At 35.5% G+C, this 144,179-nt stretch overlaps 5 protein-coding genes, 1 non-coding gene and 4 pseudogenes across 6 annotated transcripts; 3 read left to right on the forward strand and 7 right to left on the reverse strand.

Annotated features, from left to right (window-relative positions):
• Positions 1-14,484: 14,484 nt before the first annotated feature.
• TRNAT-AGU (transfer RNA threonine (anticodon AGU)) lies at positions 14,485-14,558 on the reverse strand. Its single transcript has one exon. It is a non-coding gene; the product is annotated as a tRNA-Thr (tRNA).
• Positions 14,559-23,075: 8,517 nt separating this feature from the next.
• On the reverse strand, positions 23,076-29,151 carry LOC145586514 (uncharacterized). Its single transcript, XM_081643364.1, has 2 exons — positions 28,958-29,151; positions 23,076-25,444 (listed from the first exon to the last, which is right to left on the reverse strand). Exon 2 carries the CDS (start codon positions 25,350-25,352, stop codon positions 23,355-23,357), a length of 1,998 nt encoding a protein of 665 aa, XP_081499490.1. The 5' UTR covers positions 25,353-25,444; positions 28,958-29,151; the 3' UTR covers positions 23,076-23,354.
• Positions 29,152-31,883: 2,732 nt separating this feature from the next.
• Positions 31,884-33,622, reverse strand: LOC145584299 (putative pentatricopeptide repeat-containing protein At3g15200 pseudogene; annotated as a pseudogene).
• A 10,054-nt stretch (positions 33,623-43,676) lies between these two features.
• Positions 43,677-51,321, forward strand: LOC145585316 (uncharacterized). The gene is made up of 6 exons (XM_081642027.1): positions 43,677-44,256; positions 44,489-44,612; positions 44,945-45,056; positions 47,452-47,479; positions 47,933-48,314; positions 50,799-51,321. Exons 1-6 carry the CDS (start codon positions 44,062-44,064, stop codon positions 50,873-50,875), a joined length of 918 nt encoding a protein of 305 aa, XP_081498153.1. The 5' UTR covers positions 43,677-44,061; the 3' UTR covers positions 50,876-51,321.
• Positions 51,322-54,961: 3,640 nt separating this feature from the next.
• On the forward strand, positions 54,962-56,790 carry LOC145584300 (protein TRANSPARENT TESTA 1 pseudogene; annotated as a pseudogene).
• An 857-nt stretch (positions 56,791-57,647) lies between these two features.
• Positions 57,648-62,189, reverse strand: LOC145584301 (7-deoxyloganetin glucosyltransferase pseudogene; annotated as a pseudogene).
• Positions 62,190-68,871: 6,682 nt separating this feature from the next.
• On the reverse strand, positions 68,872-69,423 carry LOC145584303 (uncharacterized). Its single transcript, XM_081641171.1, has one exon. It carries the CDS (start codon positions 69,421-69,423, stop codon positions 68,872-68,874), a length of 552 nt encoding a protein of 183 aa, XP_081497297.1.
• Positions 69,424-74,579: 5,156 nt separating this feature from the next.
• Positions 74,580-77,815, reverse strand: LOC145585317 (7-deoxyloganetin glucosyltransferase-like). The gene is made up of 2 exons (XM_081642028.1): positions 77,185-77,815; positions 74,580-75,601 (listed from the first exon to the last, which is right to left on the reverse strand). Exons 1-2 carry the CDS (start codon positions 77,708-77,710, stop codon positions 74,637-74,639), a joined length of 1,491 nt encoding a protein of 496 aa, XP_081498154.1. The 5' UTR covers positions 77,711-77,815; the 3' UTR covers positions 74,580-74,636.
• A 3,149-nt stretch (positions 77,816-80,964) lies between these two features.
• On the reverse strand, positions 80,965-91,470 carry LOC145584304 (7-deoxyloganetin glucosyltransferase-like; annotated as a pseudogene).
• Positions 91,471-93,315: 1,845 nt separating this feature from the next.
• Positions 93,316-94,075, forward strand: LOC145584305 (uncharacterized). Its single transcript, XM_081641172.1, has 2 exons — positions 93,316-93,356; positions 93,514-94,075. The coding sequence occupies exons 1-2, from the start codon at positions 93,316-93,318 to the stop codon at positions 94,073-94,075; spliced, it is 603 nt and encodes a 200-aa protein (XP_081497298.1).
• Positions 94,076-144,179: the final 50,104 nt, after the last annotated feature.

Below are 144,179 nucleotides of genomic sequence, written 5' to 3' on the forward strand. Positions count from 1 at the left end.
CTTTCGATAGCTTAATCTACAAACTATAGTTTATTTTAGATCAGGATGTGATCATTACAAGCAATTCATACTTCTTACTTGATACTCGTATTAATTAATCACCTAATATGTAAGGGAGCATCATACATGAATTGTGTTTTCGTCTTTAATCTTGTATGTACCTGTTTAATGTTTAAACTCCTTTTCTTTTACAAAAACAAGGAGAAGTTAATAAAACTTTTTTTCTTGATTATACAATAATTGCAAACTATTTGAACTTGAATTTCTTTGACATAATAAAAAATAAATCATTTAAAAATTAAAGAAAAAATTGGCCGCAACAACACCAACTATGACGAAGGTGCGTGTAGCAGCACAACCTTTTAAAGGTGCCCTCAACATCACAAACTATGCACTTGGATGCACATAACTACATAAATTACATTGGCATAACTTAGATTTCTTCAGAAAGTGGAATCTTAAATATTTTTAATGCTTTTATATTTTTATAAATTTTTGTTTAATTCCATTCTACTTAATTTTCATTTTCACGTAACTAAGTAGTCTTCTCTTTCATTAATTGTTTTACTTTAAACACTATTCAATTCCTCCATTTAATTGAATTATTTAAAAAGTTTTCGCCATTATTTTCTATCGTTTGTTTCTCCAATTACTTTTTTTTACATCTCATGTGATTGACTTAGTTTCCTCTTCCATTTAACTAATTTTTTCCCTTTAAATTATTCTCTCTCAATCTCTACAATTTAAGTGTTGTACATCAAAAACCAGAAAATCAATTTGGCATACCCTAAAACCCAATTCTAAAATTGTTGTTTTAATAAGTATTTTGAATTATTTTGTGAGGCTTGGGATTAGAAAGATACTTATGTATCCTAAACTCTGCTAGAATAAAGGTTTTCGAATGATATTTATTTATTTATCAATTTAGTATATGACTAAGTGGAGAAGGAAAGGAAACTAAGTTAATCATGTGAGATCGATATTAGAAAAATATAATTGAAGAAGCGAATGAAGGAAAATAATTAATAGCACAAATTTTTTGAAGTAATCCGCTTAAATGGTGGAGAATAAGAAATGCTTAAATGGAAAATAAATAGAAGGGAAGGCTAATTTAGTCATGCATGATGAAAAATATAAGTTTAAAAAATGTTTAAACAATTATAAAATAATGAAGATTTCACTTTTTTCCATGGAACCTTAGTTCATTAGTGTTATTTATACTAATATGTGCACCCACTTACATAGTTTGTGTTGTGGAGCACACCTTTAAAAGGTTGTGCTGCTACATGCACCTTTATCATAACTAGTGTTGTTACGGCCAATTTTTCCAAAATTAAATGAATATACTGGTTAAATTATCACGGACCATTATAAAACTAAAAGACATAATAACTAATTCCATACATAATCCTAAACCCAATAGACGAAGCAGGCTACTAGATACATGAAACAATTAAGAACTTTCAATGATGAGTTGAGACTTGAGAGGTTTATGAAAGTTGTTATAAATTGGACATAATATAGAGAAAATATGACCAAAATGGGTTTAGCAATTAATCGTCTCAATTTTTAAGTAGATAAACACACTTTTAAATACATCTGAATGTATAATAGAGCTTATGACATCAAAAAATGGTCCCTTGAACCCTGGTCCCTTCTTAGAGCACAACACATGATGACATAATTCATAGCTAAGAATCCATTATCATAAATATGAGGACAATGGGAAGCAAGAACCTACCAAAATTCCACTGAAGGATTCCTCGTGCTTAGAATTGGATTACATGACAAAACTACAGTCATGAACAAGAAATTGAATGAGATAATAGTCCGTAACGTAATGTGTTCAAGTGTAAACAGACAAGAGTCGCTGAAACTAATCATAATTTCATGCTCTTTGACTTTGACTACAACGTTATTTTTATGAGTTGTACTAAATTATCATTATGGTATTCAATTGTTAGATGACGTGGCCACTAATTTAGGCCCCCATATACATAGTACCGACGTATAACTTGTCACCCTACCATTAATCGCTTCATAAGCGAGCAATCTTCGACCACTTTTTACCTAGATTGTTGAGACTAGAAATATTCATAATTATCATTACTATATTGGTGTAATTCGATCTTGTATAAGCTAAGGTTGTACAATAAAATTAGATAGTTAGAAATTTTAGTGTGCAAAAAGTTATAAAAAACAATAATGTAGACAGTAGATGAAAGACGGAATCATACATATTTTGGATTCTATCCTAAAATATTTTTAACCAAGTGATTTTTTTACTATATTGTTTACGGAGTACCAATAATTATAATTATACTTTTTATTTGATTAAAATTGCAAAAAAGGATAAAAATAATGAGTAATTATGATAGTGAAATTGAAACATGCTAAGAGGAGCGAGAATTGAATAATCACTTTCATTCGGTTGACAAAATTGATAGAAAGGAGAAAAAATATATCACAAGGGAATAGATCGACCGACTTTTAGCTTTTATTTCAAATTCCCTTTTTATTTTTTTAATAATTATATTGATGATCAAGAAAGTTTGTTTGTAATAATAAGTTAAACAACACTCAAAGTCTGTGTATCAAAAGAATTTAAATTTAACTGATTATAAATACAATTTTCTATTTATACTTCACTCTATCGATCCCATAATATAGGAGGACAATTCAGTCCAATTACAAGCTCAAAAGAAGTTTCATATTATAACCAATAAAGTAACTACTCTAACTTATTATAAGGTGATCTTCTTTTTTCGGGCCTGTTTTATTCAGCTTAATTTCAATTCAGTTCAGTTCCAATCAGTGCAGTTCATTTCAGTTCCTAATTTCATTCTCTCAAAAACAATTCATTTCAGCCCTAAATTAGTTCACTTCACTTTAGTTATTTTCAGTAAATCGGTACAAGCTAATCACATCACCCAAGAATTCCACATTTCCTTTTATTTATTTATTTTTTTCTTTTGCAATGAGACATCGGTCCAAATTCCACACCTCCATAACCAAGTCCAGGATGGCATATATCACCCTCTATTATGAATATCTAAGGGAAGTGGGAGACATATCTTGTGGTTATAAAAGCATTAGAATATTATTAGGTATATGGTAGGGAACCTAATAATTAATTACATTATTTCAGTTTCAAATATTATTCTAATGTTATGATCAGGTATAAACACTAAAGAATTTTTGTGTGCTAAATACAGTATAATGCAAGTTGGTTTGTTTCCAATAGAAAGGGAATCTTGTCATTTTAATCCATTGTTTAGACTTATTGAAGTGAAAAATTAAAATAAAGCAACTATTACTAATTTTAGTAGTTTATAAATCTGGTAGTGTATCACTACCAGATAGTATGATTGGATAGAAATTTCAATGTGAAAGAGTCAACACTAATTTAGTTCAGATTAGCTGGTTTAATTTTGGGTGCATGGTTTTAATTGTTAATTAATAGAGTTATTTTAAGTTAAAGTATATGTGAAAGTAATTAGCTAGCCAATTGATTTTAGTAATAGTGCTTTATTGGCTAACTTAACAGTTGTACTTTGTCTTCTTTGGGCATCTTTGGCTTTTACTAGCTATCTTGAGTCTTAATATGTGGCTTAATATGTGCACCCATAAAATTACACGAAGTATATATATGGTAATTGATTAAATAAAGTACTATAATACAAAGTAATTAATTAAATAAAGTACTATAGTGTTTTTTTTTTTTTTTTTTTTTTTTTTTTTTTTTTTTTTTGGGGTGGGGGGGAGATACTCGTAAGTTCTGACTGAAAGGTATTGAGTATAAGATAGTTAAAGTCCATCTGTCCGTGCGATGTATATAAATGAATTACATACATATGGATCTTGTTTTTAAGCATAAACTAAGTTGTTTGTATATAAATGAATTACATATATATGAATCTTGTTTTCTTACAATGGCACTTTCTTTGTACTTCCTCCATTTTTTAATAGTTGCAACACACACTTTTTCACGGTATTTAAGAAATGTGGGGTTCATATAATATAATATACTTTAAAATGGAATGAGTGGTTGTTAGTAGTGTAATTTAGCGGGTTATGTGCTTTAAATCAAGGAAATAGTATAATTATTTCCTAAAATAACTTTCCATTTATAGTGTGTTGCAAGTATTATGACATTTCCATTTTAGCAAAATATTGCAAGTATTAAAAAACGAAGGAAGTATATGATATTTTTCTCCATATTATTCCTTCTCATACGACCCTCTTTCTTTTTTTTTTTATTTATTTATTTCTTATTTTATCATTACTCATGTGTGTTCATATAAATTTATTCTTTTTGATAAAATTGCAACTAAAAGTGAATAGACCAAGTGTTCCGTAAATTTTATATATCTGGTAGGATATATTGTTATGATTTTACTATCTGGCTTTACCAATATAATCTAATCATATCCCTTTAACATAAGGAAAAATACACTTTAATAATCCGAACTATGGGGATTTACTTCTAATAATCCCAAGTTAGGTTTATTTTTTAATAATCCTAATTATGCTATCAGTTTTCCTCCAACGGTTCCAATGATCGGTTACCTGCCGAAGGAGTCTATTTTTTTTTTGTTTAAACTTTTTAAAAAAATGATAAAAAAAAAAGAAAAAGAAACCATAAAAATACAAAAAAAAAAAAAAAATCCTCAGCCACCTTCCCCCACCGCCAAACCCTAACTCCTCCCCTAAACTCGCCGGAAACCGTCCAGCCACCTACCAAAACCGGTCGGCAAATTCCACTATCGCCGTATCCGACCCTCCCCCAACCCCCGAAACCAATCACTCAGCCCACCCCGACCCCAAAAACCACCAACGTGACCCACCTCGACCCATGGAAAGCCCCGATCTGCCACCACAACTCCTCCACAACCCCCTGCTACCACTCGCAAAAAACAACAATAATAGCTCCACAACCACCATAGCCGCCGCGCGCATCTCAACATAACGTCAATTTACATCAGTAGCCACGCAAATTCCAGCCACCGTAACATCCCAAAAATAGAGCAAAGGCGTAAAGCACAAAGCACAAATTCAAGGTGGAAAATGTTGGGGCAGGCTGGGTGGGTCATTTCGGGGGTGGGTCGAATGGTTGATAGAGGGTCGGCTGGCCATTTTCGGTGGTTAAGGGAGGGTGGTTGGCCGGTTCCCGGTGAGGTTAGGGGGTGTTGTTAGGGTTATCGGTGAGGTTAAGGGGGTGGGAAGAGGTGGCTGGGAAAATATTTTTTTTATGGTTTTTTTTTTTTTTTAAAAAAATTGGACCAATCACGTATTAACACGCGTCATGATACCTGTCATAACAGGTCGTTGACTTAGTGTTGACCACTTAACCGGTGGGACTATTGGAGGAAAACTGATAGCATAGTAAGAATTATTAAAAAATAAACCTTACTTGGAATTATTAAAAGTAAATCGTCAATAATTGAGATTATTAAATTTTATTTTTCCTTAATATAATGTTGCTTTTCACAACCTCATTCAATAATTGGAAGTTACAACTATTTCTCTAAAATGAAATCGATGGGAGCAGAGTAAATACAATCGTGTATGCATGTCCAAGTTATAACTTGTAGCCATAACTAGAAAGCAGAGTTATTCCTTGTTCTTACAAAAATGAAGCGTGTGTATCTGACAAGACTTTACAACTAGTTTAGCGTAACAAAGAAGAGAAAACAGACAAATTAATGAAAGAAATATAGCATGCCATGCTACGTTTGTCATTCTCCCTTTGGACTTTAGAATTAATTTTACAAGGATTAATTAATTATATATATTTATACGTATGTGTACTTAAAAGTTAATTTTGTTCTATTTAATTATTATGAATGTCTTATTAATATCTTCGACCAATTATAATTCGAATCTGAATGAAAAGCCTTTCCAACATGATTACGCTACTTTAGTTTCACTTTTGCAACTTGCCAAGTTACTACAATTATTTAGAGAAATTATTGGTGCCCCTTATCAACTGTTTATAATAAATTGCTCAACATTAGATGTTAACGCATTATTTCATTTATATCTTCTATAATACAGTCATATTCATAATATAAGTCGATTTAGGAGTATATATTCATACATTAATAACAATAAGTTCGTTAAATTTTATGATTTTTTTTTTTTTTTTTTTTTTTTTTTTTTTTTTTGACAAAAGAACTTACAAACAAACAACAAAGAAACTAAAAACGGAAACAAAGTAAATCACGCCGACGCGCCTTCCCTGCCAAACAGTGAGCTTGAGCAACCATAGACCTTGGAACCTTCTGAATATGACACACAACCAAAGCACCAATAACTTCCAAAATCTCTTGCTGAATCCAACATACAGAAATATCTTTGGGAAACTGAGATCGAAGCAGATCCACCACCGAAGAACAATCAGTAAAAATTTGTAAAGAGGAATACCCACGCTGCCTGGCATGGCGTAAAGCAAACAGACAAGCCATCAGTTCAGCCTGTAACGCAGAATTAGAGTTACAAGCCTGCGCCCCACCCCCGAGTTGAACATCAAAAGCCAGATCCAAGAATACCCATCCAGTACCCGCATTATGACTGGCAGAACTCCAGGCCCCATCAAAAGTAAGGCTGACAGAACAAGCATCCGACGCATTCCCTCGAAGAACTGTAGAAGATATATTACAAGAAAACCCAGGAGGAAATGCAGGCGTAATATTAATATCATATCTGAACGACCTGGCCTCAGAACACCTATCCACCCAACTAGAAGCTAGATCCATAATACAATCAGGGGAAGAAACTGCAGAACGAAATCTCATAGAGTTCCGAGTAAGCCATAGGGCCCATAACAAACTAAAAAAACGATCTAACATCAACCAGTCCTTGTCATGAAGAAACTTAGAAAGAACCTCAGGAAACCACTCTTCAAAAGGCTGTTCTGGGGACATATTCAAGGCCAATCCACAAGGCCGGTTCTCCCACAAACTTCATGCATTCAAATTTCATAAAATTTCGGAAAAAATCTTTTCCGAAATTTTATGAAATTTGAATGCATGGATTAGCAATATTCTTCTGTCTCTAAAAGTCTATGTTTTGTTTAGAATCTCACTATTATTCAATTTGAAAAGCCTAATGAAATATTTTGAAAGTTAATTAAGGTTTTGATTGAATCATCTCAATGAGTGATATAAGAAAATATGGAGTATAAATTTATTTTTTATTTATTAATTATGAGGTACTCCGTAATACATAAGGATAATAAGGTTAAATTTCTAAGATATATATTGACAAACGTGCATATCCATATAATATAATAGAATGTATTTTATTAATTGAATTTAAAGAATTAAACAAATCATCCCATTTTATATTACAAGTACTTGAATAACTTGATGACTATACTATGAATTAGTCCACTGACAAACTCTCTTCCACTAGCACTTGACTTTCAGTATCCCATGCTTGATGGATAGAATAATACTGAGTTCATTTAGAAAAGTTATTGACCTTTTAAGAGGGATAAAAAAATATGATAAAAAAAAAAGGAGAAGATATAATATAGAATTAGTGACTAAATAAAGCTAGCTTAGCTTGAGTGTTAATTTACTAACTCTCATTAACATTCGATTGTCAGCTTAATGGGTAAGGGAGCCGAGGGGGTGGGTAGGTGCGCGAACCATAGGGGTGAGTAATGTGCAGTATATTGGATTTTGAATTCCATACTAGTTGTAATCGATGAAAAAGTACAAATTTATCTTCGTGATAAACAAAAAAAAGTGTTTTTCTAGTGGTATTTTTGTAAATAAGTCAACAACTTTTATTAAATGCGGGTTTTATAAATGTTGAGTTATTTACGAAAATGTCATGTTGACTTGGATGTTTGTTGATTTATTTATAAAATATGTCAATAATAGAGAATTAAGAGAGTTTTAGAGAGAATAGAATCGTCTCATTTCGTATTAGCGTATACACACATATATATACAACCTATCAAGTTAGGGCTCGGAACATGTACACGGCCCAATAGCTATATATACACACTATGGCTTAACACCCCCCCTCAAGTTGGAGCATGCAAATCACAAATGCCCAACTTGCCAAGCAAATACAAGAATTGTGTTTTGTTCAAAGCCTTAGTGAAAATATCCGCTAGTTGATCTGTCGTTTTTACATACGACGGACTAATAATACCATCCTGAATCGCATCGCGTACATAATAGCAATCAACCTCAATGTGTTTAGTACGCTCATGGAAGACCGGATTCCGCGCAATATATAATGCAGATTGACTATCACAAAACAAACTCATGGCGCGCGAATGTGCGACTCCCAAACTCAGAAGAAGAGCCTTCAACCACTTCAGCTCATCGGTGGTTTTAGACATTGAACGAAATTCGGCCTCTGCAGAAGACTTAGCCACAGTATCCTGTTTCTTAGTTTTCCAAGAGATAGGGGAAGAACCAAGAAACACCAACCAACCAGAAATAGAACGTCTCGTCAAAGGACAACTAGCCCAATCCGAATCACACCAACCTGTAATATGCAAATCGCAATCAGAACTCAAAAGAATTCCCTGACCCGGACAACCCTTTAAGTAGCGTACGGTACGAAGAGCGGCCTCCCAATGATCTTGACGCGGTTGTTGCATAAATTGAGACAAGATATGAACCGCATAAGCCAAATCAGGTCTCGTGAAAGATAAATAGATCAAACGACCCACAAGGCGACGATACATTTCCGGATCAGAAATAAGAGGAGACTCCGATTTAGCCAGAGTATGATTCTGCTCAATAGGAGTACCTGCAGGACGTGCCCCTAGCAAACCAGACTCTGCAATAATATCAAGGGTATATTTCCGTTGACATAAAAATATACCCTCCGGACTACGTGCAACCTCAATACCAAGAAAGTACTTCAACACACCCAAATCTTTCATACGAAAACAGTCACTTAGATATGATTTGAATGATGCAATAGCAGAGGAATCATTACCAGACACTATCAAATCATCAACATACACCAGAACACTGAGTTGAATAGACCCAGATTGCAGAGTAAAAAGGGAGTAATCAGAGTATGATTGTATGAAACCGTACCTTTTCAGAGAAGAAGCCAACTTAGAGAACCAACAACGAGGCGCTTGTCGCAACCCATACAAGGACTTTTGAAGCCGAAAAACCATCCCAGATTGAGAACCATGAAAACCAGGGGGAGGCTTCATATAAACCTCCTCATCAAGATCACCGTGTAGAAAGGCATTATGAACATCCATTTGGTGCAATTCCCAATTTTTCGCAGAAGCCACCGCAAGAAAAGCACGAACAGTGACCATTTTTGCCACGGGAGCAAAAGTCTCGTTATAATCGATACCCTCAACCTGATGATTACCAAATATAACAAGACGAGCCTTCAATCGCTCAAGAGTGCCATCAGAATTAAGCTTGACCTTGTAAACCCATCGGCATCCCAAGGCTTTCTTCCCCGGAGGCAACTTGGCCATCACCCAAGTCTTATTATCTTCAAGAGCAGTAATTTCTTTTTGCATTGCCTCTCTCCAACCCTCATGTTTCATTGCCTCATTAAAATTCCGGGGCTCAGTGATTGTATCCACAGCTGCAATAAAAACACGGTGTCGTACAGAAAATTTATCACAATTCACAAAATGTGCTAAAGGGTAGGGAGTACCTGAGGAGCATGGAGTAGACGATGAACGGGTGGAGATAGATGGACTAGAGATAGAATGTGCGACAAAATCCTTATGCCAACCCGGGGCACGGCGGGGGCGTTGAGCACGGTCAAGAGTAGAAGAAGTGGAGTCCGGAGGGGCCTCTGTGCCACCCTCCGGACTGTCAACAGTGGCAGCGACAGAAGACCCCGCAGGGGGGCTGCGGACAGCAGGGACAGCCACAGCACTGCTGCCAACAGCAGCGGTACTCGGGGCAGCAGCAGCCGTGGGTGGGGGCTGCTGCGGGGAGCTGTCGTGAGTGTGGTGATCCGGGGCAAGCTCACCAATCTCGAGCACATGCTCTAGATCATCCAAGAAATCATCATCGACCACATTATCAATGCTAGACAACCCTTCGTCACTCTCATGAGAATCATGCAACTCAACATTATCCATAAATGGGAACTCATTTTCATGAAATTTAATATCACGGGACACAAAGATATCACCCGTCTCCAAATCATACACCTTCCAACCCTTCTTGCCATGAGGGTAACCCACAAAGACACACTTACGACTTCGAGGTGCAAATTTGTCACCCTTAGCTTTTTGGTTATGAACAAAGCAAAGACAGCCAAACACCCTTAACTCATCAAAATTGGGTTCTTTATTAAAGAGGATTTCATAAGGGGTTTTATTAGCAAGTAAGAGGGATGGAGTACGATTAATTAAATAAACCGCCCCAAGGACACATTCTCCCCAAAAAGAAATCGGCAAATTGCCTTGAAACATTAAAGCACGACTAACATTTAGGATATGTTGGTGTTTACGCTCTACCCTCCCATTTTGTTGAGGTGTACCAACACAAGAGGTTTGGAAAAGAATACCATTTTCAGTAAAATATGGGATCATGGGTTTAAATTCAGTGCCATTGTCACTCCGCACACACTTAACATTGACATCAAATTGACACTTAACCATAGCAAAAAAAGAGCAAAAAGAAGAATAAACTTCAGTTTTGTCATTCAATAAATAAACCCAAACACCACGAGAAAAATCATCAACAATCGTCAAGAAATAATGAGCACCACAAGTAGACGCCGTGTTATATGGTCCCCACAAATCACAATGTATCATTTCAAGAATACGACTAGCACGACTATCACTATCAGGAAAACTGGCTCGGGTTTGTTTTGCTAGAGGACAAATTTCACATGCTTTATGTAAACACATAGGAGCAGAACTACCTCGAATAGAAGGAAGCAATTTGACAATTTTCTCCGACGGATGCCCCAAACGACGATGCCACAACTCGAATGTAGAAATGTCCGAACCCGTGAGAGCACACACTTTTGGGAGACGCCGGAAATAATATAGTCCATCTATCCGTTCACCGCCTCCAATTAAGCTCCCCGAGGATTGATCCTGTATAGCACAAAGAGAATTAGTGAATCGGACAAAGCAATTAGAGTCATCAATCAACTTAGACACCGAAATCAAATTGCAATTCAATTGCGGAACAAGTAGAACATTTTCAAGAGCAATGTCATCCGACAGAACAACACGACCCTCCTTAGTAGCCATGGCCTTAGCACCATCGGGAAGACCAACGGGACAAGAGATAATAGAGTGAGCATCTTGTAAAAAATTTTCATTGCCGGTAACATGATGGGATGCACCGGTGTCAATAATCCATGAGAAAGATAGAGAATTAGTAGCCATAGAATTAGTAGTAGGATCAAACACACCCAAAATAGAAGAGGTAGTAGAAGGTGTAGGTAGCCAAGGAAGAGCAGCAGCAACGCAGGAGGCAGCAGCCGCGGGTTGGGGTCGCGGGATATCCCCGCGGCCTGGCAGAGCCTCCTGGGCCGTGACAGTACCCGCGGGACAGGGGCGCAGGCCATCCCCGCGGTCTGGCACAATGTGTGACAGAGCAGTAGACAAAGTAGCAGAAGGCAGGGTAGTAGAAAAAGCAGCAGCAGGTAGAGAGGAAGCGGTAGCCGTTGTCGACGATCGACCATATTTGTTCAACCACCATTCAGGGAGGCCATGAACAAGGAAGCAACCACCATAATCGTGACCCGGACGATTGCAATGAGTACAATATCGTGTCGATTTATCACCACGGTTGGACTGAGAAGGCCTAGTAGTCAGAGTATCATGTTGATCGATGTTGTCGTTCGCCATTGAAAAACAAGAAGCAGAAGTAGTAGAATGATAGAAGCCCACACAACTCAAATTAAATATGCACGCAAACCAAAGCAATAATGTAGCACTGCAAGTCCGCAACGCACACACCACTACGAAGCAACCAAAATTCTTAGAATTAGAAATCACCAGAATTAGGGATTAACCCTTAATTCGAACCAAAAACCAAAAAATAAGATATATTATTGAAATTGATATTGGGGATTAGAATGTAGTATTCAGAAATTGATTTGATTTTAAGGAGTAGAGATTAGAAAAAAAATTATAGTTTTAGGGAGTAGAATTGTATTGGCTCCGATACCATGTCAATAATAGAGAATTAAGAGAGTTTTAGAGAGAATAGAATCGTCTCATTTCGTATTAGCGTATACACACATATATATACAACCTATCAAGTTAGGGCTCGGAACATGTACACGGCCCAATAGCTATATATACACACTATGGCTTAACAAAATATCACTAGATAAACGAGTTTTGTTTATCACAAAGATAAACTAAGGCTCACTCATAATCGATTCCTTGAATTGGATGGAATAAAAATCAATTCCTAAAAAGATGAACTAGAACTAAAATAGTCGATACTAGTTTTGATGTTGCATTAAAATACTAGATTTAGTCCTAATTTGAGCGCCAAGGCCAACTGAATCGGAAACCAAAACTTGAATCAATTTCACCCATCCAATTTCTAATAATTGGATTCGACAAAAATGATATTAGACTTGGATTCGATGCTCATAATTGGTTCCATAAACAAATTGTTTAGCTCACATTGCAATTTTATTGAATCTCCACGGTTTGGTCTTCGAAATTTTATTGGAAATCTTCTTGTGATAGGGCCTTGATAGAGCTAAACTCTTTTAATTACCATCCAAAATTTATACACTTCTTACATGCTAGTGTTGCATTATTTATTAACAATCGGTTCATATACAATAAATCATCTTAACTATACTTGGCTACTCTCTATTCAATACTCGTATCATTTATGTGCCTATATATAAAAACTACCATACCTATATAGAACCAAAGAATAACTGAAATAATAATGTGAATAATAACATATGATCAATATGAATGAATTATGAGCATGTGGAATTGCCTCAGCACAGAACAACAAACCAAACCACAAAATAATGTTAGTAATAAATCCATAACTATCATGAAGAACCCTGCATGTGAGGGAAAATAGTATGATATACATTTCAAATTACAACTATTGATTCATGTGATCACATCTTTCAATTAATTGTAAAGTGAAATTTAATTCTAACAACTCATGAAAGATAGAGACGAATTTCCATCATTGACGAATTTCGTCCATTGGGCCCCACCCATGACCCGACCCTTTTTTAAAACATTAGCTTATTAGTGGCCAGTCTAACCAATTTCTACTTCCATTATCCCTTCTATGATTGTGATGTTTTTGGAAGCATGTTTTGCTCCTTAATTAAATAATAAATACAGAAAGTGAGGGATAGATAAAGTGGTTAGAGTTTCTCTTCCAATCTCAGGAGATATTGGGATTGATTCTCATCACCTGTCTTGATGGCTCTTTAAACACCAAAATAAAAAATAAAAAATAAAAAAATATTACTACCTTGATCTCTTTTAGTTTAATTTGCCTCGTATTTTTCCACAAGGATTATCTAAATATTGCTCCATTATCTTATTTGATAAGATTTCACTTGCCAATGTTTTATACTTGTTTCATCTCTCGTCAACCCTAATTGCAGTCCCATGTGCATAGTTTTTTCTACAACAACAACAACAAAGTCTTAGGGCATGTTCACTTTAGCTTAATTTCAGTTCAGTCTAGTTCAGCTCCAATTAGTTCAGTTCAGCTCCTAATTTCCTTTTCTCATAAAATATTCATTTCAGCTCTATTAAGTTCAGTTCAGTTCAGCTCCAATCAGTTCAGTTCAGCTAAGTTCAGTAAATGTGAACAGGCCCTTAGTCTCAAAATGTACATAGTTTTTTTTTTTTTTTTTTTTTCTTACTTAAAAAAAATATTCGTAAACTTGATTTTATGGGGCAATAAAAAAGGAACAAGGATAATGCATAGACTAAGTACTAGTATGAGTATTAATCTTCAATAGTTTGGTTAGATTATTCCAAAAGAAAAGGAAAAATAAATTATTTAATTCAATAATGTTTATACAGTATCTTATGTAATGAATAAAAATGGAGCTATATGAGAGTCACCCCACAAAAGTTGACTAAACTGTGCCTAGGTTCTTTTTCATTAGCTTCTACTGAGGTCAAATAGTTATCTCTTGGAAAATCAATCTTGTCCTGTTTATATGATCCAAACAACATTATTTGTGGGTTCAACAGATTGTAAGGGCCAGATGGTGAAATTGAAACCATTGTCCAAACCAATTATCATGCAAAATACATACGAAATAACCCTTTTTGTTTCGCATTTCATGATATATATAACCCGATAATAAAAAGAGCTTAAATTTTGTCGAGTGTATGTCTAGTGTTAACGCAATTTTGTGTGAGATAAACAAATGGGAATTACTTTTTTAAAAAAAAAAAAAATGGGAGTTACTAATATTAGAGAACAATATAAAAAAATACTGATTTACAAAAGTTGTCAAGAAAAAAATAATAATAAAATTTAAGTATGCTCTCGTTGAGAGTCGAACTCAAGACCTCCCGCTTACTAAACGGGTGCTCTAACCAACTGAGCTACGAGAGCTGTTTGATTAAATCTTTATTTTATAATTTTAATAATTAAGTCCAACAACTACGTAGAAACTGGTAATTCCAAATTCCAATGTTAAAAAACGAAGCGGCTAGGACTGGGTCACGAAGCACGACCCAACCCGAACTAAAGTTGAAGACCAATTTTAACCTCTAACAAGTAACAACCTAATGACAAATAGATGACGTTTCATGTAGTGAATTGGGAACATGAGAAAGGGATAACTCGTAACTGTGATTTTTAATGAATTTGGGTTGAAAAGACGGTTGAGACCCTTAGTGAAAATTTGGTAAAAAAATAATTCCGACGATAATATGGTAAAAAAAGTTAACTCCAAGCGACAATTTGGTAAAAAAATTATTCTCAAGCAACATTTAGACCAAAGTATCTAATGTTTTTCGACAAAGTCTTCAAATTTCCTAATTCAATTCGTTATTATATTTTTTAAAATTATTTTTGACATTTTAAAATTTAATTAATATGTCATCTACTTTTATTTTGCTATATCTCGATATCAAATTTATTTTCAACCTCATTTTTTAAGAAAATCGATAATATGGGGTAGGAAAATTACGTGAAAATTAATATTTAAACAGTAATTTTTCTTCAATTTGTTAATTCCGAAAAAGGGGTTGGATATTTAGGTAAGAAAACCACGAAAAACGAACTAAATTTAAAATTTACGAGTAGTTTGTTGAAATTTTTTGTATAATTCGGTTAATTATCGTCTAAGATGATTTTTTAACCAAATTGTCGCTTGGGGTTAACTTTTTTTACCAAATTGTCGCCGGAACTATTTTTTTTACCAAATTGTCGCTAGAGGTCTTTTTTATTTACCAATTTGGTCAATTTGCCTTATTATTGAAAAAAATAAAATAAAATTCCTACTCGTACTCTTTTTGTGCATGACTTTGGAGCCCATGATTATTAGTCCGGTTGATTATGTGATTTGCATTAGTAATTTGTGAAAATTTTACACTACACTCCGGTGTAGCTTTTGCTACCTACACCCCCCTCCCCAACTGACATCATTTTGTTCTTTTTTGTGTTTACTTTCTTTTTTGTTATATACCATTGCAAGTTAATTCAATGTTTTGAGTTTCAATTCCATGAAAAAATTATTGTACTCGTATAAAATAAAGAGTGTGAAGAGATTTCCATGGTATCAATTATAATAAAGCAATTGATGATCCTTTGTTTCAAAAAATTAAAAAAGAAATTAATGATCCTAATTCACAAGCAATCAACTCAATAAGCAAATTGCAAGCCTAATCGAAGCAATTACAAACAAATTGCAGTTGTTATGGCAGCGGTGGCGGCGAGATGATGGTGGTTATGTGGCAGCGGTGATAGCGGCAGCAGCGAGACAACAGTGGTCGTGGGGCAATGAGGCAACAATGGTTATTGTGGATTAATTAGTTGAGTGGGTTAGAGGGGGAAAGTGCAAAGGATTAAGAAATAGGGAAAATATAAAGAAGCTCAAATCACCATTGATAAAGCTTGCTTCTGATTTTAATGAGAAGTGTATAATTTTTAAATTTTTTTTATAAACAGTATACTCGTATAATTTTATAATTGAACATGTAATATTTTAAAAATGAACATATTTATTTAATAGTTGTAAATGAACATACAATTATTTATAATTGAACATATAATATTTCCAAAATGAACATATTTATTTAATGGTTGTAAATAAACATACAATTATTTATAATTGAACGAACATATAATATTTCAAAAATGAACATATTTATTTAATATTTGTAATTGAACATATAATATTTCAAAACTGAACATATTTATTTAATAGTTGTAAATGAACATACAATTATTTATAATTGAACATTTAATTAAGGAGCATTATCATAAATGAAAAATGTATAAAATTTATAATTTTTGTACTTGTTATTGAAAATTTTTGAAGGTAGCACACACTCCTTATTGTAGTTGTATGTAAGAATCATTTCCATGACAACTACAATATAGCACACACTGTTATTGAAATTCCTTATTAAATTTGTAAAATTAACTACTTCATGATATAATTGGGTGCTTTAATTAGTAGTATAAAATGAACTTTTAAGTATACTAGGGGAGCCTACGCGCGCGTTGCGCGCGACATAATTGATGTTTATGGTCGAGTTGTAATAGCTTTGTCATGATACCCAAAACCTATTGGCTATACTTTTAAACACATATACTAAGAAATAAATTGTTGACAATTATATCTTTGGGTAGGTACGGAAATGTAACATTTGAAAATATATAGATAAATGTGATGAATGTTGTATAGTTGTGCAACATTCTAAACTTTAGTTAATCTACTTTAAAATAACGCCCACATAAAGCAACAACTTTTCGTTTTCCATTAACTAATGTTGTCATGGAATTAAACTATAACCTCAAACTTTATTATTCCATCCTCCATTTAATTTGTAATTGATTAATGGGTCTTAAGTAAAATTACAAAATTACACATGGTGGTATAAAGGTAAACAAACATTTTAAGGGGTATAATAGTCCATGCACTATTCATAAGAGTAATCTTCTACTTTTTATAAGGTAGGGATGCACATGTTCATTTTAAAATTAATGCATTTACTTGTTAAAAATGAAATGATCATGAATAAGAATGAAAATGAACATTTATCAATACGTAAATTAATATTTATATATAATAAAAATTAATTTATCTTTTGAAATTAATAAGCATATAACATGTATACTATGTAAAGAGGGGGGGTTTTTGATATATGTTAATTATCATTTTACATATTCAATAGTTAAAATGTGTAATCACTAATAATATACAGTATAAAGAATATCGGATCCAATATATCATTTGATGAAGATATTCATCTTATAAGGTTTTTTTTCCTGTTCCTTTGCATTTATAAATACAAGGTAAGAAACACACGCAATGCGTGTGTGTGCAATTTAAAAAATTTAATTAGGCTATATACTCATCTTATTCTAATAACAAACAATATATATATATCTTTTTTACTAGTTCGCTTAATAACAAACAATAACAAACACACGATGTATTTTTTGCACTTTTAATATGTATTATATATCTATTTTACTAGTTCGCTTAAGAACAATTAAAATTATGTTTTGGTAGATTCTAATTTTCATAGTTTGTTATGGTTTATGATGATGAACATTTTTAGGTTGTTGATACTTGTAATTTATTTATTAATCTGTGTTTGAGAATTGCGTATATTTTTGTTGGTAGTTTTAATTTCTTTTCTTTTTTGTTGTCTTTTTAATCAGGTTTAAAATGCTAAATAATCATTTATGTTTTATCATATGTACTTTTGTTTGTGATATATTAATTAATTAATGTTCATTTTTAAAGTGGTAAATGATCATTTTGTGTATACAGTTTTGTTTTTGATAATATTATATGTTAAAATTTTAAAATTTGATTATTTGCAGTTTTGTTATTGAACATTATATGTATTAATGATTGATCATTTTTAAACCTATTTATATTCATTTACAATTGTACATTATAAATTTATGAAGTGGAAAAAAAATTATGACATTGTTTATGAGAAGCAACTAAGTCTAAAATTTTGGGCAAAGAATTTAAATCTCAAACAGAAGCTTATGAAATGTATAACAAATATGCTTTTAGAAAAGATTTTGGAATTTGAATTGGAAAGAGTGAGAGGCAAAGAGATGAATCATTTTTATGAAAAGATTTGTTTATTGTTTGGAATTCGATTGTTTTTTATATATGTGTGTCATATATGAACAATTATAGTTGTTATTATTGATTTTTTACGGTTTTCATATTTTTGATGATGATTATATTATTATTCTTATGATCAATTTCGCAATAGTAAATGATCATTTATCTTTTATATGTGTGTTTTGTGGTACATTATATGTTTATTCTTGTTATATTCGAATATATATTGTACATTTTCATTTTAATGAGTAACATTGTTTTATAGTTATGCATATACGTTTTTATTAGCGAACATATTTTACTATTTGTTATTTTTGTTGTGTTAAAAATATGTTCAGTTATATAACGATAAAAAATCATTTACATATAGTTGTGTTTTTAGTATATTTTTGTTGATCAAATGTATTATTGTAATTGAACATTTTTTAACAAGTTGAACAAAATGAACAAATTGCTTTTTATTAATGAAAAAAAAACCACATGTAAAATTTATTTAAGGAAGATGGGAGCTTAATTGTGATTTCTTTTCCAATTAGCTGAAGATTTATAATTGACAATTGTTTTGAACATTTAGTTTTTTTGTTAATAAACAAATTTCTTCTTTGCTATGACCATTATATATATATATAGGCACTAGCTAGATCACTAGATTTTTTTTTTTGAAGGATTTGGTTGTAGTATGTAGGGCTCAAGGAAAAAAGAAAAGGATTGTTTCCTTCTTAATAAAATCAAAGCTAAGTGAATTTGTATATCATCAAAAATTGAAATATTGAATATCAAAATATACAATACAACTCCACACATAATATCAAACACGACAAGCTTCTTGATCCAAATTCGAAAAATTCAAGCACATGTATGTTACTGATTCATGTTGTTTGGCGACACCATGCTTTCTTGATTTCCCTCTTTTTGTTGTCTTTAATTTTTTCTTGTTATTGTGTGGTCTAACTCATTATATCCACGATTTATTTCTTACCTAATAGATAAAATATATAAACTATTGGATTTAAACAAGAATAATTAGTGTTGAAATGAACCAATTTTCATGTGTAACATGAACACGGATGAGTATGACGCGACAATCGACATGATACTGACTAAAGTAATTCAATATAGAAATGATCATCTATTATTATATAAATGAACATATATGATATTGCAAATGACCATGAAATTAAAGATATTAATCGGCTAACATGAAATATATATACGTGAATAAACTTTTGAAACTATCAATATGCATGTGATTGATCATATATCTATATGAGAAAAGACAAATATTGAAATTCAAAACTGAAATGAATATCTATTATTTACAATTTACATTTCAAAATCTAGAACATTTTAATAATTTAAGAGCACACCACAAACTCATATAACTCAATTGTAATTGTAAGAATCGCTTCCATGAGAAGTACAAGAAATCACACACTCTAATAGAAATTCCTTATTAAATCTGTAGCAAATATTTGAAAAAGGTACAAAAATATGTTTATCATACATCAAAATTCTAATAAATTTATCTTAATATGTATTTGATCATATAATATTATGTGATTGAACATTTACCAATTAAAAAGGAACATTTATCAAAGAATTTTCCACTTCATAATATAAAAAGAACGAACATTAATATGTGAATGATCATGTGCTAATATATAAATGAACATTAATTATATTAATAATCTATTAACATGTGAATAACATCGTACTATTATATAAATGAACATTTGCCAAATTGAAAATGAACATTCATAAAAAAATAGAACTTTCCACTACGAACTAAATTTACAAATCTACACTCTTACGAAATAGATTAAATCATCCAAAAATTTGCGACAATTAAACTCTTTTTTAATTTTTTGAGTCCAGCAATTTTATAAACTAATAACACACCACAAATTTACTTTTTTTCCCCATTTTTTTTTTTTACAAAAATAAGTAAAATTATATCATCATACTTACGTTGATACATTTTCAAGCAGGATGTTTCTTTTATTTTCATGAAAACACAATTGCAACAAATGCCAGTAAAAAATCTAGGACATTATACTTGTGTTTTCATTTCAAAAATCAACAAAAACACTTACAATTTCGACTTTGCTTTGGTAATTTTTCCAACAATTGTGTAAATTTGTCTCATATATTAGACATTGTACTTGACTATTATAGAGAATTATAACTTTTTACTAAAATTTATTTGCAAATATTAAAGATTTTGATGAGAGAGAAAATGGGGAAATAAAATGAAAAGAATGAAGAGAGAGAATTTGAATGGTGGTTCAATTTTATTTTATTTATTTATTTTTTCCTTTCTTAATAATGTAGTGTGTGGGGGTATAGATGGTTACTGTAGCAACTTACAAGTGGATAGTATATGGGAAGTGAGGAGTTAGTGGGAGGAAGAGTAAAACAGTATCGTTTTACATGGGGGTGTAGGTAGTAGACCCTACACTAGGGTCTAGTGTTCACTAATTAGTAATCTGTAATCTATAGAATAACAATTAATTCAAATAGGATTAATAGTCTGGTTGAATATATAATTTGAGTTAGTAATCAATTCGGATGATGATACTTGCCATACATATTTGCATTTTGTTATTCCGAGGATTTACTTTCTTTTTACATTATTGGTGAAGATAATTTAAATTCATGATTCACCCCTTTGTAATTTTGTTGGCGCAATTTTACTGGTGCAATTTTACTTAGGCCGAAACCATTGTGTCGTGGATGATACGTACTCGTAGTATACTAATGGGAGTTTGTGTAGAGGGACTTAAACTTTGGGTTGGTCGGATAAGGAACAAAAGAAGCATTTATTTTGGGCTTTTCTTTCGGTTTCATTGCTTAGACATTTTCACAAATTACAACTCAATGAAAGTTCCAACACAAATTCGCCACCACCAACAAACAATGCACCAATCAAGCACCCAAATTTCCACCAATTACAAATCCTTTATTATCTAAAACCAACAATTGTTATCTTTACGCAAAAACACCAACTAAAGGTATGGGAAAACCATATTGCATTAATTTTTTCGGTTGTCAAGGCGTACCAACAATGAACACTGGAGGCTGAGTACTCTTACTTACTCCAATACTGCATATTAATGCCATACCTCAACTTTTGTCGTTCACTCCTCACACAGTCAGCTTGTTAATTACACATGCAAAGATGATGATGATGATGATGATGATGATGATGATAATAATAATAATAATAATAATAATAATAATAATAATAATAATAATAGACAAGGATGCTATTGAGTTGCTGAAGCGGGTTCAGGCGTTCGCTAAGTCTCAGGATATTGGTGCTCGTGCAGCTGCTCACATCTTCAGTAGGATCGGGTTCGCTATAGCTAGAGGGGTGGGAGCCCAGATTGTATCTCGGCTCCCTACCAATTTCTTGTAAATTGATTGACTCTGTAGGTTTAATAATAACAATAACAATAACAATAACAATAACAATAACAAGAATAATAACAATAATAATAACAATAATAACAACAATAATAACAACAATAATAATAATAATAACTAGTACTTTTGAGGTAGCTCAGCGCACTTTTGATGGAGCTCTTCGATCTTCCTTGGAGCGTATTGTTACCGCTTCGGGGCCTGGGTTTGGTGATTGGCAGTGGCGGCTTGCCACCTTACCATATGCGTTTGGAGGGCTTGGTGTTTATTCTGCAGGTGATGTTCGTCACTATGCTTTTCTTGCTTCTCGGTTGCAGTCTGCTGGGTTGCAGACACAACTTCTTCGGCATACTGGCATTGTTGGTCTTGGACGAACCTTTGAGGATGCGTTGTGTCTGTTTAATGGAATAGTGGAGTCTGACATTTTGAGTAATCCGAGTGAGGTCGCTGCCCCTAAACTCATGAAGAAATTGGCAGATATGTATTTCACAAAGATTACCGCTTCTGCCGAATCTGCTTATTCTTTAACTCCTCAACAATCAGCATTGTGGAAATCACAGCAGGGTGATCACACCTCTGCTTGGCTTCGGGCGGTTCCTATTTCGGGGTTGGGTCAGACGATGAACGCCAAGACTTATCGCTGTGTGTTGTCCTATCGATTGGGTGTTCCATTGTTCTCTATCTCGACGTCGTGCTCTGCTTGTTCGAGGGTTTTTGCTGGAGATATTTTCGGTGATCACGCGATGTCTTGTGCTGGTATTGTGGGTAACATCGGCATAATGTTGTTCGGGATACCCTTGTTGATGTTTGCTATCGTTCTGGGATTTCAGCGAGAAAAGAGGTTGACATTGGGTTGGCTGGAGGAAACGACGAGGCCCTCAGACCTGCGGATGTGTTACTTTATTCATGGGATCGTGGTCGCGATGTCTGTGTTGATTTGACAGGGTCTTCTCCTTTGACACAGTCAGGACTATCTGACTTAATTCCTGGGCAGGTTGTGGCTGATGCTGCTCATCGGAAGCGGGTTAAGTATGAAGCTCGATGTCAGGCGATTGGATATGGTTTCATTCCCTTTTCCTTTTCTTCGCTTGGGGAATTAGAGAACGAGGCTATTGCGTTACTGAAGCGGATTCAGAGGTTCTCGACGACGCAAGACATTGGGGCTCGTGCTGCAGCTCATATCTTCACTAGGGTAGGATTTGCTATAGCTAGAGGAGTGGGGGCCCAGATTGTATCTCGGCTTCCCACTAATTTATTGTAGGTTGTATGACTTTTGTTTTTGAGATATAATAATAATAATAATAATAATAATAATAATAATAATAATAATAATAATAATAATAATAATAATAATAATAATAATAATAAGAAAATGACAATTTAGCTCGACTGGAAAACATAACTAATCTGATGGTTACTTTAAAAATGAAAGCATAAATATATGATCAGCGTCACCTGTAAGTTAATGGATGGATAGACCTTACAAAAAAGAATCGCTTAATCAGTCAAAAAATACGTACTACAGCTTGTACCAATACCGCTATCTGCCAAGTGATGAATCCTCACTCTAGCGTACGTAGCTTCCCTCAGCAAAACTAAAAATATTGGACCAAAATTATGTTGATGATGATGCATCAGATAGATACCAAACAACTTGGTAAGTTCTAACCAGTAGTTTTCTTGCTTCGGAAAGTCTCCTTGAGTGAAGCAAATTTCTTCTTGCACTGATTCATAGTTTTCCCAGGGACAGCAGTTGCAACCCGCTCCCAACGTTGAGGTGTTTCTTTGGGAAACGTTTTCAAGGCCTGAACAAGAGCTCTCTCTTGAACAGAAGACCATACATCTGGGTCAGATGATCCCGAAGAAGCAGCTGGGCTATCTGTCGATGATGGTGCATTTGGAGTATCAGTAGGGGTTGTTGAACTACTAGCATCAGCCCCAGCAGCAGACCCAGTATCAGTCCCATTCACAATTGGAACACCTTGGACTTCTTCTCTAGTACTAAGTGGTGATGAAATAGTTGCCGCTGGTTTCCTTTTCTCAAGGAACGAATCAAATGCCTTGGAAGAGTCTGGCTTCTGAAGAAGAACTGATTTTGTAGCCTTCAAAATCTCTTCCACTGATCTACCAGTACCAATGTACTCGGAGATCACCTCCCATCTCCTTGATGTCCCTTTTGGGAATTTTAGCATACCTTTTCTCAAGAGATCTATTTCTTCCTTGGCCCAAGGCTTCTCCTTTTCCTTTTCTTTTTCTTTCTCTTTCTCTTTCTTTTCATGGCTACTTGATGAATTCATGCTTCCATTAGCTTCCACTGCACCAGTCTGTTTTGGTTTCGGATTTGGACTAGAACTGGGACTCTTTTCATCGTCAACTTGACCATTCAGAGAGTTTTTAATAAATTTAACCTGTTCCTCTTTTTCCTTCCCCTCTATCTTATCACATAGGCCCCTGAGTCGCAACATGTCAAGTGACATACAGAGAGTTTCTACATCATCCCCAGAAATATCAAATACACGATCAGATGCAACTTCAGCAGTAAGTGACCGAAGACGGGTCCGTTCTTTACGCAGGAGTTTCTTTTCCTTCTCTTTTGCTTTCTTATTAAGCAAAGCAGCTTCAGCAGTTTTTTTATCTTCCTCCTCTTTCTTACGCTTCTCCTCTTCAGCAATTCGTGCAGCTTCTTCCTCTTCTAACTTCTTGGCTAAGAACTTGGCTTCCTTCTTCCGCTTCTTCTCCGCTTTCTCAAATTCTTTCCTCTTGGCTATCCTGGGATCTTTTTTATAGGCATTGTCAACAAGAGAGCGTACCCGAGTATATTCTTCTTTCCTGGCTTTCTCACTTAGCTTTGCATTTTGTCTTTCCATCCATCTTTTATGATCCCGAGATTCTGCTTGCTCAAGGTCAAATTCATCTGCATGTGGAAATTCTCTCCAGCTTTTAAAGGAATACCAAAAATTGTAGAATTTATCAACCTCGTCAAATGAAGAATTTTCATCTCCCAGTGAAGGGGCAGGCTGGTGAACAGACCACCGGCTATTCCTCATAAAAGCTGGACCAAAAACTTTAAAGAAATCTTGAGGTGCACAATCAGTGGGGATTTCATCATCAAATTCATCAGTTGAGTCATACATCCTTCTTTTTTGAGGGTCTATTAACAACTCATAAGCTTCTTGAATGGCCTTAAAATGGTTTTCAATTTCATCCTTCTTTGCTAGCTTTGAAGCTTCAGAATCTTCTTGCAGAAGGAGTGCAGCTTGTTTGTCAGGGTGATATTTCAAAGCAACATCCCGATAACTCTTTCTTATCTGCTCCTCAGTGGCAAGGTATCTCAAATGTGCCAACCCCAACAAAGCATAATGGTCTTGTTGTTGTTTACCATCACCTCCAGATTTCTTCTTACTCTTACCACTGTATGACTCAAAAGAAGGAGTAAAAGTTTGCTCTTTATCGTTTGATGCACTCTGATCATCATCCTTGTCTGAAACTTCTTCACAATGGCCAGAAAGTCTAAGAGCAACAGCGTGAAAAGAATGGCCAGCAGGTTCATACTTTGACACCTTTAAAGGGAGACAATTTGAAGAAACATAGAGTGGCTTCCCATCTTCAAGCTCTTGTGAGTAGGATATAAGTCTAACATTTCTCACTTGCTGGGCCATCATTTCTTAATAATGGCCCCAATATCAACAAAGAACGGAAACTACCAAGGAAAAGTCCAAAGACTACTCAGCTAGCAAAACCACCAAACTTGAAACTGCAATTATTCATTAAGATAGATTTTAAGTTTCTGATAACCAAAAATATCTATGAAAAGACTCCAAATAGTGTTTAAGCTAAAGATATACAAGAAGGTCACATTGATTAACAAAGAATTCCAAAGAGCAAGGACACGTTTTCAGTAAGCACAATCTGGAAATAAAAAATATTTATATCTTTCCTAGCCAAGGTAAAAATTTTAGCTGCAGACAAATGCAAAACTCAAATCTCCTCCCTGATACAATTATCAGATAAGATCACTAAAATCAATCAAGTATAAAATTGGAACAAAAAAGGTAGATAAAAAGAAATACTATCAGCCAACCAAAAAATGTTAAAATGAACAAAGTCCATAAGAAAGGGTAGCAGCAACACAAAGTAACAGGTTACAGAGCATAGGGGGTAACAGGAAGATAACTGTGGCAAAGATGGCTACATTGAATAATGAAGAGGGGTTTCAGAGAGCACAATGTCAGGCAAAATAATTTTCCAATATTCTATCTCAGTTTCAAGTAAGATTCCAAAGCATTAATTGATGCACAATCTTCTATCACTGAGCATCGTACAATTTCAATACTAGTAAAAATCCATATTAACTACACAATGTTAGTCGCTTAGTTGTAAACATTTTTTTTCTACACACATTATTCATTTTTTTCAATCACTGAACATAATTTATTTTCAATGGAAGGAAAGTAGGAATTATCAACCTACTACATAAGCTACAGTCCCTATGTGAATGTGTAGTGATCCATGATCAAACCAACAACCCAAATTTCACCTTCTGTTGAAGACCACCAGGCAGTCAGGCCTACCAATGCCTAAGCTGCATAAAAAGGAATTTAATCTTCTACCTTCCCCCCCCCCCCCCCCCCCCACCCAAACCAACCCCAAAATAAATAAAATTATGCTGTATACTTTTTAAGGCTCCTTCACTGAAAACTTAAAGAGCCACTATGAATCATCCAATAAACAAGGCAGGGGCAAGACTTGGATTATCCATTGTACATAATATTTGAGTAAAATGTTTTTGCTCAATGAGATAACCTTATACCGCACAAATCGACGCTATTGCAGTAAAAGTCTAATTGAAGTTATTGGAACTACAGAATCAGAAAAAATGTTTAAAACGATCAAACTACTTTCTTATGTAAAATCCCTTTTGGAGTTCAAAGGTATGAACACAGGCACACAATCAATAGTGCTGCAGTTCACTCAGTTTCCCATTTAAAACATGAAGTTTATAGTTATCTATCCCAAAGCTCCTTCTCCAGAGAAAATTTAGCTGTCCATTTGTTAAACACATAATGTCAAGAACTACTAGAAAGCCAACTAAACCATGAACATATATTGGGATCCAATGAGAAGATTCTTAAAATGAGGATTGATATGCAACATTTTCATTGAATATGCATATCTTTTTCAGCTAAATGAGCATATATTGATTTTGAAGCCTGTATATGCAAGAAAAAAAAAAACTTGGGCTCTCGGGAAGGTAAAATGCTATGATACACAGTGGGAAGCTAAAATTCAATGATACAACTAAGCATTTAATACAACAACAAAGCCTTAGTCCCAAAATGATTTGTCATCTATCATTATATACTACTTTTTTCTAGTATATTATTAGTAATATTTAGTAAATAATAATAGGAAAAAAAGACATGCATATAGAGTAACCTTTTTGCCACGTAAGTGTACATAAACAATCCCATGTTTTATGATTTTAAATACAAGCTCACCAAGACTTGTGGAAGATTGATTTATCAGGGAATAATAGATAATGCCCAACTAACCAAATTAGTTGAAAGAAAATCAATCAATCAATCAAGCCTTAATCCCATAAGTTAAGTCGGCTATATGAAACAAATTTAATTATTGTGTGTAGTCATCGACCAAAATCTTCCTCCTCCATCCCTTACGATCCAATGTCTCATCCGCACGCAAATCCATATACTTCATATTCTTCCGAACTCCTTCCAACCAAGTCATTTTCGGTCTCACTCTCCCTCGTTTAACCCCTCCAAAGAAAATAATTATAAAAAAAAATTTGCAATATCAACAAATGCCCGTCAATAATTTTTCCTCCAAAGATTCTCACTATACTGGAACCAATGGGATAAGAAGGTGATTAGGTGGATTACAATCAGATTATTAGCTATCATATTTCCTGATACTTATAATGAATTTTCTCAATTTCTCATTCATTCCTCATTGCAGTACTATCATAGAATCACACATTATGATCATCAGAGAGAGTTAATAACTTTGATTATCATTGTGACAACTTGCTAGTAATATCATCCCTCCATTGTTGCATACTACCTAAAAGACATTGGTTTGCCGACAATTCATTGCCATCTTCATTTCACACCTTTCCCAAGCTCTCCTAACAGTTTAAAGGAGAAACGACAAGAAAGACATTTTCTGCCATCTTCTTTCTATCTTCCGGATTCCAGGTTAAAAAGAATGGCAGGAGGGTTCATAAACTCTGTTTAAAAATAAGAGCTCTTCCCAGTCAATTACAATATGCCTAAGAGCCTAATCACTATCCCATCTGAGACTAAATTAAAATTCTAGCTGAAATATTTCCTGCTTCAAAATTTAAAAGGTAAGCTGCCTTATTATTTAAAGTATGTTTCACAGTTTGGCACACCCATGACGAATTCTTATAGTAAAACACATGTTTCTCTAACATTAGGAAAGGCAACCTCAGAGTCTCAGACACTCTGATTAAAAAGCTTGTTACAAGACCTACTAAACTACAAATATATACAGTTACTATAACAAACCAAAGAAGATTCACTTAAAGAACAAAATCCTTAATTATCACAATATGTAATTTACCACATCAAGTATCTTTAGTCCAAACATCTTCAATTTTCAGAAATGTCTATAATCAACCTGATTACAATCACCAGCAACAATTACCACCGCGCAAAACAAAGCACAATATCTAACACATCAAACCTAATGCTGTCAACCCAGCAAATCTCACTTCGAAGAATTAACCGCCATACTGACATCATATAGAAACAGAACAAACACACAACCAACTACAAAAATCAAATCGGATATCGAGCAACCGCCCCACGCCGAAGCCTAAAATCAAGTACCTCTTTATACAACTTACAAATCTTAACAAAACACAGCGCAATAAAACATATAGTATACTGTATAAATATATTCATCTCGAAGAACTATAATTCTTCCAATATTTTCGCCCTATGTAGGCAACTATGGTAAGAGGATGTATAAATCAATTTAATTACAAACAAATTGGCTTGATTGGTACATGAAAAACCCTAATCCGCCAAAAATAATCACCAGATTTTAGCCAAATTAAACACAAAATATCCAAAAAATCTCCGAATTCGACCTTACAGTAATCAAAACATAAAAATTGAACTTAAATCATAAAATAAAAAAATAAAAACCAAAATATAAATCGTTCATAGCATAAAAGATAATAATATAAACAAATTAACAAAAAAAATAGAGAAAAAAATACCTAATTGAAAGCAGAGAGATCGCAGCAAAAGTGGAGATAGAAGGAAGAGAAAGAAGGCAAAGAAGGAAGCGTAAAAACTAAGAAGTTGAAGCTTTGGTGAAGAAGAAGTATGAAGCTGCGATTGGTTGCGAGAGCTTGTGAGGGGAGAAAGAGGCGTTTTCTCCTTACTGGTTTGTGAGGTCTGCTAGGGTTTTGTTTAAGTAGCAGTCTTGTTTTTGCTCATGTTTTTTAGAGGTTTACTACGGAGTTGCCTTTACAACTTAGCGTATGCGTGTCAATTTTTTGTGTTACACTGTTGTTTTTTAGTTGCAACGTTTTATTCGTTGATTAGTTTAGAATTGTAAAAACAAATAAAAAATTGACATTATATATTTTTGCTTTAAAAAAAATAAAATAATTTATATACACAATACGGTATATAATTATAAAAAAAATATGAAAGACATTACATTGAGTTTGTCTTATGACAAACTTTTAAATAAATCAGATATACAATAAATATTGTACATCCGTTATAAAATTACTCTAAAATAAGCAAAAGTTACCCTAATATAAAGAAAAGTTACCATGACATAAATAAAAATTACGAAGTATTTATACTTTATTGATAAAGGTTACTCAAAAAATTGTAAAAATGACCTCCGATGTATAGTAAATTATATACAAAAGTTATTCTTGTATTATATATGGTTATGGTTGTACATCATAGACAACCTAAAAGAGATTGTGTTGTGTGCATTGAGTATCAAGTTTCTATACAATTGTATTCGGATCTGACCTAACGAGCTCGGCCCAAATATGAAATTTACCTATTATAAGATAATTAGAAATCTTATTTAACTTCAAACTAGCCTAACCTAAACCAAACAACCAATGAGTCAAAGCTCACCTGATCGATTCGAAATTGGCCGAGTGTGAGTGGCATATGTGTTCAAATCGAAGATCTTCTCATTCGAATACAAACACAATTACCCTTTGTTTTGGATAGCAAAGAAGGAAGGAAAGGAAGGGGATGGGAAAAGGAGGAAGAGAAGGGAGAAGAAAAGGAAGGGGAGATGAGCTCCATTTTTCCTCCAAATTTCTCCAATTTTGGAGAGATTATGCTTATTAAAAAAAGAGGGAAAATAGATCCCTTCCTCTCCTTTCCTTTCCTTCCTCCAATCCTTTACCCAAACAAGAAACTTTGTCCCCCTTACCTTCACTTCTCTTCTTTTTCCTTCCATTTCTTTCTATCCAAATAAAGTGTAAAGGAATAATTTCAAAAGTAGGAAGAAAAAAACTATAGTATTTTTTTTTCTTCAAATTGGTTGCTTTATTTCTATAATATATTTGAACTTACTGGTTTTTTTTTTTTTAAAATTAAACTTATTTTCACTAAACTGACAATATTTTTATTGAACTGAATATTTTTTACTGACTTTTTTTAAAGGTAAAGTAAAGAAGGCTTTAACAAGACGACAAAGAAAAGGAAGGAGTTGTTTTGTTTTTGGGTAGTTGTAGAACAAACACAATGGTTAGGGGCATCTCCTAATCTCCTAGTTGCAGTCGCTAGTTTATGTGCCCTAGCCACCACACCCTTATCAATGAAAATTTAGGCACCTTTTAGATACATTCGCATGCACCCAATAAATAAAAATAAAAATAAAAAAATAAAAAATAAAAAAAAAAATAAAAAAAAAAATAAAAAAGAGAGAAAGGTAAAAATACAAAATTGTCCATGTAATATAAACATAAACAAAAAAATAAGTGTAAGAAAGGTGTATGTTGGGTATCGGCATTGTGAACGAAGATATTTTTATCCTAATATAAAAATTGTGTAATATTTATAAAACTTTTTTAAAAGACAAGTGGTACAATAATAAAAGAACGGATGAAGTATATATACTCCGTAGATATTAGTCTCTATTACGAAATAGAATAAGGTTGGTGAGATTCCAACGGTGTTGAGAATTTAGTCTCAAGTATTAAAATGAGGCATGAATAGAAAGGGAAAAGGGTGGCTACTAGAATTTCACATGGAAAAATATTCCCTTCGTCCCTTTATTTTTGCCTCATTGCCATTTTTTGGGTCAAACTTTGTAATGTTTGACCATAAATTGTTGTTAATATATAAAAGCTAATATAGTTATGAGTTGTCTTGTTAGATTCGTTTCATTGTATATTTTATTAATATCACGTTTCAATAGTTTTTACGTGTATGGAAATAAAGATATAAACGTTTTAATACATGTCTTGGATACCGTACATAGTTAAATGGGGCATTAAAATACGGACAAAGGGAGTACTAATCTATTTGATCCATAATTTGTATTAACTTTTGGTTGAGATCTTAAAAAAAAAAAAAAAAAAAAAAAAAAAAAACTTTTGGTTGAGATCTAGAATCCTTATACTATCCCCGTTTCGTATTAGTTGCAAATTTGGGGTATTATTTGTGAGATATAAAATATTCCAATGTTGCAACTAATATGAAACAGAGGTAGTACCTTCCCATTTTACGTGGAGCGATGTGAGTTCTAGAATCAAAGGATATTGCAAATCATCCATTTGGACAAACAATTGACCAAGTGATCCTAACATTTCCTAGCAAAAATCATTGCCCCATATACCCCCCGCTCCTTTCCCAAACTACCAAAACAAGTAAAGAAGAGAAACAACAACATTGGGGGCCTATTCTCATTTACCGATCTGAGCTAAACTGAGCTAAGCTAGCTTGGCTGAACAAAATTGTTTATGAAAAAAGGAAATTAGAAACTGAAGTGAACTGAAATTAAGCTGAAGAGAACAGTCCCTGAATTTATGTTTTTCTCTAAATAATATATTATGTAACAGTAATATTTTTTTGTGTCATTATACACAGCCAAAAAAAAAAAAAAAAAAAAAAAAAAAAACCCAAAGATGAATCTAAAAAAAATAAAATACATGTACAAGTATAACAAAATTGCACCTGAGGTTCATGTTAATATAGAGAAATTCCTACATAGTATTATATCGGAGAATTAACACACGCAACCAAAGAAAAGTTCAGCATTGCCAAAGCTTCATTGATTAGAGAGCAATGTATCTGCTCTCTCTCTCCTATGCGCATAGCTAGACAGTTTAGTATCGTTGTTTTTTTTTCTATACTTTCTCTTTCATCTTGATGTTCATGGCATCAACCAACAATTTCGTCCTGGGCTCTAACACCATTCCCTTCGATGTCATTTCTTCGACATAATCCAAAGCATCTTCTATTCTTCCTTGGTCATACCTCCCGTGGATCATGACCGTGTAAGATCGCTGATCAGGTCCCATGCCATCTCTCAACATTTCAGCCCAAGTTGATTGAACATTTTCTTCACAATTCCAATTCATGTACAACTTCAGCAGCAAATTATACAAGTCTCCTGTCTTCTCGCATCCATTTGATTTCATTCTTTCAAGCAAAGTCTGAACTTCCTCTGGTCTTTTTGTAGATGTCAGCAAATGACAATAAGTCCTAGAATTTGGTGAACAATTTCCACCCTTCTGCTCCATTTCATCCAATAATTGGAAGACTGCCTCTGTCCTCTGAATTTTACACATGTGCTTAATAAGGCAGTTGTAAGTCACCACATCAGGCTCACAGTCTTTCTCATTCATCTCCCTCAATATTTTGATGGCTTCAGGAATTCTCTTCTTAAAACACAGCCCGTCAATGATACTGTTGCAAATTACCACGTCTGGTGTGCAACCCTTCTCCCACATAGCATGTAACAACTTCACTGCCGTACTAATTTTCCCTGACTTGCATAGTGCATTTATGAAAATCCCATATGTAATTTTGTCAGGTTTACATCTAGAGCGGATAGTCTCATTCCAAAATCTCTTTGTTTCGCGTAGACTGCCTAGCACACACCAACCATTAAGGATAATATTCCAAGTCTTGATATCATACTGAAACTCACATTTCTTTGAATGGAACAAAAATTCAGCAGCCTCAACATGTTTGTACCGACACAAAGACATCAAAAGTGTTTGGAAAGCAATTAAATCATTCGGAAGGCCAAACTGCCTCCTCTTATCGAAAAATTCAATTGCATCATCAATCCTATGAGCAGCAGCATACCTATGAACCACAATCCCATACGATCTCTCATTCATGGTTCCTCTCTTCGACATTTTGTCAAACACTTGACTGAGTTCCTGAAAGCGCTTGGCCTTCCCCAATATCCCAAGGAGTTCATTGTAAACCCTAGATCCTGGCAAATAACCACTTGGATTATTAGACACCCATTTGAAGAACAAAAATGCCATTTTCCAATCTGAATGAAATCGTCTAAGCACATCAAGCACCAAATCCTCACTTAAAGTCAGTCCACAATTATCAAGAGCTTTAACAAGCTCTTCATTTGAACTATATGAGAAATCTTTAAGCAAATTTTGAACCTTGGGAGCAGTCATATCAAAGTTCATTGGTAGCTCTTCAGAATTCTTATGAAGTTCATGAAGCTCTACTCTTTGATTACATAAAACTGAGTCTTCTTCAAGGTGAAAAACACGAAACTTGGCCAGGTTGGAGGGAAAACATGGAGGGCAGATGTGAAGAGAATTGAGAAACTGATAATTGGGTACTGCCCCTAGCTTACATTTGAGGTCTTGTTGAATAACTCTGCAAATTGTACATAAATATCCAAGATGACGATACATGGTAGTCTCCTTTGAATCCCAACAAGGATAATTGAAGTTCCAAAAATGCAGTGCTAATATCTTCTTATTCACTCAAAGTAAAAAAAAGTCTCCCCAAGATGATCTGAAAGCAGGGATGAGGCAGATTCAATATCACCTTCATCAGCCCAAAAAATTTCTAGTAGTGAGAGATAAGCAGTGAAGACATACATACTTGTCCGATTCTTCCAGAGACTCGATACATACATCTGGCAGAATTGAAGCAAATTTTATATGTTAAAGAAGTATTTACTAGCACTTAATCGACCTATTTAACCCCTGCCACTCTCCATTTAAAAACTGATAAAAGCAAAAACATGAAACTAATTAAATTCTCTGCCATTTTCTTTCGAATCTTCAAGAATGCAGATACTTTTGAAAAAATAATAGTCTCTGCTCCATAGAGCTTCATTTAAGATTAGGAGCTCTTCCATGTTTATTACAATAAATATGCCTAAGAACTAAAGCCAAACCACTATCCTTGCGAGACCAAAATAAAATTCTAACAGACATGTTTCCTGCTTCAAATTTTAGAAAATAAGCTGCCTAGTTATTTCAGAAGTACTTTCACAGTTTTCCGCATCCATGACAAATTCTTACAAAAAAAACACATTTTTACGGTATAAAATATAAAGAAAGATAACCTGCAGACACTTAGCTTACAGCTCGAAACTGTGTACCCTGTTACAAGAACAACGAAACTACAAATATCAAGGTTTACAAGTTTTGCTAAAGGGACAAAACCTTAAACCCAATCCGCAAATTACCACACTAAGTCATGCTACATTGCTACTCAATTATACTTCGTATCATATATCAGACGAGTCTAAACATCTTCAATATTTCAGAAGTGTTAATGATAAACCCGATTAAATTCATAAGCTACAATTACCCCTGCGAAAAACAAACCACAATTTCTAGCACACCATACCTAATGTTGCCAACTTGCCAAACCAACAACTCTTGTTTCGAAAATATTGATACAGAACATATTCAACCAACTACAGAAGTATAAACTAATGTGGAGCAACCGCCAAATGCCGAAGCCCAAAATTGAGTAATCTTCTTCTAGGACTTCCAAATTTCAACAAAACATAAAGCGCAATATATTACAAATAGCACATTCATCTTGAAGAACTAACATTTATCCAATGTTTCATCCACTATACACCTCACTTGCACCTAATTTCGCTCAAGGTCATCAGATAAAGTGAAAAGATGCACAACAATATCAAATTACAAGCAAATTAGCTATGCAGAGTAAAGAAAAAAAAAAAAAAACCCTAATTCGCAGAAAATCAGTAGATATTAGGCTTTTAGCCCAAATTAACCCAGCTATTGAACAAATATTATCTGAAAACAAGCTTGTTAAACTCATGAAATTAAAAATGGCATCAAAAAATATGCAAATTAAATGAAATTAACGAAAAATTAACATATACTGTTTATTGTTCAGAGAATCAGTTTTTTTTCGGACTTTCTCAAGCAGACAAATTAACCAAAAAATTGACAAAAAATACCTTGATAAAGCAGAGAGAACGCAGCCTGAGATGAGAGAGACGGAAATGAGTGTAGGTGAAGAGTGAGGCGTGAGAGCTACGGCCTTCAAGCGGCGGCAAAACGCCGGTGAAGAGGAAGTATGAAACTGCGAATCTGCGTATAGTCTTGTGAGTCTCACCAAGTATTTTCGACTTAACTTTGCTAGCCAAGAGGTGGCAAATATTGATTCAACCGATCCGATTTGATCCAAAAAACCCCAATTTTGATTTCGATTCATATAGACACAACAATTAGCATAACTTGTTTTTAAAAATAGACCTAGCTTAACTTGAACTTGTCATAGCCAACCCAATTACCCGAATTGATGCCTCACCGTTAACGTGAATTATGTGATATGAGAGTAATTCATAATCTAAGAGTCTCGAGACCTAAATGGATCCACTCATCCACCATGACATGTTCTTGAATTAGAGATCTCTTCACTTGACACTGACATAACCTATATCCAACTAAAAAAAATATTTTTACCCAAATATGACACAACACAAACCCGAAGTAAGTGATCCATTTGTAATCTCTTGACCTCTTGTCTTAATCATCATGTTACTCTTTTATGTGTTTTATGATTATTTTGAAAGACTATTTGTATTTAGTGCCTTTTTGGTGCAGCAGGCCACATGGTGTGGCCTGCTGCCAAGTCAGCAAAAATAATGGGAGTTACTGGTATTGTCAAGGTTACTTGTATTTTTCAGGTGTTACTTGTTTTTTTTTTCAGGAGTTACTTGTATGATTACTTATTTAGGGGTTACTTATAATTTTTTTTTTCAAGAGTTATTTGTATGGATTACTTATTCAGGGGTTACTTGTTTTATTTTTTTTTAGGAGTTACTGATACTTGTATTTTTTAGGGGTTACTTGTTTTTTTTTTAAGGGGTTACTTGTATGGATTACTTATTCAGGGGTTACTTGTATAAGTTAATTCAAGAGTTACTTGTATGATTAATTATTCAAGGGTTACTTATATGAGTTACTAGCTTATTTAAGGGTTACTTGTATGCATGGGTTACTTGTATGAGTTACTTATTCAAGGTTACTTGTATGAGTTACTTGTTCAAGGGTTGCTTGTACGTATGCCCTATACCAAACCAGTAACACCCTACAAGTAACCCCGACCAAAATTAGTAACACCCTACAAGTAACCCCTGACCAAAACCAGTAACATCGTACAAGTAACTCTTGAAAAAAAAAATTGTATTTTGGGTTACTTGTTTCAATTCTGGAGTTACTTGTATTCTGGGGTTACTTGTATGGAACACTTGAATGGGTTGAGTAACCCCAGATCAAAATCTCGTACCAAACCAATAACACCATACAAGTAACCCCTGAACAAAACTAGTAACACTTATACAAGTAACCCCATAATACAAGTAATACCTACAAGTAACCCCTGACCAAAACCAGTAACATCCATACAAGTAACCCCAGAATACAGGTAACACCTACAAGTAACCCCTGACAAAACCAGTAACACCCATACAAGTAACCCCAGAAACAAGTAACACCTATAGTAACACCATACAAGTAACTCCTGCCGCACCATGTGGCCAGCCGCATACAAAAATTTGTGATTTGTATTAGTTAATTGTCTTAAACGAGTTAAATTCATTATTGCGAAGTAAGTTTACACATAATATGATAAGTTCAGACAAAATAAGTTTGGTGCATATACATATAATGTTATTTCAAGCAAGTTATGTATTATATAATCAAGACACGTTCGCAAGTATTTATTACAGACAAAATACATTCAAGTATGTTTATATAACTCTACTTCTATTTAGATAATTAAATTTATTGAAATTTGGATAATTTCATTTTAGATAAGTTAAGTTTAAAATTTTAAATAAATAAAAATAATAAGTTGAAAGTATTAAATTTAACCTTTTGACATTTAAATTACTTTGCAAACTGGAATGATGAGTTTGTAATTATGAAATAAATCAGAGTGTTATGGGGTTGGAATTTAGTATCTAATACGATGTATGTTATTAAGAGGGTTTTTCCCTATTATAACCCTAACGTGACTTGAGTTTAGATTAATCAAAATCTTATAAACTCCAAATTTATAAGTGAGATAACCTTAAATAACTTCCACAAACAAAGTAATCAAGTACTCCATAATATTTCCTAAAAAAAAAAAAAAAAAAAAGTACTCCATAATATAGTAGAGACTAAAGGCCACTTTATTCTTTGAGATGTAGAGAGCGATGGATTAATAATGATCATCTCAAGCAAGTTGAACTAATTTAAAAGCCAACATATATATATGTAGCATAATCAAATGTGACAATACATGGATAGCCCTTTAAAAGTTGGAAACCATGCTTCTTTAAAAGTCCTTTTCTACGTACCCAAGTCAAAGCAAAAGGGTGTCCTTTTAGATTGAAAGGGAGCTACACTTAGCTCTCATGAAAAAGAGAGAATGTTTAAAAGAAAAGCAAACGCTCCAAATATCCAACTTAACATTATATAAATCCCTTAAATCACAATAATTATTACAAAGTACTTCCATACTTTATCACTTATATGCTCTCTAAATAAAAATTTCATTTCACCCAAAAATTTTGTTCTTAGATAAAAGCTTTATTTATTAGAAATCAACTTATTTTTATTACGGAGTAGTTTTTAATTCACCAAACTTTTGTATCCAGTTTTCTATAAATATTACTCTACTAGTGTACTTTGTATTAATCAATCGAATTCTACTATCTAAAATCAAGTACAGTAATATTTAGAAATCGAAGGATTTTTTTTTTAATTTATTATTTATTTTAAAAAAAAAACCGCACCCAAATACTTTTACAACTTACAAGGGCAGGGTGCATAATAGTTTATAGTTAGAGGGAGTCCATATAACTGAGCTGTGAGACAGCTCTGAAGGTCTCCTAAAAAATTCGTAATTGTAATTATAATTTATAATTGAGAAATCTTTACAATTGTGTTTGTACTCCATGAACTGGTAGCACCTCTCCACGTGGGGTCAGTATCAACTCCTTCACCACTATGAGCTGGATTTCCTTCCCCACCACCTTTTTTCTCTCTCCTTTAATATCCACTTCAACTTAAAACATTTTATTCCCCTTTTTCCTTTTATTATTATTATTTTTTTTTAATTAAGTTAAATTAAATTTATAACTATCTAACTACCATGGTCCGTGGCTTGCATTATATCCATATTACATTTTACACTAATATAACTATACAATTCCTTAAACGCCATGCTAAGGATTTGTTTGACATCACTGTGGTTTTCTATTTTTTTGTTTTTCAAAATCATATGATATATGTCATATAATGAATAAAAAATCAGTCAAATTTATTAAACTCATGATATTAAAATACCTTTTTCCTACTTCCTTTTTTTTTTTTTTTTTTTTTTATTATTTTTTTTTTAAAAAAAAAAATAGAAAACAAAAAACAATGCCAAAAAGCCCAGTTTTTTTTCACCTTTTTGGGCTAATTTGAATTCAAGGATCAATTTTGAACAGTTAGGTTCCAATCCCCTCTCAATTATTGTTGCAGGGGATCGACACGAGGTCCTCCTTACCAAGGTATGCTAGGGCATGTTCTATCCAGCTTAATTTCAGTTCAACTCCAATCAGTTTAGTTCAGTTCAATTCCTTCTCTCATAAACAATTTAGTTCAGTTCAGTTCATTTCAATTCAGATCAGTTCAGTTCAGTTCAGCTCTAATTAGTTCAGTTCAGCTCGGTTCATTAAATCAGAACAGACCCTAAGTCGTTGATTGTCTAACAGCTATACAACTAATAAGGAGCATACGTGCCATACACTGCACCCATACTAGCTAGGTCGGTCTAAGTGTCTAACTAGGGTCTAACTTGTACTATATTGTGATCTAAGTACATAATATATACTGAGTAATAATAACACAATTAACAGGGTATACAGTTGTATACGTATACGTACCAAGCTAAGCTTGGTCTAGTGGTAAGATTGTCACCTTCCAACCTTGAAGTGGAGGTTCAATCCCCACTACTGACACTTTGAGGGTGGGGATCCCTTACCCTTCCCCCTCACTCTTAAAGTGTCTGATCTGCAAATACCGTACCAAAAAATCGTGAGAATTGAGGTACGGTTAGGGTCTTTCTACTTCCTTTTAAAAAAGTAAAAACAAATACAGTTGTATACGTGTCATCATACAAGGCTAAGCTAAAAGCTAACTTGATTGTATCTAGTGGTAGTTCGCACTCGTAGCTTATTTGGCGAAAGATTTGTTTATACTATAACGTATTGGTTGATTAGAATTCTTCCGAAGTTACAATAATTATATTGTAGTAATTGTACTGTTAACACCCTAAAGCCAGGAAGTCTAGTATATTATTCATGGCCTCCATTAAGATTATTAGCTTAGCTAGCAGAAGAATAAGCTTGGCTGTGTTAATAATCTAATTAAGGAATGAATTAGAATTGGTATATGGATATTATTTATTAATGGATTGTACAAAGGAGTTTATTATAAAACATTCTGCCGTCCAATGATAATGTAGTAAATGTTTTTTTGGTTATGGTGGGATTTAATAAATTCAAAACCCCAAACGTTAATCTGTTATGTTGTCATTTCTTTTCGTTAAGCTCATATTTGGGACTTCTTTTAGTTTTTATAATGATCTATATAATTAGAATTTTCTAGAAGCATGTAATCATGTGAAACTAGTATGAATTGAAGCTTTATCATAAAAAACTTGGTTGATTTGGTAAATGGGTCAAGATTGGTGTAGATATATAAGCTTGAAGACATTATTGTTGAGTTATTAAATGCACTCGGAAGTATGCGCTTTGGTTTTATTGTAAAAGTAACTTAAAGGAGGAGAGTAAGGTAAAATAATTGGCTGATTCTAAGAATGGACAAATATCATAAGCAGGATAGGTTGAAAAGTGTCATATTGTAATAATTTTAGAGAGAGGATTGAGAAATGATAATACATAGAAGTTACAATGCAATAATATGAAGTATTCTGCATATTTTATGATGTTGATTACTTCGCTTATTTTATAATGTAGTTAATTAATTAATTGACCAATTACGATGATCAAGAGAGATTCAAAAGACTTGTTTACCAATGGTAATAAACAGAGAAATTATGGTAATGAGTTACATGTCCAACCCTTTATTAAACATCCTCTTTCAATATGAATTTTATAGTACCGGTCATCACCATCTCTAATGTATATACATGTTCGTAGAAGTTGTGTTAATTATACAAAAATGTCTTTTAATTCATTATCCTTATCGCCTAATAAATATATCATAAAAGTTAATCATTGTCCATATGATATATATGAATAAATCAATAAAATTTTATTTTCAATTTCTAATCTTAATCAAAGCCTTGGAAACCATGCAATTCAACTCAATCTTCATCTAGCTAGGTTACAACCAAGCCGTCTACATATTATTAAAACTTATGAAAAATGTAATACGAGTATTGTGAAAACTATACAGTAAGACGAATTTAACTAAATCCCACATAAGTATGTTAATTTTTTTACTTAAAATCGATAATTAATGACTTCCTTCTTCAAAACGAGATAAATTCATATATAAATACACATAAATGGAGAGAGGGAGTATTATATATTTCTTAGATAGAATCACAAGGTAATTAAATAATAGTGAATTTATAATCAATCTATGCAATCCATAATAACGGTACGCAGGCCAAAAGAAAGAAGATTAAAAAAAGTGAGTAGAAAAAAATGATTTGATAAATCCCATAGTCGTAACTAGTCATGTGGATGATAATCAATAAATCATCCTTTAGTGTAATAAACTCGCACGTCACATGGACCCCGTTGAAAGGTTACAACTTACATGCGGGAGAACGAGTAATTTGGTCTCTTCCGCATTACAATTTGTGGGTAACTTACATTGCCAACATTCTTAGTTGGTGTCTTGTCTTACTTGAATTATTTGTATTATTAGTGGTTATGGTATTATATGTGATTCTTACAGATGAATGATTCAAATAAAAGTTTACAATAATGGTTACAAATTTAAATTTACGATATAAACTAATTATGAATGATAAAATAAACCTTTTAAACAATTTTAGTCATAAAAAACATTATAAAAGGGAAATTGTAAAAGTTTAAATTAATTATTGATGAAATTCTGATGAGAACTAAACAAAATTTTATGGAAAAATCTGAGAAAAAAAAGAAGAATACCAAACTAAATAGAACTAGGGAGTTGTAATTTCTATATTTGTGAATAATGATTATTTCAGCAATATATATATTACAAGCAATGGATTTTGTATCGAGTAAAATGACAATCTATTTCAATGTGTTCCGCTCTCTCGTGAAGCACTAGATTCTTGGTCATGTGCAGGGCTGATTGATTATCAACAATAATATGTTGTAATAGTATTACTCCCAAATCTTCTGTAGAAGATTTTGAGACTGTGTTGTGTTTCTTGGATTTTCAAGAATTAGGTGAACTACCAAATAACATCACATAGCCTGCCTGTAATAGACTCTTGGAATTAGAATCAGAATTCTAATAATCTGAGTCTAAAAAGGCTGGTAAATACAGTTTGCCTGATGCTTGTAAATATATCTCAACTGAATCATCTTAAGTTCAATCATGTTACCAACACAAGCAAAAACTCAACAGAATCTTGTTAATAAGCAAAAATTGAAAGAAACATGGAATGTTGTCAGAAATTAACACCAAATAATGTGTTCATTTTATTTGAAGATTTAAAGTAGAAAAAATATAATAAAAATATATGTTTGTTTATTTTAAGATGAAAAAATTATCTTATGATTTAAAATAAATTAGTTTGTAAGTGTGTCAGATATCTTTGAAAATTATGATATTTCGGATTATTCTTTGTTCAATTCATGACAAAGGGATTGCAGTTAAACTTGTTGACATAATAACTCGTACAGAGAATGAAAATTTTGCATTACATTATTCAATTTTAAGGGACACTTTAATTTGGCAAGGGCTTAAAATTAAAAGATTGGGAGTATTAAAATATTTCCTAAATTTGAAGTGAATTAGTTCACAACAAATAGACTTTTCAATGTGTTAAACAAAATACCTATTGAATTTCCATGTGTTTGAGTAGTTCTCGTTAAGAAGAGTTCGGAGCAAGCATTTTTAAACGCTAGTGTGATTCTGATTGAGTTATTTGTCCTCTTATGTTTTACTAGTTGGTTGAAGATAAAATAGTTTGAGCTTTCATAATATATATAGTTAGGATAGATTATTAATATTCCAAATGTTACAATTCTAGCCTTCGATCTTAGGGGACTAGGATTATTGTTAAATGGTGATTTTTAATTAAAGAGACTGTGAGATTTTAAAATCATTTTTTCTGATATCGAGGATAGTTTAGATCTTAGATTGTATACATTATTGAATTTGTGCATCTCGACTTTAACATCGATAAGAAATTATAATGTTCGCTTATTGTCATTACGATTACAGATGGAAATGTATTGAAAAAATATATTCGTGAGATACATAATTTCCATAATGACATTAGGAAAATTATAGCTATAGGATTAGTTACATCTATAGGATATTTAATTAAGGTGTTACATGGTTTCCTAATAGTAATAACTGAAAGTAGCTCGGATCTCTTGTATAACTGCTTGATGATTTATCCAATAATAAGAGAAGTTATGCTATTAAATCTTTACCATGATTAAACTTCTCACACATATATGTAGTCACTGATCAGTGAATTAACTCCACTCAAAGTTCATTCACCAATTTTATATTTTGCACACAAGACATTGCTATACGAATGATAGATTTCACTTTAGTAATCTTTATACTACGTAATTATATGCTCGAGGTATGAGTAAAACTTACATAAACATTGTTTAATTAGATACATATAGGAAATTGCTTGGTTGTCGAAATATGATTCATCATTAAGTCCATTATTGATCTCAACATCACAAGTTATATTTTGGAGATATAATCTGTTAGTAATCATGATAATTGGTCACTAAACATCTATTTTTGCATGCAAGTCAATTGAGTTAGTACGAAGTAATTTAGTTTGGGTTCAAATAAAATAGTAAATTTCATGTCTATTGATAATAAGCTTATTATAGACCCAATATATTACACTAAGTAGTCCTAATCAATTCGGTTCGAAACAAGTCAATTCGAACCTCGGCTAATCAAACCTCGGCTAGAGACGGAAGTTGAGAGTTGGTGGCACAGAAAACACATAGCTTTACAGTGATATAGGCTGGCAAATAGAGATTGATAAGAGAGGAATAAGAAAAATTGATTGAGGAGGGGTAGGACTACTAGTGCCATTTGTAATAAAGTAGAATGAATAATAATAAGTAATGATGAATTGACAAAAAAGACCTAGTCAATTACATAGTCAAGCAGCTGTCATTTTTCTTTCTGGATATACAAAATCCCTTCTTCAAACCCTTTCCTCTTTTTCTCTCTTACTTGACAGCAAATTAGAGTTTGCAACTGTCCCTAATTTTCTCTCTCTCTCCTCTCTTCTTTCCCTCTTAACCTAACCACCCTTCTCCCCTTCCCTCTTTCTCTCTCTACACCCCATCCTTCTCTTTCTCTCTCTATGATCTTTGAGTCATAGAGTTTGAGCTTATTAGAAGAAGGGGCCTAGGCTCAAGTCCAAACCTCGATACCGCCTTCGAAAGCTATAAAGATCATGATGACGACGACAATCAAAGGATTCAATTCCTGTCGTTTTCAATTAAGTTTATGAGAAACTTATAAATTCAATTCCATCATATGCAAATTTAAAGGAGGAGGAGTCGTTATTATTGTTATTAATTTTTTTTTTCGTTATAATATATAGTTTGATCAACCATATATTATAAGCTGCTGTTACTATGGCTCATTACCATGGGCATCATCAATACCGATCACCCTTCGGCGACACCACGTACACAAAAGTCTTCGTCGGAGGCTTAGCATGGGAGACTCCTACCGAAAAAATGCGCGCTTATTTTGAGCAATTCGGCGAGATCCTTGAAGCCGTCATCATCACTGATAAGAACACTGGCAAGTCCAAAGGCTATGGTTTTGTAAGTTTTTTTTTTAATAAATATGTACCTTTTAATGTTTACCGATTTTCATATTTGTTATAATTTCTTGTTTTTTTTTCTAAAAATAACGTTGATCACAATGTTCAAATTGGTTAGTTTGATGATTAATAATCAACTGATTAATTTTTTTTTTTTTTTTACAATGACAACAAAGCCTTAGTCCCAACATGATTAATTATTTTTCGCATTATGAAAAATTTAAAACATACAGGTAACATTCCGAGAGCCAGCAGCTGCTGCAAGGGCGTGCTTAGATGCTAATCCAATGATTGATGGACGACGAGCTAATTGCAACATTGCTTCATTTGGTCGCCCTAGGCCTTCACCACCAAGAGGTTTTAATTTAATTTCTTTCTTAACCACCATCATCAACTTTTCTAATTATGACTTTTGTAAAAAGGATATAAATGTAATTTTATATACATAGCCCGTATTTACTCCATGGCTCCTACAACAATTGAGCCGTTATCTCATGTTTTTGTACAACAAGCATATGCGGAATCTTTTTGTATACATTATAAGCGTCTTAATCAATTGGTTTACGCTTATTAATATCTCTATGAAAATCATCTATCCTTAGGAAATTTTGAAATATACAACATACATAAATACATATTTGGTTGCTTAATGTGTGACAATATTGAAATGATGAATGTATTGTATGTAGGTAGAAGTAATCAAGGAGGAGTAGCAGTACAAGGACAGGCGTCGTCGTCGTCGTATAGTGGAATGCCAACGCCACAACAGACATTGCCAACACCATATTTTTATCCTTATGGGTGAGGACACTTTACATTTACTAGTGGTACTTACTACTCCATCCAATAATCTTCTATTCTTCCCTTCATTTTCGTTCTCCCCACTTATCGATCGACGGATCGATCCCCCTCCATAGGTTTTATGATCTTATTAATAACCTTAGTTAGCTTGCCCCTATATTGTTAATAAGAAAGTTTAAATCAACCAAAAATCATAGGCTTGAAAAATTTTACATTAAAAAGAAAATGAGATAAATGTGTACAAGAAGCAAATAGGGGGTTTTGCAATAAAAGAAAATGGTCCATACAACAGTTAACAAATATAGGAAGATAGGAAGATAGTAGCAGCATACATAAATGATGCATTTGATGCCAACTTAATTTCTCTTATGTTTGATGTATAGTTGGCATTGGCATATGATCAATAGTGATACATGATCACATATAATGTACCTTATTATTTATATTAATGATGAATACAACATAAAGTTAGGGAAAGATATGGTTATGATACATGGGATCAATCAAGGGACATAAAATTATCGATATAGAGAATAATAAATTTATCGGGACTACAGAATGCGCCACTTAAGCGTGTCATATCACAAAATAAGTATACGGGTGTATGTCGCGTATGTGTCTGTGTGAAATAATCTTAGGAGTTGGAGGAGAGAAAGGTTGAATATGGTGATGAGTACAGCTGGTATGTATAATGACACCCTGTAAAATTTTATACTACATGCCATCCTCTTCTTCATACATTATTTGATTTGATTTTATTAATGTGTTGCCAGCATGGCATCACGTACCTTAGTTTCTACCTTCATAAGTATTAATACTAGAAGAAACGGCTAATTAATGGAAGATCTGTATATGTTGGTCTTTTTCAATTTCATGAGGCATTTTTATTGGAGTAAAATAAGGGAAAGTCTTCATTCCCTATTTGAGAAGGTCAGCTCAAAATTAGGCCAAAATTTTTAAAAAAAGTCAACTCAGCACTTGCAAAGATTTTTTAAGCCAGTAGTATTTCAAATATATTTTGGAGATTGTTCAACTTTGAAGTATGTCATATAATAATTGATTAAGCTTTAACATCTCTGACAGGTCTTTGAATTTTAGATTATTCTATGTTATCATTTCTAGCTTTATAAGTGAGGCTTTCTAAATTTTAAGGTCATCCAAATGTATGGTATAGATCTAATTTGAAATGAGCAAACCTATTTAATAGAGCTAGCTAGTAACCTGGGGTTATTGTGCATGATATGATCAAGGATTCACCTTTCAAAAAAACCTATGTAAAATTTATTTCGAGGGTAGATGTGAAATGTACTATGATTGATTGATGCATCCGGAAAAAAAAAAGTACAATGTTTCATTTCTTGAGCCAAAAATGAAGATTTTTACTGGTACTCTACGATTTTATATGTGTAAAAATGGTCATGTATATATCAGTATATATTCTCCTATATAATGTCCTGACTCCTAAATAATAATATGACTATTTACCACATTTTTTTTTATCTAGTGCGTGCAACCAAGTATGGCCGACCTACACTTGTTGTCTACCCCATCCAAGGGTGTACATTACTTCTGCATTTGAAGCATCAATTATAGTGACTTCTCAATGCATATATTAGTATAGTGGTCCTATTTTTATCTACTACAGGAACTCTCTTATTCTCACCTCATTTTTTGATCTTATTGTATATACTTATTTGATTTGCTTTTAGTACTTCCTATTCACTTCAAAATTTTCCATATAGCGATCCCTGATATAGTGATCATATCACTTGTTGTGTGACAAGGAGTGACCGGTTATTTGAGGTCGTCAAAATGCTGATAGCTGATTATATAATTAGTGTTGGTTTAGATGGCTGCATGTCCATATCGATTTTCTAATTCTGCAAGTTAAAAGTGTCACATGTCACATTAGGTGAGTTTGGTTTACATATTGAAATAGCTATAAGAATAATGTTTGACTTATTAGATGACACAGTGTCCTAAGACATATTATCATGTGAAGTTGATACTTATTCTCCAGAAAAATATGATGATAACCAAAGTATTTCATACAGTAATACTACAATAAATTCCATAATATGTGCACTTGAAATACAGTGTGTCAAAACTTAATGATGGGTTAGTCAAACCTTTTTCTGGTGTCTAATTGAGTAAATGCTAGTGGGGACCACTAAAATATATTTGTATTTTATATTTTAACATATACAAGTAATTACTCAGGAGGGTAAGATTACTAATTTTGGGTAGTTTCTTCTGAAAGAGAAGAAATTAATGAAAGTAATTATTTTTGGGTAGTTAATGTGTGCATTCACCTACATAATAATGTCAAACTAAATGCTCTTTTTTTTTTAATTTTATTTTATTTTTTATTATTATTTTTTTTTTTATCATGCAGGTACCCTTATACAGCCTATAGTTACCAAGTAAGCCTTTCTTTAATTTTGTCCTCCTTTATTCATCCCTTTATAATTAAGAACAAATGAAGTAAACTTTTTGTAATTGTCGCTTTAAGACCGATGAATAAAAATACATGTATACACGGGTCAATAAGTTCAGATTAGAAAATTAATATGTGGAAAGAATAAAGCTCATCTTAATCCATATACATAATCTCACCTTAGAACATATATATAGTTTGATTATACTTTTATTTAATTGATTGTTAAAACTGTTTGTACAACTGTATCAATCAACTTTTACGTCGTAACAGAAATGAGAAAAATGATTGTTCATCATATCGAATATTAAGCTAGTCTAGTTAATTTAATACGTACTTGAAAAATTACCTATATATGTGATTAGAAAAAATAATTGAAGAGACAAAAACAGTGGCTGTAAAACAATAATATTGATATGAGGTGATTGGAAACATGCAGGGTGTATACAACCCACAACAAGTGCAGCAACAATCACAGCAGTACTATGCACAATTCTATGGTGCTGCTGCTGGTGGGTCCCCTTCTAATTCATCCTTAGGCCCTCCCTTTTATTATGGTGGTTATTCTTTGCCTACTACTCCCACTCCTAGAACTGCTGCCTTCTCTTCCTCCACTCCGGCGGCGCATCGTATGGCCGCTCCCTCTTATCTTTACTACCCTACGCCGCAGCTCGAAGGTGCTGCTGCTGCTCCTGCTGCCTTTAGTCCTTATGCTGCTCCTGCTTTTACTTCTGCTCCTTCTACGACGACTCTTCCCCCTTCAGGTTCACAACTTCCTTCGTCGAATGACACAACCCTACTAGTCCCTGCATCCTCCACAGGTATTTTTCTATTCTCGATACTCATTTATTATACGAAGTATGAGAATATATAATTTGAAATGATTCAACTACTATGAAGATAACATACTAGCTAGAAAATATCTGTTTAAAACAACGTGACATTAAATTTCTACTTTACTCCTTACGCATTATGTGTATGTTATATTATACGTGACATAACTATTAAATAATGAATGCTTTTGTAAGTAATTCTATCTGGATCGTGATCGAGATTGAGTTTGAGGGATAATTATTGTCAAGTGGCCATAGCAACCACTAACCAGGCCAATAACCATCATCTCATGCATATGTTATACCTTTGCATTGCATGTGGACCTCTTTATAATGTGCAAGGTCTTATTAATCTTTGACTGTAATCATTTTTGTGCATGTTACGCTATATAAGGATTAAGAAAGCCAGTACAAACGTAAAAACTTATATCAGCGGACTTAGATAATTACAGTGTTCAATTGAAGTCGTGTCAAAATTAATTTTTAGAGTGGATGGATTAATTTCCGTGATTTTCTCTAGATTAGAAATATTGATGGGTCGATATGATCATGTACGTTCGTATCTACAATATCTAGTACTACATTATATTGTAGAGAAGGAGGTGAATGTAGTTGAACAAAGAACAAAAGTTTCCCTATCTTCCATTAGTCCTTCCCATCTCCAACAAGGTATGACTAACTTTAGAGGGGGGACCCTAAGAACCCAATTGATAGTGACAGAGAAAGATCCCACTTTTGGGATATTGGACGCCATGAATTGATACCAACAATAGCTGTTTTTCCCTTTCTTTTTTTTTTTTTTTCAAAAAAAAAAAAAAAAAGACACCCAAAAATCTTTTCTTTTTATTATTGCTTCCTCGGTTTTTGTAGATAATCCATTTTAATTTTACATTGTTTAAATAGACATTATTTGCTTTTGGTAGAATTTTCGGACTCAAAGGAGTCATGTGAAATCTTATTAAATTTAATTCAATTTATATGGATTAATAAACGTGAATGTTTTGTTTATAAATGGAAAAAATATTTTTTGGCAACAAATCAATCAATCAAAACCTTAATCCTATAAATGGGATCGATTATATGAACCAAAAGTGATTTTTTTGTGTTATTTTTTTGACAACAAATGAAATACTAGTAGAATATAATACTGTACATGTGTGGTTCCAACTTCACTAGTGACAATGACAACTTTTTAAGGCCTTATTTTTCTCTCTCTTTTGTAATGCTTGTCTGCAAAAATTGCAGTAAATGTACGTTAGTGTACATAAATAGGCCCAGTGGGCCAAATGGCCCACTTCATCTAAGATAGATAGATTGATGCTGATTTACTGGTTTGCATATTTCTCTGCAAACCGTGGGTGAAAAAACTAGATTCACCTAGGGTAATGTCTATTTCTTTTGTCAGATTTCCAGGTTACTCTTTTAAAGTCTTTCAGATTTTGCTTTTACTTCTTCTTTGCCCATCCTTGGCCCACTTTGTTTCGGGCTTCCTCGTAAAATAGACGGAATTTGATCTCACAACTTGCGTATCACCTTTAAATCAGTAAGGTTATAACTAGCGGAAGACAATTATACTAAGTCATGTAGTAATTAGATAATAGTTTTAAAGTGAGAATATAGTTAAGGATTCTAGATTTTAGATGTTTAAATTTTTGCTTTAAGTTTGCTAAGTAACAATAATTTAATTTCATGGAAAGATTTACTCGAGGTAATAGTTGTATGATTGAATAAATAATCCATTCGTCTAATATAAAAAACTATATCTTTTACAATATAGAGTAACATCAAATAAAATATTGGAGGAGCCATTTGTAACAAAACTTGATAAGGATCTTAAGATGATATATGATGATTGAAAAGTGGGTTTTTTCAATGCTCAAAGAAGAAACATGTGGGCTATTATCTTTGAAGTGGAGGTAGCACCATTTGGGGTCCAAATGATGGCTAGTAAATATTGAAATAAGGGTAACTTGTGTCTTTGTAACATTACATTCCAATTCAAGCTAAGCATTGATATGGTAGCTAACTTGAAAGCTCCTTCCATTTCCAAACCAATTGTCTCTACTTTAAATTCTTTCCCCTTACCTCAAAATATTGAGAAAGCGCCTCTTATTTATGTATCAATATACTACCTCTGATTACTTTTACATGCAACTTTGGAGTATTATTTATGAGATATAAAATATTCCAAAGTTGCATATAAAAGTAATCGGAGGTAGTATATAAACATGTAATTTAATTTGTATTATTATGTTATATACAGAGTTATTATTATCTATTCTCGATCAGTTATAAACATGTAATCGGATGTTTTGTATCACGCAACTTTTGTTTATTGTTATAAACACAAAACATATTGATTTGTCATACTTGTTGTGATTGTATTGCTGCTATAAATATATATAATTTTGCATGGTTTTTAGATGTTTGTGTCTAAATTTGCCTACTAAATGCAACTCTTTTAATCAACAGAGGAATCACAAGCTCAACAAAACAGCTCTGTAGAGACGGATACTGCAGTGATCCATTCTGAGGGTCCAAGCAATTGAGAAGGATCCATGTTCACAAATGTATAATCTTTTAACAAAAAAATTCATGCTCCTGATTTTTTTTACCCACCATAACAAACAAATTTATAAGTATAATTTTTCCGGGTCCTAAGCTGTTACATTCGGGTCAACAAATGGATTTTCAACCAAGAAAGAGAGAAGACGTATCTCATGGCAATGGCGCAAGCTATGGACTGACCAATATTATTATTATTACTACTATTATTAATATTACTATATTTTACTTCATGCAAAACTCACTTATTCTTTTTTTTTTCCCCCTTGAAAATAATTCTTTGTGAATTATTCTTTTCTTTTTTACCTCTTTTTCTCATATATCTTGTCAATTTACTATGTTGTTGACTACTAAGCGCAAAAGCTTAACAATTTACTAATGTATGAGAAAAAGGACCCTTTTGAATAATAAATTTATGTTAATACATCAATTTCAATTTATTTAATTCTTGGATACACTCAACTAATTTTTATATATCAAGTATGTAATTGGTTCATATTGAGTCTTCTTAGATGCTATGTTTGTGGTATCTAGACTCTAGAACATATAATGTGTTGTTTCTCGATCTTGAGTCTTGATGATTTATAACATTAATTGAGAGCATATGTGTGATCTTCTTGAGTCTTGACGATTTAGATTCTTGATAAATTGTGATCCTTTCGCCCCAAATAAAAGGTCACAATCAAATTAGTTGACAGACAATCTTTTTAAACATTTATTTTTTGTTTGAAAGAAAGGTTTCTTGGGCTTTTATTATATCATAAAAATTTCCGCCAAGATTGTCGAGGTTTGTGGAAAAGAACCAATACATAAATGTCCAGAATTACTTTCAATATCCCACCCTGCAATAGTGTGAAAAACTATGTTACATTTTTAGATAATTAAATTGAAGTATATGTATATGTTAATTGTAAATTTCTAATTGTGTAATAAATTTCTTTTACTTTTCTATTATAATAGATGCATGGTAGATTTTTTTTTGTCAAAATCACCTTTTAAAATCCTTATTTTAGTGAAAAACCACATTTTAAAATATTTTGTAAATAACAGCCCAATATAAAAAATTTGTTGTAATTTTCCACCAACAAGATTGAATCATTAATAGTCAAAGCTCATTTTCCTGTACTAGGTGTTGATTTACAACAAAAATTTTAAATTGGATAATAATTTACAATTTTTATAAAAGGTGATTTTTTTTTCACAAAAATAAGAATTTAAAAGGTGATTTTTGACCAAAAATAAGAATTTAAAAGGTGATTTTTGACCAAAAAAGAAAAAATAAAAAAAATCATAATGAAATTAAAGATCTATTATTACAAATAGTATGAACAAGATATAAGTATAATTTATTCGATTAGATTATGAAAGTGATAAATTATATTGAAAGAGCTAGATATTTTTAAAGATAACATATAAATGATGAATTGGATTCTTCTATTTGGTCCTTGAAATTAGAACCTTGTCCCTTACTCTACTTATATTAGTAATAGATTGGCCAGAGTAAAGTTGTCTGTTTAGAGAAGTCTTGGATAATTATATTTTGTAGCTCGACTTTTTTTTATTATAGGAAGAACAAGAACTACTATTCCCATGTGAAATTATTGCTTATATACTTTCATGCAGCGAAAACTTATCCGTTATGCATGTGATCATGTATGTATATGTTGGATTCCTACAATCATAAACATGTTGAATGGATCTCTTGTAGGAAAGAACGAACATAAATTCTTATATGTAGTCAACTGTAAATCATTTGTTGACGGTGTGATCAATTCACATGTAAGTAATTAATTAAGTAATGTGGGTTACTATAAAGATCATTTATTCAAATAGGGTTACCATGGATGAGAGAAAATTGCAATGAAATATTAGAAATTCTCATAATAAACGAGTGGAGTTATTAGTTTAATAGTTAGTAAATATTAATTAATTAAATAGTTTGTGATGAGACAATTTTCTAAAAGTCCAACATATACAAGTGGTCTTCTTACTAAGTTATGTCCTACCGTTTAATACAAGGGGTTAACGTACCAATCAATTTACGGATAGATTTGTTTTATAAAAGTAAAGTGGATTTTTAAAATTTTTTTTAATATAAATGAATACCAAAATAAAAAAAAAAAAATTAGAATTCCCTCCATGACTTAATAGAACTTATTTGAATTTTATTTGTCAAGTAATTAATTCATTATTAAGTTAATTACTATAATATTTTAGAGGTGGTACTACAAACCTGTTAACCTGATATAAATTATTTATCCATTATGACTCTCTTTACCATAAAGAAAATATACCATTTTAAATACGAGGTATATACTACAGTATGAGCTCAAAATAAAAATAAAAATTAAAGAGCGTCCAATGCCAGATTTATTCCTGCAGCATTGCAGTAACCCAAAAAAAAGAGGCCATAATCTGCATTTGCGTGTGTTATCATATGCTGCAGTTGCTTGTGGATTCATCAAGGAATTGAAGGAATTTACTTCATGCATCTAATTCAATTTATTTCCTCTAACATACACACCAATAGGGTAGGTCCAACAACAACTCAAATATACAAAAACCAATAACATTCTTCTCATCATGTATAAAACTAAAATGAATAAAAGATGAAAAAACAAAAAATAAAATAAAATAATTTTTTTTGGACTTCACTCCTTTTCTTTCACCAAATTTACTTGGTATAGTGCACAAAAACCCTTTATATTGCTTTACATAATCAAGCTTTCTGCAATGAAAATTTGCTAAAATTACACATCTTAGGGCCACCAAAATTAATTCATATCGTTTTCGAATCCAATACCAGGAAATGAGAACATACAGAAGAGATTAAAAGTGCACACCTACATTAGGATATAAATTAAAAACCCATTAATAAATTAATGATTCCTAAAGATGGTTGTTTTATTCACCAAGATTCATACTCCAGCTGCCTACCTAATATTATACCACCTTAAAAGTCTTCTTTGTATTTAATTTTACCGTTAACATTCATGATTGTATAACAAATTTCCCAACTCTTAGGTACTTACAAACCTCCCCTAGTCTGAATTTTATAGTATATATACTATCTCTGTCCGGAACTAATTGTCGTTTATGTTACTTTAGATATACGAAAAGGTTGTACAAGTTTCAAAATATTAGACTTTCAAATAAGTTGTAGTTTTAGGTATTGAGCTTTTTAACATATCCTTACAAGCTAAGGTTACAATGTGACATGTACGAAGTATAAGTTTTAGATTATAACATACCCTTACCAACTATTATAAAGTACGGATCGATTATTCTATGGTAAAAGTGAATCATACCTGAAACTTAGTAGATTTTATGTGGATTTAATATAATGCATACTTGTATATTATAAAATACAAATTAATGCATGAATTAATTCAATTCCTCATGTATAGTTACTTATTTTACAGATCAAAATTGATTACAACTCCCCCCTATTTTTCTTTTTCTTTTTTAATTAAGTGTCTCAATTTAAATTATGCACTATTCACATACACCACTTTGACCCATATTGATGTTTACAATAAGATTAAGCACAGTTACTCCGTTTACAGGTATTCATTAAATCTTTTCAGTAATGTACGTAAATATTTTGAATATCAGTATGTATTATAATATATTTGTATATTTATTGATAATGAAAGATATAATTAGTTAAAGTTTTATATTGACAAATGTGCCAAGTACATCAATTTGGGGCATTTAAAAATAAAAACTAGGACTGCTTAGTTTGTAATTAAAATTGTGTGTAATTTCTTTTAATTACCATTTCTCAACTTTTAATATCAAAGCACAAGGTTAAGTCCTTAGGTATGGGGGATGGTAATAAAAGTGTATACCTATTATGAGTATAATGGATATTTGGTAAAACCTGTTCATATCTAGAATTACATAAGGTTAGTATGGGACCATTTACCCTAAATTTGCTAATTCTAGCTATACAAAGGGAGTATATAAATTATGGTGGTAGGGATCTACGTACAAATCTATCAATTCAAAAATTTCATGCTATAGACATATAGATTATAGCCTAGAATTCCTTTATAGATTCATCATTCATGAAACCATTTACGACATTCTATTGCACTTCTTCATTAGGTAGTTTTAGTAACAAAGATGATGATAAGAGAATTGAACCTCTCAACCTTTTTCCGGGCAAAGCTGAGAGCTTCTCGAGTGTCAAGGATTTTAACAACTGCAACGCGAAGAAGTTTAACAACAATGATAAAGAAGGAGGAGAAGATGATAATAACGACGGTGTTACAGTTGCCTTGCACATCGGGTTACCTAATCATGATAACTTGGTAAGGAAGGGAAATGGAACTAATGTTGGTGATAATAATAATAATAATCAACTTCGAATGTCTAATAATTATTGGATACCAAGTGCTGTTCAAATTCTAGTAGGGTTCACCCATTTTTCTTGCCACCTTTGTAGTAAGACCTTCAACCGTTACAATAATCTTCAGGTAATGGTTCCTTTTTCGTGTATTATGTTCCCTATTCTTAATTGCATTTTTGTGCATATAAAAAGCTTATTCCATGCTTGTTTTTTTAAAAATTGTAACATGTTTACTTGTTTTCTAATTGTACATATTGGAATTTAACTCTTAGTTAATTTCATACTTTAATGTATAAGTAGTATGTGGTGATGTACTATGTTCTTTATTTGCATTGGAGATTGGAGATTCACTAAAATAGAAAGGCATTGATGAATCGACCGCAAGTTCACTTTTTTAAAATAAATACATATGTAAGGGTAAGGCCTTGTATTATTCATGAAATTCATCAAATGTGGATCCGAACTTGATCACTTCCCGACCACTTCGTTTAGATACTGTACTTTTATGATAGAAGAGTATGTATTTTTAAAATCCGATCCTATCATTATTTTTAGTTTTTTTTATGTCTTTTTAGTGTTACTAGAAATTGATATTGAAATAAAAATCGACCTAACACATTGTAAAACATAGATTCTCGATAGTTGATTAGCTATCATTGCACAAAGTACCCATTTTCACACATTTTGAGAAGTTATTTTTAATTTTGTTAAAATTGCATTCATATTGCATAGAGACATCATACAAATTTAATCTATTGACTAAATGACTAATGATGTTGTTTTGATTTTATAACGCAAAATTAGTTCTAATTTACACATTAATATGATGAAATGACCACCTTTTTCTTTATTTATTTTGTTAAAAAAAAAATAAAAATTTCAGGGATTTTAATTTTTATTTAATATGCTAAATACGGTAGATTTAATATTTATTGACTGACTGGAGGCAATGAAACTCTGTTGCGCCAAAAAAAAAAAAAGACTAGTTGAAGGCCCTTCTTCTTAGCGGAGAAAGCCCAAAACCATAATATCAAAGTTGGGCTTAATTCTTTCAGAAAAAAAAAAGTTGGGTTTAATTCTGAAGCTTAACTCTTTGGGCTCTATAGTATCTAAACTCACCTTTTTATTTTATTTATTGGGCCTCAGATGCACATGTGGGGCCACGGATCACAGTACCGAAAAGGCCCAGACTCCTTAAAAGGAGCCCAACCACGAGCCATACTAAGTGTGCCATGCTATTGTTGCGAGGAAGGGTGCAAAAACAACATCAACCACCCAAAATCTAAGCCTTTGAAGGACTTCCGCACACTACAAACTCACTACAAGCGCAAGCACGGCCACAAGCCTTTTAGCTGCCGCAAGTGCGGCAAGTCGTTGGCTGTCAAAGGCGACTGGCGCACCCACGAGAAAAATTGTGGCAAGCGTTGGCTTTGTCTTTGTGGTTCCGACTTTAAGCATAAGAGGTCACTTAAGGATCACATTCGCGCTTTTGGGTCTGGCCATGCTCCTTTCCCTCCTTCCTTTGATACCATTCAGCTACTATAGTTGATGTTATAGTGATAGTGTTTGATTTATTAAACAATTTGATTGGTAAAAATGGTGGTAGCTAAGATAGTAATGGATCTTCCTGTGACATGTTGGTTATTGTACTACAAATTGATATAATGATAGACGAAGTATACTCCATCCAAAAATTTTAAACACATTTTCTTTCATGAGTTCTATTTATTTCCTTTTTTTGTGCATTAAAAATTAATCCTTTTATACGTAGTATTTGAGTTTTTCAATGTATAGTTTCAAGTATCAATATCTTTGTCTCCATAATTCAAAGTTATAAAAAATTTGATGTTTTAATTTGATATTGAGCCCCTTTAATAGAAAAAAAAAATGTATATAATCAATTAATTAAATTAGATCTTGTGAAAATTGTAAAACTCAAAATATTATAAGCGTTAAGAAATGATGAAGTATGATACGGAGTACATACATGTATTAGCTTTGAGTACATAGGGCTATTTGAAGACCACTTGATTTGTATTGGTGTTCGGATTTGAACACAAATCATCTTTTGAGCGATCATAGATTCATAGGGTAAGAGTAGCGCGTTTGTCCATGTAGGAGCAAAGGAACAAGGGACCATAGATTCATAGAGATGGGATTAATTTGGGCTTTGTTTCCAAAGGATGCACAAAAATGCATGGGAAAGAAGGTAAAAAAATTAAGTTGCAACTTGCCAATAAAAGTATAAACGTAACTGAAGGAAGTGTATGTATAAGTTCATAATATAATGTTGGATCACATAATATCTTAAATTAATTTGAGATCAAACAGTACAACTCCAACATCACCAACTTTAAATTATTTAGGAATTTAATAGAAAAAAGAAACTTGGTGAACCAATCTCACTTAATACTTTTTTTGAAATAAAACAAATTAGCACAAAGAACGTCTTGGTTGACTAATTTTTCAAAGTCTAAGTAGGATGAACCACTTGGAGTTGCTAATGCTTCTTCAGCTAATTTTTTCCACTCCAATGCTTTACTTGCCATTTCTTCCCCCTTTTTTTCCTCCATAAGCTCTCTCACTTGTCTCTCAACCTCACTTCTCCTAACATCGTTGTCGATCTCCATGCCTATTCCCCATTTTTCGAAACCAAACCAACAATTGGTTTGTTGTTCTGCGAAGAAAGGCCAACACATAATAGGCACCCTGCTACATATAGTATCTAGTGTCGAGTTCCACCCACAATGTGTCAAAAATGAGCCAATTGATGGATGGTATAAGATTTTTTCTTGGTCACACCAACTAGTCACTAGACCTCGATCTTTTGTTTCAGCTAGGAATTCAGGTGGTATAACAGCGGAATCACCAGTTACAATATCAGGCCTAAGAATCCACAAAAAGGGGTGCTTACTATTGGCAAGACCCCACGCAAATTCAATAAGATTTTCATTTGTCATAGTTGTGATGCTCCCGAAACTTACATAAACAACAGATTTTGGCTTCTTTGAGTCAAGCCACTCAAAGCAAGTTGAATCCTCCTTCCATAGGTTAGACCCCAAGGACTTGACCGCGGCATCATCAGACACATTATTTAGCTGCAACTGCATTGGTCCGATGTTGTATATCGGACCAACTACTATTTTCGATATATCCTCAAGAACATCATGCTCCAATGCATCAAAAGAGTTAAAAATAATTGGTGCTGAAGATTTGGCAGCTCTTTCAGTTGTGAATTTTAGGAAATTTAACATAATGTCATCTTTGTTTGTGGTTCGGATAAAGGTTGGAATATATTTTAATTGTATACCTCTCAAGCTAGGTACCCAATCGACGACCATGTCTAAGGAGCCGTCTGTTGCGAAATTGGAATCTGCTTTAAAGGCAAATTAAAGCATAATTAGGATCAAGTAATAAAATTAATATGCTTAATATCTCTAATACGAAGTATTACGTATTCATCTATATTGTAACCAATTTTATTGGTGTCCTGATTTGGGGTGATTTGCTTCCAAACAATAGAATATTAGCAAGTACGAAGTATATATAATGATAATATCAATTTTCATGTAAATTTTTGTTGTATTATACTCCGTATTTTTTAGATTCATTAGATATTATTTACGTTGATCAACACTTGTTTTATCCGTTCAATCCTATATAAATTCAGTACTCTGTATCAATAAAAAAAATTATACAATTAAATACTCGATTGATTAACTCTTAACTGAATAACCCTTAATTAATTGACCGAATAACTTCTGAATAAGTAATCCCGACCACACATAAAACTTTGTGTTTTTTTTTTACAACCTAAACACCGTATAAATCATTATTTTTAATTTCTATACTTCCTGATCCCATGAAATATTAATTCAACTTTATCTTTTTTCACTACTTTCCATTTATTCAAATCTTCCTATCCTATAACATAATTAATAATATAATAACTCCGTAGTACATTAATGCTGTAATTTGCCACTAAACTTGACTAACAATGACAAAAATTTCCCACTTTAAACACGGGCCTTATCATTAGCAATTTGAGTATTTTATTTTAGCTTTCAAAATACAGTACACGTATTGGTCCTATCTAGAATCAATTTAACTTTTTTATTTTGGAACTTAATGTCGCAAATGACAAAGAAATTGCTCATGCTTTCCCCCGATCCATCGGTTTATGTCAAAGTTTGCAATTATATACGAAGTACTCATAAATCACAGTCGACATAAATCACAAACAAGTAATTAATATTTAACTAGTGTGTGGCTCGGGCGATGCTCCACGTTGCTAGTTTGTACTTGTTTAATTTGTTAATCAAATTCGATTGTTTAGATAGTAAGACTTGTTGGTTTTGAGTTTAAGTCTTGCTATAAACATTTTTTAATTGTCAAACTCAATCATTATATAATGGAAACAAATAGTATAATAAGACACAAATTAACTATAATTTTGCTGGATAAAAAAACACAATTAATAAATGGCTAAGATGGTAAGACTCTTAACTTAAGCCTTGTTGGTCTTGAATTCAAGTCTTGTTATAAGCATTTTTTAGACGCAAACCTAATACATGTGAAATTGACATGTCATGCTTTTAATGACATGTGGCGCATATTACTGACATATCGAACTTGAAAAAGATGACACGTTAAACATATTCTATTTTAGGAACGCTTTTTCATATATAAGTATAGATATGCCCTTTTCCCACATATTAGTGCTTACTTTAATTTTGATGTCTAAGTTTGTAATTAAATACTCCGTATCACTTAATCATAAATATTGTAGCTCCCCCTTTCCCCACCCAAAATAAATCATAAATATTGTATATATATATATTTGGTTAAAAGTTGATGTAATTGCTTGTAAAAAAAATATATTAACTTTTGTAATATTGACAGAGGAACCCTTGTAATAATAACTAAGTGATCCCTTTAACACGAACACTGACGAACTAACATATGTAATACTAATTGAGTAACCTCTGTAACACAAATTAAATAACCCCATAATAGTGTAGTCAGCCACATATAAATGTCTGTGTTAGGCTAAACAACTTTTTAAACATATATAGATATCCTTTTTTAAGCTTCAATGCTATTTTTAATGTAAATTATTAAATAAATATCTCTTATGTGGATGTTAATATCTTAGTAGGTAAATTTAGTGGAGGTATTGATTGTTAAGACATTGCCTCCTGAAAAAACGCCAAAAGTCCAAAAAAAAAAAATTGTCTACGTTCCTTCTAGGTTTTCTCCTTGGGAGGGTTTTTCGGTTTCCTCTAGGATTTTTCTTTGGGAGGGTTTTTCAAGCCTCCATTGCTAGACTTTTTCTGCTTTTTTGAAGGTTTTCCTTCACTCTTTCATCTCTTTTCTTCTGATCTCCATTTTAAATTTTTGTAGGGGCTTCCACCGGTGTTTTTACCGGTGGTAAGCCTCAAAAAACTTTTTAATTATTTTCAATAAATGGATCTCATCTTTATGATGATGTTTATTCAATTATGCTTAACTTATTCCTTCTGTTTGTTCGTGTGCTAAAGATTGAAGATTTAGGGTTTCATCGTCTCCGAAAGTATCTAGAAGGCCATATGAGTTTTTTCACCCAAACAACTACTCATACGTGGATCTCAAGCCAAATTAGTGCTAACTCACAGATTGTATTGCTTCGGATGAAATATTTTATTTAGGCGATTGTTGATCAAATCTGCGATGTAACTAGTTCTAAGGTGATTTGTACTTGTATTGGAATTTTAGATTTCGTAGAATTTGTTTGTAAATGCCGTTTGGCTATCTTTCATTAATGAAATCCTTTTTCTTGTCAAAAAAAAAAAAAAAAAAGCGACATTGCCTCGTGACAACTCCTACTCTTCCTCTTTACATTGAAATAATGTCATATAAATATTATTTGTAGATCTCTAGAATAATTACGTATATGTTAATATATAATGATTATAGAGATCTACAAATAATATTTATATGAAATACTATCATATAAATATTATTTATAGCTCAACTATCACTTAATGTTTCTCTCTGTTTGTTTTCTTTATGTGAAGTACTCCTTTTAAATTGCTTGTATGTTTTCGTTAATATATTGGATCGAATATTCACTTCATTTGTTGATTTTTATTTTTCTTGTTATAGCTTCTCTAATTTCATTCTTGTATATAATTTGATACTTAAAGTAGCTAAGCAATAAAGCGTTTGTTTTTTTTTTATTATTTCTTGATAAATTTTTATACTATATACAATAACACATCCTGCTAGATTATATATATATATATATACACGAATTATGAAGTAGAGAGATTAATTAGTAATTTAGTACGAGTACCAAATAACGCCAATAAAATTGTAACAAAGGGGTAATATAGATAAATCGTACCTTTAAAGGGCACGATTCCCTTATCAATAAGTGTACCATACTGAGAATATCCCAAAAAACCATTTGCACTAGCAGTCCACAACCATACTAACGGGATACCACCGAGTTGTTGTGCAGCATCAAGAGTGAAAGGCATGACACAATCCGATATGATCAACGTGACTGGTGGAGAACCCAGGGAAGGATCATTAATAAGCCTCGAAACGAGCTCCTTAAAGGGCTTAAGGAAGTAGTTCATAACAGCATGACATAGGGTGGGGATGTCTTGGGTAGCATCGGCATCAGAGGGAGGGAGACCATCAGGGATGGACTCGAATCGAAAGGACGAAAGAGCTTCAAGGGAGTTAGGTCCCCTAGCACGGAGTAGACGACGATGGTTGTACTCAGTGTTGACAAAGGTAATGTGGTTGCCTTTAGAATGGAGGAGTTTGGCTAGTTTAAGCATAGGACTTATATGGCCTTGTGCTGGATATGGTATGCATAGTACGTGTATCTTAGCTTGTTTCTCTCCTTCAAAACTACCCATATTTTTTTTTGTTTTTAGAAACTTTGAAATAAGTGGAAGAGTATGTAAGAAGATTTTTATGATTGGACTATGATTTTAATTAAGAAGTTATGGCTATATATAGTAGCTTAATTAGCTTAGTGATGCTCACAACAATGAAAGATAATATATTTTTTTTATTATAAAAAATATACAAACTATGTATACAACACATGGTGAAAGTATATCTTATAAAATAATTGAGAAATATGGAATACTCAATAACCAGGAAATAGTATGATTCAATTATTTATTTATTTATTTATTTTTTGTCTTTTGAGCATTTTCAATAATTTTTGTTGGTGTATGAATATGAGTATCATTTAACCTACCCTTCCAGGTGTATATTTTTGTAATTTTAGTATGAATTCAAGAATATTGTAATTAAGAGGTTTTTTTTTTTTCTTCTTCTTCTTCTTCTTCTTAGAAGTTAATAATTTTTTCTCCACTGAATTTTTTTAGTAGTATCGTACATCTATATACATCAAGATTATAGTCCGTTACATTTAGAGCTGTCAATTTGGACGAATGAGTTTGGTTCAATTGAGTGATTGCGTCTAGCCATGCTATATATAGTACTTTTTAAGTCGAGTCGGATTAATTTTTGATACCTTTAGCTTTTGCTACATTAAGTGACCAAAGAATTATTATGGAGCATATTTAATAATCATATACTTCATAATTAATAATTGATAAGTATCAATAATCAATTGAAAGTAGCCATACATATTCCCTAAGACAAGGAGATTAAGCTCCGAATGGTGTATCTTGGAAGATCTTGGGCCCAATTATAAAGAGAATAAACAAAAATGACATACTATATTTAACTAAAACCCATGCGAATATGTGATTCACAATGATCTTGCATATCTGCTTTTGATTAATAAATTAAACATGGTGATTTGCTGTTAAACTTTGGTCAACTTTGTGTGAAACTGTGAATAGCCCATGTTTTATTTTATTTGTTTTATATTTTAACGTGATCTGGTCATGTTCTTAACTATTGTCATACTTTTACAAGTAGAGTAGTAGTAGTCTCTGTTATTTGGATGGTATACTACAAGAAGGGGGTGAATTGTAGTAAGTTCCTAGTGTCTAATTTTTGCAAAATATAAAACAGTTAAAGTTAGGAAGTTAAAGAGTGTAAAGCGGATTTTACGAGGAAACATTCTAGGATCCAAGTGGAAGTAAAACCTCGACCCTCCAAGGGATTTTCAACACAAACATTTCACTATAATAGAACTCCTAGTTACAACCTATTAACACAGACCTTTCTCACAAGTTCCACCACGGACACTTTGCTACCTGATAGGACCCTATCCTACCCAACCTAAGTCTCACTTAGGTTCACTCAGCACTCCTGGAGTGCCTACACTCGGCTTCTCAATAGAAGTTCACTCACTGTGCTCTCACAACTACCACTCGAATTTAAGAGACTTTCAAACTCCTACACGAATTTTAGAGACTTTCAAACTCCTACACGAATTTTAGAGAATTCAAACTCATCACAACCCAATACCCAAAATACTCAAACCCTTTTTCCCATTACAAGATCTCATTGAATAACTCTAAATACTTTTTTTTAGAAGAAAGGAAACTAATTATATTAATTAGAAATCATCCCAACACAGCAAGTACACCCAAAAGAAGTTCCAGCAATGGAAAAACATAGTGTTCCTACATACTCTAGTCTTTAAGACAACTAGAACATAAAGAAGCAAACTGAAGATCCATAAAGCATGAACAGGGAAGTAAAAAGCAGCAAGAACCAGCGGCAGCAGAACATCATGGAGCAGTTACACAATGCTGTTAGTGATATCATCCTCGTAGGCATCCTTCGCACAATCAGGAGCTTCATTATAAATTTTGCTCCCCCCTTCATTCATAACCATGGCCAACTTAGCTAAGTAGTGAGCAGCACAGTTTGCTTCTCTAGGAATGTAGTTAAAAGAGAAACTACATCCTTTGCTCAGCATACATTGCATATCCTTGAGAATCACCGCAAACTCATGGGTTCTATAAGTAGCAATATCCTTAATGGTTTTCTCAAGAGAAGCAGCATCAGTCTCCATTGTTACCTCTTTGAGCCCAGCATCAAGAGCCATTTGTATCCCTCCATGGACAGCCTTAAGTTCAACCTCTTTAGAAGTTCTAGCAGAAATCTTCCACACTTTACCAAAAAACCATTCTCCATCTGCTGCTCGAGCAACTGCACCTGCACCTATTTTCCCATTCTTTTTCCAAGCTGCGTCGGTGTTAATCTTGATAGGATTTCCCCTTGGACGAATCCACCTGGCCTCTAGAAGTCTTAAAGCAGGAGCTAGTCCCCTTCCCTGAAAAACGTTAAAGGTAGCAAGCAAATCCAGATTGTATCTATTAGAAAGAGAAAGGGGGTGGAGTACGGCCAATTGAAAAATCGTGTAATTACAGGCTTTCCAAATGTGCCATAAGGCAACCGAAAACATGGTGTTCCAGGAAGTGCTAAGACCAAGGTTATAATTAATCCAACCCTCCCAACCAACATTAAAAAAGATGTTATAATTAAACTCTTTTTCCATACAATGAAGACAAAAAATTCTAGTCCACAAGGTTCTAGTATTAATATAATCTCTAAAGAGGTGCATGTGATCCTCATTATCAAGATTACACCTAGAACAAATAGGGTTGAAATTATCAATCTTAGAGGCCAACACTATTGCAACAGGAAGAATTTGGTGACTAAGGTTCCAAAATAACATTTTATACTTGTAAAGGATGGAGAGGTGCCATATTTTTTTCCTCTTAATCAAGGGAAAGGAAGGGTGGGCAGAGAATTTGCAACATAAATTATAGGCGCTTCTAATAGTGAATTGTCCATTAGACACTAAGTTCCAACAAATAGAATCCTCCACTTTGGCAATAGATGGAAGAGGAATATCAATAATCAAATTGCAAATATGGCCAGGAACAATGTGCCTTATTCTACTCAAGTCCCACTTCCCATTTTTGATGATGTAACTTACCCTCCAATGAGCAATGGAATCGGGAATAGAATTGTTAATGGCTAGATAGATGGGTTTATCCCCCACCCAATGGTGATACCATAGACAAATGTCTTCTCCATTACCAATTCTATAAGAAATACCTTTCATTAAGAGATCCTTACCCTTGAGAATATCCCTCCATAACGGAGAATCTTTGGCACTAGGATTGTGACAGGCTAAATTCGTATTACCCAATCAAAAGTAATTCCTAAATCCTCTAACTAATGCAGATAGGGAAGTAAGGTCGAAACCACAGGGAAACGAGTCTTTCTATTCCTAATTAATCTAAGCAATCTAAATTATTAAGTAACAAAATAATATAATCAAAGGGAAACTAAACTACTAAGATTAAGGGATAGAGAAAATCAAGGATTAAAAGCCTAGGGCATAGGTTCACCAATAAATAACATTTCAGGGCAAAACATAATAATCAATCATCAATGCATCAACTAATCAGATCATAAAGGGCTTTCGTTACGTATTACAATCATAGAATTAATCTACCGGTATTAAATCTCATCCCTCGAATCTCGACTTAACCATTTATAAATTAACCTGCCTATTGAAACTAAGCCTAAATATCAATTCTCATCTCTCGAATCTCGAATCAATATTGCTAAACTCATACATAAAAGATCTGCGCAAATCTAGTTGCATAGCATTAAATCAATCAATAGGAAATTAATTAAGCATTGACAATCAACAACAATAAATTACCCCTTCATGTTATTTATGGATCCCCATAAACCCTAGAAAGAAAACTACTCACGCATAATTAAAACTACACTAATCAAAGCAATTAAATAAGACATGATGAATAAAGAAATAAAATTACTGAAATTAATAGAGAAGAAATCGTTACCAAAGTTAATGGAAATAATGAGTTGAATCAAGAACGAGGTATAAAGTTGTAGAGAAAGAAAATAAAACTAAGTAGAGAGAGAAAGTCTAAAAGAAAGGTAAAAGAGATAATAATAGAGAGTAGTCGAATAAAAAAAACACCCCAAAACGTAATTATACTAAGCTCCTAAAATCCTAATTAGAAACTAAGTAAAAATCGCTGAAAACGTGTTATCAGAAACACGCGCCCGATCGGGCCCGCCTTTATCCTTGCCTTCTGATTCTGAGCAGCCGCCCGATCGAGCCAAAGGTTGCCCGATCGGGCCCGGCTTTGCTTGGACTTCGATTGGGCTTCCCTTCTTAGCTCAATCTGAATTTCCTCTTTGGAGCTTTTAATACTTAGTGTCCAATGCCTCGGTATCTCATATGTCGAGCCCTTAATCACCAGTTTGATGACTCCAACCGGCCTTGGGCTACGGAAAGTGGTCGTGCTCCTCCAATGCTCGCAGTTGCTCTATAAAATCCCGGGAAAATGCTCCAAATGTGCAATTCCCTTCAAAACTCAACCAAAACTACGAAAACACTAGAAAACACAAATTAGTAATAAAAGCGGCTCTAAAGAGCCAAAAAAACTACCAATTCTGACCAAGGGACAGGGGTAAAATACTATATAAAATAGACATATCAGAATACTATTAAGAAAAGTAGAATTTTTAAAGTATCTAGCTTTAAGAATTCTAACCCAAAGTTTATCCGGTTCATGAATAATTCTCCAACCTAGCTTAGCCATAAAGGCTAGATTTCAATTCCTAAGAATTCTCATCCCAAGCCCCCCCTTCCGGAAGGGAGACACACCTTGTCCCAACTAGTCCTAGGAAGGTAATGAGATCTATCAACTTTATTCCAAAGAAATCGTCTACAACTTCTTTCCATACCATTCAAAATAGAACAAGGAATAAGAGTAGTTTGCATAGCACAGAGGGGATAAGAGTTAAGCACAAATATAATTAAAGTACTTCTCCCCGCCATATTAAGAAACTTAGCTTGCCACCCCTTTATTCTATCCTTAGTCTTATTAAGAAGATCAACATAATCCGCTTTACTAAGCCTATTAGGACTAATATTAACCCCTAAATATTTCCCAAATGAGGGAGCACCCTTAATATTTGAAGCATTAAGAACGACCATTTTTAGAGAAACACTCATTTTAGGGGGAAAGATGACTTTAGACTTGGTGGGGCTAATAAAAAGCCCAGATTTGGAACCAAATTGAAGGAGAACGTCTTTAATGACATTAACATTCTCCACCGAAGCCTTAGCAAAAAGGAAAACATCGTCCGCATAGAAGAGGTGTGAAATACTCACATCTTTGTCTATCTTAAGCGGAATCCAATATTTTTCATAAACTTTTTACTCAATCATTAAAGACAATCTCTCAAGACAAAGGACAAAAATATAGGAAGAAAGAGGATCACCTTGTCTAATTCCTCTAGAAGGAGTAAAACTACTAGTGATTTCTCCATTCCAAAGGATTGAGATGGAGGGGGTAGTAATACAACTTAAGATGAGATTAATAAGGGAGTCTGGAAAATTAAGCCCCATCAAAGTTTCCCTAATAAATCCCCATTCCAAACTATCATAAGCTTTAGAGATATCAATTTTGAATGCCATCAAATGTTTTTTGCTCGATTTTAAAAAAAAATGAGCAATCTCTTTGATAACCAACACATTTTCCTCAATAGTCCGACCCTCTATGAAACTAGATTGAACTAGATTAATTAGGGTACTCAATAAGGGTTTGATTATATTGGCTATAATCTTAGTAATAAGTTTATAGATAGAGTTGCAAAGCCCTATTGGTCTAAAATCACTCATAGTTTCCGGATGATTGATTTTGGGAATTAAGGCAATGTAAGACTCATTGATATTTTCTGGAATTTTTCCTTCCCTGAAACTATTGGTAATGAGGTTAACAATTGAAACACTAACCACATCCCAATATTTCTGGAAAAAAATCGGTTGAATACCATCGGGTCTAGGAATTTTCATGGGAGCCATCATTTTAAGGCGGTTTTTATTTCTAAAATATCCACATCGCTCGAAAGAAGGGTAAAATCATCATCACTAATTTTGGAATTAGGCACAAAATTAACAGTACGGGACTACATCAATTGTTTAGAGCTAAAAATGGCTTTAAAGTGATCGACGCACATAAGTTTAAGGGTCTCCTGATCATTAGTCCAAGATCCGTCCTCCCCTTTAAGACTTAGAATTTTACCCCTACTGTTTTTAACCTTGGCCAAAACATGAAAATATCTAGTGTTCCAATCCCCATATTTCCTCCAATCTAACCCCGCCTTTTGAGCCCAGTGTATTCGTTCCAATTTTAAGGTTTCCCCAAGCTGTTTAATTAAAACTTTTTCAAGGTGAATCAGGAAGGAGGAATACCTAGTACTTAGCACTTTTTGAATACCATGAATCCTAGCAATTAATATAATCTTATTTCCAATAGATTCGTTAAAAACATGCTTGCTCCAAGAAGGAACATCCTGGATAAAATCATTTTTTGATTGAATAAAATTATTCCCCCTCATTTAAGTTTTATTAAAAAAATCTTTAAAATTAGGGTTTTCTATCCAAGCTTCTTTTCATCGAAAGGGAAAATTTCCATTAGACCTAACAGTACCAGTGTCAATCATGAGAGGACAGTGGTCAGAATAAGTATGAGCTAGATGAAATACCTGCGTGTTTGGGTGAACTTTCAACCATTCCGCATTAGCAAGAGCCTTATCTAGCCTTTCCCTAATGAGAGCTGTACCATCCCGTCTATTGTTCTAAGTAGAATCTGGCCCATTATAGCGAAGATCAATCAAACCCGCATCATCCGTCCAATCCACAAAAGAACTCCCATAACTATTAGTAACAGGTCTTCCACCCATCTTTTCTCCTTGAGACAGGACCTCATTCATGTCCCCTATTACCATCCATGGAGTTGAACTCGGAGGCAAATTTTCCCCCAGTCCCCTCCAAAGGTTGCTTTTATCCTTCTCCGTAGCTAGTGCATGAATACCAGTGACCAGCACCTCCGGTCTAGTTGGGATCAGCTTGAAAAGAGAGTGAATTACATGCGTCGAATCAACGATGAACTCAATTAATTCAGCCGGCTTCTTCCAGAGAAGCCAAATTCCACCCTTTAGACCATCGGCAGGATTTGTACGGTAATCATCAAAACCAAGTTTCTTACAAGTAACCTTAGCAACCTCGTCCTTCGACTTGGTCTCCAAGAGCATAAAGATATCAGGTTTATGGATTCTCACTACCTCCCTAGCGTGAGAGAGAAACTCCTTGCTCAAAGCACCTCTTATATTCCACAAGATGGCTTTCATATTGATAGAAGGAAAAGGAAAGTAGGAAAAAATTCCCAAATTTTGTTCCGCAAAATTATTCCTGGTCGGGGAATAATTCCTTCCAATCCCTCCACATTTGCAACTTCCCCAAAGCCCAGATGTCTTCCATTGATAATGGCATTGCCGCAAACCAAATATCCTGAACCATGTTCCCTATCGACATGAAACTTAAGTCCATCTCAAGTCCCACTACCTCCCTCTGCGTTTTCATTACTATGAATAGGTTTTGGGGAAGCATTAGGTTTAAATTTAAGCTTGCTAACCGCAAGAGATGAGTTTAAGGTGAAATTGGGGGGGGATTAAGGGGGAGAAATTTTTTTCCGTAGTCTGGAAGCGATGGATAAATGAATTGATTCATCACAGGTTTCATTCCTTCGTTTATGAAGTTTAGATTTTCTATTGGAGTTTGGCTTTGTTTTAGAGTCGGCCACAGAGAGGGGTTCGGTTGTGTTGGAAAGAGGTTGCGAATTGGATATTGCAGTGAGTCCTGGGACAGAGAGGATGGGGTTAATGTCCTGCTGCTTGGTGTTGGTGGGAGAATTTTCGGAGATACGGTTTGAGATTGAAATCGAGGGTCGAGGAGTGGGTGGGAATGAAAAAAAGTTAGGGGGCAAAGGTTGCATGGATGTTGGGTTAGGGCAGCAGGCAAGAGGTTGGGGTGATTGCACGAAAACTGTTGGTTCGATTCTCCTCCTTGGAGATTCCGGTTGTTCGGTGTTTCCATGTTTTTTGGCTGGAAGAAACAGAGGATATTCGGAAGGTTTAGAATAAGGTTGTTGTGAAGTATTTTGTGGATGATAATTGATATTTGAAGGGAGTTGGGGGTGGAAGATGATTCGCCATTACCATTAATGTTAATTTTGGCTCTGGGATCTCGACCTCCATCAAATACATTTCTTCCCAATGCTACAGATTTTCTTGGATTTGAATCTCCTCGGACCATTTTCCCTTTTTTTGTACCTTCCCTATGAGTATGTTCCTGGCTAATTAAAATCTTCATTCGCCAATTCCCTCCATTGGTTGCTGTTATTGCTGTTGCTATTATTATTATTATTATTATTATTATATTCTGTTGGCGGCTACTGTTATCCCTGACCAATTTATTTTTATTCTTCTCATTTGTATTTTTCTGGATATTCTCCCCTTTTCCTTCCTTTTTGTTTTTATCATCTTTTTTAATAAACTTCTTTCTCGGGGCAGCCAAGACCCAAGGCCTATAGGTGCCTATGTCTATATCATGACTTTGCTTGCTACTATTTTTCCCTACTTCTCCATGCAGCTTCGTAGGTCCAGCAATAGCACCATGGTGTTCCGAGCATTCCCCATTTTGAATAGCACAAGCGTGCTTTTCTGCTTTCTGTGACTTGATCCCTGGTTGCACCTCATCATCCTTCATTGTACTTTTATCAATCCCAATTCTCCATTGACAAAGATCTTTTAAGTGACCAATCCTTCCACAATCAAAGCACAAATTGTGAATTTTCTCATATTCGACTTTCTGCTAAGCCTTACCAACCCAAACCTTGGTGACCAAAGGTTGGTCAAGTTGCACCTCAACACAAACTCTGGCATATCTACATCAACTAATTCTATCCGTCGAGTAGTCTACCCTTATAGGCTTTCCCACCACTCCCGTAATCCGATACAAAGCCTCTTTATCATAATATTCGACCGGAAGCTCCGAAAACCTAATCCATACCGAGATACTTTGGAAATTGTCAGCTGATGGTCTGAAATTAGGCCTCCATTTAGCTATCATAAGGTAGTGATCGAATATGAACCAAGGGCCACCTAACAAGGCTTATACTAAATCGTCTTGCAAAGTGAATCTAAAGAGATATACCCCATTCTCCATTTTAATCACTTCTAATCCGCCCTTTGGGTTCCACATCCTTTGGACCCTTTGATTCATGAATTCTGATCTTACCTTAACTCCTAGACATTTCCCAATTAAGTATACTCTAAGGCTTTCGGAGCTCCCTGATTTTCTCTATTGGGAAATTGACAGCATTGGCATGGGTCACCTGAACCTCCTCCTCGTCATTCCATTGTTGGGAATTAATCATTATTTTCCTAGCTTCTATGAACCATTGCGAGGATTTGGTAACGTTCCCTGAACGATCCAGTTTGGTGCCTCAACGCTAGCTCTGGCCTTAGTTGGTCAGGTGACACCTCACTGTAACCAATAATCCCTACTTGATCTATGCTCTTTGCATTGTCCTTCATCATGCAATCCAACTTGCTACCTTTCGCATCCTTTAAATGATTATGCTGAATTTGCATGGCAAGAGTAATGCCCTGCTCCTCCCCTGCCATCACGATGTCCATGCATCCAGCCTCCTTATCATCTAACCTAACTACTGACCCGCTAACTAAATCTAATTCTTGCGTGGACAAAATATCCATGTCCGAAGAAGAATCCATACCTACAAGAACACTAACAGGACGAGATGGTACAAACTAACCCCAGAAAGAACAAAAACTAACTCAAGAATGGAACATAGAAAAAGTTCCCCTCTTCCCCCCAGCTAGTAGCAAGCTCCCGGAGACCCTTACACTAAGGTGCAAGAGCTACTCTCCGATGACTATACTTCTAGAGAGAGAAAGTTTAACCTTTACTAATATAACTCATCCTTTCTTCCTGAATAACTCTAAAGACACATATATGAATAAAGAGATAAAACTAATATGTTGGACACTCAAGATTTGTCTGAAACTCACTAGACGTACTGTAACCAAAACCTGATAAGAACTTTGACCAGGAGGACTGACTTAGCTTCGTGGTGAAGGATAAAACCATTAAGCACGACCACTACACTTCGTCAGCCTCCACTTGGAATGAATACATATGAGCATATCTATAGTACACTCAAATTATTCATTTCATCTTGAAAAAGATAGGTTTTATCAAAAGATAAGTTTAAAAGATATTTTCTAAAAATAAGTTTTCAGAAAATATATCTTTTTGTTAAGAATAAAATCTGTCATTAATAATAAAGATATAATTAACATAAAATCAAATTTTATTCTAATCTTATCATTTTGTTTAAAAAATACTTTCTAAACAAACTTATCTTTTTCAAAAGGGATTTATTAGAAAATAAATATCTTTATTCAATAAAACCAAATCCCTAAAAGATATGCACTTATTAGATAAATATATATCATTAAAACCGACCTTTAAAGATGTGCATACTTAAGTTCCTATTAGGTTCGAAACACTGATAGTCTATGAGTTCCTGATAAGTCAGTAACTCTAATTTCATTGACTGTCTGGAGTTCTCCTTGGTTCTATATAAACTTGTTCCAGACCGACTTTTATGTCAAACATACTTACATGAATCCTAGAGCAATATACTTCTATTTCTCCGTCTTCATGTTGTTTCTTTGAAACTCTTATTCTAGCTAGAATCCTTTAGTCTTGATGTATTCTGGATCTCGGGGTAATGTTCCACTTCTGGAACCGCATGCCAAGTTCCAGCATTGCACTAGAACTTATTGTCACTCTTCTAGCATTACACTAGAATTCGCAGACCAAGTCATTACAACCTGGAGTCTCCAGCATTACACCGAAGCTTGCTCCTGTTAAGAAGCTCTTGATGTGTTCCTATCAGGGAACACTTTATAGTTCCATCCCGTCTTGTTCCTAGAACTTCTTTCTGAACTCTTCTTCTGTTTTGCTTGCCATCCTTAGTCTTCTAAGGTTCCTCTGTTTCAGTTCTCACTTCAACTCTCGGAGTTTACTTATCCTGAAAACATCAAAACACTAGAATACTCTTATTAGATAGAAGTTTGCTCAGTCATTAAACTGAGAAAACTTCTGAAGATAACAAAATAAAACAGAAGTTTATTTATATTTATAAAAACAATAAAGAAAACTAAAACAAGACCAAACTAAGCTAGAGCTAACATAAAAGCAAACTAGAAAACTAAACTAAATTAAAAGACTCCTACACATACATGACCCATGTATGCATAGGATACTTACCTCATGAAGTTAACATATGTAAACACCTATTAACATAGTTATCTTCATGGTTCCTTCGCCATCATCATGCTTATCAACCATAACACTCATCATTGCTCTTTTTCCTTCTATTATTGCTTATCATATATTGCTCAGGTTACTTATATATATACCTGTCATTACTCAGGTTCCTTGTACCCTGTTCCAAGCATAACTTGTTCTTTCTATGCACAACTTAACAAACACGTTAGATAGATAATCATCATTAGTTTATAATCATCAAAACCTAATTACTCAACAGTCTCAGTGGCAAATCCAAAGAAATGCTAACTTGTGATGAAAATAATTTACAATACTTTGACAAGTTATTACTTATTAGCTTTTATAATCAACATACATTTACTTATTAACAAAGCAATATTGTTCAGTCCGTGAATTAATCATTTCATTCAATTTTATTACAATCACCTTTCAACTATATGCTGCGGAGTACCAAATAATTTATTTATTTTTTCCTTTTTTCACCGTATAACTTTGACTTTTTATTCAATACTTTACAAAATAATCACGTACTTGGGAGTTTTCATAAGTACTAATTTATGCATGATTAATGATATGTCTTTAATGTCTAACAGAGATAATGTTGTTAGCCTATTAACCCTAAATCGATCACCTCTTAACTCGAAATCTCCCTTATCTTCTATTAACAGTTAACATCAGTTGATATTTTTTCACTGCTTTTGAAGTTTCCTATGTTGTTTTTCCTTAATTAATTCAACTATGAATTTGAGGTACTTAAAATGACAAACCTTGGTTCTCTTCTCAATTTCTCCACCAGATTGCCTAGGGTTCATGATTTCTCCATCAATAATTTTAAGTTTTTCTTGTTATTAGTTATGTTGCTTTGTTCATTAAGTTGCTTTGTGATCTTGGATTTTTGAAGAAGAATAGAAGATGGGACCTCACAAAACTAGTTCCATAATTTTTACAAAACTGATTCTCATCAAAACGTGCTGCCAAAGCCCAACAAGCCCATTATTCACCAAACATATTAGGCCTACTTGCTTGTTATGACATATCTTTGACTTGACGCACTCTAGTCGCTACCATACAAACACACAATTCATTAAATTACCTCTAATCCAAGCATACCTTAATACAATATCATAAAAAAAAGATTAAGAATTAGAAGTAATACTTTTATAAATTTATTCAGGGTAATTTTTCAGTTTTTCAGTGGAATAAACACTTGATTCATCAATTGTTCCAGATTCAAGCATGATGATCCAGTTGGCATTGTTGATTCTTCAGCCAATTTTTTCCACTTCAATGCATTCTTACGCATTTCTTCACCCTTTTTACCTTCCATTAATTCAATCACTTGCCTCTCAACCTCGTCCCTCTTAACATCTTTGTCTATCTCCATGCCCGTGCCCCATTTGTTGCAAAAATACCAACAATTAGTTTGTTGCTCGGCGAAAAATGGCCAACAAAGCACAGGCTTCCCTCCACATATAGTATCAAGAGTCGAGTTCCATCCACAATGTGTTAAGAAGGCACCCGTGGCTTGGTGGTTTAACACCTTTTCTTGATCACACCAACTAGCTAAAATCCCCCTATCTTTCGTTTCAACTAAAAAATCTGATGGAAGAATTGCGGAATCACCTGTTACAATATCCGGTCTAACTATCCATAGAAACGGGTGTTTGCTATTTGCAAGCCCCCACGCGAATTCTACTAGATTTTCATTTGTCATGGTTGTGATGCTCCCAAAACTTACATACAGCACGGAATTTGGCTTCATCGAATCGAGCCATTGAAGGCAATACTTGTCCTCTTTCCAAAGATTAGACCTTAGAGACTTGATCCCACAATCACCATTATTATTTTCAAGTTGGTTTATGCGTTGTTTTATTAGGAAATGTAACGGTCCAATAGTGTAAATAGGACCAACCATTATTTTGGATATGTCGTTGAGAACATCTTGTTCCAATGCATCAAAAGTATTGAAAATTACTGGTGATGAAGATTTGCAAGATTTTTCTACAGAGATCATCAAGAGATAAAGCAATATGTCATCTTCTTCCATGGTTCTAATGAAGCTTGGGATATCTTTTAATCGTATGCCTTCCATGCTAGGGACCCAATCAACGATCGTGTCTAAACAGCCGTTTGTTGGGTAATTAGGATCTGCAAAACTTAATTAAATTAGTACGTGGCACTGTGGGACAGAGGAATAATGCGAATAATTGATTATGTCATGTTTAATCAATAATCATTGCTTTTCACTAAATTATTTTGACTGTATGCCTTCCATGCTAGGGACCCAATCAACGATTGCGTCCAAGCAGCTGTTTGTTAGATAATTAGAATCTGCACAACTTAATAAATTAGTGACATTGTGGGACAGAGGAAATACATATAGATAATACAGTGTAGATGACTTTTCCATTAACATTTACCAACTCCCAACGTAAATATTCGTTCCTATATCCATTTGTGACTTTAATGCCTTATTACTTGATTATGTAATCATTGTTTTTCACTATTTTATTTTGTTTAATAACCGTGTAAAATCATCAAACGTAGGTCTCGTTTACTTCGCCTTATTTTTACTGAATTGAAATTATTTTTACTGAACTTAAATTATTTTTGCTGAAATTAAATTAATTTTACTTAATTGAAATTAATTTTACTTAATTGAAATTAATTTTACTGAATTGAAATTATGTTTGCTAACTAGAATTATTTTTACTGATTTTCAATTATATTTCTTCTTTAAGGTTACTGATTTTTACTGAACTGAAATTATTTTTACTGAACTAAACTTATTTTTACTGAATTGAACTTATTTTTGCTGAAATTATTTTTACTGAATTGAAATTATTTTTACTGCATATTATTTTTTAAGGTGAAGTGAACAAGGCCGTACAATATTTTAGGAACGTAGAGAGTAACTTAACAAAATGTATGGCCTTGTTTCCGTACATAAGTGATTTTTTTATTGATTTTTGGCTTAAAGCTTTCTCATTTGGTCAAATAGTTAAAAATCTGTTAAATGGCTTTTTTTAGCCGGTTGAAAACTAACTTTTTATATGCCAAAAAAAAAAAAAATGCTTAGAGTAGCTCTTGGCTTTGGGTATCTAAGTTTCTAATAATGTACGACAACCAATTATACTAATTAAGTTTTTAAGCAGATAAAAAGTCAAACAGTTCATAAAAAAAGGCAATACAAATAGTCAATCAAACCACCCAATAAAATTAGTCGATAGCCAACCGTCAACCACCAATTTCCAAACAAAGTCCATATATGTGGGATTGAATGATTCATCGCCAAAAAGGTGGCACTTATTTTTAATTTCTCTCCCTACCCTTCTTAACATGCGTGCCATTTAGAGCTATTAATTCCTTACCCAAAGTTACCAACAGAGAATCCGAATCAACCCGAATCTAAATCCATAACTATCGAGAGAGAATCTGAATTTGACCTAACTCAACCCAAACTCGATCAGATTTGATTCATATATCATATTTTGTAATGTTATTATGTTTTTACACTATTTGAGATAAATTTTTTTTAGCTGACATGACCCGAATTCAACCTGATTACTCAAATTAACAGGTGTAATTTTTTAATAAATTAATATATGTACAGAGTAGCAAGTATATAGTGGATAAAGTATAAATTTTAAATAAATGTTACGGGCTACTCGCTATTAACAGGCTAGCAAATAGAATTTAAAATACAAGAATTAAGGAACAAGGAAATAAACCTTTGAAAGGCACAATGCCCTTCTCAAGAAGAGGTCGATATTGAGCATAACCCAAGAACCCACAAGCGCTAGCAGTCCATAGAAGAACCACAGGCAAGTCCCCAACCTCTCGTGCGGCATCTTGAGTGAAAGGCATGATACAATCCGATAAAATATACGTGACACGAGGTGAACCTTCTTCATCATTAAGCCTTACGAGAAGTTTCTTGAAAGGCTCGAGACAATAATTTAAAACAGCATGGAACATGGCAGGGACATCTTGGGTTGCATCGGGGTCCGAGGGTGGTATGCCATCCGGGATGGCCTCGAATCGAAAAGACGATGGGAGGCCATCTAGGAAGTTCGGACCCCTTGACCTTAGAAACCGACTATGGTTAAACTCGGTATTGACAAAGGTTATATGGATGCCTTTGGTATGGAGTAATTTGGCTAGGTTTAACATGGGGCTTATGTGACCTTGTGCGGGAAATGGGACACAAACTACATGAACCTTAGCCTCTTTTTTTACTTCAATTAATGAGCCCATTTTTTGTTGAAGTAGTTTGACTAAGCACTTTCACTAGAGAAAATTATATGCTAGCTATTGGTGTGGGTGTTATGATGTACTAGTTGATGAAACAAAGTCCATTTATATAGAAGTTGCATGCAGTGTTTATATTCCACTTGTATTGAATTTTTTTTGAAAGATACTTGTATTGAATTAACTGAGAAAGTTATGTATTTGTATGTTTGTTGATAACCCTTTCACTAAAATGGTTAATTTATCAAAAGTATTTACCAACAGTCCAACATGACTATTCATAAATTCTAAACTAGCTAAGTAATTGACTTATAAAGGAAATTTCCAATTGAACCATGATAAAATCCCTTTACTCCACACCTTTTTTTAGTTTGTAATTTTGAATTATAATATCCCCATATAATTTATATTCAACTTAAAGAATTAAGATCAAGCAATTTCTTACAGACTTTATAATACTCATATATATTCAACATAATATATGTATGCAAATATGCAATAGCTTTATATGTTATATTAAGTCTTGCAAAACAATATTGGGAGTACGAAAATCCATCTCTATTTTACTTCCAATCCAAATTTATTTATATAATTAATTACAATAACTTTGAAGAATTTATAACTAGAATTTGGATCCGGGCAATGCCCTAAGTCATTACATTTTTCTCTTGATAATTTTGTTATACATATTAATATTTTGTATCAAAAGGTAACATAAAACATCACATAGCTTGGTGCTAAGATGCTCAAGCCTCTAGAATTAGAGGTTTTGTGTTCAAATTTTGTGAAGAGCATTTTTTTAAAAAAAATTTACTTCCTCCGTTTTTTCTAGTTGACACCGTTTGACTTTTATATTATTCACACAACACGCTTTGACTCACTGCTTTTGTGGTTTATAGATACGATAAAACATATTCATGTGAGATCTTGTTTGAATTGTTTCAAAGTATATTTTATTAATATCTACTTTTTATAATTTTACAATGTTGATAATTAGAGATATTAATCGTTAAAAACATGCGTTGGCAAGCATGATAATAGAAAGGTGTCAACTAAAAAAAACAGAGGAAGTAATACTGACATGCAATGAGAAACATATGGAAGGAAGAGCCACGTGGCGTTGAGTGGGTGACATGGCAGAATAAGAACTTGAGTGGATGATGTGGCGTAATGAAAGGTGTACGTGATACATAAACTTTTTTAAAAACGCCTTTTAATAGATTAGTATAGATTTAAACAAAAGTTTAAAATAAATGGAATAGTAGAGGTCCTAGAGGATTATATGAAGAGGTTATATTATAAGGGAATGATGGAAATGTTTGTGTAGGGTTGTTTACTAGAAGCTGTTTACCATTATAGCTTTATAAATATAAAATTGAACCCTCAATAAATTGACTAGTTCTGAAATTCCTTGCTGTAGTATTTACAAATTACCATTTCAAATCCAATTAAAAAATCCCTTGTATTCCATACTTTCTAACAAAAATATCTATAGTACGTGTCTTGTCCATCTCTTAATCTCTTCTACTCCGTTCAATTTCTAAGCCATAAAAATTTCAACGCCTACTCTCTTAATCTCTAAATTACATTCCTATTTATAACATTTATTCCTCACATAATAGAGAGAAATAGAAATATATTTTAGGAACGGAGGGAGTAGTATATACGTACTAGGGGTGAGCATAACAGGGCACCCTGTTAAAATTCCTAGAACCGGAACTAGGTTCTCCAAATGGAAACCGAAATCGTTTCTAAAAATTGGGAACCGAAACTGGAACCTACAGGGTATCCCGTCTTGTAATATACTTACTAACTTTTTGCAGATTTTTTTTCACAAAATTGGTTGGTCACTAATTTTTAATGTTTACAACTCGCAAATAAAATAAACTAATAGTAGTTGTCTAACAAATTTAATACATATATTTATAATTGTAATTTATTATTTTAAAAAATAAGTTACATTTGGTGTATAATTTGAAATTAACTGATATTTTATCAGGTTACAGGGTACCCTACAGGTTCCGATTTCAAAAAATTGAGAACCCGAACCGAAACTTGTTGCAACAGGTTCTCCATATTTGCTACTCGGAATAGATTCCGATTTAGGACACCCTGATTTTTTACTCACCCCTAATACGTACATTGCTAATTTGAATGGACCGGCCATATGATGCCAATGATGCCATCCCGTTTCGACAACACCTCCACAAAAGTTGTGGCTATTAATATGGATAGCTAGCTGCCATTGACTAGTAAGAACGTAATCTAGTTACTAGCTCGAGCAACTACGTCAATTAATGCCACTCAATTTATATCTATTTGATTGATAACAATAATCAAGATTGGTGTAGTAGACTAGTATTTGAAAGCTCTCCTTTCACCCATGCGAGAGGAAAATCAATAGATACTAGTGGGGTGATGGGATTTACATACATGCAATTGATAATTTGATATGGATGTCTTAAAAATAAAAAAGAAAAATCAATAGAAGTAATAAGAGTTTCTTGACCCTACGACATTGTCCAAATTACAAATATAAAACGGCCTTCTTCAAGATAGTGACTAAACTGGTATAAGGTCGATTTGGTCTTTATTTCAGCATGAGATTTAGTTTTAGGGTCTGTTTTCATATGATTATTTTCATTTCAATTCAGTTCAGTTGAGTTCAGCTCTAATAAGTTTAGTTCAGTTGAGTTCAGTTGTAATAAGTTCAGTTCAGTTCAGATCTAATAAGTCAATGAGAACAGGCCCTTAGTTTATCGTCCTTTTCTAAACAAGAGGTAAAGTTAAATCGAAAACATTATCTATGTTATGAAATAATTGAAATTTACGTGGATTGGTCAATAAAACCTAGACCATGAATTATTAGTGATCAAATTAATTAATTAAGCATTGGGCTGATTCCAATTTGGGCTTTAGCATCCTAGTATTTGGAGCTTTGGGCAACGTTGGCAGGCCCAAAGCTCTCATAAATCACTACAAAATTTGTTATCGAAATTTATATCATACATTCATACTACTAGTATCTTCAAAGAATCTGCCCCAGTTTTTGTTTATCAACGATAGAAATTTGTACTTTCTGATCTTAAAATAAGAAAACAAAATTTGGACGAACAACTTATAAGGTATTATTGTCACAATTCTTTTAGATCAAATGAACGCTTCAAATTGTGTGTTATGTAATCAATACACACTAGACAGAAATACATACAAATGCTAGTAATTCAAATTCTTCAATAAAAGTCCTTTAACATCAAGTTGTAGAGTTCAATCAAATTTCTATTGTGAAGATTGAAGGACATTGATAACCTTGTCCAAATTATTGTAAGAAGATCCATTTGGAGCAGTAACAGCCTCATGAGCTAGTCTTTTCCACTTCATCACCTTTTCCTTCATCTCCTTCCCTTTCTCTCCCTCCATCAATCCTCTCACTTGCCTCTCAACTTCACTCCTCTTCACATTCGCATCGATCTCCATCCCAATCCCCCAATCGTTCCAAGAAAACCAACAATTAGTCTGTTGCTCAGCGAAGAAAGGCCAACACACAGTAGGCACCCCATTGATTAAAGTCTCTATTGTCGAGTTCCATCCACAATGAGTCAAAAACCCTCCAATAGCGGGGTGAGTCATCACTTGCTTTTGATCACACCAACTTGTAACAAGTCCCCTATCTTTCGTGTTTTCTAAAAACTCTGGTGGGAGAACAGCTGAATCTCCGATGACTAAATCAGGCCGAGTAATCCAAAGGAAGGGTTTGTTACTATCAGCAAGTCCCCAAGCAAATTCTATTAATTGATCATTAGTCATAACAGTAACACTTCCAAAATTCACATAAACAACGGAGTTAGGCTCATAGGAGTCAAGCCATTCGAGGCAACATGTGTCCTCTTTCCATAAACTCGTAGATATTGCTTTCGTTTCACCATCATTGCAATCTTCAATGGATTCGAGGAGTTCCAATGGACCGACAGTGTAAAGGGAAGGGAAATCTAAGGAGAGAGCTTCAAGAACATCGTGTTCTAACACATCATACGTATTAAAAATGATCGCGGATCCTTGTTTTATCTTGCTAATTAGCCGTGGAATGTAATTGACCATAAAGTCATTAGGATCTGTAGTTCTTATAAAATTTGGGAGATCTTGCATTCGGATTTCCTTCATTGCGGGTACCCAATCTAAGATTGTTTGAAGGTCTCCATTTGTAGCGAAGTTTTCATCTACATAATTTAAAATTGCTCAACTGCTATTTGTCGCTCCCATTTTACCAGGTAACGCTCCCTTTTTTTCTTGAAATTACCACTATGCCCTTTATGCAATATGGGTTATAAAAATGAACTTGTTCCCCATTTGGACACCATACATGAAACGGTACCCTTACTTCACGACATTGTTGTCCCGAGCTTCCCAAAATCGGTCCCCACGACCTTGCAACCAAATCGGTCCCCACGACCTTGCAACCAAATCGGTCCCCACGACCACCTAAAATTTCTATTTTCAAAAATCGTTAAATTTTCCGACGGGTCTTGGGTCATGGACGGCGAGTGGAACATACGTACGCCGGAGAATGCGTCGGATCATTCTGTAAGTATTTTTTTTTTTTATTTTCGGTAAGTAGGACATCCGCCTAAAATTTCCGGATGTACCATGGAACATCCGGAAATTTCAAGCGGAAGTTGGGATCCGCCTAAAAAATCCGGATGTTCCATGGTACATCCGGAAATTTCAGGCGGATGTACCTAGGCACATCCGGAAATTTTAGGCGGATGTACCTAGGGACATCCGGAAATTTTAGGCGGATGTCCCAAATTTTTTTTTTTTTTATTTTTTTTATTTTTTAAATTGTTAAGTACGTTTATCAACATATGTCTTGTGATTATTGTTGTGATTTAGTATTTGATAATTAATGTAATTTTGTTGTATTAATATGATTATTAGTAATATGTTTAATTATTATTATTATTAATATTATTATTATTATTATTATTATTATTATTATTATTATTAATATGTTGATATTATTGTTGTGAGAAATGTTGGTTGGGGAGGAAAAACCGTATTTATATATTAGGGGTAAAATTGGAATTTCAAGAAAAAAGGGGAGCGTTACCCGGTAAAATGGGAGCGACAAATAACAACCCCCTAAAATTGTCACACACTAAATTAGACGATTTCGAATGATGAAGCTTAATTAAATTAACATACACAAAGTGATTAATTAGTTCCCATCTAACAATAGGTAGTGTACTAGAGTCTATTGTCATTCATTACTTCATTAGTATTAGGATCGGATCCTGTGTAGCTAATAAGCAATTCTAATTTTACGGAGTAGTAATTAAAGCAAATGACAGCAACTTGCACAAGGTGAAAATTTTAATGTACTCTAGCATGCATCACATAATTTTGGGGTTTGCATGTGGACTTTTCAATCACTTGTATATTGTTTGAAAGAAATTCAAAAGGACATTAATTTTTAATAATTAAAATCATACAACACTTACAAAATCAAACAAGAATTAGGGAAGGGCTAAAAATAATGAAACACCTATCTATATCTTGGGGTTTGCATGTGGACTTTTCAGTCACTTTTGACTTTTGTGAGAGATCATGAATATAGAACTACCTAGTTGATTGATTGCTCCCAGGTTAACCTAATTATTGGGCAGGTCAGGTCAGATCAAAGTTGGTGCCGATTGAGTCAAAGTGGGTCATATTTTTTAGGGTCAATAACAGATTGGGCCATCACGACTTAATAGCGGGTCAATAATGAACGGACCAATATGGAGAAGTTCAATTCAGAAAAATAACTTTTCGTAAGGGTTATCCAAGTTTAATTTACAACTAAAATAAATTTAATAAGGTAAGATATGTTCATATAAGTTCAAATAAGTAATAAATATATACGATACACACTTATTAGCTACAATAACTATAGAAGTATAGATACTAATTAATGGAATAATGGGTCAAACACTCAAACAAGATCTAGTCCAAATTCATTTTCTACAATGGAATGTATCCACAAATTCGAAATCATACTCGGGTCAGAGTCTAGACATGTAACATATTTTTACCCTTTAAATTTAATATTTATTTATTTTATTTTATTTTATTTTATTTTTTTTAAAAAGAAAATACAACAATTAAAAATACTTTAAATATACATTGTGAGTAATGAAGAGTATTGTCAATCTATCTATAACTATTACTAAAATAACAACCACTAATATCATCTCTTCTTCTAATTGTACACATGTTAAGTTGTGGTAGAAAATTTTCCCCACTAAAATATATGTGATGTCATCACTTTATTTTATTTAGTTAAAATTTTTGGTCATCTATTTCACTATTCCTTTTTATAATTTGAAAATTTGTTATTGTATTAATTAATATCCAAATTAAGTCCAATAATTTTGTAATTGTGACAATATAACAAATTTATTTGTAAAAATGGTGCATCACCTAATTTTTCTCATTCAATTCAATTCAAACTTAAATCTAGATGTGAGCTTGACTTTTTATATTATGTTTTGAATTAATATGGAGGAAGCCCAAATTTATCTTCTTGATAAACAAAACTTGCCCCAATTCATCAATTCAAACTTTGGCGGAATTGGATCTTCATTAATATAATGCCATGCCATTTTATTAAAAAAAAAAAAAATTATTTATCAAATGACAAAATTTTACCTAGGCAACATGTTATATTTTTCAACTTTTTAATAAATATAAGCCCCATAATTATTGATTTATTTATAGTTTTATCATTTGATAAACATATTTTGTTTATCAAGGTAATAAACTTTTATTTTCTCATAAATATGGGCTATTTAATGGAAAAAGCCATTAAAAAAATAAAATTTTCAAATTGTTAATGTCAAGTTTGGTCTCTATCTAATATAGTTATGTGCATTTCATTCCTATATACTATACAATGTACACACGTAGATCTAACAAAATTAAAACATACTACCTCCGCTTCATACTGTATTATTTACAATGATTTGATATATTCTACCCACACTTGTCAAGTATTGCAAATAATATGAAATAAACGGAGGTATTATGCATTGCACGTATCTCTAAAGCTACCAACATAGGATTAAACACAAAAAAGAAAAAAAATAAAAAAAAATGATGAGAAATTAGTGAATGAAGAAATCCATTATTACATTACCTTTGAAAGGAAAAAGTTCCAAGTCAATAAGCTTTTGGTACTGAACATAACCCAAAAAACCACAAGCACTAGTAGTCCAAAACAAAACATCAGGAATACCAAACTCAACAGCTGCATCAACCGTAAAAGACATGGCACCATCTGCAACAATACAGCTCACAGGAGGCACATCGCCTGCCTCATTGAGGCGGGCGATGAGCTCCTTGAAGGGTCCGAGGCAGTTGGTCTCGGTGGAGGCGCACAGCGAAGGGACATCCTATGAAGAATCAGCATCAGTAGGGGGCAAACCATCCGGTATGGTTCTAAAACAAAATGATGGGCGATCAGCAAGGGCCTCAGGCCCCTGTGATCGCAGTAGACGATTGTGATTATACTCGGTGTTTACGAATGTAATGTGGAAGCCTCTAGAGTGGAGGATCTTGGCTAGCTGTAGCATTGGGTTTATGTGACCCTGCAGCGGGTATGGGATGCATACAGCATGGGGTTTTGCCCTGATGTTAAAGCCATTAATACTAAGCTAGTATTTTCTTTAAGCTTGCTTAATGCTTATTAATGGAGATTATTGGACAAATAATGTTAAGTTAGAACTTTCTTTTTATAGAATTTGTGGCCTGGGGTTGATTGTGATTATAGTATACTTCGTATATACTATATTCATTATAATTGAAAGCATCAAGAATCAAGCATGTTGTTGTGAGTATGCATGAGACTATGAGAGGGATCATTTCAATTTGTTAATTTAATAGTTTGCTACTATAGGCAAGGGGATGGAAGGCAATAATTGGCCAAGATCACACAAAAGTCAACCCAACTCAATAAGACAATACCTAATTAAAAATTATTTTCGTTTGGTAATACCCGTAACTAATATGAAATTGATTACTAATATGACTCAAAAATCACAATCACTAATTGTTGCACAAGTACGTCATACTTACTCATTTATGTTATGAAAAAAAAAAAAAAAAAAATTTCTCTTAAGCCCAAAAAATTGATGTAAACATCAAAGCTCAATCCAATAACATTAAACTCACGTCTTATAAAAGTTGTGGGATCATCCAAATCATTAATTAGAGACTAATGTGATTCTTTGCAAACTATTTTCAATGTATCATAATTATATCTATGAAATTTAAATTATTGTGATTTTATCTTTAATCTCATACTTGTATGTATTACATTAGATCCGGGGCATTGGCCAACAACTAGTTTATATCTATAACGTATTTGATAAACTATAAATACAATTTTTGGATTTCAACCCTTACTTTAATGGTCCTCTAAAATAGGTATCAACAACCAAAGTGGCAAATTCACGAGTTCAAATCTCATGTACTGTCCTTTTAAAGTGGAACTAACATGTGATTGGATATTTTCTCCGGGTGACACTTTGAATAGTTTGTTTACTTATATTGAACAGTTTAAATAATTTGTAAATATATATTAATTTATTGTGGGTATATTATAATACAATGAAAATCATAAATTATAAATTATTTTGGATTTTTTTTTTGTTTTAATTTTGCATTCTAAGATGGTAACACATGTGGTTTTCATTTAGTGAGTTCTGGTGTTCAAACCTCTTCATATGCGTTTTTAGTTTATAATCTCACGGATAAAGATTGTCGAATGCATGCTGAAGTGATGTGATGCTAAAGGTTGTTGAATGGTGACGTGGCATGATACTGATACAAGAAGGGGTATACATGACACATAGACATTTTTAAGAACACCTTTTCATTTATAAAACTAAGATATCTAACATTGGAGAAGAGCTGAAGAGGGAGATAATACCCATACCATAATCCGACTTCAACCTTTTACTGATTGAGTTAATAGGTATTGCTATAGTTTTTAAATTTTAGTTTTATAAAATCATATGATATAAATCATGTTATATATTAAAAATTGGCTAAAACCTAATAAAATCATGATAATTTAAAAAACTAACAACATACTACTACTGGAAACTACTTTTTTCTTTTTCCTTTCTGATTTCTTATTTTCAACAAAAACAGAAAAATAAAAACCAAAAAACAATCACGCTCCCTCCGTGTTTAAATAATTGAAACGTTTTGACTTTCAAGGAGTTTTATGTATTACATGTTTAATTATTTTCTGAAACATATTATATAATATTTCATATTTTTTAATATTGAATCTATTCGTAATATTTTATATGAGTATCACTTTTTTGGTAAAATTTATTGTCATTATAATTATAACAACCATGTATTGATTGGGATTTAATATAGTATTATTAAAAAATAAAGAGAATTATTATAAATGGAGAGAAGTTACTAAAAAAAAGTTATTTATTTATCAACACCACTGAAAAAAAGAAAATGTTTGATTTATTTAAACATGTAGACAGTATAAAGTTAATGATTTGACGTGCTTTCCTGTAACAACAATAGGTTGAATTGAAAGCGTATATAATCTCTATATACATAATTTTAAAAAAAATAAAAATAAAGTCCTCTATCACACGTTCATATGAACGACTTCGTTCATTGATTTTTTAGGGGGGTGCAAACGACTTCAATCTTTATTATTTTTTTGTTATGGGGTTCATTCTTTATTATTGTATAAAGTAATTTTCTAATGTCCTAAAAAAAAGTAATTTTCTAATGAAAGATTGCCTTCACATTTGATTTGAATGACATTACCAATAACGTTTTAAATTTTCCACTTCCTATCCCTCTTCACCTTTTCCATTTCTATTTTGAGTGGCTCAAGCATTTTAAAAGGTATTATGTATAAAAATTCTACATTAGTAATTTGAAAAGTAACTATTATAATTTTTAAAATTGGATGATTATGATTTAATGCTTTTAAAATTATATTTTAATGTTAAAATTAATTTACTTATTTTTAGGAATTCAATTTAAATTGTACTATGCTAAAGGCCGCTTCCTAGACTCAAACTTGGGATGGTCGGGCAGCTTCTCTTGGAGAAGCATTTGGTCATCTAAGTCCTTGATTAATGAGGGACTTTTGTGGAGAATTGGGGATGGAACTAATGTAAGCATTTGGCAAGACCTATTAGATTTCGGGAAAACTCTTTGGGTTGGAGTGTGTACCATTGAAAATATATATAGTGTTACAATACTAGTTCTAATCTTGTTAGGAAACCTAGTACGACAAGAATACAAAGTATATCACAAATATATACAAATATATCCTACTCTGCGACAAATATTATAATAATCCTATAATATCTATCACACCCCCGCAGTCGTAGCGGGAGGAGGGCGTACGCTAAGAATGGACCTAAAATCCAGAAATAAATCTCGTGGTAGGCCTTTAGTGAAAATGTCTACAAACTGATATCTAGAAGGAACATGCAGAACCCGAACTTCTCCCAAAGCAACCTTTTCTCGAACAAAATGTATATCCATCTCCACATGTTTGGTGCGTTGGTGTTGTACCGGGTTGCCAGAAAGGTAGATTGCACTGACATTATCACAATAAACAATAGTAGCCTGCCGTAGAGGACAATGTAACTCAAGTAAAAGATTACGAAGCCAACATGCCTCTGAGACAACATTTGTGACGCCTCGATATTCTTCTTCTGAACTCGACTCAGACAAAGTATGCTGACGCTTAGATGACCAAGAAACGAGGTTGTCCCCAAGGAAACAACAATAGCCCGATGTGGAACGTCGGGTATCGGGACAACCTCCCCAGTCAGCGTCAGTGTAAGTAATAAGTCGATGAGAAACAGTCGGATATAAATGTAAGCCGTGATCAATGGTACCCTGAACATAACGCAGAATGCGTTTCAATGCCTCATAGTGAGGTTCCCGGGGATCATGCATAAATAGACACACCTGTTGTACCGCATAGGCTATATCTGGCCTAGTGAAGATGAAATAGTGAAGAGCACCTGCTAAACTGCGATACAATGTAGGATCCCAAAACGGTGGTCCTGCATCTGCACTAAGTTTTGACTTAGTGTCAACTGGAGTGGCTGCAGGTTTACATGAGCCCATACCTGCACGCTCTAAAATCTCATGTGCATACTTTTCCTGTGAAAGTAGCAAATAAGAAGGGGTGCGAGTCACTACAATCCCTAAAAAATAACTCAGTGGGCCCAAATCAGTCATAGGAAACTCAGTTTGTAACTGAGATATGATCCCTGCACGCAACCTGCCAGATGAGGTAGCTAATATAATATCATCAACATAAAGAAGCAAATATGCCATATCATCACCCTGCCGGAAAGTAAAGAGAGAGGTGTCACTCTTAGAAATGACAAAACCCAACTTAATGAGAAAATTCGCGAAGCGTTGATACCAAGCTCTGGGAGCTTACTTCAAACCATAGAGAGCCTTGCGAAGTCGACAGACATAAGTGGGTGTTCTCTGATCAAGAAAACCCGGAGGTTGATGCATATAAACAGTTTCTTGTAAGTCACCATGTAAAAAGGCATTTTTGACATCTAATTGATGTATCGACCACTTTTTAGCCAAAGCTAAGCTGAGAACAGTACGAATAGTGGCCGGTTTAACTACCGGACTGAAAGTCTCATCACAATCCACACCAACTTCCTGCGACCTGCCATCACATACAAGACGAGCTTTATGCCTTTCAAGGTCACCATTAGATTTGTATTTATGCTTAAAAAGCCACATACAATTAACAATATTCACCCCCGCAGGCCTAGGTACCAATTCCCATGTCCCTGTTTTAATTAAAGCACTACATTCATCATGCATCGCCGCATTCCAATTATGGTCATTTAAAGCTTGTTTATAGGACTTTGGAAGTGGTGATTTATGGTGAGGGGGACCCAAAGGTTGAACGGTGAGGTTACAATATTTCGGGTTTAGCTTAAATATACCCCGTTGACTACGGGTGACACGGGATGAGGGATGTGGTGGCTGAGTGGGTTGTATGGGTGGAATGCCACGCAAAGGTGGCGGTGTATAGGCTGGACTATGCGTGGCTGGGCTGCTGTCCGGAGGTGGCGTGGGCAGTGGGGTCCGCAGCCCACTCGCGGCTGGCGCTGGGCTGCCGCAGCCATGCTGCGGAGTGGGCTAGTTGGTGGGTGAGAGGTGCGGTGTGAGCGGATTTGGAGTGTGGGGTGATTTGGAGTGTGGGCTGCTGAGTTGGGAGCTTTGTGGGCTGGTCATTTGTGGGCTGCCAGGAGGTGAAAAATGGTGTGGGCTGTTTTGTGGTGAAGGAGGGTGTGTTGCTTGTTGCAGATTGTGGGCTGTGGGATGCAACAAGTGAGGTGGGGGATCATCATCACATAAAAAATCATAATCTTGGTTACGAAATTTAGCTAGATTTCGGAATGGGAAAGTCGCTTCATCAAAAGTGACATGACGCGATATGATTATTTTATTTGTGGTGAGATCAAGACACCTATACCCTCTATGATCAATAGGATAACCCAAGAAAACACACGGTTTTGATCGAGGAGCTAATTTATGTGGAGCTGTTGTAGACAAATTAGGAAAACAGAGACACCCAAAAACACGGATATGACCATACGAAGGAGTTTTTCCAAACAAGGCAAAAGCAGGAGTATTGTTTTTAAGGGCTTTTGTTGGCAAAATATTTAGAATATAAGTGGCCGTTTCAAGAGCATAAAACCAATACGAAGGGGGAAGAGACGCATGAAAAAGAATTGTACGCTTAATATTATTAAGTGTGCGAATCATGCGCTCGGCTTTGCCATTTTGTGAGGATGTGTGTGGACAAGAAAACAGAAATGCAGTCCATGGTTAATACATTTTTGCTTAAAAGGGTCATTGTCAAATTCCCTACCATGATCACATTGAAAACATTTAATTTGACGTTCAAATTGGGTTTCAACATATTTTCGGAAATTGATAAATGATTGAAAAGCTTGTGACTTGTATCTTAGAGGAATTGTCCACACAAAATGAGTATGATCATCTAATAAAACTAGATAATATTTGTGACCTTGAGCACTACGAATAGGAGATGTCCATAAATCGGCATGTATAATATCAAAAGCATAAATAGTAGTATTATTAGAATTATCAAAGGGGAGACGAGTATGTTTTCCTAATTGACATGAATTGCAAAAAGTGGATTCTTGCTCCTTATTACAATAAATATGATTTTTAGACTTAAGATAGCTAAAAATATGAGCTCTAGGGTGTCCTAGACGACTATTCCAAGTGGATGGAGAAATAGCACTGAGAGAGGTAGCAAGATAGGTTGACGGAGTGGACTTGGTTGTTTTGACTGGATATAAGTCTCCCGAACTATCACATCTCGTTATTATGTTCCCCGTACGAAGATCCTTCACAGAAAAACCAAAAGGATCAAACTCAATAGACACAGAATTATCAGAGGTAAATTTACGAACTGAAATAAGGTTCTTTATGAGTTTAGGTGCTAGGAGGACATCACGAAGGGCAAGAGGTGTTTTAGTATGGGAAAGGGTGCTGTGACCATAACCTGTTACTGGAATACGATGACCATTACCAACTAAAATATGATTTTTTGTGCTTAAATTAAACAGGGGTAAGAGATTACTAGCATTATTCGTCATGTGAGATGTGGCACCCGAATCCACGTACCACTGATTGTCGGGATTTGGAAGAGTCATTGTTGAGAATGAAGCTGCCAAGTCCGTAGGGGTCATGGGCTGACCGTATTGGGCTGCATAGGCCTACTGAGACTTGGGCTGGCCCAAGATCGATTGTCGCTGAACAAGGAATGGCGCAGGGGGCCTAGCCCATGTGGCTTGCTGAGCCCACTGCTGGAAGCTGGCCCAAAGTTGCTGCTGCGTTGGGCCAGATTAGTTTGGAGTGGTGGATTGGTCCTGGGCTTGCTGCTGGGTCTGCTGCTGGCCACGGCCCCTGCCCTTTGGTTTGGACTTTCCACCCCGGCCTTTGGTGTTGCGTCTACCGCCACCACAACCCCTGCCCTGTTTTTGCGACGACTGCTGCTGATGCTGAGCGGCTGTCGCGGTGGTGGTGGTGTTGTTGTTTTCCTGAGCGACAAACGCCTGGCCAGAATTGTCCTTGGCGGATTTGCTGGACTCCTCTAGCAAGATTCTTGATCGTGCTTCATCAAACCCGGGAAGAGGTCGAATTTGAGTGATGGATTGAGCCACCCCATCGTAGTCGGAGTCAATTAAACCGGCACAGAGACGAAGAACCAAGGTTCTTTCGGACACAGGCTGACCGACATTAGCTAGTTGGTCTTTTGATTCCTTCAATTTCTGATAGTAGGAAGATACATCCGGAAAATTTTCAACAAAAAGATTGTTAAATTGATTTTCAAGATAAATAGCACGAATTTCACCATTATCTTGGAATATATTAGCGAGCCTATCCCAAGTTTCCTGTGCCGTAGCGTTCTTGTACAACACCGTGCTCCGTAGGTCTGCAGAAATTGTATTATCAATCCACTTTTTCACAATTGAGTCAAGGCGGTTCCACTGCGCCGAGGTGAGGTCCGTAGGACGAGGTGATTTGGGATCTATATGATCGATAACATTGCAGGAATGACAATGAATCTCGAAGAGTTCAACCCAACTACCATAATTCCCTTTGTCACGGTCAAGAAATTCTGGAACCTCGTTCCTGATATTGCTGATGGAGTTGGCAGGGTGGTAGTCGTTTGAGGGAGGAGGAGGAGGAGGCGTGGGAGGTTGATCATCATCCTTGGCCATTGCTAAGAAACCGAAAAAAAAACGCTACTGTAAACCAAAGTGCTAATTAAAAGGCTTGATGTAGCAGCAAAGTGGACCAAAAAGGTAGCAATATTAGGTGATGAAATTACCACGAGAGATTAGAGATTGCGGAAGAAAGAAAATGATCGGATTTTTTAGAAAAAAATTAATTTTGTGGAACCCTAAAAAATCTTGGCTGTGATACCATGTTAGATTTGGGGAAAAATCCTTAAGTTGGAGTGTGTACCATTGAATAATATATATAGTGTTACAATACTAGTCCTAATCTTGTTAGGAAACCTAGTACGATAAGAATACAAACTATATCACAAATATATACAAATATATCCTACTTTGCGACAAATATTATAATAATCCTATAATATATAGTGGTGAAAGCAGGTTCATCTCCTCTCCTCCTTCGGATGAGGTGCAACGGGTTAGTGATTTGATTAATCACGAAATTCGGGAATGGGATGTTGATCGTATCATGGCTTTATTTAATGAAACTAACTCTCGCAGCATTCTTTCAATCCCCCTGAGTTCTAGAGGCATTCCCGACATCCCTTGTTGGGCTTTCTCTATGGATGGGAGGTACGTACTTTGTTAAGACGACTTATATGTTAGGCAAATTATGTAACCTTGATAATTTCCATCAATCGTGGGTTGACATCTGGAAGCTTGAAGTTACACCCAAAGTTAGACATTTTCTCTTGAGATTATGCACTGGTACGCTTCCAGTCAAGTCTTACCTCAAGTTCCGACACATGACCAATGAAGATGATTGCCCTTGGTGTATTGGCTGCTCTGAAACTGTTCGCCACGCCTTCTTTGACTGTTTCATAGTGAGAGAGCTGTGGAAGGAATGTGACTGCAGTGCCTTAGCTTCATTGATTTTTTCGAGACTTGGAGCAAGCAAAAATCTCAGCTGCAATGTAGAGGTGCAATCCTCCTATGGAACATCTGGAATAGGAGGAATGACAAGATCTTTAAAGGCATAGACACTTACCACCCTTCTATTATTGAGAGAGTGAAACGCCTGGCTGTTGACTGTTTGTCCTACTCGAAGAAAATATACAGGCCAGCCACGAGTAAGCATGGCAGCAGCCCCAAAACATGGTCAGCTCCCCCATCAGGTCCTGTTAAACTTAATTGCGATGCTTCAGTTAAGGATGATGGCAGGGTTGGCTTGGGCGTTGTTGCGAGGGATTGGCAAGGAGATGTTGTCTTTGCAGCTGCTAAAAGGGTTGGGGCGTACTGGCCTCCCTTGATTGCCGAATGTAAGGCTGCAGCCATGGGCTTGAGACTAGCTGAACGCTACAATTTGTCACATGTTATGCTCGAATCGGATAGTCAGATTCTCATTGGAAGACTGTGCAAGGGAACAATTTTCTTCTCATATTTTGATGCTCTACTTGAAGATATTCTTTGGTCTAGCTCTAAGTTTGATTCTATTTCGTGGTGCCATGTTAAGCGGGAGGGCAATATTCTAGCTCATAATTTAGCCCGCGTTGTGCCTATTGGTGTTGAATAAGTATGGGAGAACCATAGTCCTTGTGAGGTTGCTCCATACATTCTTATGGATAAATTAATAATATAAGGCACCATCCGGTTTTACTCAAAAAAAATAAATTAAATTTTTAAAAAATGATTTTTCTAATTTAGATTTTTTTAAAAAAAATAATTTAAGAAATTCATTTAAAATTATTAATAAAATTAAAAATTAGAAAATAAATTAAATTTATTAGGAGTTAATTAAATTGAATTTTATTTATTTATTTATTTATTTATTTTTTGAAAGAAAGATAGAGTATATATTAATTAAGGGGAGATGTCCAACTCCGCCAACGTTACAATACTTTGTGGGAAAGAACTAAGACGTACAACTTCAACATTCCCCCTGTATCTCCCCTTGCAACAAGGTGAGCTACCGTATTACAACTCCTTTTGGCATGAGAAAAAAGATAAACATTAAACCAAGCTCTATCTAATCTAATATCATCATAAACGACATGAATTGGGGATCGACCATATGACTCGGAAGTGATGGTTTTTATAATATTCACAGCATCAAACTCAATCCAAAGATTTGTGTAACCAAACCGCTTTGCAATGGACAGGGCGTATCTCACTGCCTGGACTTCGACACACTCTGGGGTAGCAAGCTCTGCCATCTTAGTTGCTGTCAATACAATCTGCCATCTTCATCCCTAAAGACTACTCCAAGCCCAGCTTTGCCAACTGCAGGAACGTGGGCATCAACATTCGCCTTGATACATCCTCGAGGGGGCATTTCCATACAGTGCTGCTTCCCATTGTAGCTGGGGCGGCAGGGCAAAACACCTTCTTTGCGTACTCCATATAATCCTCCACCAGCCTGCAATATCTTGCAACAAGCATGACAATATTCGGACGCTCATTCTCAAAGAAAATGAGGTTCCTACTGAAGGAATTATGTCTTCGTCATGTGCAATTACTAGATATATAAATGGATCAAATTATGGAGATAATTAAGTTCGTACATTTGGGTCGTCGTTATATCATAGCTAGAGGTACTAACGATCTTTGGGTTAGTAAAATAGGCCAAAGCCCACTTAGACGGATCCTATAAGGTCACACAAAGGGCCTAGATCGAGCACGAGAGGACGAGGCCCATGATGGGCCTCATCCCCTAGTATGGTCGGCTACATGGAGTAGTATGGAGGTTATTGGGCTTCGTGACTTAGTCTAATTATAATAAGATTATAAATAGACTAAGTGTCTAGGGTTTGCAAGATAGAATTCAATTGATCAGTAAGATCAAAACCGGAGTTAGCAAACACGAGACCAAGCCCCTCAAAATCTCTCTCTCTCACGGCTCTCTCCTCCTTCCTCGACGCCAGTGTGGTGGTTCGTGGTGGTGGTGGTTCATGGTGGTCGGTTAGTCCATTGAAGGTGGTGATCGTGATTCTTCCCTTTCACTCGACCAATCTATTATTGGTGGACGGCTCGTTCGAAGCTCATGGACTAAGTAAATGAGCAACGCTTGGGGCTTTATTCTCTCCCTGATTTGCTTGTCAAATAGCTTCGTGGAATTCACGCTTCAAAGTTATGATTATGCGTCTTGTGTGTTATGCATATAAACTCCTACAGTGGTATCAGTTAGCCTCTTGCATGAACGCGCTAGATTATAATAATAAGATTATTTGAAGTCCATGTTAATTTTATAATCAATTAAGGGGGAGAAATTAATTTAATTATGGTTGAATTATTATTTTTAATGTGATTAAACTTTTGGAATTGATTGAATATGATTTAATTATGCTCAAAATAGCCATGAAGAGGACCGAATTTTAGCCCTAGATCATTCGAATTTTTCGGAAAACTCTAACCCTAATTTTCGAATTTTTCGAAATTAATAGCCCTAAAATATGATTTTTGTGCTTAATTTTGATTTAATTCGAATTTTTTTATGTTTCACAATTTTAATCGGATTGATTGATGCATACAAATGTTTTGTGTATGATCATCGATTTAATTTTAAGAGTTAGAATTAAATTGGGATTAATTTTATGATAAACCCTAATTTTAAAGTTGAATGATGATTTAATTTTAATTTGCGGACTGATTTAATTTAATTTTTATAAAAGTTATTTTAATTAAATTAAAAACAAAAAAAAAAAAAATTTAAGGCCGGCAGTCCAAGAGGGAGGGGAAAGAAGGGCGGTGGTCCAGAGTCCGGTCAAGAGTTGTAATCGTACAGAGTTTACTCACCTTGAAAATTTGATGGTTGGGCCAAAGTTCGGTCAATTATTGCACAAATAAAGGGTCTTAGCTTGGAATCACTTAAAATTCAAATGGGATCAATTAATATTGAATAAAGTGCTTTTAAAGTTACCAAAATTAATTCATTTATGGTACTTTAATTATTAAATTAAACATAATAATTAAACTTTGCCTTATTTGACATAGATGGGTAGCCGTAATCACAGTGACAACAACATTTACAATTTACGACCATTCCTTGAGAAGGATAGGTTGACAGGAGAAAACTTTTCCACTTGGGAAAGGATGCTAGAGCTTGTTCTGAAATCTGAAAGTAGAGAGGATATCATTGACACCCCATTGCCAAGACCTTTGGCTGAGGATGCTACTGCAACAGAAGTCCGTAAGCACAAGGAAGCACTAGATAGGGTTGTGCCTATCACTTGCCTAATGATTGCTACCATGGAGCCTGGTCTTCAAAAACGTTTTGAGGATCAGGATACATATACAATCATGCAAGAACTCAAGGCTTTGTTTAAGAAACAAGCTAGAGTTGAGAGGTACGAGCTCCATCGAGAGATTCTGGATTGTAAGATGGAGAAGGGTACCACAGTTCATGATCATGTTTTCAAAATGATAGGCCTTAGTCAAAATATGGAAAAACTGGGGCACCAATACAGTGATGAGATGGCAACATACATCATTCTCTACTCACTTCCAGAAACTTTCAACCAATTTATCATGAACTTTAACATGTCTGATGCTACAAAGACTATGAATGAGTTACATGCTTGTTGGTTAGTGCTGAGAAGCAAATCCCTAAGGAACCTAAGAAAGAGTTTCTCATGGTTCAAAAGGGAAAGGGGTTCAAGAAGAAGGGGCAAAAGGCTAGGGGCAAGGGTAAGTCAGTTGCTAAAGCTTCTGAAAAGCCTAAAGCGACTCCAAAACCCAAGGCTGCAAGTGAAAGTGAATGCTTTTACTGCAAGAAGAAAGGGCATTGGAAGCGCAACTGCTAGAAATACCTTGATTTTCTCAAGAAGAATGGAGCATCAACCTCAGGTATTATGTTATAAACATTTTAACTTTCACTTAGGTATGTGATACCAAGTTGCAATGTTTAAAATTATTAATGTTGGACAGGACTGCAAAAAAGTGAAGCTAGCATGGGAAATGGAGCTGAAAAGTGCACTAGAAGTGTTCGAGTGACCAAGAAAGGTTCATAGTTTTATTTTCTGATTAGTTTATCATGATTTTAAAACAATTTCTAGTTTTGATGAGATAATATTTCGGTTTTCTTGTTGAATACTGATTTCGGTTTTTACTTGGCATGGACAAGTGTTGATCCATGACTAACGTAATAAATTGTTTTCATTTTGCTAGATATGAGTTATTTTGTTTTATGACATTGATAAAAGTAGATCACAAAAGCAAGATTAGATGATTTAAAATATACTTACTTACAACAAAGTAAGGATAGGTCACGTAACCAATTTGCACATCCAAAGTAACAATTGGATGGACTCTTATTCTTATTTGATTATGAATCATTTGAGAATTAAAATTCATGCTTAGGTAAAATGACCAAGTCGCCTTTTAGATGAAAGGGTGAAGAAGCTAATGAGCTTTTGGAACTCATACATATGATGTATGTAGACCAATAAGTTCAAGAATTAGCAAGAGATTTAACTATTTCATTGCTTTTACTAACGATTTAATTAACTATATCGATAATTACTTAATGAAGTAAAGCTTAGAATCATTGAAACGTTCAAAATTCCAAAATGAAATGTAAAATCAATTTGAGATAAACAATTTAACACCACAATATGATTGTTGTGATAAATATTTAACTCAAAATCAATGATCATCTAAAATAATTGTTGAATTAATTCACAATCCAGAAACACTACAATTAAATTGTATATTTAAAGAAGGAATCAAACTTTGCTTGCCATGGTTCAATCCTAGATTAGCTTTAATGATTTACGAATATCATTTTGAGGATACATATTAGAACAACAATTGCGACTATACTAAACACAAACTCAACCAAAGCAATTGAAGAGACGTGATAAAAGTTATGATTGGAAATGTTCCAAAAGTTGTCTTTTCAAAACAAGATTAAGGGTTATGGAATCATTGTAAAATATTTGCAAAATATGACATAATGCACCCTAAATCAAGTAAATAGTTCTTCGTGGGTTTTCCCATGGAAACTAAGAGGTATTATTCCTACAATCGCGTAAATGACAAGCGTTTGTTGCTCGCGATAGTGTCTTTATAGAAAGAAATCTCTTCCTACAAAGCCAAGTGGGAGTAAAATTAGATCTCGGTGAGATTCGAGGCGTGAAACAAATGGATGTGGTTAACACCACATCAAAGACGAGGGCGTATGAAATCAGCTAATTTGATAAATCATATGTCGAAGCAAGCTAATTCAACTAGCGAGGCTTCTATCGTCCCACTTGAATAAAAGGCTTCAAAGAGTTGAAGAGAATAATTCTATTGTTGCTTATACATATCGTAGGTTACTTAGGATCAAAACAAACAGTTTGTTGAAATTTTGAGAAAAGGTGGATTCTAAGATTTTCCTATTGGAATGGTTAGAACCCATAGCCTACAAGCAAGCTTTGGGTAAGTGCCAACTTTGGAAGTGGCTTGAGGCCATGAAATCCAGAATGGACTCCATGTCTGTAAAGATGTGTTAGTCCATGATAGTCTTACAAATGGGGTCAAACCTATTAGATGCGTAAGCCTAATTGGATTCTTCTAGTAATTGCTGATTTCGATTACGAAGTTTAGCATTGGATATCGAAATCACCTTCTCAAAATGTTCTTGATGGAGGATATGTATATGATACAACCTAAGAATTTTGAAATCCAGAATTCCTAGAAAGTTTTGCACACTTCAGAAATTCATTTAATGGATTGAAGTAAGCATCAGGGAGTTGGAACATTCGTTTCGATTAGGCAATCAAACAGTTTGATTTCCTCAAAAGAACGAAAAGGAATCTTGTAGAGACAAGAAGTTTTGTGGGAGCAATTGGTCTTCTTAGTCTTGTATGTAAATAACATACTGTTCATATGAAATGACATATCAATGCTTGAATAAGTCAAGTAGTGGTTAAGGAGTTGTTTCTATATGAAAAACTTAGGAGATGTTAAGTACATATTGGGAATCAAGATCCACGAAGTGAATCTTGAAGAATGATTGGACAACATCGAGAGACTTATGTTGATAAGGATCTTGACAAGTTCATGAAGCAAGACTCTAAGAGAGGATATCTTCCCATGTTTCATGGTATTACATTCAGAAAACTCAGTGTTTTCAAAAGCTAGTAGAGTTGAGTTGTATGGATAGTATACCTCATGCTTTTGCAAAAGGGTCCATTATATGTGCCATGATATGTACAAAGAAAGATGTTACATATGACTTGTGCATGTGTAACAGGTTTCAAGTAAATAAAGAATAAGCATGCTGAAAGTTGCCAAGAGCAAATCCTTGAGTACTTGAGAAGGACTAAAGGAATTTCTCTATTTTATGGTGTTAAAAGTGAACATGTTGTCAAAAGGTTATACGGATGCAAGTTTTCTAAACAGGCAAGATGACTTTAGATGTTGATCTAAATAAATTTTGTGTTTGTATGGATAAATACAGTAAGTTTGAAAATTCCAAAGCACAACGCTGTTGCATACTCAATGTCAGAATATGTTTATTTAGCTACAGTAAGAGTAGTTAAGGAGGAAGTTTGGATCGAATTGTCTTGTGAATAAAAGGACACCTTTTCCAAAAACAAAGGAACCAGGGTCACGTCACAAATCCAAACAAATAGATATGAGATATCACCTCGTTTATGAGATCAATGACTTGCGGGATGTTATGATCTGCAAAGTCTTATTATGAGTGAGAAATCACTAAACCCCTTCCATAGACTAAGATATGAGAGTCATATTAAAGCCCTGGATTGAAGTAAGTTATGTACTTTAAGTTGTGTATGTTTTGAGACATATTACATAAGGAATGCATCAATTTGCAGAATTATGTTTAAAATAGAAATTTCATTTCTCTTATTTAATTATGGTTTTGGAAATTAAATAAAATGTCCAAAATAATTATGAATTGATGGGCTCATCAGGTTGATGACCTGGTGAATGAAACCCCACAGGAGAACAAAATTCATATATTATTTAAGTTCCTAGTTCGAAATCATTAAAGTGGACACAAATGATTTCAATAAATGGACTAGCATGTAAGATTGATTGGATAGCGTAGTTTCATGGGCTATAGGGGCATAGTGATGCTCGATCAATCACTTGGATATGCATGAATGATGCGTGATCAAACTATTGACCTACTTTGAAGTTCAAGTATAGAGCTTCCGGATATATTAGTGGATTCCTTTGACATGAGTGGAACATTGATTTCATTACATGGATGTTATGACTGTGGTGCACTCAAACGTCTACCTGTAACTGGAGATTATAAAGGGTGTTTCCTGGTTATTTCAAAAGTTGAGTGGGAGCCTTGCTTTCACAAGATTGGATTGAGTCTACCTATTAAATTAGGGAATATGTCATGGCCGCTTGAAGAGGGAGAATTCAGAAAATACGTGATCGCGTTCAAATGTATTACTCAGTAATCATTTGGTTTTGTAATTCGAACTCAGATTTCAAGAAACGATTTGTAGATTAATATGATCTCGACATGTGATGCAATCATATTATCAAATCGACACATATTGACTTAAGGAATTTGAATATTGCACACTTGTCTTAGACAAGTGAGATATTGAAGGAATTATGTCTTCGTCATGTGCAATTACTAGATATATAAATGGATCAAATTATGGAGATAATTAAGTTCGTACATTTGGGTCGTCGTTATATCATAGCTAGAGGTACTAACAATCTTTGGGCTAGTAAAATAGGCTAAAGCCCATGGACGGATCCTATAAGGTCACACAAAGGGCCTAGATCGAGGACGAGGCCCATGATGGGCCTCATCCCCTAGTATGGCCGGCTACATGGAGTAGTATGGAGGTTATTGGGCTTCGTGACTTAGTATAATTATAATATAATTATAAATAGACTAAGTGTTTAGGGTTTGCTAGAAAGAATTCAATTGATCAGTAAGATCAAAATCGGATTTAGCAAACACGAGACTAAGCCCCTCAAAATCTCTCTCTCTCACGGCTCTCTCCTCCTTCCTCGGTGCCAGTGTAGTGGTTCGTGGTGGTGGTGGTTTGTGGTGGTCGGTTAATCCATTAAAGGTGGTGATCGTGGTTCTTCCCTTTCACTCGACCAATCTAGTATTGGTTGACGGCTCGTTCAAAGCTCGTGGACTAAGTAGAGGAGCAACGCTTGGGGCTCTATTCTCTCCCTAATTTTCCTGTCAAATAGCTTTGTGGAATTCACGCTTTAAAGGTATGATTATTGTCTTGTGTGTTATTCATGCGATCTTAGGATTAGGTGCTTTATGAATATGATTCATGATTTTCCGCTTTATAGTACCTATAAACTCCTACACCTACAACGCCAAGCGGCCCACATCAAAGCTGCCATACGCCTAATCACCTTCCCTTCCACCTTACCATAGAGTCAGTTCCACCTAGCCACGAACGACTCAGTTGGAGCATCAACCAAATACTCCAACAGACCACTATGATCCCATATTTCTTGAGCAGCCGAGCAGTCAAACAAAGAGTGAATGATCGTTTCACTCTCAGCCCCACAAATCTGGCAGGACGCATCATTGGTGATATGTCTCTGCATAAGTCAGGCCTTTACAGCCAAATTTCCTTTAACAACCCCCCATAAGAAGTGTTTATATAAGCTTTGGTGGCCCTTGAATATTCCAAACCGACTTCCAACAGTCCTCATTGCTTCCCACCTCTCCCGTTTCATCCCTTACTCCTCTTGCAAGCCAGCAGCAGGATTTTACAAAGAAAATACCATTATTTGTGTAGCACCAGAACACAATATCTTTGCTTGTATGAGTAGACAAGGGTATAACAAGAATTAGGGCTGCCATTTCATTTCCAACGAGCTCCAGAATTTTACCAGCATCCCACGCAACATATCCCTCCACCATCAGCTTGTCCACTTTCATATTTTCGCCCAGACCATCAGGCTGCTGTAAAATATATTGCTTGCTGTCCTTTATCAATCATGAGTCCTTCCAGGCCTTGATGTCTCTCCCATCAACAATTCTCCAAACTAATCCATCTCGGAACTAACCCTTTATGCCCCAAATGCTTCGCTAAGTGTAGCTTGGGTCATGACCTGTTTGAGCATCTATTACATTCGAGTGTTTGAAGTAACGGGCCTTGAGAATTTTTGAGATCAAAGAATTTGGGTTTGATTGTAGCCTCCATAATTGTTTTACTAAAAGAGCTTGATTAAAACATTTGAGATCACGGAAACCTGTAGACACCCAAATGTGTCTCCCCAAAACCAAACCAAGTGATGAATACCTTTCACGTCATTTGATTATCGAACGAGGTGAAAGTGTGAAAATTCTAGTGATGTGGTTGTTTTCATTAAAATATCTCTCTTTCTGTTTTTAAAAACATTTTTTTTCTCACTCTATTTATGAAAATAACCAGTCCAATTTAATTTGGTCTATGATAAGGGTCCAATAATAGTGTAGTTGGATTAGGCTCAAAATGAGCTTTCCAACGATATATTATAATCCCAATTCCGATAAATAATGAAGAAGTTATGGCCTAAATACTAAATTGGGCCCGAAAAGAATTTTATATGCGGCCCAATGATCTAGAGGAGGGCTTATTAATTATTATTCCTAAGGTTATTAGATTGATTTTAATCTTCTATAATATCTAGAAGGTTCTTTTAAATTCTAATGGAATTAGGATTGATAATTATATTTTAAAGAGTTTTATTTGGAATAAAATAAGTGTTTTATGATAAACTCGATTTTAACTATTTAACGCGGAATTTGCTGCTTAATTATATTATGAAGAGGATTTCGAGTACAAAGCGCGTTTTATATTTTAATTAGCGCCAAACGACAGAGTTTGTCTCCTGGCGCTAATGTCTGTCGCCTGGCGCTGATGCCTGTCCCCTGGCGACAAATACCAGTTTCATTTCGTATAGAAATTGAAGTATTTTCTATCGTTTCCGGACTATTTTTCTATAAATAGGGGTCGTATCTCCCCGTTTTCATCAACAATTCACAATCATCATCTCTCTATTCTCTCTCTAAAAAAGCTAGAAGCTTTATCTCTCTCTTCTTTTTCTAAACCTTCCCTCTCACAAAATTCCACATTCACAAGTTCTAGACACACCTAGCCAAGTTCGAAGTTGCCTTCACCCTAGATGTGAAAGGTTGAAAATTTCTGAGGGTTTGGTCCCAAATCCCTATTTCAATTATTTGATTTAATTGTTTAATTTATTTTCCTTGAAGTTACTAACGCGTGTATTTTGTTATTATAAAGAGATACGAGGCATCGAAGTAAGTAATTTTAATTGTTATTATTTTGATATAGAAATCATGCTTTAATTATTTTGATTCCTAGTATCATGTTAGGATGTCCTTATGATTCCTAGTATCATGTTTAGGGTAATAACTAAGATTTTTAATATCATGTATGGTTGCTTCCTATCTCTTCTATCATGTTAGTATCATGTTAGGGATAAAGCTTTGATCTTTATTATTCAGTGACATGCTAGGGTTTGTAATTAATCTTGTTAGTATCATGCCTAGGATCTTGCTATTATTATTATGCTTTATTGAGATTATTATGATTGATGATTGTTGTTATTATGTTGCTTGATATATATTATTGTTATTGCTTGATCACGCCCTCTCTTGTAGGATTAAAGGGAATTTGTACTTGTAACCAAGCTTAATAAGATAATTAATAATCTTGTTTAGGTTAATATGATTATAATTCAAGTGATCGCCAATAATAGATTTGTTTGTACATTAATATTCAACCAACATAGATTAAACAGGTTTAGGGTTAATCTATTGATTGTATGATAGTCAGAAAGTGTACATGAATACGAGAAGAATAAAGTAGAGGCCTATTATTAGGGCAGGTTCAATCTCTTTTAGGTTGGATTTGTACCTTCATCCCCTAATATCCAGTCATGGTTCCAGACCTATGGAGTTAGCGATCTCATGGATCGTGAAGGGGTGTAACCTTCACCCTGTGAACGATTTACAAGTTCCTAAAACTTGTTGGCGACACTTTTACTCTAGCTTCCTTCCCTTTGGACGCCACCATACTTAAGTGTATGATCACAGTGGGGCTCAAGTGTGGGATGCTTGAAATATTCCCTATAGTTTTTGGTAAAAACTTCCCATAAAGGCCTACCACTCCAATAATTATCAAACCATTCCATGTCTTGTGAAACAGAAAATTCATAAGGGCGACGAAGATCACCAGAAGGAATCATTTGAGCAAGGCCATACTGTCTTTTTACCCTACAGGGATAATAAAAGGTCAAATTTGATAAGCTAGGAAGACGGCAAAAGGGTTGTTTGTTGATACCAACCATCTTCTCAATTTTCCACCAAGGAATGACCCACTTGATGGCAAAATCACAGTTTTGCTCCACTCCCGGTGGCCCATCTTTATGGAAAAGCGTTTCTTTCGCCTTACAAAGCGATTTGGTGTATATTTGTCAATATTGTCAGGAGGACTAATTAATTCTAGCCTCTCCATTAGCCACATCTGCAAAAAATTGAATGCAAATAATTAGTATTACTATACAAAAATATATATTTTTTATTTCTGTAATTAAAAATATTATTTTCCTACTTGTAATAAAATTGGAGAGCCTCGAAGAGGTGCTTTTGGTTTTTTCTTTAATTCATCTAAACTAAGCATAGTTTCTCTAACAATTAAAGGCATTGGCTTCCTCCCTTATTCAATTTGTTCCATGATAGATACTAAAATTGCTTGACCCTCACGAATATTACCACTAGTGAGGAGATATTGGCTAAACATGCAAAACAGGAAACCTCTCCTCTTATAAACTTGAAAATTTTCGGAATGTGGTCTATCAAAATAATGGCGTGCAAATTCTTTCAGATTAACTACATTCCCATCTACGATATTTTTTAGATCCCTGTCCTTAAGATTAAAGAAACGCTCAAAGTCTTTATAATAATATTCACTCACATTTGGAATAACCGCAAGATCTAAAGAAGGGAAGCCTAGAATGACACCAAATTCTTTCGGTAAAGGACTAATTTCATCATAGCCTAGTCTAAAGCAATGGGTTTCTAGATCCCAATATTTTAAGGCGGTATGAATAAAATATATATCTATGTCTACCCCCTTAATACCATAAATATCTCCCAAGTGAAAAAAGTCGGCACCACTCACGGGTTTCTCTCCTTAGCAGTCAAAGACCGGCACCACTCACGGGTAAAATCACTAAAACTCTTAGACATGATTGCTTGATGAGAATTAAAACTATAACTGTTTTTAATCTGTTCGAAATATACAAAAGTCGGCAGATTTGGGGGCTATTTATCCACAAAACTGGTACAGTTTGAATTCCAAAACGATTCAGAGAAAAAGATTAGCGCCAGGCGACAGGAACAACGCCTGGCGACAAAGGTCAGCGTCTTGCGACAGAAAGCCGACACGACGCCAGCTTGAAGCGCTATGCAAAACCGTGTTTTTTCGACTATGACTCGATTTTGTACATTGACTTTACGGTTTTGACCTCTTGTCTTAAAACCTTATCCAACATTATCTCAAACACTTTTTTCGATTAATTTGAGCTTAATTAATTTTAAGCTTATTTTAGTCAAAGTTTATTTTATTTTTCATTTTTTCTTTTGGGGGAGAAAGTCGGATACCCTCCATTGATAATAAAAATGATGGAAATTTTTGCGCAAAATTGTCAAAATGAGTCACAATTTTTCACACACTCACATGCACATAAAATGGAAAAATAAAAATGCAGAGATAAAATAAGCGTAAATAGATAAAAGTATGTATATACAGTATGTCTAACATAGATTCATATGTATATACAGTATGTCTAACATAGAGTCATATGATACAAACTATCAAAGTCCTACAAAGTCAACTAAAAATAAATACGGGTACAGCTACAGTGCCGGATGAAGTAAATGGGGAGGAACTCCCAAAGTGTCAAAGAACAATATAGATCGTGGGGTATGCCCCTCACTAGCTCCAGGATCACCCTAACGCTGAATTGCCAATGGCTGAGGCTGTTGTGGCTGCTGCGACGACGAGCCAACCTCATACGTCCCACCACCCCCTAAAGGAGCCGATGTCACGCCTGCTTGGCCTGTCGGCCTAACATGTGCACCCTCAGACAAAGAGCCTGAACCCTCCGATCTCTCGGTAGGAGCTGTCTCCGACCGGCCACCCTGGCCACCAGAAGAAGTACGACGACGTCTCAAGCCAGACCCGGATCTCTCTCTACTAGCCTTGGGTCTCGTCCGAGTATGTGGCGGAGGAATAGGCTGCCCTTGCAAAAATAAATCATGTCAAGTGCAAAAATAGGCAAATAAAACATGTAATAAGGATAAGAGAAATACCTCTATAGTAGTGTCATCACGACGACAGGAGGCTCGGTCTCTCAATCTCACCAGCTGATAGCGGAAGGCGTCCACACCCCTCGCCATCCTCGTTACCACCTCGCAAGTAAACTATCAAGAGACAAGTCAGTAACAATGAAATATATATAAGTAAACAAAGAACAAATGGCTCACCCAAGTCTGATGCCGAGGTATCGACTGCTCGATGAAACGATGCTCCGGAGGAGCCAGAGGAATCATCTCCTCTACAGGACCGTACATTCCCTGATAGGTGATGGATACCGGTGGAGGAACAAACTCTGCACACGTATCCTAGAAAAACAAATCCAAATTATTAGTATCTAATTAGGGGCTATCTAAAGGACAAACACATGAAACGAGGAATACCTTTCCTCCCTCTGGCAAAACGGGTGGTGGAGCCAGAAGTGGCAACAGCTTCTCCCCATAACACTGCTCCGCTCGGGCGTGAGTCCGCCACGGTGTACCCGCTGGTGACCTACTCGACAAAGTCCTCAATCTAGTCTGGTCAAACATGTGTCGAGAAGGGCAAGCAGGAACGACAAAAGCCTCCGAGGAGTGCTGAATAGCCACTCTCTCACTTAAGTACACTACAACATCGTACGTCCCCTGAAAGTACCGACGTTGAGCTGTGTACTGCGCAACAAGCGCAGGAATGTCCAAATCGGCCCACGGCCGAAACTCTACAGCAGGCTCCTACAAAACGTATGTTCATAAGATAGAATCCTACCAAAAGGTACTAAGAAATAAGTATTCAAGAAACATATCGAGAGGATCAACTCTCGAACACGAGCAGTAGTAGCCTAGTCATTGAGGCGGCCTCCCCAACAGGCAGCAACGGGGAGCTCGCGAGGCGAGGGTCTCGCTGGCGCAAGAGACGAAAAATACTCGTAGAACCAGATCTACGAGGATAAAGAAGTGTCAATAAATGCTAATGCAGATCTAGAGCTAACTTTAATGGAGGAAATAAAGTATACCTCTACGAGTCTCCAAAAGCTGGAGAGCGCGATATCTCTCTCGAAGGAACCATGACGACTGGAAAGTCGCAATCCGACTAGGAAGTCCGCATAGGCCAGGCTGGCCCAATCATATGATCCGACCATGTGAAGGTCGCGAAGAGCAGGCAAGTAGTAGAGCAAGACTTGACTACCTCTATCAGGTGAAAAGGTCCCTGACATCAAAATAAGAGCAAAGATGCGCACCCGCTGCTCTAGGGTGGTCGCACCATCCTGAAAAGCCGCCACGAGCGTGGACCGGCGGATTCATCGAGAGCTGAGATGCGTCGGCTCAGCCTCACTACGAGCCTGAACAGTGATAGGGCCCAACAGCTCCAGTACCACTGGAGAGAAGACTGTGATCTCGCTATCAAATGGAAGCGCGACTGAATGAAACTCCAACCCCGTGATGAGACTGAAGTCAGTAGGGGTAACAGTCATCTCACCCCAGGGGAAATGCAAAGTGTTGGTGGTGTCCCAAAAGAACTCCACCCAAGCTCGAACCACGTAACGGCTCGACCCGAAAGAATACAGAGCCCGAGTGGCTCGGAGCAGAGGAGTCAAGCCACAAGACTCCTACAAGCGACGCAAACCGTCATGGTCGCAAAAGTAAGTATCGTACAAAGAACCAATAGCGTCGTTGCCAGAACCATGGCTACGAACTCTCCCACTATGAATCCCACGTCGAACGCACTCCGAGATGTGAAACTCGGGCGCAAAGTACAGAGTGCGCTCGTCCCACTCTGGGAACTCCCCTAAAGAAAAAGAGGTCCTACGCCGGTATCAACGGGATCGTCCTCCCGATGAGCCTCCCTAGAACGAAAGTCGGAACCGCGTCGTCTAGTCATGCTATATTATGCAAAGCAACAGTGAATTAAGGGGTTCTATAGTATCTAAGGTTCGCCTAGCCGCATGATACTATGTTGGGTACGTAGTACTAAAACAGAGCACAATTTCAATACATGTAGAAATAACGTTTTTTTCAGCAATAAAATAATTTCTTGCAATACTATGACAAATATTGTGTCAAATTGGACAAAAATGGCTACAAAAAATTCGAAGAACAAGCCACATTGTTCTCACGAACTCAAGAGGCTCAATAATGGCAATTCGCTCATTTCTTCACCAAATTGAGTCAAACAAGTCTCAAAATACTCTAAAGGCAATATATAAACATAATCAAGCAATTTCATGGCATAAGTTCCAATGAAAAAAGCAAATTAAGCATAATTGGGTTCGAAATTTTTGAAAACCCGCGAATAAACATGCGCAAATTCAGCAAAACTTGAGATAAGTTTGAGTAAAACTTACATAGATCAGGAAACTAGATGAAATAAGCTTTGATTTGCAACAAAGTTAAGCGAATTTGGTTGAGAAACGGAGGAGAACGAGCAAGTTGAACTTCCGAGCGAAATCGCGAGAAAACAGCAACAGCAACGGCAAAATCAGGAAGAAGGGGTTTTATTTCGAAAAAAACGACATTGGCGCCAGACGACAAGCTTGTCGCCAGGCGCTAATGCTTGTCGCCTGGCGACATCACATATCAGCGTGCGCTGGTGCGGCGACAGGATGCGTGGCCCCCATAAATGATTATGCGGACCTTATACAACAATTTCGGGTTCCTTGGTACGCTAGTTAGCCCCTATAACCAATTTGACATGATTAATAGTCGGCTCGATTACAATCGCAGTAAGTGATCGACCTGACAAATGATCGTCTCACTTAGCTTAAAGCGCCTAAGTATTGGCTCATTGCAAGCACCGAAGTAATGGTTCACATCTAAGCACAAGCGCCAAGGTACCGGCTCATTCACAAAATGCGCCGAGGTAATGGCACAGCAGCAAAATCGGCATCTATAAAGTAAAGCACTGAGGATCAACAAGCGGTGGTCTTTGATAACTTTACTGGGAAGGCTATCATCATAAAAATGAAGATGGATACAAGCAGCGGTCTTCGACGATGTCCCAAGGTAGAGAGGAGATTGTCTACAGCGGCGAGGCATAGCCGTGGCGAGGTACGGCCACAACTGAAGATGGCTACAAGCAGTGGTCTTCGACGATGTCCCAAGGTAGAGAGGAGATTGTCTACAGCGGCGAGGCACAGCCGTGGCGAGGTACGGCCACAACTGAAGATGGCTACAAACAGCGGTCTTCGACGATGTCCCAAGGTAGAGAGGAGATTGTCTACAGCGGCAAGGCACAAACGTGGCGAGGTACGGCCACAACTGAAGATGGCTACAAGCAGCGGTCTTCGACGATGTCCCGAAGCAGAGAGGAGATTGTCTATAGCGGTGAGGCACAGCCGTGGCGAGGTACTGCCACAACCCTGAAGATGGCGAGGCACAGTCACCTTCGACGATGTTCCCGAGGCACTGTGGAGGATTGTCACAAAAAAATGAAGTTAGCGAGGCATTGTTACCTTTAGATGGCGTTTACGAGGCACTGTGGAGGTTGTCACCAACAAAACGCAGCAACAAAATCGGTTATTTCAGAGACGTGTGCTTGACGGTGCAAGATACGCGTTTCTTAACTTTTTTATCTGTTTAACTAACGCTAGTTTGCAGGTATCGGCGTTACAAGAATGATTTAGGATCGTCGAACGTTCTGAATCATTCTCCGTCCCTATCGCTACTTTGACTTTTGTTTTCGAAACTCTCGTTTCTCCAAACGTAGTCAAAGTGGGGGCTTCTGTAGACACCCTTGTCTCCCTAAAACCAAACCCAGCGATGAATACCTTTTACGTCATTTGATTATCTCCGTCGAAGTATAGAGTCCAAGTATCATCTTCTGTGACCATCAAGTCTTCGTCTGGAAAGTCATTCTCATGTATTGGTGTCGAATCTTCTATTGGGAAGTCCGCTAAGAAGTCCGAGACCACGGATCCTTTAATAGCCTTTTGAGGCATGAATCTTACATCAAATTGGGCTAAGTTGACTATCCATCTTGATATTCGTCCATTTAGTGTAGATTTCTCAAAAAGATACTTAAGTGGATCCATCCTAGATACTACGAAGATTATGTGAACGAGCATGTAATGTCTTAACTTGGTTGTGGCCCACACTAATGCGAGGCACAACTTCTCAAGTGGTATATAGTGTATTTCATACTCGAGCATCTTTTTACTTAGATAGTAGATGGCATTCTCTTTTCCTTCTACTTCTTGTGTGAGCATAGCCCCCATTGTCTCCTTGGTGACTGTTATGTACAACCTAAGAGGGATTCCTAGGAGTGATGGTGCTAATACAGGAGGATTAGCGAGATAGGATTTGATCTTTTCCAAGGCTTTTTAGCACTCGTCGTCCCATATTACTGGCACATTCTTCTTGAGCTTCTTGAATATTGGTTCACATATTGTTGTTAACTTGGATATGAACTTATGTATTGCAACCGGCCAATGAATCCCCGAATTTGTTTTTTGGTTTTGGGTGGTGGCATTGACATGATTGCCTTGATCTTGGTTGGGTCTATCTCTATTCCTCTAGAGCTGATGACGTATCCCAAGAGATTTCCTGAGGTGACTCCAAAAGCATACTTAGATGGGTTCAACCTCATGTTGTATTTTCTTAGCCTTTCAAAGAATTTTCTTAAGGCTATCAAATCTCCTGGGCGATCCTTTGATTTTACAATCATGTCATCTACGTAGACTTCAACTTCCTTGTGCATCATGTCATGGAGTAAGGGAGTCGCTGCCCATTGGTAAGTGGCACCCGCATTTTTCAACTCGAATGGCATCACCGTGTAACAGTAAGTGCCCCAAGGTGTTATAAATGTCGTCTTTTCCATGTCTTCTTCCGCCATGAGAATCTGGTTATACCCCGCGTATCCGTCAATAAACGAGAGAAGTGCGTGATTCGCTGTATTATCTACTAGAATATCAATGTGTGGTAAAGGGAAGTCGTCATTTGGACTTGCCTTATTTAGATCTCGATAGTCGACACACATTCTTACCCTTCCATCCTTCTTTGGAACTAAGACCACATTTGCGACCCATTCAAGGTATTTGGATACCCTGATAAAACCTGCAGTTATCTGTTTTTGTACTTCTTCTTTTATTTTAAGAGCTACGTCGGGTTTCATTCGACATAAATTTTGTTTTACAGGTTTCATTCCTGGAATTAATGGTATTGTATGTTGAGTTATTTCTCTATTTATTCCTGGCATATCTTCATATGACCAAGTGAATACATCGATAAACTCTTTTAGTAGATTAATTAAATCGGTTCTTTCATCTTTACTAAGTGTTAGTCCGATTTTAACTTCACTTTTAACGATTGGATCTTTTGAGATATCAACCGTTTCAGTATCTTCAATTACCAGTGTTCTATTTTCAAGTGTTTCCATTGCTTTAATTATTTCTTTGTCATTTTCATTGTTAGTTAAGCAATGCTCGTCATCTTGGGTTAAAGAGTGACACGAGGAGTAAGCAAATGAAGACATATTATTAAACTCGGAAACCATTACATCAAATAGAGATATGTCCGTTGGGACTTGACTACTAACTATTCTAGGAGAGGGTGCTAAAACAGAAGAATTGGGGGAAGGTGCTATAGTTAGAGACTTAGAAGACTCGATAGGGGAAGACTCTGACTCGGACTCTAACTCAGAAGATTCTTCAAACATTGGTCCTTATCCTATTGTTATAGTGATCTTTCTTCCACTTGGAGTAGTCACCTTCACGGTCTTTCGCTATCCTTGAACTAGCCCTTCTGTTGGAGTGATAAGCTTAGAAGGATCAAAGTTATCACTTTGTAGTACCATTTGAATGAGCAAGAAGTTATCCTCAATATATGTTGGCTCATTCTTCTCATGCCCAAAGAGAAGTCCCATGGCATTAAAGTCAAAGCATGAAGGTGCTTTCTCCTTATGGATATGAGTTGGGATATCATCCAGAAAGTTGCAATCCAAAAAGATTTCGAACCCAGGTTGTCTTATCCTATTTTTGACAAAGGGTTCAGGAAATTCCTGACATGGATAATCTTCTCATTCTCTCATGAATTTTCCATTTAGGGTGAGAGGATAATGATCCATTGAGATTGCTTTCTTTTGGGTATGAGCGTTCTTACATTCATTTGCTTTTTCCCGGGCCCGCTTAAGGTCTTCTAGAGTCAGTTCAAAACCAAGTCCAAAAGTGTCCAATTTAGGGAGGCCAGGTAGTCCCATTTGCTTTGCTATCCCTTTCTTCTTTCCAAGAGTCATTCCAGGAAAGTGTCCCTATTTTCTGAGGATAGCATTTACTGCCATATTGGAGTGGAAGTCATAGTGAAGAGGGGTCCTTTCATCTTCCTCGATTAAGGAGACCTCTTCGTTAAAGCCCCACAAATCTTCGTCATCTTCATCATGCTCCACATTTATGATTGGATTCTCGATGGCCTTGATTCTCATTGGTGAAGCATCGATTGTAATAGGGATTCCTCCAACTATAGCCTTCACTTGTTGATGAAGGGATGAAGGGACGGCCTTTAGGTCATGAAGCCAAGTGCGTCCCAACAATAAGTTGAATGATGCTTTAATGTCTACCACTTGAAAAATAGTAGCATGTTCTATGACTCTTGTTGTTACATTCATGATGATGGTTCCAAGAGCTTGGCGGCGAGTGTTGTCATAGGTTCTTATTCCCTGTGTAGATGGAGAGAATTTTTCATCCCTTATTCCCAACATTCTCGCAGTTCGAAGTGGACAAACATTAATTGCCGATCCATTATCTACAAAAGTTATTGGGACATTCATTCTCTTGCAGATTACTGTGAGATTTAAGGCTTTGTTGTGTTTGTCACCTTATGAGGGTAGATTTTTGTCAGAAAAGGTGATCAAATTAATGGGACTAGGAAGATCACTCGTGAGAAAGTTAGCCAACCCGTCAGGAGTGGTTTCGGAATCTATTCCTATTTTATCTAAAGCATTCATCACTGCCACCCTATGTTGATGGGATGTGGCTAAAACTTTCCATACATTCATCTCGACCTTAGTCTTCTTTAGTTATTTGACAACATCGTTGTCTTCTATGATGGATATGGGAACTTGCTGAGTAGTAGGAATAGGTTGTTGTGCGTTAATGGGAGGTTACATTCTCCCAGATCTTGTGAGAACATCTATGGGTGAATCTTTTTCATCCCAAATATCGTCCGCAGAATATCTTGTGGAGATTGGGGTTTCCTCCATATCCTTGAGTTAGACGTCCTCGTTGTCACTGTCCCAAACTCCATTGATGGTAGCATCTTTCTCTTGTGGAATTTGGACTAATTTTTTATTATCAATCAGTTTTTGAGTTAAATTCTTGAATTTAATACAATGTTCTATAGTGTGTCCCCCTGATTGATGATATGGACAATAGAATCTGTCTGTCCTCTTTAGTGATTCAAATGGTCTTGGTTCGATAGGTTTGATCTTGCCACTCTCGGAGAGCATTTTGAACATATTTGCATATGTGGTCCCAATTGGAGTGTAGGACTTATTGCTCCTTTTGGGTGTTTCGACTACTTGGAGAGAAAATGGCTTCCTCTTAGTAGTCTCTATAGGTGTCACCTCTTCATTGACATGTTTACTTTGTTTTAATTTTGTGCGTTCAAGAACTTTTCTACACATGTCTATTGTTTTCCCCATTGTATATATGAAGAGTAAAACGTCTTCTTTAGTGGCCGGTTGTTGAATTGGGGCCCAATCACTCATGGCATCGAAAAAGATTTCCTCTTCTTCTTCAAGGGCATGAGTTTCTTCGACTGGTTCGATTAAAGATGATGGGTCAACACAATTTTCCTCATCAGAAATAGCTAAGGAGTCAGAAAGTGGTGCACTATTGATACTTGGCTTCTTACTTGTAGGAGGCATTGGGAGTTTGTTGCTATCAATCAAGTCTTGGATAGCTTCCTTTAGCTTCCAGCAATTCTCAGTAAAATGGCTCCTACCTTGATGGTATTTGCGGTGTGCATTGGGATTCCAATTAGCCATTCTCCTTTTGACTGGTGGATCCCCAAATGGTCCAATAGGAATATAAGACCTTTTGCATGAAGACGGTCAAATGCGGTGTCATAACTCATACCAATAGGAGTAAAGTTTCTCCTAAATGGTTTCTTTTGTCCTTCATTGTTCATGGTGAGGACTTCATTCAGATTAAAGGTGCTAACATTATTTGAAAGGGTAGTTTTGGAAGAAGAAGGATTGTCGTTCTTCTTTCCTTTCCAGCCACTGTTGGAGTTAGTGTTAGCAGCTTTTTGCTTTGCAAGGTCATCTTCAATATTATTTCCAATGTCATAAACGGCCTTGAAAGTATTCAATTTGCTTTGGTACTTGAGATGTTTGGAATATTTTTCCTGGAGATTCTTTATGAATAATCTCACAGACTCTTTTTCGGTAGGCACCTCAATAATCTTAGCGGAAGTTTCCCTCTACTTATTAAAGAAAGAAGTAAAACCTTCATTCTTTTTTTGTTTAAGTATCTCAAGTTCCCTATGATCAGTTTCAACTTGAATATTACATTTATATCTATCAATAAAAGCGTTTACAATAGCATCCCAAGTAGAGGTTTTCTCTTTATCAAGGGAAAAGAACCATTGTTGACAAATGGTTTCAAGAGATAAAGAAAATAATGAATGAATTGAAAGACTTTCCTATCGATCCCCTTAATATTCATTATGGTCTCAAAAGCCCTTAGGTGGAAATAAGGATTGTTTGTTGCCTTGAACCTAGGGATGTCATTGGCATTGAACTTCTGCGGAAGAAGCTCCTTGTCCACTGGGACCCCTTGTGAGCTAATGCCCTAGAATCTATAGTCATTGGAGAGTTTGCTCAAGCTTTCTTGCATGAGCTCCATTTGTTTTTGCTTTACAGGGTCATTGATTTGAAGAGCCATAGTCTTCATTAATTCAGTTAAGTTGGCCACGTCCTTCCTAAGTTCGTTAACTTCTTCCTGAGACGCTATTATCTTCTTAGCTTTTCTTTTCCGACTAATTAGTTTTTCAAAAAGTAGTATTTGAACAAAGGTGTGTCCTTGTTAATCACCCTTCCTTTCTTGACCAAGCGCTGTAAATTAAACCATTTTATTTGTTTTAATGACTTGACTCAAATTGACTTTGATTTTATTGGTTTTTATTTTATTTTATTTTTTTTTTAAAAAAAGGTGTATATTAAGGGGATCAAGTGAGGGTTCAAACAAGTATAGTTTAATTGGAGGATTAATATCCGACTTACCCCCCTAAAAAATGATGGAAAACACGCGCATACAAGACTTTCTAGACATGGTCAAAGTGTGACATGTATATTAGGTGTGTGCTTTAATAGTGAGTGTGAGTGACATGCTTTGACTCTTGTGTGAGATCATGAGACTATGTGTTTAGACTCGATTAAAAACATGAATATTGTCGTTAATAAACTGATAAAACCGATTAAGCAAACTGATTAATTAGACACATCGTGAGGACTCGAGCAAAAAACTAGAAAGTCGCCGGAGCAACAGGACTGTCGCCATACGCTAATGACCAGCGCCAAATGACAACAATGTCGTCTGGCGCTAATTACTAGCGCATGGCGCTACAATCCAAACCTCTACGCCATTGTTGGAACATTGGTTAGGGATTGTTTCCAGTATTTTACTCTAAAGGGACAAGCCTAAAGTCGTACTAAGTCAAGTTTGATCAATTTATTTAGACTTTAATCATTTATTAATTAATTAATTAATTTAGCAAAGTCCTTTAGTTATTAATTAATTTAGTTAAACTCATTCACAAGTCAAACAAACGGTTAGTGGAAACACATATATGTTATGCACAAACAAATAATGCACAAATAGTCAAATAGTCACAATATGATGCAATGAGTTTGTAACCTAACCATGGCTTTAGTTCTCTAAAGTTCAGGATATGGGTTAGTCAAAGAGGGTCCATGGTTATGAGTCCGGATGCACCGCGCGAAAGCCTTACCTTTGGAAGGGTTGGCGCGAATGGATGGGACCCCGCGAGTTAAACTCGCTTCCACGGTTTGGTGAATTCAACAAACTCGGATGTACCCTTCGTTGCCAGGAGCGTTCGATTGGGTAGATGGAGCGTGAATCCCCAGAGGGTTATGGCCATATGTAGAACACATATGGGTTTCAGAAAAGGGGGAAAAAACTCAATCAGGAAATAAAACCGAGCAAACAGTACTAGAAACTAGTTGAAACAAGAAGGTAGATTTCTGGCTCGATATTGGAAGAATTTAGCGCGAGACAACAGCGTCTGTCGCCAGACGACAATTACTGTCGCCAAGCGACAAAGCCATCACTTGGCGATGACACTGTTTTCTCAGCGCTAATTCCTACATGCCTCGGCAGCTTTCTGTTCTTGAATTTTCCAGTTTTTCGCAGCGTTATTTCGACTTTAGTTGTGAAAGATATTTCCCTAATTTCCTACGTGTAAAAATCCTATGTTTTTGACGAATTACGGATGGTTTTTCCAATGCGGACTTTTTTATGCTTATGCCAATAATGTTAATCAAATTTACGCACATGAAATACTTAGAACTTTTCGAGTCTCATCCACTCATTCTAAGTCATTGCCAAAATAAATTTTAGGAATCAAAATAGAAATCCTCCCCAGTGGAATCGCCAAAAAACTGTAGGGAATATTTTAAGCATCCCACACTTGAGCCCCACTATGGTCATACACTTAAGCATGGTGGCGTCCAAAGGGAAGGAATCTAGAGTAAAAGAGTCGCCAACAAGTTTTAGGAACTTGTAAACTGTTCACAGGGTGAAGGTTACACCCCTTCACGATCCATGAGATCGCTAACTCTATAGGTCTAGAACCATGACTGGATATTCAGGGATGAAGGTACAAATCCAACCTAAAAGAGATTGAACCTGCCCTAATAATAGGCCTCTACTTTATTCTTCTCGTATTCATGTGCGCTTTCTGACTAACATACAATCAATAGATTAACCTTAAACCTGTTTAATCTATGTTGGTTGAATATTAATGCACAAACAAATCTATTATTGGCGATCACTTGAATTATAATCATATTAACCTAAACAAGATTATTAATTATTTTATTAAGCGTGATTACAAGTACAATTCCCTTTAATCCTGCAAGAGAGGGCGTGATCAAGCAATAACAATAATATATATCAAGTAACATAATAACAACAATCATCAATCATAATAATCTCAATAAAGCATAATAATAATAATAATAATAATAATAATAATAATAATAATAATAATAATAATAATAATAATAATAATAATAATAATAATAATAATAATAATAATAATAATAATAATAATAATAATAGCAAGATCCTAGGCATGATACTAACAAGATTAATAACAAACCCTAGCATGTCACTAAACAATAAAGATCAAAGTTTTATCCCTAACATGATGCTAACATGATAAAAGAGATAGGAAGAAACCATGCATGATATTAGAAATCTTAGTTATTACCCTAAACATGATACTAGGGATCATAAGGACATCCTAACATGATACTAGGAATCAAAATAATTAAAGCAAGATTTCTATATCAAAATAATAACAATTAAAATTAATTACTTCGATGCCTCATATCTCTTTCTAATAACAAAATACACGCGTTAGAAACTTCAAGGAAAATAAATCAAACAATTAAATCAAATAATTGAAATAGGGATCTGGGACCAAACCCTCAGAAATTATCAACCTTTCACGTCTAGGGCGAAGGCAACTTCGAACTTGGCTAGGTGTGTCTAGAATTTGTGAATGTGGAATTTTGTGAGAGTGAAGGTTTAGAAAAAGAAGAGAGAGAGAAAGATTCTAGCTTTTTTAGAGAGAGAATAGAGAGATGATTATTGTGAATTGTTGATGAAAACGGAGAGATACGACCCCTATTTATAGAAAAATAGTCTGGAAACGATAGAAAATACTTCAAGTTCTATACAGAATAAAACTGGTATCTGTCGCCAGGCGACAGGCATCAGCGCCAGGCGACAGACATTAGCGCCAGGCGACAAACTCTGTCGTTTGGCGCTAATTAAAAGATAAAACGCGCTTTGTACGCGGAATCCTCTTCTTAATATAATTAAGCAGCAAATTCCGCGTTCAATAGTTAAAATTGGGTTTATCATAAAACACTTATTTTATTCCAAATAAAACTCTTTAAAATATAATTATCAATCTTAATTCTATTAGAATTTAAAAGAACCTTCTAGATATTCTAGAAGATTAAAATCAATCCTAATAATCTTAGGAATGATAATTAATAAGCCCTCCTCCAGATCATTGGGCCGCATATAAAATTCTTTTCAGGCCCAATTTAGTATTTAGGCCATAACTTCCTCATTATTCATCGGAATTGGGCTTATAATATATCGTTGGAAAGCTCTTTTTGAGCCCAATCCAACTACACTATTATTGGACCCTTATGATGGACCAACCTAAATTGGACTAGCTATTTTCATAAATAGAGTGAGAAAAGAAATGTTTTCAAAAACAAAAAGAGAGATATTTTAATAAAAACAACCACATCACTAGACTTTTCACACTTTCACCTCGTTCGATAATCAAATGACATAAAAGGTATTCATCACTAGGTTTGGTTTTGGGGAGACACATTTGGGTGTCTACAAAACCCATCCCACCCTTAGCTTTCGGTAAGCACAACTTTTCCCAACTTTGCCAATGCATCTTCCTATTATCTACTGTAGAGCCCCACCAAAAACGACATAGAAGATTATGGATCTCATTAATGAGACCCTCCGGCACCTTAAAAATACTCATCATATATGTTGGGATTTCTTGTGCAACCGCTTTGATCATCACCTCTTTCCCCGGTTTAGATAGCAATTTCTCTTTCCACCCATTCAATTTCTTCCAAATTCTCTCCTTTAAAAACGCAAAGATGGCCTTTTTTGACTTTCCAATGATCATCGGCAACCCCAAGTATTTTTCATGTCTATCTACCTCACGTACTCCCAAAGCATCCACTATATCCTGTCTCCGTTCCACCGACACACTTTTGCTGAAAGCGACTTCTATCTTATTGTAGACACCCATTTGTGTCTCCCCAAAACCAAATCCGGTGATGAATGCCTTGCACGTTGTGTTATTATCGAATTAGGTGAAAGTGGTTCGAAAGTCAAGTGTTGCGGTTTAGTTTTAATTAAATTCTTCTCTCTGTTTTTGAAAATGACCTTATTTATTTGAAAACGTCTATTTCAGTTTATTTTTGTCCATGATAAGGGTCCAATAATGGTGTAGATGGATGGGGCTCGAAAAGACCTTTCCAACGATATATTATAAGCCCGATTCCGATGAATATTGAGGAAGTTATGGCCAAAATACTAAACTGGGCCCAAACCGGATTTTACCTACGACCCAATGATCATGAGGAGGGTCCATAGGTTTAATCCTATTCCTAAAATAATTAGGATTGATTAGAATCTTCTATAATTTTCTAAAATATCTTAATTATCCTTTTTTTGAAAAGATAAGATCATGGAATTTGATTTGAATATAAACTTTCCTTTTTTAAAACTTTCCTAATTCTATTCGAATTTAAAGATGTTCAAAGATAGTCAGATATTATTTTCATGCCTCATATATTTTATCCAAATTTTATATGGTTGGATAGATCTTGAAATTATCTTTCCAATGATATATTATAATGATAAATCCAAGCTATAACGAAAAAGATATTAAAGATATACGAAACTCTATCCAAAACTGACACCCTTTCACTATTTCGTTCATATCTTTTTATCTACAAAAGATTTTAATCTGATTCCAATTGCATTTGAAAGTAGACTTCAAGATCTTTCCAACGACATATTATATGACTTATTTGGACTTCTAGATCAAAATAGATGATAAAAACAAAATCTGCAAAAACTGTCTCTGTCGCCAAACGACAGGCTTGTCGCCTCGCGACAGACTCTGTCGCCTCGCGACAAGATAAAAATCTGGCGACAAGGTCGGTTTGTTAGCGACAGAGTGGAGTTTTATTCCTTATCAAATTCTATGTTTTTTCGGACTATTTTTCTTATAAATAGGGTCCGAATTCCTGTTTTCAGAAATCATTCACAATCATCAACTCTTTCTCAATTCTCTCTATTCCCTCTCAAGAATTACTTAATTCTTTTCTTTCTCTCTATTTCTAAACCAACCTTTTTACAAAATACAATATTTCGTATTCACAAGACTTAGAGTCACCTAGCCAAGTTCGAAGTTGCCTTCGCCCTAGGCGTGTAAGGTTGATAATTTCTGAGGGTTTGGTCCAAAACTAGTCAAAACTTTATTTAATTTGATTTCAATTTAATAATTTAATTCTTTAATTATTCTTTATTTATTTTCATTGAAGTTTACTAACTTGTGTATTTTGTTATTAGAAAGAGGTACGAGGCTTCAAAGTGTGTAATCTTATTACTCTCTTTTAATGTAGAAAGCATGTTTATTATTGTTTTATGATTCCTAGTATCATGTTAGGATGTTATTTTATGCTTTCTAGTGTCATGTTTAGGATGCCTTTACTCTTTCTAATATCATGTTAGTACCATGTTAGGTTTAAAGCTTCGATCTTTATTGCTTAGTGACATGCTAGGATTCGTTATTAATCTTGTTAGTATCATGCCTAGGATCTTGCTATTATTATTAAGCTTTATTATGCCTTATCATGCTATTATCATTATTATTATTGATTTATTATTATGTTTCTTAATTTATATTTTATTGTTATTGCTTGATCACACCTTTTATGATTGTTAAAGGGAATTTGTACTTGAAATCACGCTTAATAAGATAATTATTAATTTTGGTTTAGGCTAATGTGATTTTAATTCAAGTGATCGCCAATAATAGTCTTATTTGTGCATTAATATTCAACCAACATAGATTAAACAGGGTAGGTTTAATATAATGTTTGTATGTTATTCGAAAAACGCACATGAATACGAGCAGAACAAAGTAGAGGCCTATTTTATTGGGCGGGTCCTTTCTTTTGTAGATTGGATTCGTACCCTCATCCCCGGACCCTGTTTGGTTCAAGACCTTATGGAGTAGTTGATGGTCCTTTTGGATTGTCTTTTGGGTTTACAAGTTCCTAAAACTTGTTGGCGACTCTTTTGCTCTCTTTTCTTTCCCTTTGGAACGCCACCGTACTTTAGTGTATGATCACAGTGGGGTTCAAGTTTGGGGTTATCGTAATGCTTGAAATATTCCCTACAGTTTTTGGCGACTCCACTGGGGAGGATTTCTATTTATATTCCTGAAATTTATTTAATTTTGGCAATTATTTAAAATGAGCGGATGAGACTCGAAAAATTCTAAGTATTTCATGTGCGTGATTTGATTAACATTATTGTCATATGCATTAAAAGGTCCACATGGGAGCACCCCATGAGTCAATCCATAGTAATTTTACACGTAGGAAATTTGAGAAATATCTTTCATGACTAGAATCGAAAAGATGATGCGAAATCTGGAAAATTCGAAGAACACAGAAACTTGCCAAGGCATGTAGGAACTAGCGTCTAGAAAACAGGGCTTGTCGCCCGTAAAAAGTTTCAGTCGCCTGGCGACAGTTCTGTCGCTTGGCGACAGTTCTGTCGCTTGGCGACAGGAGCTTTTTTGCGGCGACAGTCCCTGTAGTCTGGCGCCAAGTTCTTCCAATACCGAGCCAGGGGTTTGCCTTCTTGCTTTGACCATTTCTAGTTTTGTTGGCTCGATTTTGCTTATTGATTGAGTTATTTTCTCACTTTTTTGAACCCATATGTGTTCTACATATGGAAATAACCCTCTGGGGGTTCCTGCTTCACCTGCCCAATGGAATATCCCACTATCATGTGCAAAGTTCAGATTTGGGTACGTGTAATGTTTGTGAATCCACCAAACCATGGAGTCGAGTCCGATTTCATCTCGCACTCGCGGAATCCTGTCCATTCGCTCCAACCCTCCCGGTAGGCTTGTGTGCAATGCATATGGATTCATAACCATGGACCTTTTTGACTTAACCCATATCCTCGAACTTTAGAGAACTAGAGCCATGGTTAGGTTGCAAACTCATCTTGTGACTATGTGAACTACTTGTGCACCCTTGCTTGTATATATTATATATATGTTAACCGTTTGTTTGACTTGTGTTCAAAACTAAATAAATTGACTAATGACTAAAAGGACTTTGTATAATTAATTAATTAATTAATCTTGAATTAATTAAAGGCTAATAAATTAATCAATTCGACTTAGTACGACTTTAGGCATGTCCATTTAGAGTAAAATTACTGGAAACAGTCCAGATTAATGTTCCAGCAATGGCACAGGAATTTGGACTGTGGCGCTGCAGTTTAGTGTCTGTCGCCTGGCGACAGTTTTGTCGTCTGGCGACAGGCTCTAAACAGTGGCGACAGTCCTATTGTTTTAGCGACAGTCCAGTTTTCTTGCCCGAGTCACCACGACGAGTCTAATTAACAGTCTACTAATCGGATTAATCAGTTTATCATTTTATTAATGGTTCAAACCATGTTTAAGTCTTTAATTGAGTTTAGGCACTTAAAGTCCAATGGTCATACACTAAGAGTCAAAGACTTTGTTTAATTAATTAATTAATTAATTTGAACTAAAAAAAAGGCCTAAAGTCGAGTCATAGTTCCTTTAAGTCAACCCGGATTTTTATTCCCGTATACTGCACATGCGTCAACTTGTTTTGGTCATAGACAAAGTTCTAGGAAGAATCACAGTCGTATAACCTATGGATCTGTAGCCCCGAGTTTTATATTTAATTAGGAGTTGGTTTCGTCCCAATCAGAGTCACAGATTAAAAGTTATGACTAAAATACCACAGCCTGTCCAGTTTAATGCACATACGTGAAGTCTTAATTTAGTCTTTGCTTAAGTCTAGTCACATAGTCTAGCCACATGGTCATGACACAAGTCTTAACATGTCACCTAAACTCACTAGTTTTAGCACACACTTTGTATATGTCGCCGTGACCATGTCTTCGGTCCATGCATGAGTCGTTCTTCCGTCATTTGAGCTGGGGGTCCATTCTATTCTTAATTCTTCCATATTTCTCCATCTCCATCATTCTTTCTCCATACATATCATTCCCTTCACTCTTTCATAATCTTTTCCCATCTATGCATGTTGAATCGAGTTTGAGTCTTGTGATTGACAATAAGAAAAAAAGTAATGATGAGACAAAACACAAGGCAAGATTCTCACTAAGATTTCATGCTTTCTTCTTCTTTTTTTTTTAGACCTTTCCCCCATAAGTCTAGCATAGGCACCCTTTGTCTACCTTAGATTTATTACATAGGTTTTTTTTTATTTTGTTCCCCTTTAATAAAATGAGCATTTTAATTTCTTGCATATGATCATTGCATTGCATTAAAAAAAATGCCGAATTAAGCACAAGGTATACCAATGATTTAAGGCACCCCTTGTAGCCATGTCATATCATCTTCACCCTTTAAATATATAAATCCTTTTCTTGACAAACCACTTTGAGCCTCGTCTAACGATAGACCTTTCATTTTTCAACCCACATCTACTAACCTTGGGATGGGATGGTGTGTAACTTATGCAAGTTTCAAATATGAAAGCTTGAGTGATCTCAAAAAAATAAAATAAAAATAAGCAAAAATGAATAAAAGTGTACAAAAGGGCAAGTGTTCCAATGTCTATGATATGAAAATATCTTTGATAAGAACATGTCTCAGATTGCGTTTCTTATCGAGTGCTCGGTACCGTGCCTGAGAAACATGAATGCCAAGTGAGTGATAGACCGCATGATCGAGATTGTCCACACTTATAAAAAAAAATGCGAATATGAAAAATGCAAAAGCAAAAAAAAAAAGAAGAGCAAACAAAAAAAAGAGAGAGCTCAAAAATGAGAAACCTCAAGCATAAAAATAAAAAAAGATTCAAAAGCAAGGTTGCACACCTTGGGGGCTTATCTAGGGTCTTGAGCCTTTATCCCCTTCTTCTCTAAACTTTAGCCTAACCACGTTACAACCCTTAAAAGACCTTTTTGAGGTATACACACACTTGTGCGAGGTTCGGCTAGAGCTACGTTTGGCCTGATTCCTAACGGATACGTAGGCAACCTCATATTGAGGTGCGGCCATAATAAAAATGCGTTCATTTTCACACTCACACACTTACACCATGATCATATCAAGGGATTTCCAATGCTCATCCCTATTCACTTAGAGCTAGACTTGGGGGCTTGATCCTTACATCATTAGCCTACCTATCCTAAGAGTCATCATTATTTGACTCTTATCAAATAATATTTCTCCATACATTTAGCCTTTGTTGCCTAACTTTAGTGTCACTTTCACACACTTCACAGATACATGACTAAATAGACTTCCAATTAGGAACCCTTTGTCATGAAGTCTTAGCATAATGTTGAAGCATGCTTTGTCATATCAACATCACTCATCACTTATAATCATCATTGTATCAGGAAGTATGAAGTACTTAGCCTCCGTGCCTAAGTTACCTAAATACTTTCATCATCAAGTCAACTAAGATAGTTTAGGAGGAATTAATCCTTGCAACTTGAGGGACAATATTGAACGCATATACTTGATTAAGCTCATTCAACATGCACCATCAAACACTTCGATTCTTTTTCGAGTCTTTCTTTTTCGGGAGAAAGTCGGTACCCTCCACAAAAATGACGAGAAATTTTTGTTTTTGAGTCATGTACACATCAAATCCAGTGCACACACGAGTCACACATAGTGAGTCATCATTAAGTCAAAGTTCACATCGAGTTGAGTCTAACACATGTGTCAAACGCTTTAAGTCGAGTCATGACCAGTCAATGAGTCAAGCAACACTAAGCCTTAGGTCAACCCTAAGATAATAAAAGATGAGCAAAGTCCTATAGTCCAAAATATAGATGCAGGTACATTCCAGCGAGCAAGAATATTCCCGGATTTTTTCGAAAAAAAAAACCGCGAATATAGATATATGAGATTCTTCCAAGATGAGAGGAGTTTGAGCAAAAATTATATGGATCAGTAAATCATAGGTGAAGAACCTTAATTTGCAAAAGAATTGAGCAGATTTGGTTGTAAGGAAACGACCAAATTGAAAGTTCGGAGCGAAACCGAGCAATGAACAGCAGCAGCAGCGGTAGAAATGAAAAAGAAATTTGTCGCCAAACGACAAGGTTTGTCGCCTGGCGACAGAACGATATCGCGGCGACAGAAGGTTTCTGGCATGCGCCAGTGTAGCGACAGAATGTGTGGCCCCATATTGGATTATGCGGACCTTTTACAGCAATTTCGGGTTCCTTGGTACGCCAGTTAGCCCCTATAAGCAATTTGACATGATTTAGTAATCGGCTCGATTACAATCAACAATAAGTGATCGACCTAACAAAAGATCGTCTCACTTAGCTTAAAGCGCCTAAGCATTGGCTCATCGCAAGCACCAAAGTAACGGTTCACAACGATTTCAATTCCTAGGATGGAAGAAGATTTGAAGATTCGAGATGACGAAGCCTTCAACAGGGGGCTTTAAGATTAAAAAGAGTCTATTGCTTGGATTTAAGAAGGACGGTTTGAGATGAAGCGACCTTCAATAGCTTTCATTATGATTGGGGAGGTTATTATTATTGAGAAGAACGATTCAAGATGAAGTGATCTTTGATAGCTTTCACTAAGATTGTGAAGGTTATCACTTGATTTGAGAAGATAGCACGAGATGAGCAATCTTCGACAACGCCCGCTAAGATTGTGGAAGTTGTCATCAAGATTTGAGAAGATAGCACGAGATGGGCAATCTTCGACAACGCCCGCTAAGATTGTGGAAGTTGTCATCAAGATTTGAGAAGATAGCACGAGATGGGCGATCTTCGACGACCTTCGCTAAGATTGTGGAAGTTGTCATCAAGATTTGAGAAGATAGCACGAGATGGGCGATCTTCAACGACATTCACTAAGATTGTGGAAGTTGTCACCTATATTTGAGAAGAGCGGTTCGTGATGAGGCGGTCTTCGACAACATTCGCTAAGATTGTGGAAGTTGTCACCTATATTTGAGAAGAGCGGTTCGTGATGAGGCGTTCTTCGACGACATTCACTAAGATTGTGGAAGTTGTCACCTAGATTTGAGAAGAGCGGTTCGTGATGAGGCGGTCTTCGACAACATTCGCTAAGATTGTGGAGGTTGTCACCTAGATTTGAGAAGAGCGGTTCGTGATGAGGCGGTCTTCGACGACATTCGCTAAGATTGTGAAAGTTGTCACCATGATTCAAGGAAAAGCTCGAGATGTAGCAGCAATGATAGACAGCGTTCCCTAGGATGTGGAGAGTTTTCACAAATTTTGAAGATGGCGAAGCAAGGCCACCTTCGGCGGTCCCTCAAGGTAAAGAAGAGATTGTCTATAGCGGCGACATACTGCTGTGGCGACGTACGGCCACACCCAGGAAATGACGACATACAGTTATTTTCGACGATGTTCCCGAAATACTGTGGAGGATTGTCACCAAGAATATTGAAGGCGACGACATATGGTTATCTTCAACGATGGCGTTCACGAGGCACAGTGGAGGTTGTCACAAACAACATACGATGCAACAGCAAAATGGTTACTTTCAGAGACGTGTGCTCGACGGTGTAAGATACGCGTTTCTTAACTCTCTTATCTGTTTAACTAATGATTGTTTTGCAGGTATCGGCGTTATAAAAATGATTTGGAATCGCAGAACGTTTTGAATCATTCTCCGTCCCTATCGATACTTTGACTCTCGTTTTTCGAAACATAAGTTTCTTCAAACTCAGTCAAAGTGGGGGCTTCTGTAGACACCCATTTGTGTCTCCCCAAAACCAAACCCAGTAATGAATGCCTTGCACGTTGTGTTATTATCGAATTAGGTGAAAGTGATTCGAAAGTCAAGTGTTGCGGTTTAGTTTTAATTAAATTCTTTTCTCTCTGTTTTTGAAAATGACTTTATTTATTTGAAAACGTCCAATTCAGTTTATTTTGGTCCATGATAAGGGTCCAACAATGGTGTAGTTGGATGGGGCTTGAAAAGACCTTTCCAACGATATATTATAAGCCCAATTCCGATGAATAATGAGGAAGTTATGGCCAAAATACTAAACTGGGCCCAAACCGGATTTTACCTACGACCCAATGATCATGAGGAGGGTCCAAAGGTTTAATCCTATTCCTAAACTAATTAGGATTGATTAGAATCTTCTATAAGTTTCTAAAATAACTTAATTATCCTTTTTTTGAAAAGATAAGATCATGGAATTTGATTTGAATATAAACTTTCCTTTTTTAAAACTTTCCTAATTCTATTCGAATTTAAAGATGTTCAAAGATAATCAGATATTATTTTCGTGCCTCATATATTTTATCCAAATTTTATATGGTTGGATAGATCTTGAAATTATCTTTCCAATGATATATTATAATGATAAATCCAAGCTATAACGAAAAAGATATTAAAGATATACGAAACTCTATCCAAAACTGACACCCTTTCACTATTTCGTTCATATATTTTTATCTACAAAAGATTTTAATCTGATTCCAATTGCATTTGAAAGTAGACTTCAAGAGCTTTCCAACGACATATTATATGACTTATTTGGACTTCTAGATCAAAATAGATGATAAAAACAAAATCCGCAAAAACTGTCTCTGTCGCCAAACGACAGGCTTGTCGCCTCGCGACAGACTCTGTCGCCTGGCGACAAGATAAAAATCTGGCGACAAGGTCGGTTTGTTAGAGACAGAGTGGAGTTTTATTCCTTATCAAATTCTATGTTTTTTTGGACTATTTTTCTTATAAATAGGGTCCGAATTCCTGTTTTCAGAAATCATTCACAATCATCAACTCTTTCTCAATTCTCTCTATTCCCTCTCAAGAATTACTTAATTCTTTTCTTTCTCTCTATTTCTAAACCAACCTTTTTACAAAATACAATATTTCGTATTCACAAGACTTAGAGTCACCTAGCCAAGTTCGAAGTTGCCTTCGCCCTAGACGTGCAAGGTTGATAATTTCTGAGGGTTTGGTCCAAAACTAGTCAAAACTTTATTTAATTTGATTTCAATTTAATAATTTAATTCTTTAAATATTCTTTATTTATTTTCATTGAAGTTTACTAACTTGTGTATTTTGTTATTATAAAGAGGTACGAGGCTTCAAAGTATGTAATCTTATTACTCTCTTTCAATGTAGAAAGCATGTTTATTATTGTTTTATGATTCCTAGTATCATGTTAGGATGTTATTTTATGCTTTCTAGTGTCATGTTTAGGATGCCTTTACTCTTTCTAATATCATGTTAGTACCATGTTAGGTTTAAAGCTTCGATCTTTATTGCTTAGTGACATGCTAGGATTCGTTATTAATCTTGTTAGTATCATGCCTAGGATCTTGCTATTATTATTAAGCTTTATTATGCCTTATCATGCTATTATCATTATTATTATTGATTTATTATTATGTTGCTTAATTTATATTTTATTGTTATTGCTTGATCACACCTTTTATGATTGTTAAAGGGAATTTGTACTTGAAATCACGCTTAATAAGATAATTATTAATTTTGGTTTAGGCTAATGTGATTTTAATTCAAGTGATCGCCAATAATAGTCTTATTTTTGCATTAATATTCAACCAACATAGATTAAACAGGGTAGGTTTAATATAATGTTTGTATGTTATTCGAAAAACGCACATGAATACGAGCAGAACAAAGTAGAGGCCTATTTTATAGGGCGGGTCCTTTCTTTTGTAGATTGGATTCGTACCCTCATCCCCGGACCCTGTTTGGTTCAAGACCTTATGGAGTAGTTGATGGTCCTTTTGGATTGTCTTTTGGGTTTACAAGTTCCTAAAACTTGTTGGCGACTCTTTTGCTCTCTTTTCTTTCCCTTTGGAACGCCACCGTACTTTAGTGTATGATCACAGTGGGGTTCAAGTTTGGGGTTATCGTAATGCTTGAAATATTCCCTACACCTATTTTATAGGGCTCGATTTTGCTTATTGATTGAGTCATTTTCTCACTTTTCTAAACCCATATGTGTTCTACATATGGAAATAATCCTCTGGGGGTTCCTGCTTCACCTGCCCAATGGAATATCCCACGATCATGTGCAAAGTTCAGATTTGGGTACGTGTAATGTTTGTGAATCCACCAAACCATGGAGTCGAGTCCGAGTTCATCTCGCACTCGCGGAATCCTGTCCATTCGCTCCAACTCTCCCGATAGGCTTGTGTGCAATGCATATGGATTCTTAACCATGGACCTTTTTGACTTAACCCATATCCTCGAACTTTAGAGAACTAGAGCCATGGTTAGGTTGCAAACTCATCTTGTGACTATGTGAACTACTTGTGCACCCTTGCTTGTATTTATTATATGTGCTAACCGTTTGTTTGACTTGTGTTAAAGACTAAATAAATTGACTAATGACTAAAAAGACTTTGTCTAATTAATTAATTAATTTTGAATTAATTAAAGACTAATAATTTAATCAATTCGACTTAGTACGACTTTAGGCATGTCCATTTAGAGTAAAATTACTGGAAACAGTCCAGATTAATGTTCCAGCAATGGCGCAGGAATTTGGACTGTGGCGCTGCAGTTTAGCGTCTATCGCCTGGCGATAGTTTTGTCGTCTGGCGACAGGCTCTAAACCGTAGCGACAGTCCTGTTGTTTTTAGCGACAGTCCTGTTGTTTTTAGCGACAGTCCAGTTCTTTTGCTCGAATCATCACGACGAGTTTAATTAACAGACTATTAATCGGATTAATCAGTTTGTTAATGGTTCAAACCATGTTTAAGTCTTTAATTGAGTTTAGGCACTTAAAGTCCCATGGTCATACACTAGTAGTCAAAACATGTCACTCACATACACATAAAGCACACACATAACATGTTTATCACATTATGACCATGTCTAGAGAGTCTTGAATGCGTGTTTTCCGTCATTTTTTTTAGGGGGGTAAGTCGGATATTAATCCTCCAATTTTTAAATTCCCTTAAAATATATACCCCATTTTTTCACTTTTTCTTTTAAATCTTTTAAACATAAAGTCAAGTCAATTAGAGTCAAATATTAAAACAAATATGGTTTAAATTACAGCGCGTGGTCAAGAAAGGAAGGGCGCTTAATCAAAGACAACACTTTTGTTCAAGTTTTACTTTTTGACAAACCAGTCGGTAGGAAAAGGAAAGCTAAGAAGGCAATGGCTAGTCAAGAAGAACTTAATGAAGTCAAGGGACAGGTAGCCAACTTGGCTGAAATGCTGCAAAACCTATCGCTGCAAATAAGTAATCCTGAAAAACAAAAACAAATGGACCTAATCCAGGAAAGCTTGGGCAAATTGTCCAGCGACTTTAGATTTCAAGAGATTAGCTCCCAAGGGGTCTCGGTGGATAAGGACCTTCTTCCACAAAAGTTCAATCCCAATGACATCCCTAAGTTCAAGGCCATGGATAACCCCTATTTTCATTTAAGAGCTTTTGAAACTGTAATGAGTATTAAGGGGATAGATAGAAAGGCATTTCATTCTGTATTTTCACTATCCTTAGAAGCTGTATGTCAACAGTGGTACTTTTCACTTGATAAAGAAAAGACTTCTAGTTGGGAATCTATTGTGAGCGCTTTCATTGAAAGATATAAATGCAATATACAAGTTGAAACCGATCATAGAGAATTAGAAATGCTGAAACAAAAAGAAAACGAGGGTTTTACCTCCTTCTTTAATAAATGGAGGGAAACCACTGCAAAAATGGTTGAAGTGCCTAGTGAAAAGGAATCCGTCAGGATGTTCATTAAAAACCTCCAAGAAAAATATTCTAAGCATCTCAAATATCAAAGCAACTTAAATACTTTCAAAGCGGTATATGACATTGGAATTAACATTGAAGATGACCTTGCTAAACAGAAAACTGCTAATAACAACTCAAGTAGTGGCTGGAAAAATAAGAAGAACGACAATCCTCCTTCATCCAAATCTACCCACTCAAATAATGTTAGCACTTTTCCTCTTAATGAAGTATTGGCAATGAATAATAATCAAGGACAAAAGAAACCATTTAGGAAGAATTATACTCCTATTGGTATGAGTTATGACACCGCATTTGATCGTTTACATGCAAAAGGACTTATAACTCCTATTGGACCATTTGGGGACCCACCTGTCGAAAGGAGAACGGCTAGCTGGAACCCAAATGAACATTGCAAATATCACCAAGGTAGGGGTCATCCTACAGAGAATTGTTGGAGATTAAAGGAAGCCATTCAAGATTTGATTGATAATAACAAGCTCCCATTACCTCCTGCAAGTAAGAAGCCAAGTATCAATACTGCACCGCTATCGAATTCTTTGGCTATTTCCGACGAAGAAAACCAAGAGGATCCATCTAGCCTCATAGAGCCTATCGAGACCATTGAAGAAGAAATCTTTGAAGATGCTCTCGAATTCTCCGGCCAGGAACCCGCAACTAAGCAAGAAGTATTGGCATTGACATTAATACTTTCGGAATTAAAAGAGTTAATCTCACAAACCTTCGAGGCCATAAAAGAGAAAAATGAGTTGCTTAAAAATAAACCTCCTCTTAAGCCAAAGAAACCATTTTCCTTCCAAGTAATTGACACTCCCAAAAAGAAGAGTAGGAAATATACTCCAATTGGGACATCATACACAAACATGTTCAAAATGCTCTTCGAGAACGGAAAAGTTCAACCTCTCGAACCAAGACCATTTGAATCACTGAAAAGGACAGACAAATATTATTGTGCATATCATCAATCAGGAGGACATACAATAGAGCAATGCTTCAAGTTTAAGGACTTGGTTCAACGTTTGATTGATGAGAAAAAGTTAGTTCGACTTCCACAAGATGCCATGATTAATGGAGTATGGGACAGTGACGATGAGGATGTGTACCTTAAAGACATTGAAGAAACTCCTCTATCAACAATATACCCAGTAAGTGACATTTGGGACGAGGAGGATTCGCCCATAGATGTCCTCACTAGGTCCGGAAGAATACAACCTCCCATTTCAACACAACCCATACCTTCTATTCAGCAAATTCCCGTTCCTATTATAGAAGACAACGATATTGTCAAACAACTAAAAAAGACTAAAGTAGAAATGAATGTATGGAAACTTTTAGCCACATCTCGAGAACATAGAGTCGCAGTCATGGATGCACTGGCTAAGGTAGGCATAGATTCGGACACCAATCCTGAGGGACTTGCAAACTTCCTCACGAGCGATTTCCCAAGTCCAATTAATTTGGTCACTTTTTCGGATAAAGATCTACCACCGGAAGGTGACAAACACAATAAAGCTCTAAACCTCACAGTCATATGCAAAAGAATAAATGTCCCTATGACTCTTGTGGATAACGGTTCAGCAATTAATGCGTGCCCACTTAGAACCGCAAGAATGTTAGGAATAAGAGATGAGGATTTATCCCCATCAACCCAAGGAATAAGAGCCTATGATAATTCACGCCGTCAAGCATTAGGGACGATCACTATGAATGTAACTGCAGGCGCAGTTGAACACGCTACTACATTTCAAGTAGTAGATATCAAGGCATCTTTTAACTTGCTATTAGGGCGCCCTTGGCTTCATGATTTAAAGGTCGTCCCTTCGTCTCTCCATCAACAAGTAAAAGCTATAGTTGGAGGCGTTCCAATAACCATTGATGCTTCATCTATGAGGATTAAAACAGTAGAAAATCCACTAATTAATGTGGAACACGACGAAAACGATGAAGATTTGTGGGGCTTTAGCGAAGAGGTCTCCTTAATAGAGGAAGATGAAAAGACCCCTCTTCATTATGACCTCCACTCAAACATGATAACAAATGCTATCCTAAGAAAACAAGGACACTTTCCTGGAATGACTCTAGGAAAGAAGAAAGAAGTAGCTAAACACATGGGCTTACCTGGCCTCCCTAAATTGGATACTTTCGGACTTGGTTTTGAACCAACCCTCGAAGACCTTAAACGAGCCCAGGAAAAATCAAAAGCACGAAGAAATGCCCGTATACAAAAAAAGGAAATACCCATGGATCAATATCCTCTCACTTTAAACGGGCAATTTATAAGAGAAGGAGAGGATTACCCTTGTCATGAATTTCCTGAACCTTTTGTTGTAAATGGTATAAGGCAGCCTGGATTCGAAATCTTTTTGGATTGTTTGTTTCCTAGACGAGATCCCAGCCCCAACATATAAGGAAAAAGCACCCCCTTGTTTCGACTTTAATGTCATGGGACTCCTCTTTGGAAGGGAAAAGAACGAATCAAGATATGCGGAAGATGATTCTTCACTCATCCAAGCAGTTCTCCAAAGCGAAAATTTCGATCCCTCCGAAATTATCACTCCAATAGAAGATCAAGAGCGTGGATGGCGTAAGACAGTGAAGATAGTTACTATAAATGGAAAGAAGATTTCAATAACTACAGGGCAAGGACCAATATTCGAAGAGTCGTCTGAGTCAGAGTCTGAGTTAGAGTCTTCCCTCGTCGAGTCTTCTAAGTCTTTAGTTGTAGCACCCTCACCTTCTCTTTCTACTCCTAGGATAGTTAGCAATCAAGTCCCGACGGACATCTCTTTATTTGATGTAATGATTTCTGAGTTTAATAATATGTCTTCTTTCCCTTATTCCTCTTGTTTTTCTTTATCTAAAGATGACGAGCATTGCTTAACTAATGATGAAAATGACAAAGAAATAATTAAAGCAATGGAAACACTTGAAAATAAGACACCAATAATTGAGGATACAGAAACGGTTGATATCTCAAAAGATTCAACCATTAAAAGAGAAGTTAAAATCGGACTAACGCTAAACAAAGAAGAAAGAACCGATTTAATTAATCTACTTAAAGAATTTATCGATGTATTTGCTTGGTCATACGAAGATATGCCAGGCATTAATAGAGAAATAGCTCAACACACTATACCATTAATTCCAGGAATGAAACCTGTAAAACAAAAGTTACGTCGAATGAAACCCGACGTGGCCCTTAAAATAAAAGAAGAAGTACAAAAACAAATAACTGCAGGTTTCATCCGGGTATCCAAATACCCCGAATGGGTCGCCAATGTTGTCCCGGTTCCGAAAAAAGATGGTAGAGTCCGAATGTGTATCGACTATCGAGATTTAAATAAGGCAAGTCCAAAGGACGACTTCCCTTTGCCACACATCGATATTTTGGTAGATAACACAGCAAACCATGCACTTCTCTCATTTATGGATGGATACGCAGGATACAATCAAATCCTCATGGCCGAAGAAGATATGGAGAAAACAACATTTATAACGCCTTGGGGTACTTATTGCTATACGGTAATGCCATTCGGGTTAAAAAACGCGGGTGCTACTTACCAACGAGCAGCAACTGCCTTACTTCATGATATGATGCATAAAGAAGTGGAGGTCTATGTGGATGACATGATTGTAAAATCAAAAGACCGCCAAGGACATCCAACAGCCTTAAAGAAATTCTTTGAAAGATTAAGAAAATACAACATGAGGTTAAACCCCTCTAAATGTGCTTTTGGAGTTACCTCAGGGAAACTCTTGGGTTATGTCATAAGCTCTAGAGGAATAGAGATAGACCCCACCAAAATTAAAGCAATCATGTCCATGCCACCGCCCAAAACCGAAAAGAAAATTCGAGGATTTATTGGCCGGTTGCAATACATAAGTAGGTTCATATCCAAGATAACCACGATATGCGAACCAATATTCAAAAAGCTTAAGAAAAATGTACCAATCATATGGGACGATGAGTGTCAAAAAGCCTTTGAGAAGATCAAAGCCTATCTTGCGAATCCTCCCGTATTAGCCCCAGCACTCCCCGGAATACCCTTAAGACTATACTTAACCGTCACAAAGGAAACAATGGGAGCTATGCTCGCACAAGAGGTAGAAAGCAAAGAAAATGCTATTTACTACTTAAGTAAAAAAATGCTCGAATATGAAACACGCTACACCCCATTGGAAAAGTTGTGCCTCGCGTTGGTGAGGGCCACAACTAAATTGAGACATTACATGCTCGTGCATACCGTTTACGTAGTCTCACGAATGGATCCCCTAAAATACCTATTCGAAAGATCTACACTTAATGGACGAATCTCAAGATGGATAGTAAATTTGGCCCAATTTGACATAAGGTTTATGCCTCAAAAAGCAATTAAAGGAGCAGTGGTCTCGGATTTTCTAGAAGATTTCCCAATAGAAGATTCAACACCCTTAGAAGAGAATGAATTCCCGGACGAAAATTTAATGATGACAGAGGATGATACATGGACTCTATATTTTGATGGAGCCTCAAACCAAAAGGGGTGCGGCGTAGGAGTCTTATTAGTATCACCTAAGGAAGAACATGTCCCTATATCCATCAAATTAGATTTCGACGTCACCAACAACGCAGCTGAATATGAAGCATGCGTGGTAGGCCTTGAAACCGCTTTAGCCCTAGGTGTAAAGAAACTCCGGATATTCGGAGATTCATCCCTAATTATTAATCAAATCTCCAAAAGATGGAAGGTCAGGAGTGAAAGTTTAGCTCCTTACCAAACATATCTAGAAACTCTCACCGATCAATTGGAAAAAGTGGAATACACTTACCTACCTAGAGAGGAAAACCAATTCGCCGACGCCTTGGCGAGGCTAGCCTCAATGGTTAGAATACCTAAAGAAATTGAGCAAATGCCTTTAACCATAGAAAAAAGGCATAAACCAGCATACATTCAGGCCATAGAAGACGACGAAGTAATTCAAGAAGAAGAACCAGAGGAGGAACCATGGTTCGTAGATATATTGAATTATGTCACCAAAGGAGAATATCCTCCTCATGCTGACAAAAGAGCGAAAAGAGCATTAAGACTCTTAGCTTCCCAGTTTGTACTCATAGGAAATGAACTACACAAAAGGGTACCTAAGGGACGAGCTCTATTATGTGTAGACAAAAAAGATGCCCAAAGGGCTATGAGAATAATCCATGAAGGTATATGCGGAACACATGTTAACGGCAAAATGCTAGTCCAAAAGATAATGCGAGAAGGATATTACTGGACTACCATGAATAAAGATTGTCATCAATATGTAAAAAGATGCCCAAAATGTCAAATCTATGCAAATTTGCAACATATCCCACCATCTCTTCTCTACACCTACACTTCACCATGGCCTTTCTCTGCATGGGGAATAGACATAATTGGAAAGAGTACACCTCTCGGAACAGGAGGCCATGAATACATCTTGGTTGCAATAGATTACTTCACAAAGTGGGTAGAAGCACAATCATATGCTAAACTCACCGCCAAGCATGTAGCACTCTTTATCGAAAGAAACATAATTTGTCGATACGGAGTCCCACATGAAATGATAAGTGACAATGGAACTCATTTTCAAGCAGAATGTGAAGAATTGCTACAAAAGTATGGTATTCAACATCACCATTCTTCCCCGTATAGACCTCAAGCAAATGGAGCAGTTGAGGCCGCTAATAAGAATTTGAAAACGATCATTGAGAAAATGACGGAAAATTATAAAGATTGGCCTGACAAACTTCACTTCGCATTGTGGGGTTATCGCACGTCAATCCGAACATCAACAGGAAATACGCCATTCAACTTGGTATATGGAATGGATGACGTACAACCTGTAGAGTTAGAAATACCTTCTTTACGCATTGCGTTAGAAAGTAAACTCGATGAAGTTGAGTGGACTAGAGCACGATATGAAGAGCTAATCCTACTCGATGAAAAACGACTAGAAGCTCTACACCATACTCAATGTTATCAAACCCGCATGGCTAGACATTTCAACAAAAAGGTCAAGACTAGAAATATCAAGGTTGGGGACTTGGTATTAAAAGCATTAAGGAAAAATGTCTTAGATCCGAGAGGCAAATTCCGGCCTAATTGGTCTGGACCATATATTGTCAAAACAATCCTGTCAGGAGGCGCGGCTAAATTAACTGATATGGATGGTAATGAATTTTCAAATATGACAAACCTTGACCAACTTAAGAAATACTACCCATAAGTACTTGAGTAAAATACTCAAGAGAGCTACGTTTGGCCTGATTCCTTAAGCAAAGGATACGTAGGCAACCCAGACAGGGTGCGGCCGCTTTAATCTCTTCAGATTCTGTATCTCCGAAGTAAAAAACTCATGTCTGCAAAATTTCAAAACTGGCGCCAGACGATAGTCTCTGTCGCCAGACGACAATTTTGTCGCCAGGCGACAGAGCCCAATCGTCAGCGACAGTGCATCAGATAGCAGCGCCAGTCTTCTGCGAGTGTCTAGACCAGTTTCGCATGTTTCGGAAATTTATTCGACTTTCGTACTCGAATTAATTCTCCGAAAAATAAATGTTGTAATTGTTTTCATTGCTCTAATTGAAAGTTAATTAAAATAAAAGCTGAAATTTTATTGATTAATAAAGAAAGGACATTATTGATAAAATAAAAGCTGAAAAATTAACTAAAACAAATTAACTTTGTCTAATAAATCAAAAGAAAAGCAATGTTCTAATCTTTTTTCTCCTTCTTCATTCTTTTCCAATTTGTGTCTTCATTCTCTTCCTCTTGATCCATAACCTTTGTTAGGAGACAACCGTTAGAAGATCTACACTCTATTTTAGTATAGATAGTTTCTCCTTCCGCTAGGACTCCATGTTTCTTTTCTACCCAAGCTTCCTTCTTAGTAGAGTCGACTTTTCTTTTTCCTTGATTCTTCTTGGCACTCTTCTTTCTAGGCATAATAGGAGTCTTGAACTCAATTCTTTCTCCTAGGCGTTCCTTAGCAGGGATCTTCTTGTCACCTAGACGATACTTCACATTGGTCTTTTCAATTGTAAATTGAGGTTTTTGGAATCTTCCATCAAGCCATTGCTTCACTTTATTTGACAAGCAAGGTGGTTCCTTATGGGTAATCACCTCCCATAAGGGCCTACCACTCCAGTATCCATCAAAACGCTCAATCTCTTGTGACACAGGAAATTCATAAGGACGGCGAAGATCTCCTGTAGGGATGGTTTGTGCGAGACCATATTGTCTCATGACTCTACAAGGAAAGTAAAAGGTTAGTCTCGACAAGCTCGGGAGACGACAATATGCTTGATTACTACAGCTAATCATCGCCTCAATCCTCCACCAAGGAACAATCCAGTTTATGGTAAAGTCACCGGTAGCGAACACCTTGCTCCACTCATGGCGACCGATTTTCAAAAATCGTTTCTTTCGGCGGACTATGCAATTTGGAACATGTGTGTGAATATCATCGGGAGGATTAATAAGCTTCAGCCTCTCCATGAGCCATATCTGCAAATATGTATTTAAATTAACATTACAGTGTAAAAATGATATTCTTTAGTTCTTGATAAATTAATAATAATATTATTTTATACCTGTAATAAAATTGGAGAACCTCTTAAAGGTGCCCTTGAATCCTTTCTTAGTGCATCTAACCACAGCATAGTCTCTCCAACAATTAATGGCATTGGATTTCTCCCAGATTCAACTTGTTCTATAACAGATATAATTATCGATTGCCCCTCATTATTTTTGCCACTCACTAAGAGCAATTGGTTAAATAAACAATAAAGGAAAGCCGTTCTTTTATAGACACAGAAATCGGGATTGGGATTATCATAAAAATAATGTGCAAATTCTGTCAAATTAACTATGTTACCATGCACTATGTGTTTCAAAGCCGTCCCCCTCAAATCAAAAAAGTGTTCAAAATCTTTATAGTAATATTCATTGATTCTAGGCATTACCGCAAGGTCTGTGGAATAATAACCTATGATGGCCCCAAATTCTTCCGGTAAAGGACATATTTCATCATGAAAAAATCTAAAACAATGAGTATCAATATTCCAATAGTCTATGGCAGAATAAATAAAGTCAATATCAAGGCTCATCCCCTTGACTCCAAACATACCCCCCATATGAGAAAGATCTAATGCTTTTTTATCTTTAGCAGTCAAGTGACGACACCATTCATCCATGTACCCACAAAAGGTTCTTTTAGCTAAAGGCATGAATACTAGTTTAATAAGCTGGTTAAATTATGCAGTAAACGGATGATTCGGGGGCTATTTATAACTTTTTCTGCACGACAGACTTCAATTCCTGTAGGAAACAGGAAAGTGCGTCTGTCGCCAGGCGACAAAATTGTCGCGTGGCGACAGAGCCTGTCGCCTGGCGACAGGATGGATTACGCGGCGCCAGTTGTTTCCTTAGTAGCGTCACCTATTGCGCGTAGGAAACCGTGTTTTTACGTATTTGATTTCGACTTTGACTTGGCTTATTGTTCTATTCCTCTTCTCATACCCTCAATATTATGATTTTTATTATTTTTATTTTTATTATTTTTATTATTATTACTCTTATTATTATTATTATTATTATTATTATTATTATTATTATTATTATTATTATTATTATTATTATTATTATTATATTAAAGCTCAATTTATTTTTACACTTCCCTTCATTTTCTTTTTTCTTTTTTTTTGGGGGGGGGAGAGAGTCGGTACCCTACATTAATATTAAAAATGACGGAAAAATTTTGCGCAAAAAATTACACTTTCTCACACACTTACATGCACGACACATTTGTTATACAATAATAAATCAGGCAAATAGAATGTTGATAAATAATAAAATGCATATATATATACAAGTGTCTGGTACATAAGTCATATAAATACAATAGACAAAGTCCTACAAAAGTCAAACATAAAACAAACACAGGTACAACTATGGCGCTGGAGGTCGCAAGTCGCGAGGGATGCCGAATGTATCGAAAAATGTCCTACTCCGTGGAGTATGTCCATCATCGCCCCCTGAACCACTAGGCGGCGCGAACTGCAGCTCAGGACCAGGCCATCTAACCTCACCCTGAAACCCGACGGAAAGAGGCTGGGGCTGCAAAGGCTGCTGCGACAACGAGCCAAACTCGTATGTCCCACCACCCATCCCACCTCGAACGGTCGGCCCGGTCGGAATGTCCTCAGGTGATGACGCCGAATCCTCTACAGTGGCAGCCTCAGAACGACCACCTCGACCACCAGAAGTAGTCCGGCGACGCCTCGAGTCGAACCTAGTAGTCTCCCTCCTAGGCTCGGGCCTCGATCGAGTGCGTGGAGAAGGAATAGGCTACCCCTGCAAAAGTAAATCAAAGTTAGCAAATGCAACGAAAATAAAGCCAAAAGCAGTAAAAGTAAAAGTAATACCTCCTCAGCGTCGTTGCTACGACAGGTAGCACGGTTCCGCAACCTCACAAGCTGGCTGCGAAAGGCGTCAATGCACCTGGCCATAGCCGTCACCACCTCACGAGAGAACTGCCAAAATAGCCAAACTCAATAACAATTATAAAGCCAACATAGGGATGGTATGTAAAAAAAAAAACTACTTACTCAAGTCTGGTGACGAGGAATAGACCGCTCCACAAACTGCTCTCCCGCTGGAGCTGGCGGAATAAGCTCCTCGATCGGTCCATACGTACCCTGGTAGCGTATAGACATCCTCGGAGGGATGAACTCCCTAGGACCAGCCTGCTAAAAGTAAAAGTTAGAAAGATACTTGGGGGCTACCTAGGAAAGATAAACTAAACGAATAAAAGCATACCGCTGCCTCCTCTGAAGGGACGGGAGCCGGCGCTAGCAACGGTAGCAGGTCCTCCTCATAGTTCTGCTCAAGGAGAATGTGTGATCTCCAGGGAGTACCTCGCGAAGGCCCACCAGCAAGATCCCGCTGCAAGGCATCGTGGAACATATGCCGAGGTGGAGGAGCGGGAACAACGAAAGTATCCGAGGAGTGTTGGATGGCCACCCTCTCCCCTAGGTAGACCACCGCGCCATATGTCCCCAGAAAGTAACGACGCTCAGCCGTATACTGCGCCGCCAGCGCAGGGATAGGAAAAGCAGCCCAAGGTCGATATACCGGGCTAGGCTCCTGAAACATCACTAAGTAAGATACTAACGCTAAAAAGTGATAAAAGAGAAAGTAAGAATTTAAAGAAAAACCTACCGTGAGGATCATCTCTCGAAGGCGTAACACCTCCGGCGGACCTCTGCGGCCTCCCCAACTAGCAGCAATGGGGAGCACGCGAGGAGAAGGCCTCGCAGGCGCAAGAGAAGGGAAGTACTCGTAGAACCAAATCTATACAGAAAGTGAGAATTAGTAAAGATTGTGCTTCTAAATTTAGAGTTAAAACCTCAAAAGGAAAGGAGATATACCTCTACGACCCTCCAGAAACTGGAAAGGGCTATCTCTCCAGACAAGGCCTTGTGACGACAGGAGCGCCGCAAGCCCAGTAAAAAATCACCAACTGGAGGTCGCGAACGGCGGACAGGTAGTATAAAAGTACTCTACTACCTCGATCGGAGGAAAATGTCCCTGATAGCAGAATCAGCACAAAGATGCGCACCCGCTGCTCTCGGGTAGTCGCATCATCCTCGAAAGCCGCAGCCAACGTGCCGCGACGGATACATCGGGAACTCAGCTGTCCCGACTGAGCCTCAGCCTGGGCCCGAATAACGATCGGCCCCAATAACTCCAAAACCTCCGGCGAGTAAACGGTAACGCCAGCATCGAAAGGTAGAGGAGTAGACTCGAACTCTAGCCCCGTAATGAGACTAAAGTCAGCTGGAGTGACTGTCATCTCACCCCAGGGAAAGTGAAAAGTGTTAGTGGTGTCCCAAAAGAACTCCACCAAAGCTCGGACGACGAGGTTACCCCCATCGTATGAAAACATGGCCCGAGTGGCCTGCAGCAGAGGAGTCAACCTACATGACTCCCAAAGACGACGAAGCCCTTCATCGCGGCAGATAAAGTTGTCGTATAGGGAGATGATGGTGGAGTTACCCGAGCCATGGCTACGGGTCCTCCCACTCGCTAGACCTCGTCGGATTCTCTCCGACAGATGATGAACCGGCGCGTGAAAGAGAGTGCGCTCGTCCCAATCAGGCATGACACCCAGCCCGGAAGAAGAAGGCACGTCCTCGCCCTCGCTGGTGGGCTCGTCCTCTCGACGTGTGTCCCTCGACCGAGAACCGGAACCACGTCGTCTAGCCATGCTAAAGTATGTAAAAGTAATTAAGTTTAAGGCTCTACAGTATCTAAAGTTCGCCTAAGCCGCATGATACTATGTTCAAAAAAAAAAAAAAAAAACAGAGTACGTAGTACTAAAACAGAGCAAAATCTCAAACAAGCATGGAAGTGTTCTTTGAGCAAATAAATAATTTCTTGCAAACATATGATGAATATTGTGACAAATTGTACAAGTAAAAGCAGTTAAAATGCAAAGAACGACCTGCATTGTTCTTCACGACCTTAAGAGGGCCTACAATGGTGAATTGCTTATTTCTTCACCAAATTGAGTCAAACAAGTCTCAAAATACTCCCAAAGTAATATACAAACATAATTAAACAAATTCAAGGCATAAAATTCAACGAGCAAAGCAAATTAAGCAAAATGATTTTCGAATTTTTCGGAAAAATTCGCGAATTAGAACGCGTAATTCGTCAAAAACCGAGTAGAGTTTGAGCAAAACTTACATAGATCGGGAAAATGGATAAGAAAAGCTTCGATTTGCAACAATTTTGAGCGAATTTGGTTGAGAAATGAGCAAGAACGAGTAATTTGAAGTTTTTCGCGAAGTTTGTGAAGCAGAGCAGCGAAATGAGAAAGAAGAAGAAGACGGGTTTAAAACCCCGATTCTATCGCCAAACGACAGAATTGTCGCGAGGCGACAGACTCTGTCGCGCGGCGACAGATGCAAAAGCTCGCGACAGGCACTTCTGGTCAGCGCAGGAGCGGCGACAGAGTGCTGGGCTCTTCCTTATGGTTTTGTGGGTCCATTTTAGTAATTTGGGTTCCTTGGTACGCCAGTTAGCCCCTTTGAGCAATTGACATGATTTAGTCAGCTTGATCAAAATGCACTAAGTGATCGACCTGGTGAAAGATCGTCTCACTTTAGCTTAAAGCGCCTAAGTATTGGCTCATAATAAAGCGCCTAAGTATTGGCTCATAATAAAGCACCTAAGTATTGGCTCATAAAGCACCGACGTATTGGCTCATAATAAAGCACCGAAATAATGGTTCAAAGCACCGAAATAATGGTTCAAGGCACCGAAATAATGGTTCAAGGCACCGAAGTATTGGTTCAATAGATGCACCAAAGTAATGGTTTACAAAGGCAAAAGCACCAAAGTACTGGCACAAATATAAAAAAAAGCAATGATAAATAATGATATTAAGGGTCAATAGGTAAAGTGATTCTTTGGCAATGTCTCGACATAAAGGGAAATTGTTTAGCGGCGAAGTACGGTCGTGACGAGGTAGTGTCACAAATA

Source organism: Chenopodium album, chromosome 16, assembly GCF_948465745.1.
Source record: "Chenopodium album chromosome 16, dcCheAlbu1.1, whole genome shotgun sequence".
Classification (NCBI taxonomy): domain Eukaryota; kingdom Viridiplantae; phylum Streptophyta; class Magnoliopsida; order Caryophyllales; family Amaranthaceae; genus Chenopodium; species Chenopodium album.

Excerpts from the sequence above, each read along its gene's own strand:
- LOC145584303 (XM_081641171.1), bottom strand. The coding sequence starts at position 69,423 with ATGAAAGCCATCTTGTGGAATATAAGAGGTGCTTTGAGCAAGGAGTTT.
- LOC145585317 (XM_081642028.1), bottom strand. The coding sequence starts at position 77,710 with ATGGGCTCATTAATTGAAGTAAAAAAAGAGGCTAAGGTTCATGTAGTT. Across the intron at positions 75,602-77,184 it reads GGGCATTGTGCCTTTCAAAG|ATCCTAATTACCCAACAAAC; the intron begins GTTTATTTCCTT and ends TAAGTTTTGCAG.
- LOC145585316 (XM_081642027.1), top strand. The coding sequence starts at position 44,062 with ATGGCTCATTACCATGGGCATCATCAATACCGATCACCCTTCGGCGAC. Across the intron at positions 44,613-44,944 it reads TAGGCCTTCACCACCAAGAG|GTAGAAGTAATCAAGGAGGA; the intron begins GTTTTAATTTAA and ends TATTGTATGTAG. Across the intron at positions 45,057-47,451 it reads CCATATTTTTATCCTTATGG|GTACCCTTATACAGCCTATA; the intron begins GTGAGGACACTT and ends TTTATCATGCAG.
- LOC145584305 (XM_081641172.1), top strand. The coding sequence starts at position 93,316 with ATGAAGATGATTGCCCTTGGTGTATTGGCTGCTCTGAAACT. Across the intron at positions 93,357-93,513 it reads GTATTGGCTGCTCTGAAACT|GAGGAATGACAAGATCTTTA; the intron begins GTTCGCCACGCC and ends CATCTGGAATAG.
- LOC145586514 (XM_081643364.1), bottom strand. The coding sequence starts at position 25,352 with ATGATGGCCCAGCAAGTGAGAAATGTTAGACTTATATCCTACTCACAA.